We start from the raw sequence: 144179 nt of genomic DNA on the forward strand, positions 1-144179 counted from the left end.
CTGGATCAAGTTAGCTACCTAGCTAGTAGCTATCACGTTAGTTAGAGATGTAGTTTATTGACCGTTTCACACAAAAAAATGTGTTACTTCACAGTTTTACAGTTTGACTGGCAAAATTATCTTTTAAATTGACAAACATCATATGTGACCCGCTCTATCGAAATCAGTGGGAAGTCGCAACGGCTCATTTAAAAATAAACGTGGATTTGTGTAAAAAAATAGTTTTTCGGGGTTCGGGTGTTTTGTTTGATTTTAAATAAACAAAGTCTTGGCTTTCAGAATATGAAACTTTTATTTCCAAAATCACACGATAAATACATGTTTGAAGCTTGTAAAGGGAAGATGACAGCTCTCACAGTTTGTGAGAGCTGTCAACGTTACAGTTTGTTTTCATCTGATTTCAATTAAACAAAGTCTTGGCTTTCAGAATATTAAACTTGTTTCGGCAAATGCAGATGATAAATACAACTTTGAAGCTTGTAACGGCATAATTACAAGCGGAGAACGGAGTAACTTAACGTCACAGCAGGCATAACAACAGCCGGTGTTTCTCGTGAGGGTTTTCCCCGGGAAACAAACACAATTCACACAAATGCAAAAATACACGCACACACACAACATTTACACACACACTCTCGCGAGCTTCCCCAGACCAGTAATCCAAACGAAATATCTTCCCTCCGTAGTATTTTGATCATTTGCTCCGCTAATAATCAGATCGATGGATTCCAGAGAAGAGAAAACTTTAAAGGCCTTTTTCTCAAAATGATGACTCGGTGACAGTCATTATATAATGTGACATATTTCGCTTAATATTCGGAGTACAAAGACAATCCTGATATCATTAGAACTAGGAATCTCCTCTTTCCAACAGTGCATACAACTCAAAATGTGTCTTCGGGTCAATGCGACTGATTTCGATGGAGCAAGTTACATATGTGTAATTCGTGGCACAATTCAAACGGGATCGAAAGTATAATCTTTCTCTCTCCATTGACTTCAATACATAATTTTTCCGAAGTAAGGTCCCATGGAGGTCCACCGGAAGGGGAGGGACTCGCCACTCTATGAATGGCGCTTGTAAGGTTTCAGCGTTAGAGTTATTTTAGTTTATTGTTTTGTGTTTATTCTTGTGACCTTGCATTTTATTTTGGTATGACTCTACCCTCTTTTTTCAGGCGTCTAGACTTCCTGTCTTTGTGTGGTCACCTGCTAGCTTGATTGTGGTCTCCTGCTCATGATTGTTTTCACCTGTGCCCCATTACCTGTTGTGTGTGTATATATAGCCCTTCTCTCCTTTTGTCTTGTCGGTTCGTCTTGTCTCAACACCAAGTCCATGTCTGTACTCCCTCGTGAACAATTGAGCAACCTAGTCGAACCTAGAGACTTTTGAGTATCCTAGTTGATCCTAAAACCTTTTTACTTTGAAAAGTCTTTTGTATAAAAATATATTTTTGAAGTCAAGAACGAATCGTGCATCTGAGTTCTTGTGAGTCCTTCGTGTCAGCGCTGTCTGACAGGGGTGCAGATCTGACGGAGTGCACCAGAACGCCGCTCACTGAAATGTCAGTACCCATAAGGAGCCGTACAAATGCCGCAGTGTTTGCGTGGCTGTCTTTAGTTGAAAGCCCAGTGGCGATCTGTTCATCTGTCATACTGATCATACAGTCAATGACTTTGTTGTTATTAGCATCTGGTTAGCTAGCTATGCTAACGAATAAGAAGCTTTTCTCCAACCAGTGAGGTAAAGGCACATCTTTATATGATCATAGTTATACAAAAATAAGAGAATAAAGTAAACGGTATAAAATACTATATGACAGTAAAAAAAAGTTGTTATTAATACCGAATACAGTTTAAAAGGGGAGTGATTTGCAAAATATCCATAAAGAAAAAGAAATCTTTCATATGGGTTTTGAGAGATGTATCCATCCAGTATCTCCTAATGTTACTCTCAAAGTGCTCAAAGTGCACCAGATTGATGCTTTTAACTTTAACATTAAAAAAATATAATATCTTCCCGGGGGAGCATGCCCCGGACCCCCCTAGAGGAGGTTAGGTCCCCCCCCACACTTAAATCATGTCCACATGATAGAAAACTAATGTCCATGTCTTTCTGTTTTGGTGGTCATGCCACAACCGTGCAAGTGCATGCATGCGAGAGTCATGGTAAGATATCTGGATTAAGAGGTTGCTTTTTCTTTGCACAGCATGAAAGAAAAGTGAAATGAATGGGTTGTGATTTAGTATTTTTAAGCAGAGGTCAATCATTTGTATGGCCCTTCGAGGATGTTGAAAAAATGAAATGGCCCTTGAGAGGAAAAAGGTTCCCCACCCTTGCTATAAGGGAACTCATCATCTGCACATGACCACAGCTAAGCTAAAGGTGGCTAAAGTTTGGGAGATGACGTTTGGTGGTGTCATTTATGCACCAGTTTGCAGCGGGCACAGATCTTATTGTAAGCATTTAACCAAATACTGTTGACTTCGAGACAAGGGAACCTGAAATGGTTAACCGCGTACTCATCTTCCGATTTTAGCACTTATCCCTGCAGCTCTCTATGAAGGTAATAATGGAAACGAAAGTGTTTAAAAGCCTTTTCTGTAATATAGCCAACAATGCTACGCACAGACAATTATGTGTTTGTGTATCTAAGAGACTACAGTAGACTCCAAGACTTTGTGATCAGCATTGTAAGGAATTGACCTGGTCTGTGCAGTATATCACAGTGCGCTCACTTCCTCTTTTACTTCTTAAACTCAAAATGAAGCGCGCCAGCAGTCATGGTTTCTCTAGAACACACCCTAAATAAGTTCAAAAGACATTTGAAAGAAAAGTCAATTCATGCTTAAGTTATTTCTTCCAATCCCCCCACCACCCCAGAAATGTCATCATCCAGTGTCACACTACCAAACTTTTTGTCTCCACTTTGATGTGCATTAGTTTGTGCACTGGAGCAGTGCCAAGAACTTGTCTTGAGATAGAAGCCAAAACAATTGTTATATCATTATCTTTAAAAAGACTGACACTTCATTATATAGTCGTAGCACATCTTGCTAATCAATAAGCACTTATTTTGACTTCTACAGCATATTATCAGCACTAACCCTAACCCTAAGTCCACCAGCAGCCCTGTAAATGACTTCTAAGTACACTCAGAGAGTCTGACCTTTCCCTGCCCTAAACCTCCCATTTCCACCTCTAAGTGACAAATAATCATGAGGCTCCTGGCAGGAACCAGCCCCCTGTATAAGCATGAGGGCCAGCTCCTGAGCTCTTTGAGTGCTTGCCAAAGGCGTCTGGCAAGTCAGCACTAAGGATGAACACATGGAAGCATATTGGTAAAATGACAGATAGGTGCTGGTGATGGATGAATGAGTCAATGCTTGTGTCATATTTTCCATTTGTAATAATATCTTGTTTCACCCACCCATTTTAGTTGTGCTCTGTCATCCTGTTTTATTCATATTTACAATGATAGATATTAATAGTATTTTTCATTTGTTTGTTATACTCATTAGAAAAGTGCTAAGCTATATTGTCTAGACTAGAGCAAACACATTTCTTTGGTCAAAATGTAATTAAGACCAAAATCTGACTTTCTGTTTTTACCAGTTACAAATAATCATACCATAGAACTTCCAAAAAACTCATTCGAAAGAAAGAGACAAAACAAACTCCATACTAACTAGATAAAGATATCTGGTACCAACCTTTTTCCAAAACTTTCTTAAATTATATTTGTAGATTTGTGTTTTCAAACTCAGAAACTTGATTACAATACAAACATAAGCTAATAATATCATTATGGGGGGGAAAGTTAGAGCAGTTAAATAAGTTAGGCTAGAAGCTAACAAGCCTAGCCTAGCCAAGTACCAGTAGCTGCTGTCTTACATGATTTACTGTGGGGAAGTTACCTTTAAATCATACATTGAAATGTATAAAATCCTATATTCATTAATTAGAGTAGTTCATCATTGCACATGGGTTTGTAGGCTAAACTAAACATTTTGTAGTTACTGCGTTCATCTTTTGTAAGGCAGTAAAATAATCGTTGTAATTTACCATTTAACCAATGCTACAGTTAGTTTGAGTCTCAAGCAGTTGCTGAGACACTACAGTAAAAATCACACTTGATACTAGTAGCCTAGGCATATGTTTTTTTACCAGGGTGATTCAAGCAGGAAAGCCATAGGAAATGCTTCAGCAAAGGAATAAGAAACCTGTTCATTGTACTTAGTTTGGTGGATATTGCAACGTATATAATAATCCTAAACAAAACGCAATGCCACCAAAAAAGATTCCTCCGCATGCTGAGGAGGTTGACGACATTAAACAATCGTTAAACATGTTGACGGAGGAGGTATCTGTTGTAAGACAGCAACAGATAGCAATTATGAGCCTGGTGGAGGAAGTTAAAGCCCTGAGGCTAGAAAACTCCGAAAAAGAAAAGAGGATATTCTCGCTGGAAAATCGGGTGGATGAGCTGGAACAATACACCCGAATTACAACATCATAATCACTGGACTGGAGATGAAACCCCGCTCATACGCCCGGGCGGAGACGAGGATGACCGGAGGGGACACAAGCGAGGAGAATGCTACATCTGTGGAGCTACAGGTGACGGCCTTCCTCAACACCAAGGGAATAGAGATTGACAGCGACAACATCGAGGCCTGTCACCCGCTACCACGGAGAATAAAACTGATAAACGGCAATAATAATAAGGTTTGCCAACAGAAAACAGAAAACTGAACTTCTGAAACAGGGAAGACGGCTTAAGGGCTCGGATGTATATATGAATGAACACCTCACTAAAATAAATGCTGAGATCGCCAGAAAAGGCCAGATTCCTGAGGAAAACAGCAACAAATACCAATCAACATGGACTGCAAACTCTTCATCAAGCTTAACGGATCACCAGAACAAGCCAAAGTGTTAATCATCAGGGACCTGGAGGAACTGGAAAAATACCAATGAAACAATCAGACAAGGTAAAGAAAATAAAACACTACCATGACAATTCCAGATAATATACACATATCTCCATCAAGACTAGAACCTTTTGCATATACAGAGCATAAAGCACAGGACATTGATCCGGAAAACAACTTACTGAACAATATCAACAACAGCTGCAAACTATTTCACAGAAGAGCAATTCAATGTAACGTGTCAATCAGAAGAGAACATATCAATTATCCACTTCAATAGCAGAAGCCTATATTCCAACTTCCTCAACATTAAAGAATATCTAAGTCAGTTTAAGAACCCATTCAAACATCATAGCAATATCAGAGACCTGGATCAGTGCTTGAGAAAGGTGTGGACTTTGAGATGGATGGCTACGAACTGAATTATACAAACAGACAGGAATAAGAGTGTGGCAATCTATGTGGATAAAGGAATGAACTAGAAGGTGGTGGAGAGCATGACAACAGCTGGTGACGATTTGTTTGAATGTGTTACAGTTTGGATTTGTATGGAAAAGTCCAAAAATGTTATTGTGAGTTGTATATACAGAGCTCCTGGAACCTGTATTAACACATTTACAGATAGGGTAGAAAACATGTTTACTAATCATTACAAAACATGATGTTTATCTGTGGGGATTACACTATTGACCTGTTGAATCCAAAACAAGCATCAAATGACAGAACACTTCATCAATGCATTGCACTGTATGGGTTTGTATCCTAAATTACCAGACCTAGTAGAATCACTTCTCATTCTGCTACATTAATAGACAAACATATTCACAAACATTATGGAGAACAATACAGTAGGCGGATTATTATATAGTGACATCAGTGATCATTTACCTGTTTTTATTGTCTATCACTGCAGTTCTAAGAAACCGAAAGTCACCAGCCATTTCAAATACAAAAGATTGAGAACTGAAGATAACATAATTGCATTTAAGAATGATTTCCTAAAGCAGAATTGGAGGGTAGTATATGAGAGAGACAATATTGACAAGGCCTATGATGAATTTCTAAACATTTTTAAATCACTTTATGACAAAAAGTGTCCAGTGAAACAATGCAGAGAGAGACACAAACAAACTCACAGTGTATGGATCACTAATGGCCTCAACAATGCCTGCAAAAAGAAAAATACACTATATAGACAATTCATAAAATATAGAACTTCAGAAGCAGAAAATAAATATAAAAAGATATAAGAATAAATTAACCCATATTCTGAGGATATGTAAAAAAGAATACTATAATAAAATATTAGAGAATAATAAGAATTAAAGCTGCAAGCAACGTTGAGCGGGTCTTCGACGCTCCGCAGGCTGTTGTCCGCACGTCGACGTCAGGCAGATGTCTCGAGGACTCGGCCGTTGGCAAACGTGGGAAGTGTCAGGCCGATCGGACAATGATTTTGAGTTACAGTAGTAACATAAACATTGTGTTTGATGGCGAGTGATCTGTCGCCATGGCAACGGCATTTGATGACACCCCATAATATGCTTAGATGTGTTGAGGGCCGGATCATTAGACATCATCTGAAATCTGGTGCCGTTTGGACGATTTTCCATTGAGTTACGACAACATTTGGTTTCATGGCGAGGGCGTTGCCATGGAAACGGCATATGATGACATCCCATCATTTGCGTAGAGCTGTTGAGGGCCGGACCATTAGCCATCATCTGAGATCTGGTGCCGTTTGGACGTTTTTCCATTGAGTTAGGACAACACCGTGTTTCATGGCGAGGGATCTGTTGCCATGGCAACGGCATATGATGACATCCCATAATTGGCTTAGAGCTGTTGAGGGCCGGACCATTAGCCATCATATGAAGTTTGGTGCCGTTTGGACGATTTTCCATTGAATTATGACACCAGGTTTTTGGCGAGGGACACGGAAACGGCATATGATGACATCCCATAATTGGCGGAGACCATAGCGAGGGACCGCCTTGCATCGAGCGAACGCAAATTTTGGCGTAAAATCACGGCTATGCTGTGCGAAAAACAAAAAAAACGCGTGATAACAATTTCGAGTCGTCCGGATAAAGTCCCGAACGCGATACAAAATTCGTACGACGACGATTGCGTTTTTCCAACACCATATTCAAAATGGCTGACTTCCTGTACGTTATTTTATACCCCTCCAAGAGGCTTTTTTGTTCGTCTCCGCACCCTAGATATGCGTAGCGAGTTTCGTTTGTTTACGTGAAAGTTAAAGTGGGGGGAGTTAATGTTAAAAACGGAAGTGGGCGTGGCCTATGCAATTTTTGACGCAACTGTAGTAGCATGGGCTACCTACTGCCATGATTTAGGCCACTTTTAATGGGCTTTTGCCCCTCGTATTCCCTGTTTTTTGTGGGTTTTGCATGGTTATCGCTCGCTTAGCGAGCGACTAAATTGATCGTAACAATATCAATTATGCGAGTTGCGCATACGTAATATAATAATTAGTCTGCCCACGAGACGCCCAGTCGCGCGGCCTATCAGCCGTTATGATTTCCGAACCTTTTTAGTGCTTTTGCCGGTCGTTTTCCCTTTTTTCGGTGTGTTTCGCAGGTTTATTGGTCGCTGCGCGATGTGGTTAATGGTTTAATGAATTCTTTGTAAATGTGGGGCCAGATCTGGCAGAAAAAAATTAAAACCCTAGAAACAACTAAAGGGGAAGACACGGACCTCTAGAATGAAAACAATAGCTCTTTCTTCCTCACATCAGTCGAAGATAAAGAAATCATCGATACTGTGCGGAAATGTAAAAGCAAGTCCTCAACCAATTGGAATAATATTGATATGATTATAGTAAAAAACATTATTGAAGAAATTGCAGAACCATTGAATCTCTTTAACTTGTCTTTTCAATCTGGTAAATTCCCAAATAAAATGAAAATAGCAAAAGTTATACTATTATATAAAACTGGGGATAAACACCATTACACAAATTACAGACATGTTTCATTGCTCTCTCAGTTTTCCAAGATCCTTGAAAAGCTTTTCACAAAAAGACTTGACAGTTTCATGGAAACACATCAGCTTTTGGACAACAGTCAATATGGATTCAGGAAAGATAGATCAACATCTATGGCACTAATGGAATTAAGTGAGGAAATAGCAAACTGCATGGACAATAAAAAACAAGCAGTGGGAATATTTATAGACTTACAAAAAGCATTTGACACCATCACAATATTTTACTCAGAATACATGAACATAACTTCTGGAGTACCTCAGGGGTCCGTGTTGGGTCTAAAGCTGTTCATAATATACATCAACGACATTTGCAGAGTATCAAATATATTGAAATGTATTTTATTTGCAGACGACACTAATATATATTTTTTTCCGGTGACAATTTGAAAGAGCTAATGGAAGTGATAACAGCAGAAATGATTAAAGTAAAAACATTGGTTTGACACAAACAAATTATCATTAAATATAAGCAAAACAAAGATTATGTTATTTGGAAAACATAAAACAAATCCACAGATACAATTAATACTAGATAACATACACATAGAAAGAGTATATTAAATGAAGGTTAGTAAGCAAGGATAGACACAAATGTATTCCGTTTCATATACATGTAAATAAAATCCAAATACAGAAAAAAGTTGTACATGTGTATTTTTGATCCTCACATATTTGTTTTCCGTTTAAAAACCCCTGAACCTGCAAACACAAACAGCTTTCAGTGCACGGATCGCTTTGCATTCGTGTGTGGGTTTTTTGAGACTCCCCTGACGGTCAGGCCGATTCGTACTTGTAATTATTTCTATCTATAGCCAATCAGATGTCTCCTCAATTCTAAGCACGCCCCCACAAGGGTAGATTTCTTGCGTTCATGACGTAGCGCAGGGGTCGGCAACAGGCGGACCGCGGTCCGGATCCGTACCCAGACGCCGACCTATACGGACCCGGAGCTATAATCAATACATTAATACGGGATTTTTCGGCGCCCTCCCGCTTTTTAACACTGATATGGGTGACTTGTGTAATTCGTGGAGAACCGAAGAGTTTTCGTTTTGGGGGGGGGGGGGAGTCCGTCAGTCCGACTGACGGACAACTTCTCACTTCAAAAAAGAAGAAGAAATCTAGACCGCAAAAATAATTAAACAAGCGAGTACCTGTTTTTCCTGGCCAAGGATAGGTTCCTTGAACACAACACGAGCGTAACGTGTCTTCACGTGGTATGTCTCGTCTGAAAAGGAGTGCTGACAGAGAGCACCGGAACGCCGCTCCAGCCTTCAAATATTGCAATACCCATAAGGAGCGGTACACATGCCGCAGTGTTTGCGTGGCTGTGTCTTTAGTTGTAAGTGGCGATCTGTTGTTATTATCATCTGGTTAGCTAGCTATGCTAACGAATTTAAAGAGCTTTTCTACAACCAGGTGGAAGAGAGCTCTCTCCTGAGAGGCTCAAATAACCTCAGCTCAGTGAGGTTAAGGCACACCTTGATATGATCAATACAGTTATTAATTAGACTAAATGAAAAACAGGTATAAAATACTATATGACAGTAACAAAAAAGTTGTTAAAAATAACAAGAATAGAGTTTGAAAGGGGAGTGATTTGTAAAATATCCAAAAAGAAAAATCTGCTTACAGTTCTGTTTCATATGGGTGTTGAGAGATGTATCCATAGATCTCTTAATGTTGCTCTCAAGTGCACCAGATTGATGCATTTAACTTCAATATTTTAAAAAAATATTCCCGGGGGACCCGGACCCCGCTAGAGGAGGTTAGGTCCCGTCCCCCCCCACACTTAAATCATTTTCACATGGATAGGATACTAAATACATTTGCACACATCTTGTGTCCATATCTTTCTGTGTTGGTGGTCATGCCACACCGTGCACATGCATGCGTGAGTCATGGTGAGATATCTGGATTCAGAGGTTGCTTTTTCTTTGCACAGCATGAAAGAAAGGCGAAATTATGGAAGCCCATTTCCGCCACTTGAAAAAAATAAAATCCCCATGAAAAGTCATAATTATGAGATAAAAAAGTCGAAATTATGAGATAAAAAGTCATAATAATGAGATAAAAAGTCATAATTATGAGATAAGAAAGTCGAAATAATGAGATAAAAGTCATAATTATGAGATAAGAAAGTCGAAATAATGAGATAAAAAGTCATAATTATGAGATAAAAAGTCATAATAATGAGATAAAAAGTCATAATTATGAGATAAGAAAGTCGAAATAATGAGATAAAAAGTCATAATTATGAGATAAGAAAGTCGAAATAATGAGATAAAAAGTCATAATTATGAGATAAGAAAGTCGAAATAATGAGATAAAAAGTCATAATTATGAGATAAAAAGTCATAATTATGAGATAAGAAAGTCGAAATAATGAGATAAAAAGTCATAATAATGAGATAAAAAGTCATAATTATGAGATAAGAAGTGCGCATGCGCTGCAGTGGCGCTGTCTTCAAAGGTCCCTTCATCACCTTGCTGCTCTCCACCATGCAAACGGCATCTAGTCCTAAATAAGGTAACTATTACAGGTAACTTTGTAAATGTTAGATGTTACATATAGCCTATATTGCAGCTAAACTAGAAACAATGCAGTTTATAGCTTTGACATTACCTGTTATGAATATAATATATATGCCTATAGTTTTGTGGTAACGTTCACGGGTTAGAGTTAGAGCAACAGCAGCAGTATGCCTACACTATTGTCATTAGTGGCGTGAACGTTACCACAAAACTATAGGCATATATATTATAGTTCATAACAGGTAATGTCAAAGCTATAAACTGCATTGTTGTAGTTTAGCTGCAATATAGGCTATATGTAACATCTAACATTTACAAAAGTCACCTGTAATAGTTACCTTATTTAGGACTAGATAGATGCTGTTTGCATGGTGGAGAGCAGCAAGGTGATGAAGGGACCTTTAAAGACAGCGCCACTGCAGCGCATGCGCACTTCTTATCTCATAATTATGACTTTTTATCTCATTATTATGACTTTTTATCTCATAATTTCGACTTTCTTATCTCATAATTATGACTTTCTATCTCATTATTTCGACTTTCTTATCTCATAATTATGACTTTTTTTCTCATAATTATGACTTTTTATCTCATAATTATGACTTTTTATCTCATAATTTCGACTTTTTTATCTCATAATTATGACTTTTCATGGGGATTTTATTTTTTTCAAGTGGCGGAAATGGGCTTCCATAGAAATGAATGGGCTGTGATTTTAGTTTTTTTTAAGCAGAGGTTGAGTTCAATCATTTGTACGACCCTCGGAGGATGTTGTAAAAATGTAAAGGAAAAAGGTTCCCCACCCCTGCTGTAAATAATAATACAAACCCTTGATTTATAACATCTCTGTCTCCTATTGATCTGAGTATATTATAAAGAATAGCCAGTTAATTGAAGCATTATAGCACAGGCCTTTGTCAGATGGTATATATTTTTTCACCATACCTGTGTTTGCATCACTGTAACCAATGAGCACCTGCATGTGTGTGTGACTCCATTTCAGCCCAGATTTAAACTCCTGGCAGGACAAGCTCGAGCTCAATTCTCGCACTGAATAAAACAAAGTGAGTGAGGGACTGCAATATAAGAGGGAAAGAAAGAGAAACTTTAAAACTGTTCAATTGTTATGATGTGTAAAGACTGATATTGTTCTATAATCGTCTGAAACTGTTGAGTCATGATGTGAAACGGTTAACAAAGAAAAGGGAAACTCAAGCTGCTGCTACACTTTATTTTATTTATCTAAAATGAAGCACTTTTAAGATGCACATATTTTCAAAAGCTATTTCATTTATTTTCTCTATTTTATTTGTAAATGCAGCCCGAGAGGAACATTACACATATCCACAGTATTTAAGTAATGTTAATTGACAATACATATTGTTGTTTATGAATTGTACTTTCTTTCTTTGATTGGCAGTCAGTTGTTGATTACATGCAGACGTTGATAAAGCTACAGGCTACTTCAATATATATCACACTAATTCATGAAGCAACTTAGACATTTTGATGTTCCGGACCTTTGCATGGGGACATTTTCTCTAACTGGACCTCGTTGAATTTTAGTTGAAGACCCCTGACGTAGCGCTTCATGTACGCATTTTTCGTAGTCCGGAGCTGACAGGTCCATGGAGCCTGCCTGCAGTCGCTAATCTCAGGACACCCTCACTCAGGCCCGTCCACACAGCGGCGTGCGTTGAAGCTTCCAACGCTTCTGCCCATTCACTTTGAATGGGGGTGACGTCACTTTTAGCCGAACTGCATTTTGGGAAGCGACGTGGAGCGTTGCTGGCGTAGCTGGCGTAGCTGGCGTAACTGGCGTAGCTGGCGTCAAAAGTTGAGCAATGTTCAACTTTTGACGCCTCGACGGAGGCGTCAGCCAATGAAATCCCGTTTATGCAAATCTGCCAGTACAGCGCTAGCCAATCAAACCGCGTGTATGCTGGGAGAGACTACGCAGGTCTTTTCCTCATATTCCAAAAAATGGAGGAGAAATTAATTATAGCGGTAGTGAATCACCCCGATGTTATATGATCAGTCTCTGTTCATTTACCGGGATACAAACCGGAGGAGCCAGGCATGGAGGGAGGTGGGCAGAGACAGTGGGTGGAACTGGTAGGTTTTCGCCAGTTTGTGGAGTTTATATTATATATGATATTCTGAACAAACTGTGCTGTTGTATTAGCTGTAACGTGTCTCTACTGTAGGCTAGTTTTATTATATGTACAGCACTTTGGCTCGACCAAAAATCGTTTATAAATGTTTATAAATGTGCTATATAAATAAAACTTGATTTGATATATCCAGTGTACTTAATTTTAACATTGAATGGACAGCTTGCAGGCATAGACAGTATATTTAGCCAGCATGGAATGTAGCATAAAATAGCACCATAGACATTAATGTCATAAATGTTCATCATATAAAGTGTGAATGTAAAACCTTTTATGCAAATGACAGTGATAAAGGGATTTGCTTTTCATTAATGTAGGAATAATTTAGTCAATTCTTCAAGTAGTTCAACAAATTAACTTTATTATTTCATTTCATTAGAGGAATTGTGCAGGACAAGGTGGGAAGTCTCTGAGGGACAGGTTCCGGAAGGAGAAAGCTAGGGAGAAGGAGGCAAAAAGAAGCGGGGCAGGCTCGTCAGGGGGATATAAGCCCTGGCGTTTCACGGCAGTGATGGTTTTTTTAACCCCATTTCTCATTGACCGTGAGACGTCCAGTAATATCCCCCGGCAAACCCTGCCTCCACCCCCCTGTACTACTCCTGACCCCAGCCAGGTGCCAGAGGATGAGAGCCAAAGCCAGCCATATGAAAGCCTTGGTGAGACTCAGCCAGCCAGCAGCCAGCAAGCTGAAGCAGGGCAGGCAGGAGAGGATAATGTTGAGGGCTGGGGAAAAAGGAGAAGGGGAAGGGAGATGTCCGCCTTTGAGAAAGGGATGCTGTCAGCCATCGCTCCTGTTCTCTCCATGCCACTACCTCAACCTCGTCCAGTGGTGGAGGAGGACGAGGACGAGTTGTTTCTCCGGGGCCTCTTGCCTTCATTGCGAAGGATGACCATGGCAAAGAAGATAAGGCTGAAATGTGCCATTCATAATGCATTTTTTGAAGCAGAGCAGGAGGAAGACTGATTAATCACTTTTTTTTGTTATTTACAGCCATACTGATCCACACTACATGTTTTACACTCATCACTGCACTCATCACTGCACACACAATATTACATATACATTATTATAAATAAAAGTTATTTAAAGTATGTTATGGCTATACTGTGTCTTCACTTGTTCATGTCGTTTGTCAGTTGCAACATACGGAAGATACAGAAGCTTCATGTATGTCGATGTATAATTGTTCATGTGAAAACCTGTTGAAATCACGAGTGGTTTATCAGTAAAAACAGGGCTGAAGGAAAAAGGTTGTTAGCAATGCATAATATCAATTTAAGAAACATATTTATTAGGAATGTTGTTTTTAAAATGGCTCATATGGAATATTGCTTTTTAAAGAAAATATGGGTAGCTCTTAAAGAGCTTTGGTTTGGAGGCTCTTAAAAGAGCCATGGTGACCCTACACCACGTTATGCTGCCATGGCACTGCACCCTCCTCATTGAAATATCTGCAGAAGGTGTCCCGCAGTTGGATGGATCTGCGTGTGGCGTTGTTGGAGCCCATCCTCGGTGCATCACGCAGGGTTGGAGTAGCTGGAGCTTCATCCGTGGACTCTGCGATAGGTGTGCGTGATGTCCTTCCTATCGTCTTCCTGCGGAGGAAGTTGTGCAACACACAGGTGGCCTTCACACACAACTCTGCTACCTCCGGGCTGGTGGTGATGACACGCCGGAACATTCTCCACTGGGATGAGAGGAGGCCAAACGCACATTCAACCACCAACCTGGCCCGGCTGAGTCGGTAGTTGAACAGCCTCCTTTCACGTGTGAGCTGACGTCCAGGGAACGGACGCAGCAGGTTGTCCAGCAGCGGAAAAGCCTCATCTCCAACAAACACATGGGGAAGAAGGCCGAGCCGCTCTGCTCCTGGGATGACGGTGTCAGGCGGGTAGCTGCAGACTGCCATCTCTGAGGCTCTCTCCAAATGCAGAATTCCGCAGGCTCCCACCGTCGCTGCTCCTTCCAAAGCCTCCGACATCCACTACCCTGAAGAGGTACTGGGCATCCACGACAGCCAGCAGTACCAAGGAGTGGGTGGACTTATAGTTGAAGTACAGGGACCCAGAATTTGCCGGAGCCTGGATCACCACGTGCTTCCCATCAATGGCACCAACGCAATTCGGAAAGTTCCAGCGCTCCTGGAACCCAGCAGCGATGGCTCTCCAGTCCTCGGTCTGTGGTACCGGCATGGTTTCCTCAACCAGGGCGGTCCAGATGGCACCCGCAACCTCCCTGACAATGACAGCCACGGTTGCATGCCCGACCCGATAGCTGAATGCTATGGTCCTGTATGAGTCACCGGTTGCCAGGTACCTGAGAAAAAAATAATATACATGATTAAAAAAAGTATATGTCCCCACACACACAGAACCCCCCCCCCCCCCCCCCCCCCCCCCCCCCCCCAACACACACACACACACACACACACAGACCACAGAGACACACCCCCCACACACACAGACCCCCCAGACCACCCTCCAACACACACAGACACACAGACCCCCCCCCAACACACACGCCATGTACACAGGGGAGCAATACTGTATTTACCTAGCTATCTTAATTAATGTCATCCATCTGAACTAAATCACAGACTTCATTCATCATTCATCCATGGCATGCATTCTCTCTCTTTATATACAGAGTCAGGTTACAGAAGTAGAAATACACAAAACGTACCGTAGGCAGATGGCGAGTCGCTCGGCGGGTCCGATTGACAAACGCACAGGGCCGGACTGGGACATAAGTCAGGCCGGGAATTATACATCCAGCCAGGCCACTACCAGTTTTTTGTGCCATTTTGCTGGATTTATTTGTCAATTTTTACAGCGTTGCTGCCCATAGTGATAGCCCTCTAAATCTACTCCCCAAAAATAAACATATGGACATGGGTTACTATTTTTAAAAATGTGCACATTTATTAACATATTTTAAGTGGGGGTGGACCTCAAATCCTATAGGAGGGTCCAGGGGCATGCTCCCCGGTAAGATTTTTTTTAAATGTTGGACTTAAATGCATCAATCTGGTGCACTTTGAGGGGGAAATAAAGAGACTACACCCATATGAAACAGAACTGTATACATTTAAATAATCATAAATCATAAGAACATGGCCATAACCAATAACATACCATATCCAATATGAAAAAACATTGAAACTTGTTTATTTATTTGTTTTTGGTTCATTAATAGTTGTGAGTGTGTCTGTGCTCCTGAACCAGCCTCACCCGTCTCCCCCCTCTACCCCCTGCTCCTCTTTGAGGCAGAAGCAAAGACTAGTTTTAGCTCTCAACAAGTTTTAATAGTTTATCTACCTTTTTTCACCTAGCTCCGTTTTTTTTTTTATTATTCATGCATATTTTACTAATCACTCCCCCTTCAAATGGAAATATGTGTTTACATAAATGGTGACCAAACCGTTTGAGACCCACAGAGATAACTTAGACTAAGTTAACTATGTAAACACTCAGAGAGTCCTTTACCTCACCTGAGCTGAGGTTATCAGTCTCTCAGTCTGACTGGAGAGGACTCTCCAACCACCTTGTTGTTGAAAAAAGCTCCTTATATCCGTTAGCGCAGCTAGCTAGCACCAGATGCTAACAATAACAATACACGTAACCGGTGCGCACGCTTTATCTCACTCGCTCCCCGCCACACATACACGGGCCCCTACACACCCTCCCGAGCTTGAATGACACACAGAGACCAATCGAGGGCATTAGTATGATCTGTATGAAAGTGGCCATGTCGGCAGGCCACATCATGTAGACAGCCAGTCACCCTCTGTGAGGCAGAGTCAGACCCACATTTGCGCAGCGTTGCGTTCACAATACATACATACAAAAAAAGAATTCCTCAGGCCAGCAGGCCACTCAGCGGGCCAGGCCATCGGGAAACCTCCCGGTCCTCCCGATGGCCAGTCCGGGCCTGCAAACGCATATGGGTGTCTGCCTTTGAAATCAGTGGACCTACTTTTCCGAGCAACTCGTCGAACACGTCTTTGCTCATCCTGAAGTACTGCTGAAACAGTACATCATCCAGGCGGAGCTCTTGGACCAGAACGTGGTATTCCCCCCGTTTGCAGACGTTTTCTGAGTATCGGATGTACCCAACAGCGACGCACACTACATGGCCTCCTGCGAGACATTGCATACACTAAAGCCACCCTTGCTACTACACTTGCCCGTGCTACCCTTGCTACAAAACCGGCATCCATTTTGGCAATAGTGGAGAAGAACCGGGCTTTTCCTTTTTTGCTATGTCGGGCTATAGGCCCTGGCTGCGGAACGCGGAATGGGGCGGGGTCGGATGTGGGCGGGGCTGGACGTCCGATGGGCGGGGTGTATGGATATCCTAATGACACAAACAGCATCATCTGCTGGACAACTACAATAAATACTAATACAAATCTGCACTGACTAAATATAATTAATCTGCACTCGACTAAATATAATTTAAAAACTAAATATAAAAACGTCCTACTAATTAAATGCATTAATTAGTACGGTGGCCCTGAAGTGCAAGACACCACAGCATTTCACAAAACACCACAGTATTTCAGAAAACACCACAGCATTTCACAAGACACTACAGCATTTCACAAAACACTACAGCATTTCACAAAACACTACAGCATTTCAGAAAACGCCGCAGCATTTTCACAAACACTACAGCATTTCACAAACACTACAGCATTTCAGCAAAACACCACAGCATTTCAGAAAACGCCGCAGCATTTCACAAAACACCACAGCATTTCACAAAACACTACAGCATTTCACAAAACACCACAGCATTTCAGAAAACACCACAGCATTTCACAAAACACCACAGCATTTCAGAAAACACCACAGCATTTCAGAAAACACCACAGCATTTCAGAAAACACCACAGCATTTCACATTGGACGTAAAGGGTATTCCTTTAGGGAGAACACTTCTTGTTTGTGATTGGACAGAGCCAGCCAGAGAAGCACTGCTGTGATTGGTTGTTTTTGCTACCAGTCAAGAAATGACGCTTGTGATTAGCCCAACACATCAGCTGTTAGCTGTTAGCACACACTCAGAGCTCACAGCTCCTCATATCTGTTCAGAAACTGGACAAAAGTTAAACATTTACAAACCACAGACTGTCTGTGTCATGGTGAATACAGTCGCTGCTTTATTTATGTCTGTATGACGTTGTTGTGAGTGTGGACGGAGCAGCTACAGGTTAGTTTAGCCTGATGGATCCGATTCCGATAGGATTTACATGGAGATACAGCCCGCCCCCTCTCCAGCGTCTTGTTTGAATGACAGGAGTAAATACAGAATTAATGCTTTATTAACTCATGGTTTTTTAAGGGGCTTATCTCCATGTAAATACTATGGTAGACCACCCAATATTCGCATCGCTCTAATCGCTCGAGTTTCACCGCGGCTGCTCGAGTTTCACCGCGGCTGCTCGAGTTTCACCGCGGCTGTCAGCTGTGTTTGCTCCTGTCAATGCTGTCATTCAAACAAGAGGCGCTGGAGAGGGGACGGGGCGTATCTCCATGTAAATCCTACAACAAAATGAACATATTTGACCGTGATTTAATTGTAATACACGTTTCAAAGTGATGCCGAAGTAACTACATACTGATAACAGTTAGTAAAAACCATGAATTAACGCTTTGACAAGTCTGCAGACAAGACGGCAGGCGAAAAGCTTTTAAAATGCGTGTTTTCTGAATCGGATTCATCAGGCTAAACTAACCTGTAGCTGCTCCGTACACACTCACAACATCATACAGACATAAATAAAGCAGCGACTGTATTCGCCATGACATAGACAGTCTGTGGTTTGTACATGTTTAACTTTTGTCCAGTTTCTGAACAGATATGAGGAGCTGTGAGCTCTGAGTGTGTGCTAACGGCTGATGTGTTGGGACCATACCTTGTGGGACCATGGTTGGGACCATATTTCGCTGTCGGGTGTTGACCAATCACGAAGCTTCATTCTTTGACTGGCAGCAAAAACAACTAATCACAGCAGTGCTTCTCTGGCTGGCTCTTGTCCAATCACAAACAAGAAGTGTTCTCCCTAAAGGAATACCCTTTCCGTCGAATGTGAAATGCTGTGGTGTTTTGTGAAATGCTGTGGTGTTTTCTGAAATGCTGCGGCGTTTTCTGCAATGCTGTAGTGTTTTGTGAAATGCTGTGGCGTTTGTGAAATGCTGTGGCGTTTTGTGAAATGCTGTGGTGTTTTCTGAAATGCTGTAGTGTTTTGTGAAATACTGTGGTGTTTTCTGAAATGCTGTGGTGCTTGCACTTCAGGGCCACCGTCCAATTAGGGCTGTCAAACGATTAAAATGTTTAATCAGATTAATCATTAAAAAAATTAATTAATCATGATTAATCACCATTCGAACTATGTCCAAAATATGCCATTTCTTTATGTATATTGTTGTGGGAATGGAAAGATAAATGAAAGAAGGCGGATATATCAATTTAACACAGTATCTATGTTTATTATAACATTTTTTCTGCATGTCAAAATGAAAGACAACCCACACACCTATCAATCATCAACCCTTGGGGTCTTAATTCATTACGTGTTGATTTCTATCAACGGTGAGGGCGGCGGCGGCTAGTGGAGTACTTCTTGACCACAGAGTGTGAACGTTGTGATCAGCTGTTTTAGCGCAGTTCTCCAGTGAAGGGGGGAGTCTCCCTCCGCAGCCGGTTGGCTAGTTTTGGCTCAGTTCCGTTGTACAGACCGACGTTAACAGCAGCCCTGTATGTGCACACGGAGACCGACTCTGTCGTCCGGTGATCTAACCGCCTTCTGGAAAAGCTTCACAAGTACGTCGGTACGCAAATGCGCTTTGTGACACAAGTGACGGTACGCATTTCAGATTACGCACATAACCTGCGTACCAGTTATGTGCACCCCTGTACCAGAGCCATATTATTACTATTATATGGCTCTGCCCTGTACTACAGCAAGAGTATTCTGCGTCGGGACTTCCTGCAACAACACCACGCCGTTATCAAAGATGTTCTATTGAGAAGACGATCACTACGTGACAAAGTTTTCAAAACAGTGGCTGCTGAAATCAATCTTACAAACTGCTGTCTGTTGCAATTTACTCCGCGCGAGTTGGCAGACTTTAGTTTGCTTACTTAACATCATTTTTCATGGTGGGGCTAAGCCATTTCTTGGTATGGGTGTAGCCTACCCCAGCCATACCCTGGCGCTGCCACTGGTGGCACGTATGGGGCGGGCCCTTCTGCACATGCGTTAAATGCGTTAAATATTTTAACCCAATTAATTCCAAAAATTAATTACCGCCGTTAACGCGATAATTTTGACAGCACTAGCATTAATGTATTTAAATATGTGGTATAAAAAGTCATATATTCTATATTAGTGTATTTAAGTTCATTATTTAATATTTGTTTTAAATGATAGTGTATTTAAGTATATTATTTAATATTTGTTTTAATTGATTATTCATTTAGTCAGTTCTGTGCATACTCATATCTAGTCCATATATTTCAAATGATACATTGCACTGCATTTCAGAGAATGATAGAAAAAGCATTTATTATTTACAACATTTATCATATAACAGAACAATCATTAAGATAACAGAACCGAAAAAGCAAATACAGTAAATATAAAAACCAAACCAAGTATACAAAAAAAAAAATCTATACAACAGTGAAAGGCTTTGCTGATGCAAACATTCAACCGCGCTCTTCAAAACAGGCATGAACCTTAAAGGAATGGTCCACTCATTAGATAATTAATCAAAACTTCAGTATTTAGTGAAACGTTATGTTTAAACCATACCCTGAAGAAATCAGCGATATTCCCCGGTAAATAATGATTTTATAGCTCTTTTTATCAAGACCTGTATATTCCGTCTGGCCGCCGCCATGTTTGCCATTTTCAGTAGTCACGTGATGGTCGTGACGTCATCCATGCGTTCACTTTGTCAACACACGGAAACATGGCGGGGTATTTCAGTTCGGACTCGTCAGCAGAGGAACAAGTTTTGACCAATGTGAAGAGATTGGATGGGGGGAATTCAGCCATACATATCAGTATGACAATACGACACCCTTTGTCCTTAGACCCTCACATCGTACAAGGAAACACTTCCAGAGAGAAACCCACAGTTTAAGGGGAACATGGGAGAAACCTCAGGGAGAGCAACAGAGGAGGGATCCCTCTCCCAGGACGGACAGACGTGCAATAGATGCCGTGTGTAAATTGAAAAGATAATACATTTGCAACATAGGTAGTCCAAATGTTTGGAAATGCATGTGTGTATAATGGGAAGATGATATAAGATACTATATGTATGCATGTAGTACCACCCTTGCTAGCGATTCCCTCTCTAGTTTAGCATACTCAGCTTCGTTGTCCCTGGCCATAGAATCACGATTTTATGGGGCCGGAAAAAACTGGGGTAAAATACACACTAGCCGGTCCTACGCTATATGGAAAGGCCACCAAAAACTGTCCTGGCCTGAACGCTAAAGGACGTTTAAAACGGGGCTAGCCGCTGCAATGGAAATGCGCTATAACATACCTTATTCTTACTCCGAGCACTACTTCTGCTCCTCCGTCGCTTCACACTTGCAGAGGGCGATTTCTCAACGGGCTGAACTGGTGTCCTGGTCGGTGATGACACCAGAAAGACCGATGGTACTGCATCTCCATTAAGTAATGGTTGTTCCATAAATCCCATGTTATGTTTTTTATCATACTCTCAGAGTAGTCGTCCGGAAATTTGAAATGTTCGCTGCATACATGAGCCTGTGAATCTCTCGGTTCGGGCCGGCCACATTTCGCTAGCCACTGCCTCCGAATGTACTTCTTACGCTTACCTTTTGGCAACAGATGGAACCGAGCATTCCGTGGATTGTTCCTATCAGAATTGTGGCAATATTTCGCGATACAGTGAGGCATATTTGAAGAGAGAAACTACAGTAAATAACATGGAGATCAACGTGTCTTCGAAAACCAAACGCATGGTTTACGTCACGTCCGGAAAATGGCGGCGCCCACAGTGTTGATGTTATTTCGGTATATAATCAGTTTAAAATCACTGATAATGTCATCGGATTAAAAAAAAAAAAAAAGAGACTGGCAGAGACTGGTCTGTTTTATCGGATGATAATTATTTAAAAATGAGTGTCATGAGCATACCATTCCTTTAAGGTTTTCTTTATCAATGCACTGCTCAAAAAACAACATTAAATAATCCGACTCAAATTTGAACCTGAACATAAATTCTGTGCTGCCTGGGGATGCTTCAAGCGCTCAGAGAAAGGAGTATGAATGTAAGGTTTCCCCACTGACACAGAGAGGAGGAAAGAATGGCTGGCTCAAGTCAGCAGGAGCAATTTAACTATCACAAAAGACAACAACAGCAACAACATATGTGAGGTAATCATATTTTTCACAAAACGAAGACCACACCATTGGGAAGCTTAACGTCTGTTTAATAAAAATAAGGAACAGGGAGAGGCTTGCAAAGCTCTGGGAGTTGAGACTCAGGTGCAGGGTGAGGGTCTCATTGCAGGTCTTCAGGCTCCATTGAATCCCCCATGGGGTTCTTGTGCTGAGAGAGGGAGACAGGATAAAGGGTTAGATACATCTAGCAACCTAGAGGATGGGAAATTGCTGACCTATTTTAAACGTACCTTGTGTTTGCACTCTCACTTAAGTCCCTCTCCCATCAATCCAACATCAGCTGAGCTGCAACATAATACAGACAGGTAATAATCAACAGAATCACAAAGACATAATATGACTCTGCTAAAAACACTCACCCATAAATTACGTTTTTGTTTACTGTTTAGAAGTCTCAAATATGCACTCTAAATCCATAACGATAGCGATGTATCACAAAAATAGCTCTCTTCCTTATTATTGTGTAACGTTAACTATATTATACTAGCTTGAACTCCAAAATGGATATCCTCATTTCACCACCTCCATCCACTACAATCACATGCCCCAATGTTATATCTAACTAATATGTAACTCCCTCCACCCCGGATAAAAGCACGTTAAGAAGCCCCTTTTCTCTAATTCCACAACATTGGAGGAAATAACATGAGGAGAACGGATTAATAGGCTGTTCGTGGTTAACGTGTGTTGCTAACTTTATCCGGCATTCTAGCCTAATCTGTTATCTGTAAACGTCAAATATACTGATTGAAGGGATAATCCACTAACATCATTTAATACACATGTGTAGTTAATTTGATTCAGATGTTCTGATAATATCCGCAATATAAATCTTTAAACGTCTTCTTACCTTTAAAAGTCCATCACGAACGGTCTATTATGCTACAACTCTACTGCGCTGCTAGCCGCAGATCCTCTCAATAGTTTCCCGGAAGTGCTCCGCGATCTGCCATTGCTGTAAAAAACTGGTCCATTGGAGTGAACGGAGATGTCGGAACTCTTCTCTGGGCGGGGTCGGACATCCAACCCCGCCTTTTATCCGACCCCGCCCCATTCCGCGTTCCGCAGCGAGGACCTTCTCATGTCGGGGGCGGGAGATTCATGTGATTGGTTGTTGGTCACGTTGACTCCCCAAGCTTCAGACACGCCCACCGCCAAGCGTCAACGCACCCCGTTGTGTGGACGGTCGAGTACAGCTCCACTTTCCGAACAGGAAATGCACGCAAATACAAGCCTTTATATTATTAAGGTACAGCGCCACTTTCCAAACCATTGATGAATGCTTGTGTACACAAAAACGGCAGGCAAAACCGTTTTAAATGTGTGTTTCCTGTGTGGCGAATACAGCTGCTTTATTTATGTCTGTATGAAGTTGTTGTGAGTGTGGAGGGAGCAGCTACAGGTTAGCTTAGCCTAATCGATCAGTGCACTACGAAGCCAGTGCTAGACAGTGACCTGTTAACGGGGGGAGCCCCACCGGTCATTATCGGCCGATATTCACTCTTAATAGTTTGATCGGTGCTCTCTATAAAGGCCGATCAGGAGAGCTGGATCTGATCGATATGGACATAAACGCGAGTGAAACCGGACGCGAGAGAGAGATCAGATCAGCTGCTGAGTCTGACGGAGACACGCTGCTCTGCATAATCACCTGAAGCTCCGCCCTCTGTTTAGCGAGCTGACCGGACTGCGCAAAATGCGTATAGAGAGGCGAAGTCCCTCCCTTTCCGGGAGCCTCCATGGGACCCCGGAAGCGTAAAATTATACATTGAAGTCAATGGAGAGAGAAAGGTTATCTTTTGATCCCGATTGAATTGTGCCACGAATGACACATATGATGTTTGTCAATTTAAAAGAATATTTTGCAAGTCAAAAAAAAAAAAATGTGTGAAACCGCTGAGTGAACTACAGGTCTCTGGTCTCGCACAATACGCGTCACCATCACAAAGACGGCCGTCACGTTAGCAAATTTCACCTGTTTCTTTCAGAATGAGAATAAAAGTATAAAACGAGGTGAACATCACTACAAGTCTGGACACGTTGAGAGCTGTACATACACGAAAGGGGAGTTAGTCGGTTCTGTAAGAGCCAGCATGCGGGACCGGCTTTACATGGTTTCGGTGAGTAATATGAGTGCAATGTGTAACGTTAATGTCAGCTAGCTAACATTAGCTAACAAGGTACACTAACGTGTTTTGTTTCAGTAACTAGTTTTCTCCTTAAGAACTCCGTGGTCTCTGTGTATGCTGTGGATAACATTAGTGTTCACAAGAACAAGGTAAACTCCCGTGTTTTGTTTTAGTTGCTCTTCAGATTGAAGCGGCCAGTTTATATCGACTATACTTTATGTGTGATCTCCTTTTACATCTCGTTGTGTCATTTGAGTTTATTTGCTGTGTGTAGATTCAAGGGTTTTGGTTATCTTGTCAATTTGTTTGGTTATCCAGGCACAGCTGTGTGTGACTCCCTCGGGTACACTGGTATGTGTTTTCCTAATGTAGAGAGCATTGATTAATTAATAAACTACACACTGAGTCTAGATCCTGACCAAATCCTTTTTTATTGTTGATCAAATGTTTTTCAAAAATGTATTCATACACATTTAGAAAAATACAATGTACAATCACAACCAGTACAACACACATTACAAAAAATACAGAAAAAACAAACAATAACAACAATCAGACAAGAGGACAAAACTATGGCAAAATAACCCCTCCCACCCCCAGATCCGGACCATACTTGTATTATTGCTCATTCAATCTATTATAGCATGCTAACAAACATGGTACTTACTTTATTTGTACAGATCTGCATGGGAGACGATGGCACGATGCAGAGCTCTGTTTGTGATTGTGCACGGGGGATGTACAAATGCAGCCACGCTGCAGCATTGGCAATATGTGCCATGTGGCAGATCAGCTCCACAGATGTTGAGTGCCAGTGGAGGGAGCCTGGCACTTCCAAAGTAGTCCAGCCGGTGTCTCAACTTTACCAACAGTGAGAGGAGACATACAACCCACTGGCCAGAGACATCGCCACTCAGGATGTAGACTGGTTCAGGTCTGCACTGAGGGGCGCACAGTGTGGCATGGCATGGCTTCACCTGAGCCAGAGCCGCGGCCTCAACATCAGGCCATTGTCACCGTGCCGGAGCTGGTGAAGGGGCATGGGGGTCGGGGGCTTGAGGCAATGCTTGCCTCAATGCGACTGAGCAGAGACCAGCAAGCTGCCACCCAGACAGTGAAGTGTCCACCATCATTATACATGATGGTGTATATAGGATATATATATATATATATATATATATATATATTTGTATACATATCTGTAAATTGTATAATTTTATTTGATTTAAAAGTCTTTTTGATCTCTCTGTCTATAAACACAAACTGAGTAAGATTGACAATAAAGTTGACTTTGAAAAATATATATATTCTTTATGAAAATAGTTGACTGTTGGAGAAATGAATTGATTTGATTTTCTGAAGTTAATTTAACTTTGGCGACCATGTAAGGTCATTATTAAAAAGGTACAATCAATTTGTTTAGGGTTGACTAAAATAATGATAAACATTTCATTTGGATAATTTACTGACAGAATAAGAAACTCAATAATGCTCTACTCACCTGTTCCTTTTTATAAAGTGAAACAGTTGAAACAATAGATTTTAGTAAACTTAAAAACAACCTTCTCCAAAAGCTATCAAGGAATATACCGAATACTTATTTTAGAACTTTATTACATATTATTTGTATATAGTTTGAATGATCCATAATTGACAGAAGCTTGTGTTTACACTGACCTGTTACTCATATATTAATGTCTTTGTAACTTCAGTAAACCACTACCTCACTCATTTCTTTCATTCATCACGGTTCAGTAAACTAAGTGATACATGAACCAGTTTAATCATTATAATAACGTAGGATTGCAACTCTTTGAAACTGTAGGTGGCTCTTAAAAGAGCCGTTGTGTTTGGGTGTGCTGGTCTCAGGTCAGTCTAAGCCCTCTCTCCGCGGATGCGGCGCGCCAGCTGGATGGCCTTGGGCATGATGGTGACCCTCTTTGCTTGGTTCATCTTACTGGGGGGGCAGCTACATGGATGTTGGTGCAGTCCACAGTCATTGTGCAGTTGAAGGCAGAATGAATGTATTATTGACTCCGAATGAAGCACAACTTCATGTCATACAATACATTGACTTTATTTGTAATTGTGTAAAAACATATGAGCATAATGATTAGCAAGCAGGACCTGCAGGAACAGAGCACGGTGATGGATGGAGCTGGGAAGAGAGAAGAATAAAGAAAACAGATCAACTTCATTATCGGATATTAAAAATTCAATTTCAAAACAAGTTGCCGCTCCTACAGTTTTCTAGTGTGTAAAGATGATTTCACATGACCTATGCACAATATCACACTCAATACATGTGTGTCTCTGGGGGGTGCATTGTGCCTTTGATGTATATAAATAATATACCATAACCAAATACTATTACGTACAGTGGAAATCAGGTTGCCAGGTCAGTCCAGTGTGCATGTTCCTCAGGGTCTCAGCAGTTACAGGTGAGGGAAAGGAAATAAAAGAGAAAAAGGTCAGTAACACTTTAAAGTAACAACACTTTGAATAATTATCTCTTCTAGTAATTTTCTCTCAGTAATCACTCAACTACTGTCTTTCCAACAAACAGATTGACTCACCCTTACTGTCATCACAATGAAACACGTCCAGAAGAATCTGTCATGCAAAGTTCCCTGCCTGCCTTTGACTCTCCCTGACTGCTTCCTTAGCACCCGGTGGATGGCGCAGTAGGCTACTCTTCAAATGTTTCACGAAATACTTACCATCATGACTACTCTTACTCTTACTTCATGTAATAAAATAATAACTTCATGGTAAGGCTACTAAAAATGACAAGGCTAAGTAATGTAATGCTAACTAACGTGCTCGCTACTCGTCGCTACTAGCTAGGTAGCACTTGACTGTGTTCCATGCACAACATGTATATTACCTGATATGTCTGATCCAGCGACTCCTGGTCCTTTCATCAGACGGGAATCGATAGAACGAGCAAGTGGTATGATCACTTATGTGATTACTGTGAGGGAAATATTTTGTTTAAGTGTTTGTACCAAAAAGCATTTTGTGTTTCACATAGGTCTGCCATAACTTAGAGCAGGGGTTTAAAGGTTTAAAGGTTTAAAGGTTAAAGGGTTAAAGGTTCCGCTTTCCTGTTGGGGGACTGTGACTAACTGCCAGAGGACTTTAACAGACTGTCTTTGTCTCTGAATCCATGTGTTTGTAATTATCGATCAGAAGACGCGCGAAATAGAGGCTCCTCCTTGATTATCTGTGTAGATTTGCGCTGTGTTTCTGTGTAATCTTCAGTGTTGGCTGGGGAATCACATGATGAAGTCGTGTGAGAACCCTGCCAATGCTCCCGGCCGTGGCTCTCAATAAACTCAGGTGTTTGATATAAAGCGGACTCCAGCCTCCATTCCTTCCATCAACATTGCTGAGCAGAAGTTTCTCTCACAGATTGGCGTCACGGAACAGGCACCTTCAGATCTTTGAAACATTGGTGAGTACATTTCTATTTTGAGATTGACTCGCCAGCGTTTGAGATCAACGGTGTATTAAAATTACCTGAGAGAACTGAGCTGCTGCATTTTTTTTGGGTTTCTCTACTCATTACATCTGGAGGCTAATCTATAACCTCAGGAATCCGTGTCAAGGGGATATTGTCCTGGCCGATTTCCCCGTGTTTGTTGCTGGGACAGGTGTCTACGAGCAAACACGGCTTATGTGAAAACTATGAGAATATTTGGGGCTAATGATAACCTAGGAATATCGAATTTCATCGATCTCCTCTGTGTGTGCTTCTTGGAATTAACTCACCAGGCAATTACACACAACAAATATTCAGAGAAACTTTTGAGAGATGCACCAGCAAAGTGGAATTTCTGAATTAGAAGCAATGTCGCAAGATTTGTATTTAAACAAATCGCCGAATTTAGGAGTTTTCAGAGGATAAATAGCATTTCTGCTGAGGTGCCGATTCTCCGCCCCCTGGGGAGAGCTGCATGCAGAAAAAGGAGCATACAGCATTATCCGCGATTATTGACGCTTTTGAACTAAAGAAAGTGCTCAATGTGTGGTTTGAGAATGTTGTATGAATTGCTGAATTTGGCTGTGTTTGCAGATACACGGGAATTATGAGTATTGAGGGCTCTCATAATTAATGGCCCCTCTGAAAGTCTCCCTAATTCGGATTAAAATAGGCTGGAAGAGTTTTTGTCAGGCTGAGTTGTTGAGAGTTTGTTTGTCTAACTGCAGTGTTTGTTTGTATAATTGTTTCGTGTTTGTTTGTCTACCCGCCGTCTTGTGCATGCGTTGTAACAACTCATAATGAATCAGTCCACAGCCAGGGTAAAATGAACTAAAACTTCAGTTATTTCACCAAAATTAAATGACTTGAGAGAAATAAAACAATAATGTAAAGATGAAAAGCTCAAACAGCGCAATGTTGTATTATTTGTTTCATTTATTCTTAAATCTATGTATTATATGGTAATAATGAATAATAAAAAAACCGTAATGTATTGAACACATTCCAAAACAAAGAAGATAAGACAGAACCAGACTCAGACATGAGGACTGGCTTATCTATAGCCAGTTGAGAAGCACTTGAGGTGCTTGGCTCTGTGAGGCCTGATGTACTTATAGGGTTCTGTTTTCTTCAAGGTTGTGTCTTCCTAGTCGAATGTACTTAATGTAAGTCGCTTTGGATAAAAGCGTCAGCTAAATGCAATGTAGTCAGACAGTAATTGAAACTTTTGCGCTGTTGCTGCGAAATGAAAACCTTGTTGATTGTCTGTTTCCAACTGGCCACTGGAATCAGATAATTGATATACGTTGAAGTTCAATTACAGTTTAAATATAGTTTAACATTCTTTATTAAACTGTTTCAAATTATTTCTAGTACAATTGGTCTATACAGACATTACTACAATCCTAATAGTTGTCAAATACTGAGCTTATGAACAATAGAGTAAAAGTCGCTGGTTAAGCCAGGATCAATATACTTGTTGAGGTTTTATTGTGCACATAATAAATGTGTTTAAATGAATTGAGCAATTTTTTTTAAAGGAGTATAATGTTGCAATTTTTAAGATAAGTAATTGCAGTTCAAAGGTAGATGTTTTTTTCTCCTTCTCTCGTTCACGAGCACACAAAATAAATCATAAACATTTCCAAATCCGAACAGACAGAGAAGTAAACTAAACTATTTTGCTCTTCATTTTTAAATGGGATTTTCCGCTACATAACAGAAGACTTAATACAGGACTTAAAGAACGTTTTAAAGACAAGTCATGGAGAGGTTTGCATTTTGGACGGAATCTCCCCTTTCCTCTGCTCCTAAAATCCTGCACCCGAGGTCAATCACAGGCGTGACCTTTGGAGGGGCAGAGAATCTGAGCAAGACCACAGAGCGACCATTGGGGGTTTTATGGCCTAAAGGCACAAAGAAGAACATCTGGCTACCCCCAACCAAACAAACACACACACACACACACACACACACACACACACACACACACACACACACACACACACACACACACACACACACACACACACACACACACACACACACACACACACACACACACACACACACACGTGTAAGTGATTTACAGTTACTAAATCAGCCTACTATCACCTAAAGAACATATCTAGGATTAAAAGACTAATGTCACAGCAGGATCTGGAGACACGTGTCCATGCTTTTATCTTCAGTAGACTGGACTACTGCAATGGTGTCTTCACAGGTCTCACTAAAACATCTATTAGAAAGCTGCAGCTGATTCAGAACGCCGCTGCTCGAGTCCTCACTGACACTAAGAAAGTGGATCACATCACTTCAGTTCTGAAGTCTTTACACTGGCTTCCTGTGTGTCAAAGAATAGATTTCAAAATACTGCTGCTGGTTTATAAAGCACTGAATGGTTTAGGCCCAAAATACATTTCTGACCTCCTGCTAAACTATGAACCATCCAGATCTCTCAGGTCTTCAGGGACTGGTCAGCTTTCTGTCCCCAGAGTCAGAACTAAACATGGAGAAGCAGCGTTCAGTTATTATGCTTTTAATTGAACTAGTCATATCTTAGACCGCACTGTAACTTTTATCCATGTAACTTCTCCTTTTTAATGTTAAATTGAACTATTCATATTTTAAACTGCACTGTAATTTTTATCCATGTATTTGTCCTTTTAATGCTTATTTTATTAGCTTTTCTTTTAATGCTTAATGTCTTTCATTTTTTGTAAGGCACTTTCAATTGCCTTGCGTTGAAAGGTGCTATATACATCTGATGGAGATGGATAGAGGCATTTATTTTAATTGTAGCAGTCAGTTTGTGGTTCTGGCAGCATTGTTGAGCATTTTTCATAGATGTGTTTTCATGCCTCTGTGTAAGGCTTAGTCTTTCTATCTGTATAGCCACTGGTGTAACTAAGTTCATAAACTCAACAGGGACTATACTTGAGCACTATTTTGAGATACTTGTACTTTAGTTGAGTATTTAAATGTTTTGCCACTTTATTCTTCTACTTCTACAGTTCAGAGGTACATGGTGTATTTCTACTCCGCTACATGTATTTCATACCTTCAGTTACTTTGCAGATCTGGATGAATTATGTGAAATATAATCAAGTGTTAAATCAGACTTTAGTTCCACCTGGAGTGAATCCACCAGCTACCCTGCAGTCTACAAAGTACTTCAGACTAGCTGCAGGTCTACCAGATCAATCATTATAAAACACATCATATATTATTCTGAAATGGACCAATCTGCACAACGACTACCTTTACTGTCGCTATTTCCACTATATTTTGATGAGAATACTTTTCTACTTTCACTTGAGTAACATTTTTAATGCAGTACTCTTGCTGTAACGTAGTATTCCTACACTCTGGTACTTCTACTCAAGAACAAGAGTACTAAAGCTAACGTTAGCCGGAAAGGTTTTTCAGTTCGCTTCATGCTGAAAATGAAATAGGACCCCACGGTTTGATGATTGATAGGTGTGGGCTGTCTTCCATTTTTCACACACAGGACAGTGGGGGATATCCACCCTTATCCACAAATGTAAAGTAGTTCACACAGCCTTTTTCCTCTGTGAGGAGCAGCAGGTTCAGCTTCATTTAAATATGTCGTGTAGTAATACTGTCGATGGATTTATTTTTCATCTCAAGAGAGAATGTGTATTTTATGTTAGTATTTCAAAAAAATCCCCCCAGACAGCGCCGCTGCGGGGTTGGGTTTTCAGCATGTCAATTTTGTCACACAAATGTGCCTTTTTATTTCATACAGTTCCATTTGGATTGAGACAGGGAAATAATCCAAACCTCATGCGTGGCGTTTCACCGTCAAGGGGGCGATATAGCCATCTGTATGTCAAATATGTCTTATATGTCTTAAATGACATGATGAATTGGAAATGGGGGACCCTGATGTAAACAAGACGAAAGTCTTTCTCTGGTCTGCATCCCCTTGACAATTGTATTTTTTGAGCTGTACTGTACCCAATATACAAGCTGTTAATACACTTTTCAATCAATCAATCAATATGTAATTACATTTCAAATACTGATTTGAGCCCCACCACTGTATGAGTTAGCCCTACCATAGATTACCCAACAAAAAATACTCAGGAGCTGATAAGTCAATTAATTGCTTATCATGACAGGCACACAATAAAACAGTGGAAACAAACATGTGTTTGACTTTCATTAGTGAATGAAACTGGGTGCCCTTTTATAGTCTGTGTCCAATATTGTGCATTTATATATATATTATATACATATCCTACATATATGCTAAGGTCCCGCTACTGACACGATAGCAGTCATTTCGTGCGCATGTGTGTAATTAAACCCATGATATCGAAATCTCAATCCAGCCAGGTACCCAGAGTTGGCAACCTTGCCCATGCCCCAAATAATATTTGTATTGCAGATCTACATGAATCACACAAACGACCTATTTTGGATTCAAAAGGTGACAAGTTTGCATACCTGCTTGTCATCCATTTCATTACAGAGCTGGGAAAATGGTGTATTGATTAGATTCTGATCCGTGCAAGTCCTATTTTAACTGACTTTAGTTTCTAATATTAATGATAATTTGATTTCATCCCATAAGTAATTATTTAAATTAACTCAACATTTCACATGATGGATTAGTGTTCCACATTTCCCCACTAATTTCTTTTATGATTGAGCCACTGGTAAAGAGAGACATTGATGATCCTGTGTTCCGTTTGTTGTCTATGGCTTCGGACGGCTTCACTAAAAGTCACCCAGCTCTGCCCTGCTACAGACCGGCTGAGTGCAGTCACAGAGATGCTATGGCTGCGCTACATGACATTAATGGTCTGGTCCGAGAATGGACACCATTTCCTGCTCCCAGAGAGAATGACATTCCTCAAACTGAACTTTACAGCCGTTGATACTGTCTCACATGGGTTTGCTCCCCCCACCGAGCCATGAACTGAAAGCTTGACGTCTGCTCTGAACACTTGGAAGCCTCCCTGTCACACCAGCTCCAAACCCTTGGGTCAGTCAGATGAGTCAAACGGCTTCACTTGGGCACAAGGGTCAGAAATATGACTCTCGTTACCACAGAGTGGGTTTGTTTGTTTTTTAAGGCTATCCATACTGCTATGCAGAGGATGCCTGCAGGTTGGCAAGCTGTGAAAAGCCCCTACCATTTTTAGTATAGGCCTGTTGTCAGGGGCCTGTTACTGTCTACTACATATATTCACATTATATAGACCATGAGGCTGCACGGAGCTTAGGCTAAAAATACAACCATTCTGTTCTGCTCTAAAGATTCAATTTATAGATTCTATATCAAAATAGTTTGTTCTTATTGTTTCCAATGATAACGTCACCTTAAGTGGAGGAATGCAAACCTGTTTTCAAATGTAAGGTTTTGAATTTGTTTGACATTTCTCAGTATAGACACCCTCAGACGCCCACTATCATTCATGCTCCTTCAGTGGTGACTCAGATGTTTAGGGGGTTGAAGCTGTTCCTCCCAAATCAGAGATGCTTTGTTTTTGTTTGTTTTGTTTTTTTTCAACAAAGGTGTGCATTTCCTGCATAATATATGGTTCTCACAATTGTTTTTGTTAGTTGCGCACAGCTGATACTGAGTTTTCTCGAGTGATGGATTATGACCTCTACCATGCTTACATGGACTCGTATGTTTTATTTCATATCTAACTGAAGTAAGAGACAATAGAGAGAGCTGTGGAGGAGAGAATAGAAAGAGAGAATAGAGAGAGAGAATAGAGAGAGATGTGGAAGAGAGAATAGAGAGATGAGGATAAGAGAGGGATAGGAAAGAGAGAAGAGTTATTTGCAAGTTGCGTGCTGATACTGAGTTTTCTCGATTAATAGCTTATAGACGATACCATGTTTAAATAGACTCCTACGTTGTTATTACATTATGTGACATATGTAAGAAAAGGGAGGGGAGAGTCAATTATATTTGAGTAATTGATCTCATATTGAAACATTCATTTCTCAGATTTCTCATGATTCTTGCATGTTAAATGACTAACACAAACCTTACATGTATGCATGTGCATGTGTCAGGAAGGCTCCCAAATAATTCTGAGGGGCCTATCGTATTTTTGTAATTGAATGATAATGTGCTAATCCATTACTTTGAGTTGTCTGCACTCAGGAAAACATCCCTATCAAGTGTTAACCCAATCACTAGGACAGCTCTGAAGGTCAAGGGTCAGAGAGAGAGGGTCACACCCTCTGGCTGCAGAGAGAACCCCCAGCCACGGGCAAGGAGGCACGAGGTCGTTCGAGATGAGAGGATTCTAATCTTCAACTTTCTGATGGGATGGGATGCTTCTTCATCTTTCTGCTCGGGGGGGGGGCCAAACAGACAACTCTGCAGGACGAGCGATGGCTTCAGAGGCTCCATGGTTCTTGGAAGGGCAGATTTCTTCCTAACCTCTCCCATCACGGGGGTGGCATCTGGATGTGCCACTTGGAATAGGCTCTGCTCTCAAGCAGATAGCAGAAGGAATGCAGGCAGATGAGCCTCTGGTTCACTGGGAGATCATAAAGTGCTCACTGAATGAGCCACAAAAAGCAGAGCAATTGGGGGGTTTGAAATATGGTGCTCTGGGGAAGAAGAGTTTTGAGCCAATCAGCACCTCAGTGCTAATCTACAGTATCGGGATGCCTTCACACACCAGACATTCTGTGTCATAAAGAGAGGAGGAGAACGAGTCAGGAGGACATGTTCTTCGAGCTCTTGTACAAAGATAACATTTGAATTGAATGACCAGATGATTACAGATGTACAATTAATGATTGTTTTTATATTTCCGATGAACAGATATGTGTTACATAGTGGTGACAAATATATTTTGTCAGATCAGATTACACTTTCACACTAAACAAATAAATTAATTGTCAGATCAGATTACACTTTCACACTAAACAAAATAAATTAATGGATATTTTCAGATTGATAATGTATTGAACAATAAGATATTTCTAATATTATAACAGACAATGTTACTATCCTTAATCATTACCAGGTAAAATGTACAACGAGGAAACCAGATTACCAGGTTCCCAATCCAGGTGCTACTGCATGCTACATTTAGATAGAAAAACAAATGTTCTATCCACTCCACTTAAATACTCAGCAGGTGATGTAGATTTTTCAAAAAGGCCTTAAATCACTCCTTTTAAACGAACTAAAACTAATTCTGCAGCAAGTTTAATGTTAGACTACGCACATGAACACAATATTAGCAACTGTTTGCTGTGCCAAAATATGCCAGAATCTATGCATTCTCCCATGTTTAGCCCAATTCCTTTCACGAAAGCTGGTTTAGTTAGCTGGACATAGCATCCAGAATTAGCGAGGAGGCTGAGGATTGGTACAACTTTTCCCCACAGACTCTGAGCAATCTTAACAGTACGAGGGCCTAGTCTCTCTCATTGTTGATACAGTAAATACAATTACCTGCCTGACGGTTTCACACGAATAGATATTTTGACTTTTCTTTCCTCAGGTTGTTTAAATAAAATGCCTAACTTTTCCTTTTCAGATGTTAAACAAATGTATTTGAATAAAATGTATGTAGTAAAGTGCCTTACTCTTGAATAAGTGTATTGAAGTAAACGAAAAGTAATGCTAAAGATTGAGGACACTGTACCTTTACAGATTACAGATTGATCGATTCATCACTGTGAATTTATACCTTAACTGTGAATTTTTAACTGAATCCCTATTGATTCTGATTTTATACCTCAATTGGATTTCTTATAATCCTACATTCTAATTGTGTTTTAATTATGAATTGCCTTGAAGTAAATCTTTAAAGATGTAAGCTGAATTTGAATTTGTGTTTGATGAATGAGATTAACTGAGGGATAAATGATAAAAGATCTTGTTTTTGAAACATATATTTTACTATTATATTTTTGTATTGCATATGTGTTATTATTGTGCTTTTTGACAAAAGAAATCAAACACTGAAGAAAGATGATTTTTCTATTATGGTTGTCTGTATCAACCATTGTGATTGGCTGTTCCAATCTTATTCTGTTTTTGATGTAATTAATGTAATGAGGAATCCACCCAACTCTGAGGACGTTTTATTTGATTCAAGTAGTGACTGAAAATATTCTTAGACTAATGTTAATTGGTTATCAATGAATTGATAAAAGCGTGGATCTGTGAGGGAAATATTTTGTTTAAGTGTTTGTACCAAAAAGCATTTTGTGTTTCACATAGGTCTGCCATAACTTAGAGCAGGGGTTTAAAGGTTTAAAGGTTAAAGGGTTAAAGGTTCCGCTTTCCTGTTGGGGGACTGTGACTAACTGCCAGAGGACTTTAACAGACTGTCTTTGTCTCTGAATCCATGTGTTTGTAATTATCGATCAGAAGACGCGCGAAATAGAGGCTCCTCCTTGATTATCTGTGTAGATTTGCGCTGTGTTTCTGTGTAATCTTCAGTGTTGGCTGGGGAATCACATGATGAAGTCGTGTGAGAACCCTGCCAATGCTCCCGGCCGTGGCTCTCAATAAACTCAGGTGTTTGATATAAAGCGGACTCCAGCCTCCATTCCTTCCATCAACATTGCTGAGCAGAAGTTTCTCTCACAATTACAACCTGGTACAAAGCACACATGCATCTTGTAAAAGTGAATTTATTTTTAGCAATCTCTTATTTATTGGAGGTTATGAGTTATGAGATCTTCTTCTTCTTCTTCTTCTTCTTCTTCTTCTTCTTCTTCTTCTTCTTCTTCTTCTTCTTCTTCTTCTTCTTCTTCTTCTTCTTCTTCGCTTTAATTACGAGTCGCAACCACTTGGAGAATTATCGCCTATGACATCACTTACGCGAGCCAGCATGGGATTTGGGATTTGTAGTCTTTGTAGTCCCGTATTTTTCATAGTCTTATATTTCAACAGTTTTACGACAAAATGTGACTTTTTTGACATGGAAATTATTGTTTAAGATTGACAAACATCATATGTGTAGTTCGTGGCACAATTCAAATGGGATCAAAAGATACGTTTTCTCTCTCCATTGAATTCAATGTAAATTTTTCGCTTCCGGGGTCCCATGGGCCGGAAGTAGATGGGCGTGACTTCGCCTCTCTATATGAAGTAATCTTCCCCTCGTGGGGGCGCGCTCATGTGATTGGCTTAAAATGAAGGAGACATATGATTGGCTATAGATAGAAAAAATTACAAGTACGAATCGGCTGACCCAGAGCCATATAATAGAAGAGTTACGACAACGGAAGTCCAAAAACGGTTATCGTCACGTGGTTCATGCAGACGAGGATCGTTCCCCGGAAGTTCATGGCGGGCAATGTGAATGCATTGATAACAGGAGATAGAACTACGATTTTTGGTAATTATTAGTGAATAAAGGTTTTGATTTGCAATATGTATACAGCAAATCGATATGTGTATGTATTTACATCAATATGTTTTGAAAAATAAAATCGAATTTGCTAATATTAAGTGATAATATTAGGATTAGTGTGAACAACTAGTTTACATGTTACTAACAGTGCCTTGTTAAAGAGCCTGTTGCTGTTTATTTATAGCTTTGAATTCTTTAAAACCAATATTATCTTCTTAAACTTGTATGGTAGTCAGGAGCATCACTTTCTAATGTTGATATATTTAGAGGGAGGGGATCTAAAGTAATGCTTTAAAATTCAGATTAGACCATTTTCTTAAATGCATGGTAGTTTCAGTAATCCCATGGTAATTGAGGACACAAGTTATCTAAATGACTAATGTCATCTTTATGGCTTTCAGAAAGGACAGGAGACCGACAGGTGACTATCAACGGACCAGCAGCAGCAGCAGCAGCATGATGATGATGATGCAGGTTAAATGTGTTGTTTTAGGAACATCCATTGCAAATACATGGAATTCAGTTTGTCGGTGCCTTTTCCTCCGTGTTGTCCTGGTTTGCGGTGCTGCCTCCTAGTCGCCACCATGGTTTGCTGTGCTGCCTGGGGATGCTCCAATCGCTCAGAGAAAGGAGTATGAATGTACGGCTTCCCCACTGACACAGAGCGGAGGAAGCAGGAGCAATTTCACGACCAACAGCAACAAAATATGTGATTTATATACAAACACTGCATTTGCACTTTTTCACAAAACGAAAACCACACCATTGGGAAAGTTTAATGTTTTGTTTAATACAAAAAACAGGGAAAGGCTTGAAAAACACTGAGAGTCGAGACTCAGGGTGCAGGGTGAGGGTCTCAGTGCAGGTATTCAGGCTCCATTGAATCCCCCTCTGGTTCTTGTGCTGAAAGAGGGAGTAACAGACAGGTGAAAGGGTTATACACACCTATATAGCACACCTATTGGACGGGAAATTGCCTTGGGGAGATAAGGTGTGGTCTTTGTTCCCAACTGAAGTTATGGAACTTTATTATTTGTGAGTTTAACAAAGTATGACAAATGGCATCAGTAACAGATGTGATATGAATTTCTATAAAGTTGTCTCACATTCTTGGTCATATTTTATATACAGTATGTAATGAGTATAACATGTCCAGTAAGTATAAAGTGTTTCCTAATACTGTGTATTCAACCACTATGGAATATGTATGTGGGCAGACAAAACTGAGTTGTTCTGTGTGTGAAGTAACCTCAAGTCACTCGTTTGTCAAGACAAAAAAGGGCAAGACTAGGCTGAGAGCAGAGGCTATACCCACCATCTTCGTGCATCGCCCTGTGGTCAAAAAGAGAAGGGCCCCTGTATCTACAAAGCCCATAGCTCATGATCACAGCGATAGTGTGAAAGGTGACACAGGTATAATAAGTATGAACTCTTAGTAACAAAAGTAATATTTCTTATTTTTAAGTGGTATAATATTTTAAATGTTCGAACATTTACAGTGCCATGTCTTCTACTTACATTAGTCTCAAAGATTGAAGGAAGAAGGGAAGGGATCACTGCCCTCCACCTGCCAGCACCCAGCCAGAGGAGGGCAAACAACAAAAACAAGCAAGGTGTCCCGCCATGTACCTGGAAGTTTGGGTTGGCAACATGGAGTAAGAAAGGGACTTGAAAAACCTTGGTGGCTCTCTACTCATGTTGTTACAGTTGTCTTGGTTACAGCTCTCAAGTTTGTTTTTGTGCCATTTCCACATCTTTAGAAAATATGAAAAAATTGAAGTGAAATCAACCTCTTCTCTGGAGAACAAACTTTGATTTCTCTGTCTTGTGAGTTTGCAGTCTTGCAGTTTTGCTCCTCCACCTGTAACATCACTGCCCCTCCACCTGCCATACAGTAGGTTACTAACAAGATTACTTATATAATACAGTGATAGAATACATGTTTAGTATGCTTACTTATATAAAACAGTAGTATTAAACTTACCTTGTGTTTTCACTCTCACTTAAGTCCCTCTCCCTTTGCCATCAATCCAAAATCAGCTGAGCGGCAACATTATACAGTCGGTTTGACTGGCTGGGTTTGCAATGGCGGAAATTGAATCATCTTGCCATTTTAAATGATGTATTCAATAAATAAGTTTAAACCAAATCATTACATTACAATAGATTTTATTTTAATGATTTGGTTTAACTTAAAGAGAAACTTTATTGTTATTGCACATATTACAGGTACTGAGACAACGAAATGCAGTTTAGCTTCTAACCAGGTGCAACATGCAGGGAAGTGGAAAGTAATGTTCACAATCTACAGAATAACATATAGAATGAATTGAATGATGAATAAACAGTGGGGTATGAATACACTAGATATCAGCCTGTGAGCAGTATGAACAGTGTGTATGAATATGCTAAGATATATAAAGTATGAAAACGGTAAGCAGTATAGTATACAATATATAGATATTAATTTCATGATGATAAACATTGTGGAACAATGATGAAAAATGGGAATGGATGTGGCGACGTAAAACTGACACAAAACAACAACAAACTTTTGCCGAGCCAATTGGAGAGTTTCATCAGCAGCACGGGGTAAAAACCACCAATGAGCGCTCAGCTCGAGATACCAGCGAGCCGTTTCCCATCAAGCATTTCGCTTCCGCAGCCCGTGGAGAGGAACTGCGCCGCCTCGCTCTCAAGGCTGCGGGCGTCTTTGTCCCGCGAGATTTCAAAGTCTCATGTGGGCGAGCCTCCAGAGCAAGTCGGACAAAATGACTAACCATCATGCAACGCACTAGCAAGACGTTGATCGCAACTGCGCAGGTCTGCGCAGGTCTTGCTTGACAGCAAGGAGGCGGATCGTATAGGGGCGGATCCTATTGGGGCGGATCCTATAGTGAACGACGGGAGCCGTTTTTTGTTTTGTTTTTGCGGAGGGATCTAGATCGGCATGAAGGCACATTATGCAATGTGCAATGTGGACATTATCCCGCTTATTACACATGGCCACATTCTCAACAAAGTAACGACATGACTCCCAATAATAATTGAAATGCTTTTATGGATTTAGAAAAAGATGTTATTGATTTAAAAAATTGTTTTATGTATTGATTTAAATTGACATGCATCCGCTAAGAAAAGTAGTCCGTTGTTACTGTTTGAGCTAACGTAACAACGGCAGGAACTGCTTCTATAGTGTTTTTGAGGAGCTTTTTGATTACAGATTTGAAAACATCGTTGCTTGCTTTAAAAGTAGCACAATTCATTATGTCAAACCTTGAAAGATATCCCTGCCCTAATGCCAAAAGTAACTGGCAACTGCATATGTGTCGCCGTATGATGTCTATGTCTGGACCGCTGCGTAAAAAGGAGGGTTTCTGCCCCATTACTTCTCTTCTTACTTCTATAAGAATAAAACACGGAGGACGGAGATCTCTTTTTGTCCCCCTCTTCTCCCCGCTGCAGCCTAGCAGCTGATCTCAAAGCACGCTCCCCTCTCCTGCAGGGAGAAAAACTATATTTATATACTTTATATAGGTTGATACAGTAGCCCCTTTTTAAAAATAGTTTTTATAGGTGTTGCTATCTGTTTTGTGTAGCGTGGTTCTACAAGCAAGTCAATGCATTCATTGGGTGGTATCAGAGAGTTACACGGGTCTGTAAATGCAATGAAAACAATTGGCCACAGCAAATAATTTATATTAAACATGTAATTTTTACTTTTGAATACTTCAGTACAAAGGATGTCTTGAATAATTTAAGTGATATATGTGTACACATATAAATCATTAGTCAAAACAGGGCTACATTTGATTTAATTAAAAGGTATAATATGTGGTAAACTGAAGAGCCCTTTGGGAGCCGAAAGAGCCGGCTCTTCTTGGTGAGCCGAGCCAAATGATCCGGCTCACCAAGAAGAGCCGGAAATCCCATCACTAGAACAATGACTTCTTCTGCGAGGATTTATAAAAGCAGCTGGAATCCCTTAAGTTGCTATTGGATCAAAAAAGTTAGGAAACGCCCCTATAGGATCCGCCTCCTTGCTGCGGTCTGCAGCCAGACCCATCTCACTATATTGCCTGAATGTTTCCCAGAGAGCTTAGTCAGCTGCACCAGCGGAGCAGGTATGTTGAGGTAAATAAATGTAGTGTATAGACATAGGCCTACGACCTGTTCAGATACATATTATGTGTTTCTTGGTTTACACATTTATTTCTATAACAGGAATATTGTGAGATGATCGATTGTATGTTGAGAGTTGTTGCAGTGAAAGCTTGATGTTTTTTTTTACAATGTTACAACTTTAAAGATATATATAGGTTGTAATTGTTTTTATTTGTATATATATATAATGTATGTTTTTTTTGTTTTTTTCTTACATTTGGAATATAGGCTATATAGGCCTATTTCTTTTTTTATGTCAGATTATTTAAATAAATAATAATTATGTAGATGAATCTGTTGTTGGAAGGGCCCCCTGGAAATGTTTGCATAGACAGACTGTAGAAACGCCACTAAGAACATCATGTTGTTGTGGAAAACACTCTGTTAGGCCACTTGTTGTTCCTGAAATAGAAAAGTTAAGTTTCGTTTCTCCCTCGCAACTCAGAGCCCAGCCCACTGGAGTTTCATGATGGCGGCGATGGACCAGAGTCCGTTTTCTCTGTTGAGTCTGGAGGAACAGCTGAGCTGCAGCATCTGTCTGTATCCCTTTGACTGCCCGGTCACCATCCCCTGCGGACACAACTTCTGCCAGGACTGCATCCTCGCCAGCTGGAAGGACTCCTACAGCTGTCCTCAGTGTCGGACCCACTTCCCCACCAAACCGGAGCTGAAGAAAAACACTGTCCTCAGCACCGTCGTGGAGACCTTCAACCTGCGGTCGACCAAGAGCGAGGCCGACCTGGGGACAGCAGAGGACAGCCAAGCGGAGAGCCAGGATGTCATACGCTGTGATACATGTATGGAAGCGGAAGCGGCGCAGACCTGCCTCACCTGCATGGCCTCTTTCTGCGAGGAGCACCTGCGGCCTCACCGGGAAAACCCAACATTTAGAGTCCACCAGCTGAGTGAGCCTGTCGGCGACCTGTCCGAGCGCATCTGCCCGGACCACCACAAGCTGATGGAGCTCTTCTGCAGCCAGCATTGCCGTCCCATCTGCAGCCTCTGCCTCCAGCTGGTCCACAAAGGCTGCTCCTTTATGTCCCCGGAGGAGCAGAGGAACCTGAAAGAGGTGTGTGTGTGTGTGTGTGTGTGTGTGTGTGTGTGTGTGTGTGTGTGTGTGTGTGTGTGTGTGTGTGTGTGTGTGTGTGTGTGTGTGTGTGTGTGTGTGTGTGTGTGTGTGTGTGTGTGTGTGTGTGTGTGTGTGTGTGTGTGTGTGTGTGTGTGTGTGTGTGTGTGTGTGTGTGTGTGTGTGTGTGTGTGTGTGTGTGTGTGTGTGTGTGTGTTTGTTTGGTATTCCCCTGATAGAAGCTAATTGGGCTTATGAAAGGAATATATATATAGTTATACATATACATATATACACATATACACATATATACATATATATACACACATATATATATATATATAGATATCTATACACAGTGGCGTTTTTATATGTACAAAAGTGGTGGGGCACAACAAACTTAGATGTCTATAAGCTTCTGCAGTGAGGTTCATGGCTGCTGAGGCACTGGCACTGACAGTGTTATAAAATAAAAATATAAAATATAATATTATTTTCAAAAGCTTTTTTTGTCTGATGCTTCGATTAATTTTAAACAGACAGTTCAACAGAAGGATACCCAAAAAATGTAATTTTATTATGTAAATATTGAATTGTTCTCTCTTAGTAAGATCCCATTTTCTATAAAATTGCAGTCTTACCTTGACTTGAAGATGAAGTCCATTTGCCTAACCTTCTGGACAAAAATCTCTTACTTTTTTGTAAAAGTCCTCCTTATCTTCTTGTAGTTTCAAAAGTCTATCATAAATCTAATCGATAGATTTATGATTAAAAAAGTAGGGTAGACATGTGGATATTATCCGGCTGAACAAAACGTGCATTTATCTAACAGGTACGTTTCCCACAGATCTTATTTGGAGCTATTTTCTAAAATCCTATGGAGAAATCTCATTGCTTTTTTGTGGAGGGAAGCCATGCGCAGCTTACTTCCGGGTTTTAGGACGCTTCTCTCATCTCCTCTTCACACACCACACTTTTCGCGGCACACATACTTACAGCCAATCAGCTCTGAATTTATATGAGACCTATGGTCATTATTTTTTTGCCACACACATTAGGACAATACTCTGAGCATGCGCAGTGTAGTTACAGTCACCGTTCACTTAGACTGGGGGTGTTTCTCAATCGCGAGTATGCTCTGCCGAGCATCTTGCTTCAGAAGCGAGGCAAGAATACTTCCTGGCATTCGGAAAACGAAGAGTGGAACACGCTAGCAAGTGTGCGTCATATGAGAGGCCCCGCCTTACATTTTCCGCTACAGATTTGGGGAAATTGGTCCGTGCGCAAAGCATTGTGGGGATTTCAAGACCGCGGAGTCTACACATGTGCAGCCTCGAAATGTCTCGCTACGAAGTACGCCGGGCTCGGTAGATTTCCAAGTATGCTGGAGATTGGAACAGTACTTCGGCGGCACTCGATGGCGTAGTATGCTTGAAATAGTGGCTCTGAAGCAGCTTTACTCGCGATTGAGAAACACCCAGTGAGAGGGAGGGGCATGATCAGGTTTTGTCCCACATGGCTCTAAACAGCTCAATAGGCACACACTGATGACACTAATTAGAATAACACAGACTAAAACAACAATGTACAGACGAATCAGATGATTAAACATGATCTTTAAATATATATATATAAATTTCTTTTTTAATTTTGCATTTTGTTGTATTTTTAATACTTTCTGCTGACACTAGGTGGGGCTGTGACCCACCTGCCCCTAATGACCAGTCACCACTGTCTATACATATCATATCTATACATATATATAAACCCACACAATGTTAGCTTATAGCTAAGGATAAAGACAGACGGACTCAGCCAGCCTAGTCACAAAGACAGACAGTACCTAAATAGAGTATTAAAAAGAACAACATTATTGGTAAACAGCTTGTTTCAAAATAAATTATGCAAGAATGAACTATAAAGCAGTTAAAGTGACAGGTAATAAGGTAAAGATCCAAGACACATTTTACATTCTATAATATAACCTGTTAATAAGTTAGCGATATGTGCTGATAAGCTGAGTTTGTTTGTCCTCTTAGCCAGGTTAGCGGCTCCTCCTTTTTCCTGTCTATAGCCGCGTTCACACTGCGGTACTTTTCCCACAAAGGTTCATGCGAACTTAGTTCATGATCGCGTTCACACCAAAAAGAGCCGGTACTAAAAGTAGTTCATGCGAACCTTTTTACCCCCTCGAAAGTCCCTGCTAGAGAGCAGGGACTTTCGAGCGGCTCTTTTTTGAGAAAAGAGCTATATTTCTGATTGGCTGGGCGAATTGCAAACCACGCCCCGTAAAACTCCCAAAAAGTTTTGTGAAGCCGCCATTTTATTATCCTCGCATTAGCATTATTAGCATTAGCATTAGCCCAGCGCAGAAACGCAGAGAGACTAACTTATGGCAACACAAAATAAAACATGGGAGCGGTGGAGATCAGGAGGTGTCGGCGTTCTGGCGATTTACTCGGAAGGCTTCAGTAGAAGCTGCTGGGACTCCCAGCAGCTTCTACTGAAGCCAGTCCCCAACTCCGGGGACTTCCGGCCGGGGACTTTGGGCGGCAGTATACGCCGTGAAGTGGCTTGCGGCCTGCCAGTAAACCCAAAGCAGAAGAAGAAGAAGTGACGTCAGCGGCTTCATTTGCCTAATCCACCCCCAGGGACTTTTTCTGGTGTGAACGCGATCTGTACTTAGTTCATGCGAACTAAAGAGTTCGCATGAACTAAGTTCGCATGAACCTTTGTGGGAAAAGTACCGCAGTGTGAACGCGGCTTATGTGCTAAGCTAGCTACTAGGGCTACACGATTTTGGGAAAAAATCTAATTGCGATTTTTCTGACAAATATTGCGATTGCGATTCGAATTCCGATATTTGTTTTTAAGCGACCCACCGGAAGTTTATTGTAAAATGCGGCCATGTCTCCGGCTAGGAAGGTCGTATCAACGTACTCCCGTCTCTAGCACCCCCGCAGCCCGAGCTACGAGTGAAAGAACTAAACTTACATGAAACTTCCGTTGGGTTGCTTTAAAGTCAAGCTTCAGGCTGCGGCCACACGAGGACGAAAACGGCTAAACGCATAGGATTAACGCAAACGCAATCGCTAAAAATCTTCCGTCCACACGCAATAGTTATCCGGATAGTGTCTGTCCACATGAGACCGCTCCGTTTAGCTCCAACCGCTGGAGAAGCTGCAGTACATATGCAGGAGCCTGTACGTGGCGCTGTAACTTCCTCCACAAAAGCAGCGAAGAAGAAGGTTGTCATGGTTGCCCTTCTGTTTATTCTCCGCGGTGGGGGCCGAGGGAACCGGGCAGAGTTTTTCGCCAGTCAACGTGTATTAAAGTTTAAATCTTCCGGACAAAATGATAAAAGTGCCGGTCAAAGGTCTTCCTTGTTATTTATTGAGCTTTAAAACAAATGAATAACGACTCTATATAATATAATAATAAAATACACGGAGCCTCTCTTTTTCCTCCCTCTCTTCGGACAGCGTCAGTGTGTCTCATGCGGCAGCTGATCCAGTAATGAGTGACCCGGCCGACAGTAAAAATAAACATATTTATAACTAGTTTAGGGACTTTGAGAGGTAATTAAAATAGCTAAGGGTGATGATCTGACTTGAAGTGTGTGTTTTGCTGCAGCGGGAGGAGCTGCAGGTGAGCAGAGCTGCGTGTCTCCGTCCTGTCAGATTAGACTTCACTCGCGTGTAGGTCCATATCGACAGAAAGATAAATAATCTGAATTCAGGGTGCAGTTTACTTTGACGCGGGGGTGAGCAGCAGAGGTGGGGAGAGGCGGGGCTATTGCCTCATCATTATCAGAAAATGATCGTATAGGGCGTACACACGGAGCCGTTGGACCCCCCAGAGCGTTGCGTATGCCGTTCTATCCACCTTGGGACCCGTTATCGTTTCCTCAGTCGTTTAGTGCCGTATTCGGTCGTCCTCGTGTGGCCGAACGGTCTATATGACACTAAACAGTAACGCAAACGACCGTTTTCGTCCTCGTGTGGCCGCAGCCTCAGTTTAAGATTCTCCCTGTAATAGAAACATGTGATGGAGCATTACTAACCTGACTCAGATGCTTTCACCAAACCATCTAAAGCTCCATTGGAAGCCATTTGGAAAGGGCAGGCACTTTCAGAAGCACTTGGCAGGTGATTGGATCAATCTGTCTATCACCTTCTATCATGGGCCACTTCTGATTGGTTAACAATGGCTGGTACATGTGGAGCACAGCACTTCTGATTGGTGTGGATGACTGACACACAAGAAAAAAAAAAAAAAATGGTTTAAAAAAATCGCAGGCTTTGCGATTTGATAATCGCATCATTTCAAATCGATTAATCGTTCAGCCCTACTAGCTACACATAGCCTACCGTACAGTCAAAGGAATTAAATAATCAGTCTCTATAACACATTATACTCTAAGTCTCAGTAGTTAACTAAGTAAAGGATACAAGAAAGAAAACAATAACGTATGTTATAGACTTCGTAGACTGTTGTAACAACAAATACATAAAACCGGACATAAGATGTAATTATTGTTTTGTTTTGTTCCTTGTCTCTCCTTTTCTTGGCTCTTATAGAAGTGTGTTTTCATGGAGCGGAGTAAGGAGAGCTCTTACGGCCCGTCCACACACAGGCATGAAAAAAATCTTGAAAAATCTTGATGCTGGGCGTGTCTGAAGCTTGGCGATTTTTTGCGAGCAACGCGACCAACAACCAATCACATAAATCTCCCGCCCCCGACATACAAAGCAATAGCAATGTTAAAACGAAGTAAACTGGATATAAACTCCCCAAACAGGCGAAAACCTACCAGTTTCACCCACTGTCTCTGCCACCTCCCTCCCTCCGGTTTGTATCCCGGTAAATAGTTCTGGTCGTAAAGAACCGGGTGATTTGCTACCGTAATTTCTCTTTTGGAATATGAGGAAATGAACTGCGGTCTGACTCTCCCAGCTTGCACGCGGTTTGATTGGCTAGCGCTTGTACTGGCGGGATTTGTATAAATGGGATTTGATTGGCTGATGCCAGCTTCGAAAGCATCGGGAGCATCAAAAGTTGAACATTGCTCAACTTTTGATGCTCACGATGCTTGCAAAGCCATGCTCCGCTCCCCACAATGCAGTTCGGCGAAGATTCAAAATCTTCTACTTCACCCCATTGAATGGGCGAAGCTTTGAAAGATTTTTTTCATGCCTGTGTGTGGACGGGCCGTTAGGATGATACTCTACTGCCCCTTTTTTTATCTGTATTACAATCAGATTTCCTCTACCTTTTAATGTTAGTACTTCTGTTATATTCTTTTTTTCCCTATATTTTGATTAGCACCTTTAAATCTTTAAAATTATTTGTTTCTACTTTCTTATTATTTTCATCATTGTCTGGGATTTGTTGCCTTTTTTCTCACATACAAATAAGAGCATATGAGACTCGCATTATGGCTTTTTTTGTCTTGTTTTTTTTTTAAGTATATCAAAAGATTAGTTTGTTTCTTTTGAGGGAAAAAATATATGTATATACAAAATTGGTCATTAGAGAAAAATATAAACATTTAAAAAGATGAAATGAAGGTGACATTTGGTGCTGAAAAAGCCTTCCTTTGAAGCAGTGTACTGAAGCTATGTTTCACATCTGTCTTTGTAGTCCGACCTCAGAGAAAAGTTGGGTTTGCTGAATGGAAAGATTGAGAAGACAGAGACTTTAATGTTTCAGATGAATAACACGCAGAGCAAGCTGAAGGTACTTTTTCAAGTTTGCCAAACAATATAAATTAATTAATTCCTTTACAAATGGAAATGTTGCCAATTTGCCTTTTAACTGGTTCCTGTATATGTATGCCTAGGATGCAGCCACAACAAGAAAGACAGCATTGGCAGCCGTGTATCAGCAGATCCGGGATATGTTGGTCCAAGAAGAACAGAACGCCCAACATGAGGTGGACAGCGAGCTGGAGATTGGCCAGACGAAACTTCAGGACCACATGAAGAGGTTGACTGTGAATACTGGGAAGATGACAAAAGCCAGAGAATCCATCAACAACCTGCTGAGTCAGTCCCAAACCATGGCCTTTCTACAGGTGAGATTTACAATAAAACAAATGAGATGGAATATACAAAGAGGGATGACAATTAAAATGTGGAAAGTGCTTTCCATATGTACTTGGACACTGAGACAAATGTATCATTTGTGATATTGGGCTATATTGGGCTATATAAATAAACATTGATTGATTGATTGACTTGGCTACACTGCAGCAATGTTGGGGTCAGCTTAAACGATTGGGTGGATCTAGTTGGAATTCCCTATTTGCTGTTGTTCTTTCAAAATCAATTACAGAAAAGGTGGTTCCTCTGGTTACGTTTTTGATTCATAACCACAGTTATTACTAGACACTACTGCTGACTCTCACTGTTATATAACGCGGACACAATGAATCACATTGACCATACACCAGTTATACGGTGGCCCTGAAGTGTAAGACACTACAGCATTTCAGAAAACACTGCAGCATTTCACAAAACACTACAGCATTTTTAAAAACACTACAGCATTTCACAAAACACCCTCATTGGTCATGTGCGCGTTCGTGTGTGTTGGAGGAGGGGCTCTGTAAGGAAGTGGCAGATTTTCTGCGGTTGTGTATTTTCAAATTCTAGCGATCTGGAGCCGGTTTCTCAAACTTACCTACCCCACCTTTAAGGTTGCTAAAAAAAGGAAACCCAAGGAAGCGCAATACTAGAGCTGATGCAATTGGCCCGTTCTGATCATGCATGTTTTGAACGGGCCTTGTACCAGTGTTTATAAATACAAAACGTACTTGCATCATCGTGATTGTTAAAAAAGAGCAATGCATTGTGCTACCCTACACCTAAAGCCATGTTTTGAAAGACTTGGGGAAAAACTCATCCATTCATTACTAGTTTCCCCTTGTTCCTCACAGGCTTCATTTAACTTACCGAAGGCTGTAAAGTTTGACCCTCACATGCCTCAAGTCAACCTGGACTCTAAGAAGGTGACCGCGTCACAAGCCTGCTCTGCTGCTCTGAAGCAGCACCTGGCAGAGATCCTCAAACAGCCTGTTGAGGCCCGACTGCTGACACTTAAACCAGGTGAATACACAGGTACATTTATATGTTGTGATGTATTATAAAATGATAATTAAGTCAATCCTGTCGAGTTTTGTTCGAGATCAAATGCAAATCGTATTGGTGTTCTGGAACAATTTGACATTCTGAGTATTCAAAACACCTGTCCCTTGTGTAACCATGACCACAGAGACGTACTAATGCAGTCCATTCAATGTTCACAGAGCAACAAGCAGAGGCCGTCTCAGGACCTGCAACTAAAAGTACTGGATCTCAGCCGGAAGACAGTATGTTCATCTCTATAATGATACCTATGATAACACATCTGTCATGTGTTGGATACACACACACACTGTGCACGTCCTAGCTCTTATTCACATACAAAAAGACATGTGTGGATATCTTCTAGTCAATATGTGTGTATTGTGCTTACTGAATCTCTGAAGTGTTAATAAACAATAAGGAACATATTTTAATCCATGACTGTGGGTTCACAAAATGTCTTCTGACCTGTTTCAGAAGTAACCAAGCCTCCAAAGCAGAGAAGGGCGCCGAGGTCCCACAGTGTGGGTCGTCCACCCATCCAGCCAGTACTCATGCCTTTTAATGTGCCCATTCATTCTTTTATGGGCACACACACAGGCTGGCATTGTAATCCTCCATACATGGCAGGACAACAGACAAGTGAGTGAGATACAATCATACACACAATGTTGTTTCACGTTAAAAATGTACACCAATAAAATCTGTTTACTTCACTTTGCCGTCATGTGGGGGCGGCATACATTACAATAACATTGCGTAGAGACGCACATCGCTCACAAACAAACAGCAACATCCAAACCACTAACACAGGTAAACATCAGCACGAGCTTGTGCGTAAAGGCACACGTTCAAAACCAAAAAACATGAGCAACAGCATTGCTTGGGCCTTAAGGAGCCTGTGACACGGTTTTCCCCCATCATCCAAACCCATCAATTTGAGTACATATTGTCCCCTTGAAAACCGTTACTGAACTGATTTTGGATATTTGTACTTTGATAACCATTAGTCTGCCTTCAATGTTGACAATTTTCTGGATCTTCTCGCGGATTCTTCAAGTCCCGCCAAATGATGGGTGACGTCATTGCGGGCACAGCGCTCCAGCTGCACCGTCCAGGATCCCAGCATCTGCATGTAAACCTTTATATATATACAGTCAGATGTAAACGCACGACGGCGCACACAGCAGCAAGCTCAGACAGCGATGACAGGTTAATGTTGAACGTGTCTGAGAGCTCATATGAGGCTGAAGGATCGGTTTATGTTGTATCTTCTAAGTTTAGGAATGAGGTGCGTCAATATGGGCGATCATATGGTCATGTAGCCAGTGGTGGACTGGGACTACAAATCATCCCGGGACTCTCGACCGGCCCACTTCGGTACCGCTAGTAAATTGTCAACGGGGGGAGTGGGGGATGTAAAATACAAATATAATGTATAATGTCTGTGTCTTTGACATTAGCGCTGCTAGCCACCTGTGCCCTGTACTACGAAGCCAGTTCAACAGACCCTGGATATGTTTGAGTAACAAACAAACTAACAACAAACTAACAAACGAGATCTCGCTAAGCGGTCCTACGACGCTGGTTATCAACTCGGTAAATCAAGCCAGGGTTTCTCTCTCCTGCTGAGAGCGCGTTCACGTCTAAGACACGAGTGGATCTGACTTTAATTACATTTGTCTCGAGTGTTTCGTCAACATAATGTGTTAAATAATACTTCTGCATCCAGTCTGTGACACTGTGAGTGTTGCACGGCCAGATGAGGCTGGAGAAGCTGACTCAGATAAGGAAATATATGATATATTATGATATTATATGATCGATGATCTGATTGATGATGTAATATGAATGATAAGTGCGACACGTCGGCGTCTTCTCTGCATACGGCAGTTTAAACTGTATTTCCTTTATCCTGTAATATGACTTGAGAGATTTAAACTCCGCACACTGAGTGATCTCTTTTCTATAGACGCCGGAGGCGGGCAGCGTCAGGTAAAAGAAGTTATTTAGCCTTCTCAAACCTGAGCCTCACGCGCCGCCTATGGGGGATGTGCTAGTTACTTATCCGACCCACTTCGGTACCGGCCCATCGGGATTCGTCCCGATGGCCAGTCCGCCACTGCACCCAGCCCACGTAAACTGTCAACGGGGGGAGCCTCGCTGCGGGGAAACGGTGGACCTAGTGTCCCGATCGGAGTGGGAATAATAATAATAATCCGTGCATTTTATCCATTAATTTCCCCAACATTGTGGTAAAAAACCACACGTTTAATCCACGTTGGTGTACTACAACTACAAAAAGCATCGGTTTGTTTTCTCATCAGTAAATGCAGACCGGCTCAAACAAACGATTTTTAATCATCATCCTCACTCATCATTTAATGTATCATATGTTCGCCGAATTGACATGAAAGCACTAATAAATGTAGTTTCATCCACTTGAGTTTATAACCACAAAAATAATCGATTTGTTTTTATATCACATCCGACGGGAGGAAATTCAGCAGCGCTCACTCACGATTTTTAATCCTAATGTAACCATCATCTTCACCACGATCATTTATGTTTATGTCGCCGAATTGACATGAAAGCACTGACAAATATGAATATACTGTAGTCAACTTCATTAAAACGTTATTAACGTGCCTAAACTCAGTAATTCACCATTTCTACGCATGACACAACACACTTTGTCCGTGTTTGGCTCTCGAAGCGTTCCCGCATTGACGTCACTTCCGGCTTCCCCAAAAACTTCAAAATGAGTCGAAGGAATTTCCCCGCGATGTTCGAAATTATTGATATTTAACGAAACGGTATCGCTTTTTCTTTTTAAACTGACGGTTCGAGATTACTAGTAGCCCAATATTTCATTGCACAACAGTTGTTGGGATGGTGTCACAGGCTCTTTAAGGCCCTGACACACCAACCCGATTTTGGGAGTCAGAGGCCGTCAGAGGCTGTCGGGCATTCGCGGCGCCGTAGTCAGGTTGGTGTGTCCCGCACCGTCGACCGTGACACGCCTTATTTGGACTGCCAGACCCGATGCATGGCCGATTCAACATGTTGAATCGGCCATGCATCGGGTCTGGCAGTCGGACCAAATAATCACTCTGATTGGCTGTTCAGCTAGCAAATCAGTGCATGAGAAGCGAAGCGGAAGTGAGGGACGTAAACAAACGATTTAAGAAGGCACACACAGACTGCTATTCATTTTCATCTCATCATGGCGATCTGGAATGATGCAAACGAAGACCTGCTCATCACCTTGATCCAGGAGAGGCCAGCTCTGTATGATATTACGGAGAAAAGATACTCTTCTTCTTCTCTGTCTTGCGGTTGTTGCCTCTTTTGAATGACGAATACACACTACCGCCGCCTGCTGGTAAGGAGAGTTATTGCCACTCACGCACTGAAGTCGGTGCGGTGTGTTCCCGTGCGACACATGGCCAAAACGCAGGAGAACACGGCCAGGCAACAGCCGACTTCAGCGTCGGCTAGTCCTCTGGTGACTGCTTGGTGTGTCAGGGCCTTTACACACGGCTAACCGCTGATCACAGCAGAAAACAAGTTCACACCATGCCGAGCGACATTACGCAATAAGCAGCAGAAGATCAAATGAATATGAAATGGTCTACTCACCGCCATTACAGCTTGAGACTCCGTTCCCTGTTGTATACAATCCCCTTAACAAACTGTTTTAAGTAGTTCAACTAGTGGTCTATACAGTAATACACGCTATAGATGGTAGCATTAAAGTGCAACATTTAAAACAATATAAATGTAAAACTGATTTTGTTGGCGGGAGAACCTGGCCCTATCATAGACGTGTTACAAGTGGTTACAGTACAGGAGTTAGTCCATGTCCAGCTAGCAGGTAACACACCGGACACACTTGGCAAAACTAAGATAAAGTACTATACAAATACATTATCTGCATTACCGCTGGTGTGTCGCACGTTTACATACATTATACATCCCAATACTTCAATCCATATTTTCATAACTTAGGTCATAAAACACAACCTGAATGCGGCACGGTCTTATAGGCGATACCTTTACCCCCTCTGCGTTCCACCTGTGGGACCCCTGAGCTGCAGGCTGTGCCTTTGTGAACTTTACTCCTTGTAACTATAATTTCACCTAATAAATATTAAAGTTTGCATTGCAAATGGAAATATGTTGGAGAATTACATTTTTAAACACCGAAAAATACAAAGTGCTTTTGCAATATAATGCAGTGTCATGTCCATTACCAGGCAATATATGACTGTGGGCCCCACAATATGGCAACAGTATGATGAGAAGCTCCAACAGAGAGTAGCTAATAAAACCCAGGACACTGAACAAAACTATGGAGTGACAGAGACTACACAATTTCCATTGTAATTATATTTCGCTTTTCTACAAAAAATCTCATCACTAATGTCAGTTTATGTTGCATACTAACCGTTTCCCACAAGATTTTGAGAACATATGGAAAGTGGACCTCTGACTCTCTTGGGGTATCCAAGGGCACGATCCCCATTAAGGAAACAAAACACAAGGACTTTTTCTGAGTGTTCTGCTCCCCATAATAATCAATCAATCAATGTTTATTTACATAGCCCAATATCACAAATGTTACATTTGTCCCAGTGGTCTTCACAGTGTGTACAGAATATCAGTATGACAATACGACACCCTCTGTCCTTAGACCCTCACATCGTACAAGGAAAAACTTCCAAAGAAAACCCAGTTTAAAGGGAAAAATGGGAGAAACCTCAGGGAGAGCAACAGAGGAGGGATCCCTCTCCCAGGACGGACAGACGTGCAATAGATGCCGTGTGTAAATTGAAAAGATAATACATTTGCAACATAGGTAGTCCAAATGTTTGGAAATGCATGTGTGTATAATAGGAAGATGAATCCACGAGGATATCCATCCAGGACCTATGATCCAGGACCACAGCCACGACTCAAGATCCAGCGCTCGCGATCCAGGACACAGGACCGCAGGATCATCCATGACTCCGGATCCCAGCGTATATAGACACCAAAAAGAAAGACATTTGGGGAAGCTGGGTTAATCGGAACATGAGTGTACACGGGTATAGACAGAGAGAAGGAAGAAGTAAGATGTCCCCCGACAAACTAAGCCTATATCAGCAAAACTAGGGGCTGAATCTAATCAGCCCTAACTATAAGCTTTATCAAAAAGGAAGGTCTTAAGCGCACTCTTAAAAACGGATAGGGTGTCTGCCGCCCGAACACAAACTGGAAGCTGATTCCACAAATGTGGAGCTTGATAAGAAAAGGCTCTGGCTCCCATTGTACTTTTAAAGATTCTAGGAACAACCAACAACCCTGCATTCTTGGAACGCAATGCCCTAGTAGGACAGTAGGGTATAATGAGTTCTTTAAGGTAAGATGGCGCCTGCCCATTAAGGGCTTTGTAGGCGAGAAGAAGAATTTTAAATTCTATCCTGTGTTCTATAGGGAGCCAGTGTAAGGCAGCCAGAACAGGAGTAATGTGGTCCCTTTTCCTAACTCTGGTTAGTACACGAGCCGCAGCATTTTGAATCAGCTGAAGCGACTTGATTGACTTCTTAGTACTCCCTGATAATAGAGAGTTACAATAATCCAGCCTAGAAGTAACAAATGCATGGACTAGTTTCTCTGCATCGTTTTGAGGCAAGATATGCCTGATTTTTGCAATGTTACGTAGATGGAAGTAGGCGGTCCTTGAAATTGATTTTATGTGGGCGTTAAAGGATAAATCCTGATCAAATATAACACCAAGATTCCTTACAGTCTCACTGGAGGCCAAATTAATGCCATCCATAGTTAGTATGTCTTTAGATAATTTGTTTCGTAGATTCTTCGGGCCAAGTACAATAACTTCAGTTTTGGTCGTGTTTAACATCAAAAAGTTTAAGGTCATCCACGTTTTAAGTCCTTAAGGCAGTCTTGAATTTTATTTAGATGATTAATTTCATCAGGCTTGATTGATAAATATAGTTGAGTATCATCTGCATAACAATGAAAGTTTACAGAATGATTCCTTATAATATTGCCTAACGGAAGCATATATAATGTGAACAAAATAGGTCCGAGCACTGAGCCCTGTGGCACTCCATGGCTAACTTTGGTTTGCGTGGAAGATTCATGGTTAACACGTACAAACTGAGAGCGTTCAGATAGATAGGACCTAAACCAGCCTAAAGCAGTTCCCTGTATGCCAACTAAGTGCTCTAGTCTTTGCAATAGGATATCATGGTCGATAGTATCAAATGCAGCACTGAGATCGAGCAAAACAAGAATAGAGACAAGTCCCTTGTCTGAGGCTATTAGAATATCATTTGTGACTTTAACCAGAGCTGTCTCTGTGCTATGATGTGTTCTAAAGCCAGACTGAAAATCTTCAAATAAATCATTGTTTTTTAAGTAATCACACAACTGTTTTGCGACCGCTTTCTCAAGAATTTTTGAGAGGAACGGAAGATTAGAAATAGGTCTATAGTTGGCTAAAACCTCTGGATCGAGGTTGTGCTTTTTAAGAAGCGGTTTTATCACTGCTACTTTGAATGATTGTGGAACATAGCCTGATAATAAAGACATATTCATAATATTTAATAAAGAAGTGCTAATTAATGGAAAAACTTCCTTCAACAGCTTAGTTGGAATTGGGTCTAACATGCACGTTGATGGTTTAGAAGAGAGAATCATTGAATGCAACTGTTCAAGGTCAATGGCCGAAAAGCACCCCAGCCCACCATCCAGTGCAATATTAGAACCCACGACTCCGGGAGCTGTTGATAACACTATACCGGTCGAAGGCAAGAGGTCACTAATCCTGTCTCTAAGAGTAACAATTTTATCGTTAAAAAAGCACATAAAATCATTACTACTGAGTGCTAAGGGAATAGAAGGCTCAATGGAGCTGTGGCTCTCTGTCAGCCTGGCTACAGTGCTGAAAAGAAATCTTGCATTATTCTTATTCTCATCTATTAATGAAGAGTAGTAGGCTGCTCTCGCTTTACGCAGTGCTTTCTTATATTCATTGAGTGTAATATGCCAAATTAAACGAGATTCTTCAAGTTTAGTGGAACGCCATATCCTTTCAAGTTGTCTAGACTTTTGCTTTATTTTGCGGGTTTCTGCATTATGCCATGGAGCTAATCTATGTTGTTTTATTTTCTTCTTTTTCAAAGGAGCAACAGAGTCTAATTTTATTCGCAGCGCATCTATAGCACTATCAACAACATGATCAATTTGGGGTGGTGTACATTTTGTATAAGTTTCCTCCCCTACATGCAGACATGCTATCGAGTTAAGTATTGGTTGAATCTCTTCCTTAAATGTGGCTATAGCACTAACAGATAGGTTTCTGCTGCAAGAGCTTTTGACTAATGCTTTGTAGTCTAGTAACAGTACTTCAAAAGTTACTAAGAAATGGTCGGATAAAGCAGGATTATGCGGTTCGACTAATAGTTGCTCAATTTCAATACCATAAGTCAGAACAAGGTCGAGAGTGTGATTATAACAGTGGGTTGGTTTATTTACACTCTGACAGAAACCAACAGAATCTAATATAGAGTTAAATGCACAGTAAGGCTATTTTTATCATCGTCAACATGAATATTAAAGTCACCTACGATAATTACTTTGTCTGTTTTAAGAACCAAAGTTGATAAAAACTCAGAGAATTCTGATAAGAATTCTGAATAAGGACCTGGTGCACGATACACTGTAACAAATAAGATTGGCTGCAAAGTTTTCCAGGTCGGATGCGTAAGACTAAAAACGAGGCTTTCAAAAGAGGTATAATTACATTTTGGTTTAGTATTGATAAGTAAACTTGAGTCAAAGATTGCTGCAACTCCACCTCCTCGGCCCGTGCCTCGGGCAATATGAGTGTTGACATGGCTGGGTGGAGTGGCCTCATTTATGCTGACATATTCTTCATGTCTCAACCAAGTTTCAGTGAGACAGCATATATCAATATTATAATCTGATATTAAATCATTTACCAATATTGCTTTAGATGCTAGAGATCTTATGTTTAAGAGACCACATTTAATCTTCCTGTTTTGTTGCACTGTAGTAGTTGTTACATTTACTTTTATTAGGTTATTATGTATGACACCTCTATTAGGTTTACCTTAAATTGTCCTTGGGCAGACACACACACCGCTAATATTGGGTATTTTATTGGGTTCGGGATTCCTATGGGTGACTGCCTAGGAGAGAGCGCAGAGAAGCGTGTAAGACTGCGACTCTGCCTCCTGGTCTCAACTCCAGTTTGTCATGGATTACGTCCACAAAGCCCTGAAATGTTTGCCGAAATGAGATCTGCACCTTTCAAAGTAGGGTGAATGCCGTCTCTCTTAATCAGACCAGGTTTTCCCCAGAAGGCTGTCCAATTATTTACGAAGCCCACATTGTTTGCTGGGCACCACCAAGACAACCAGCGCTGAAATGATGACATGCGGCTATACATGTCATCATTGATCAGATTGGGGAGGGGACCAGAGAAGATTACGGTGTCCGACATTGTTTTAGCATAACTACACACAGTGTTGGGAAAGTTCACTTTCTACATGAACTAGTTCAGTTCACAGTTCACATATTTTAAAATGAACTAGTTCAGTTCATAGTTCATAATTCAAAATGTTGAACTAAAGTTCATGGTTTCAAAAATGAACTAATTTATAGTTTATAGTTCTTTTTTCAATACGTTGCTGCGAGCTATTATTTGTCTCCTGTACGATGTTAATGGGCCATTGCAATGTTTACAATATCCTCAGAGGGCCGTACAAGTTATTGACCTCTGCTTAAAAAAACTAAAATCACAGCCCATTCATTTCATTCTGTGCAAAGAAAAAGCAACCTCCTAATCCAGATATCTCACCATGACTCGCGTATGCATGCACGTGCAGGGTGTGGCGTGACCACCAACACAGAAAGATATGGACACAAGATGTGTGCAAATGTATTTAGTTTCCTATCCATGTGAACATGGTTTAAGTGGGGGGGACCTAACCTCCTCTAGAGGGGTCCGGGGGGCATGCTCCCCTGGGAAGATTTGTTGCACTTTGAGAGCAACATTAGGAGATCTATGGACACATCTCTCAACACCCAAACACAACTGTAAGCAGATTTTCTTTTAATGTATGGATATTTGACAAATCACTCCCCTTTCAAACTGTATTCTTCTTTATTAATAACTGTCATATAGTATTTTATACCTGTTTACTTTATTCTCTTATTTTTTTTATAACTTTAAAAATGATCATATAAAGATGTGCCTTTACCTCACTGGTTGTAGACAAAGCTTCTTATATTCGTTAGCATAGCTAGCTTACCAGATGCTAATGATAACAACACAGTTATTGACTGTCTGATCAGAATGACAGATGAGCAGATCGCCACTGGGCTTTCAACTAAAGACACAGACACGCAGAAACTGCGGCATGTGTATGGACTTATCGGTACTGCAATTTCTGAAGTGCTGGAGTGGCGTTCTGGTGCTCTCCGTCAGAACTGCACCCCTGTCAGTCAAGACATATACCACGTGATGACACGTGAGCTCGTGTTGTGTTCAAGGACCCCTGACCTTGGCCAGGAAAAACAGGCACTCGCTTGTTTAATTTTTTTGCGGTCTAGATTTCTTTCATTTTTTTATTTTTGCGTGTTTATAAATTACCTCGAGGGCCGTAACCAAATTGTCTCGCGGGCCGTATACGGACGGAGGCCGGAGGTTCCCCACCCCTGCCATAGAGTCTCACTCTGAGCGAGTGCTGCTGCAGCTGCTCTCGCTTCGTCCATACTAATTCATTCATTCATTCATTCAATGCTCGCCGGTTCCGCGGTTCCACATTGTTTGTTGTGAGGAGTCTGATATATTTAGTTATATTTATATTTAGTGCGATAGCCAGGGGTGACAGGCGCGTACCGTCACAGGCAGCTTGCTGTTGCCAGATTGGGTGGTTTTCCGCATTATTTTTGAAGCCTGTTTACGGTGTGTTTTAACTGGGTTTTCGGCTGAAAGGCATATGAAATCTGGCACACTTTTGAACGCCGTTATAATACAGTGCTGAGAATGAACGCACTTTTGAACGCCGTTATACAGCGCTGAGAATGAACGCGTTCTCAATTACGTTCATCTAGCGGAAATACAGTACGTTCAGTTCACGTTCGCCCAAAATATGAACGCGTTCATGAACGATCGTTCATTGAACGCGTTCAGGTACATCACTGACTACACACCGACTCCACATTAAACGAACATCATTACCACCGACGTGAATAACAATCCTACTGTATTTACGTTTATCTTTAGCCAGCAGTTTAAGATGCGCCTCAACGTCGCCCGCTCTGGCCCCCGGAATGCATGTGACTGTGGAGGCTTCGGTCTCTAAATTCACGTGTCTCATAATAGAGCTACCAATAACCAGAGTTGGCTTCTCAGCGGGTGTCTCGCTGAGTGGGGAATATCTGTTAGATACGTGAACGGGTTGGTGGGGACCTGCGGGTTTCGCGTTATGCCCCTTCTGAACAGTCACCCAGCCTCCCTGCTGCTCGGGAGTTGCCGGGGGACGGCTAAGAGGAGCTACATTTTGCCGGTCCGCAAATGCTAACATGGGCTTTACTTTAGCTGAGTTACTTTCTAAGATGCGGAGCCGGGCTTCTATGGCTATTTAATAACTATTTCCTTGTCTTTGCTTTTATTGTATCAGGTTTTTAAACAACATACCTATCACTGTAGCGAGTGGTAAGTCTTGTTATTTTTGACTTGCCATGCTTTCACAATGATTCATATAGGGTGTGGATTTAGGGTGTGGATTTAGTTTCTCTTGCCAAAAGTCAACAGTACTCACTGTGTGGTGGCCCAGTCGGTATCATGCAGGTGGTGGCACAGTGCACACGTTGATCAGTGTGTTTGTCTTGGATGTTTCCCTGAAACCCGGCCTGGACAACTTGTAGATACAGACATAATGTGTTACTTCATGCTGACTGTTTAAAGGTCACGCCCTGAAACGCTTCCATTGGACTCCTTTGTTTACTTTTGTAACATAGTGATATCACTAAGAAACACATGAGTTTCTATTGGCTAGCGCTCCAAAACATTATTTGATAGGCTGAGGAGCAGGACATAAGCGGTTGACCAATCACAACAGAGCCAGCCAGCTAACCAATCAGAGCAGACTGGGCTCTGGTTTCAGACAGAGGGTGAAAAGAGGTGCTGCAGCACAAGCAGTGTGAGAAAAATAAAGAGCTTTGTGAACATTAAAGCCTGGCGACATGTCACGGTAGAAGGAAAACAAATCTAATTATAAAACCTGAAAGGAGCTCCTTCAGTAACTATTATGTGTCACAGATGTCGTACTAGCTTACAGCCCTGGTCATAGATTTGCAAAACCTGAATAGCCTGTGTGTCAAGATTGAGGCTTTAAGAGCAACGACAACAGTTTGCAGTAATAACAACACGCGTTGTACTTAAGCTTTAGAGAATTTAGTTCCAGCATGATTTCAGACATTTTCAGTTTGACAAAACTCTCACACTACAAATGAATTAATAAAGAAACCTTTTTTGTATTTTTCTATAGAACAGGACAGAAGGCCGCCACACAATGCACCAGGAGGATATAAGCCAAATAGGAAAGGAAACCAGAAGCCATCAGAGAAATCAAATCAGAGTCACACACAGCCTTATCAAAATGACTTGTAATGTGGAGATTATTGATCATCATGTCACATGGCAGGGAAGGGCACTATTGTGAGGCTTAAATACATGGCAGACACACACATCCACAGAGCCAGCATTCGGTGATAGGTACTGTATATTTTTAAATGAGAATATGTGTATGTGTAAATGATTACATTGTAATGAACACCACATTTCAAAGCCATTCAACTCAACCTGTGGTGAAATGTAAATGATATTCCGCTATTCCAATGTCAGTGTGAGCCTCTGGCTGCTGGGACATCTACCTAGAGATCATAGCAGCAGTCATTTTTAATACATCCACTTAAAACACAGACACATGTGGCTTATATTTGAAAATATTTATGGGAATGTCTTTCAATTAAAAAGATCATTACATTCAGTTCAGTGAAAATCCATTTCACCAAATCCTATTTTTGTAAACAGCTATGATTACATGATTGTTACCAATAAAAGCTTGTTTTCTCCCAGAAACAGTTCCTTTGTGTTCTCACTCCTGTTCAGCAGAGGCCACGTAAGGCTTGCTCTTAAGAATACATCTTAGTCAAGGTGAAATAAATGGCACATTCTTATCAGCCTTTACGGTTCTCTTTTTGACACATATTGGACCTCAGAAAATATAAGCATATTCAAATATATATTAATTATTAACGAAAGCAATTTGTAACACAGTGAATTTTTCCTTGATGAATGGATTCTATATAAATACTGCTATATCGGCCAAGATTTAACAAATAATGAACTGAAAGGTTTGAATTGGAAACGTATACAAACATCAGTCTCAACCCATAACAAGAGAACAAGGGAACGTCTTTAGCCACGCCAGCAAGCTTGTGAGGTGTCAGTATACGCCTGGAAACAGGTGTTGGATGGTTTGAAGATGAAAAGAACAGCTTGCAATTGTTAATCCTTTCCACAAACATGTCATCGTGGTATCACAAAAAAGCTGTGTCTTTACATAAGTCAAAAAGGTTACCCTCCACTTTCATCAGACCAAAGCTTCGCCCATCCAGGCGCATCAACTGACATGTTTGACACATTATGGCTTTATCAAGTATCAGTGCAAAATATAATGATCAAACTAAAGCCTACTTACACATCTAGCAGACATTGAGCAACATTACATTAAAGTAATGTTTTTGACAACCTGAAAAACTGCAATTTTCTCTCTTTTTGTAACTCAGTTTGGGTCTGTAGCATCTCCCGGGAAAATGTCTCGCTATTTTGCCACTAAGCTAGCACACTAGCTAGGTGCTGCTTTGTCTGTGTGCCATGTGTGCAGGGCAGGGAACATACAGTGGGGGTTATCGGAGCTTGTTATGCTGAAAACAGATTTCTGCTGCTGCTGAAAACAAGAGTGATGACATTCAACCAAAACAGGGAGGCCAAAAGCAAACCTATGAACTGAAAGATGCTAATCTTAGGGGAGTTGGTGAAAGTTCTCTGGGTCTGACACCAGTGACCCATTTCACGTGGTCATTTTATAAGATAAAAATATGTATTAGTGCATGTTGAGCTCAAAACCATTGGTGTTAAGGTCTGATTAAGGCGGTAAGCTAGCAGCCTGTGCTGTCATACATACAGTAAATGTATTAGACTGATAGTGAGCATGTTAGCGCTAATGCTATCTAACATTAGTCTCCAACTACATCTTAAAGGAATGGTATGCTCATGACACTCATTTTTAAATAATTATCATCCGATAAAACAGACCAGTCTTTTTTTTTTTTTTTTTAATCCGATGACATTATCAGTGATTTTAAACTGATTATATACCGAAATAACATCAACACTGTGGGCGCCGCCATTTTCCGGACGTGACGTAATCCATGCGTTTGGTTTTCGAGGACACGTTGATCTCCATGTTATTTACTGTAGTTTCTCTCTTCAAATATGCCTCACTGTATCGCGAAATATTGCCACAATCTGATAGGAACAATCCACGGAATGCTCGGTTCCATCTGTTGCCAAAAGGTAAGCGTAAGAAGTACATTCGGAGGCAGTGGCTAGCGAAATGTGGCCGGCCCGAACCGAGAGATTCACAGGCTCATGTATGCAGCGAACATTTCAAATTTCCGGACGACTACTCTGAGAGTATGATCAAACATAACATGGGATTTATGGAACAACCATTACTCAATGGAGATGCAGTACCATCGGTCTTTCTGGTGTCATCACCGACCAGGACACCAGTGAGAAATCGCCTCTGCAAGTGTGAAGCGACGGAGGAGCAGAAGTAGTGCTCGGAGTAAGAATAAGGTATGTTATAGCGCATTTCCATTGCAGCGGCTAGTCCCGTTTTAACGTCCTTTAGCGTCCAGGCCAGGACAGTTTTTGGTGGCCTTTCCATATAGCGTAGTACCGGCTAGTGTGTATTTCCCCCCAGTTTTTTCAGGCCCCATAAAATCGTGATTCTATGGCCAGGGACAACGAAGCTGAGTATGCTAAACTATAGAGAGGGAATCGCTAGCAAGGGTGGTACTACATGCATACATATAGTATCTTATATCATCTTCCCATTATACACACATGCATTTCCAAACATTTGGATACCTATGTTGCAAATGTATTATCTTTTCAATTTACACACGGCATCTATTGCACGTCTGTCCGTCCTGGGAGAGGGATCCCTCCTCTGTTGCTCTCCCTGAGGTTTCTCCCATGTCCCCTTTTAACTGTGGGTTTTCTTCGGAAGTTTTTCCTTGTACAATGTGAGGGTTTACGGACAGAGGGTGTCGTATTGTCATACTGATAAAACATCAAAACTTCTTCCTCTGCTGACGAGTCCGAACTCAAATATTCAGCCATGTTTCCGTGTGTTGACAAAGTGAACGCATGGATGACGTCACGACCATCACGTGACTACTGAAAATGGCAAAAAATGGCGGCGGCCAGACGGAATATAAAGGTTTTGATAAAAAAGAGCTATAAAATCATTATTTACCGGGGAATATCGCTGATTTCTTCAGGGTATGGTTTAAACATAATGTTTCACTAAATACTGAAGTTTTGATTAATTATCTAATGAGTGGACCATTCCTTTAAAAGGTGGGGTAGGTAAGTTTCAGAAACCGGCTCGAGATACACTTTTTGTTATATTCCATGGAATGCTCTTAACATCCCGATAGCAATGAATATCTGAAGTGCTTTGACAAAAAATCCATAAAAAATGTCATCTGTAGAAGCCGTAATACTGTAAAAAGTACAACCAATCCGTTTAGCCGGGCCGGCTAAAATAACTGGATAGCATACCTGCCTGTCAGCCTTCCATCAGGGCACAAACTTATCTCGTGCCCTCATTGGTCATGTGCACGTTCGTGTGTGTTGGAGGAGGGGCTCTGTAAGGAAGTGGCAGATTTTCTCCGGTTGTGTATTTTCAAATTCTAGCGATCTCGAGCCGGTTTCTCAAACTTACCTACCCCACCTTTAAGATGAGAGAAATTACATCTAGAACTGTTTTCGTAAAGCACATTCTTGACCTATTAGTGGCTTTAACTAAATACTGAGTACAACACAATCATTAGGATTCATTCTCAGAGGACCAGCAATATCTGTACAAATGTGCATCCAACAATTATCGACAGAACGATGCTGCTAGCGTGGCTAACAACCTGCCAATAAACCCCAGTTACATTTAAGCTAACTCAGTGCAACACAACACACACAACTCTGGTAAACACGGATGATACGGTAAAAGGTTATACAGGTGTCCTTGAGCAATAAGACATTCATCAAACACATATAGGGTGATGAAACCATGGGGCTTGGTTACCTGCCAAGGAGGTGCATATTAAAAAGCATAAGCATCACACAGCCAACAACTGATCCCTGTTCAGCTTCACGTGCAGCAAGTTAGCTTCAGGTTAACAAGAGAGCAGTAACTAACACCATTCAGGCTGTCCTGGTGTGGCTGTAAGCTACAGGCAGCTGTTGTGCCCCAAACAGGACCGCCTCAGAGGGTGACATCAACGTTAGAGCTGCTCAATTCAATGCAAAAGTCAACTTATTATACATTTGATGTAAATACAATGAATGAGCAATTAATTGTTCAATTGATTCATTGTTGAACAACATTCAATACAAATGCTGTTTTCAAGCCTTTTGAGGATTGAGATATCCTTAATTTCTCTGTTTGATATCCTATTCAAGTTCATATCTATGTATCTATTTTTGACATTTAAAATCACCTTGGAATTCAGAAGCTGGAATGGACCTTTTTAACAGTTTAAGCATTTTATCGACTAAACAGTTACTTTTCTAAATAATGGGCGGATTTGTCAATAATAAAAAGAGTTGGTAGTTGCAGTTCTAACTCATTTCCATAAAAGTTGGCTACCTCCAGGCAGAAACCCAACAGACCTCTTGCAGACATTATGTAGAAGACAAAAGATGCCACTAGTAAAACTCGACAGTTGGCGCAATGTGCACGTGAACAGTACACAGAGAATGCAAGTAACCGATGGTATTACTAATAAACTGTAGAGGTTTAAGGAAAGGACCAACTCTTCTGGACCCCTCTACAGAAAATAGTCTTTAGCCTGCCACCCTGTGGTGACCATTAGTAATGCACAAATGATGCAGGAGGCTTACTTGAATAAAGTAAATAACAACATAGGACAGCTTCATCTCATCAGCAGTTATCACTTGGCAGCAACATCAACAGCCAGCGTCTTTATATAACCTACATCCTAAGCAGTGTAAGGTATATATCAGTGTAAGTGGGAACCAGTGCAACACAACAGATGGAAAGAGGAGGAAGAACAAAAAGGTTTTACCAGTACGCACAAAAGAATCCTCTGACAAGTTACTTGGCAGTACTTTCAAAATAAAAGTTGTCTGTTTCCCGTAGCTCCTGTATCTAAGTACAATCTAGCAGTTTTGGGAGCTACTTGAGACAGGGCACCATGAAGTAAACAAAACAACAACAATGTCCAGTGATTGACAACACACTGCAGTTGTACCAGAGGCCTTGCTCCATTTAGATTCAGAGACCTTCTGGCTAACACATTTCAAAGCCTTGAAACAGGTGACAGGAGAACCTTATAAAGTGAGCCTGAAACAAACAGATATCTGTGCTGTGTGAACGCGTGCTCTTTCTGGAGTAAAGAATATAGACATGAAGCTTTGGATATAGCCAAAACTCCTCTTCATAATTGACAACACTGTTTGTTCCTATTCTAATGCTGTGGATTAGACATGGCTTTGTGGGGTTTTGAACCTGGACAGCTTGTTAAGGACGGCTCACTGATACCTGCAGGGCTACACTGGGCATTCAACTGTTAATACAGTATAATGAAATACAGGCGGGTTTCTCCAGAAACATTCACCCCTGACTGTCCTGTCTGTGGCTAAACTACGGGTTACAAATATTGGGGGGCGTGGAGATAAAAGGCAGAGAGGACAAATCTGCAATTTTTTTAGAACCTAGCTTTCTAACCCCTGCGAGCGCTCTTAAAATATATGAAATGATTACACGGAAACACATATTTTCATCAAAGCAGTTTGAGGATAAAGTGTGTTCAAAGATTTAAGATGAAGGATTAAGAAACTTAAGAAAAGAGGACCTTCAGATAACATGATGTTTGGGCGGGGTCATGCACGAGCGGGGGCGGGCCCCGGGGGCCTGGGCGAGTCGTGAGGGGTGGGGCTCTCCGTCTCAGAGGTGCTGGATTCGTCGTCGTCGTCGGTCTGCTCGGCGCTGTGGTACAGCATGAGGGCCTGGGTCTTGTGGGTAATGGTGATGGTGCAGGGACCCTGGGCCCACGGCTCTCCGTCCACCTGCATGGGCATCTTGGAGCTCTTCAGAACCAGCTGGAGAGGGAAGGAGGAGGACTTTTAAAGAAAATACATACAATACTCGGCTGGGAAAATGTTTTTATATTGTCTGAGAATACTTTAAAAAAAAATGTCATAAAAAACACACACAGGGGTGAACAAGACGGGCACATTGTGTATAAACACTCCATATAAAAAATACTATAGAATTATTATTTTTTTCCTGATGATATTTCAGTGAATCTTCACTGAGGCTCACAGTGAAGCTCACTGTGACGGCCCGTCTACACTACAGGCATCAAAACATCTTGAAGCTGGGCGTGTCTGAGGCTGGCGCTTTAACGCGCCCAAGGCGACCAACAACCAATCAGGAATCTCCCCGCCCGCCCCCCGGCATACAAAGCAATAGCAATGTTAAACGAAGTAAACTGGATATAAAATCCCCAAACAGGCGAAACCCTACCAGTTTCATCCACTGTCTCTGCCTCCTCCCTCCATGCCTCGCTCCTCCGGTTTGTATCCCGGTAGATGAACAGAGACTGATCATACAGCACCGGGTGATTCACTACCGCTCCATTTTTTTGAATATGAGGAAATGACCTGCGTAGTCTCTCCCAGCATACACGCAGTTTGATTGGCTAGCCCTTGTACTGTCAGATTTGCATACGCGGGATTTGATTGGCTGATGCCAAGCATCGAGCCTCAAAAGTTGAACATTGTTCAACTTTTGATGCCGATAGATGCTGGTGATGCTTGCAAAGCCATGCCATGCTCCCCACAATGCAGTTCGGCGAAGATTCAAAATCAACTACGTCACCCCATTCAAGTGAATGGGCGAAGCGTTGAAAGCATTTTTCGATGCCTGTAGTGTAGACGGGCGTGAGTTGAGCAATGTTCAACTTTTGATGCCTCGGCGAGGCGTCAGCCAATCGAATCATATGCCAGTACAAAGCTCTAGCCAATCAAACCGCTGCTTGTGTGTCAGGGGCGGGAGATTCATGTGATTGGTTGTTGGTCGAGTTTCAGACACGCCCGCCGGCAAGCGTCAGCGCACGCCGCTGTGTGGACGGGCCCGCCAGTGAGCTTCACTGAGGCTCACAGTGAAGCTTCAACGCTTCTGCCCATTCACTTTGAATGGGGTGACGTCACGCTTCGCCGAACTGCATTGTGGGAGCAAAGCGTAGCTTTTCACGCGGTGCTCGCTGCAAAAGTAGAACAATGTTCTACTTTTGAAGCTTCGACGGAAGCGTCAGCCAATCTAATCATATGCCAGTACAAGCTCTAGCCAATCAAACTGCTGCTTGTGTGTCCGGGGCGGGAGATTCAGGTGATTGGTTGTTGGTGACAACGCACGCCGCTGTGTGGACGGGCCGTAACAGTGAAGCTTCACTTCATGAGAAAAATATGCAAAAATAATATGAATCGCTATAAACATGTTAAAGTTGCCTTTCTGATGCTGTAACTATACTGCTGGAATACAACAGCTTGATTGTTGAATGTTGAAAATGTATATATACAATGTATTGAACATTGAACTGAATGAAAGGGCGACAATAAAAAAAAGATTTATTTAAAAAAGGAATCTCATGGCTTCAACTCATCACTCAACAATTGCCGCCTGTCATGTTGTATGCCTGCAGTGGATGATCTAATACAAATTAAAAAAAATATATACTTTTCAATTAGATTCAAACATCAAAAATATTTATTTATTTTTAAATCAGAAGCATCCAGACTTGAAAAGAGACTGAATTGGGCCTATTGAGAGGAAATCAACAGATGGATGAAGAATAGTTTCTTCTTTGCAATAAAACGCATCTTATGCAATTTTTTAGGAACTACCAGATTTCTTTATAAGAAAATGATTAACATATTCTAAAAAAAACCTTCATACTGAACATCGGGACATTATCTATTGATGCAGTTCTGTCAGTAACACAGCATCAGCATCTCTAATCTTTTGACTGCTATGACGTTTCATCTGCTAATCTGATATGAATGCAAGACATTTAAAAAGTATCAAAATAAAGAGCCTATCTATCTATCTATCTATCTATTCACAATATGCGTTTACTTTTTCTACCCTTGACTATGTGTTCCCCACTGATGACATCAACTATTCACTGTTGGTTAGCAGAAATGCTTATGGATAACCTTGTACTATGTGAGATATATTAATATATATTTCATATTCAAATCCTTTTTACGTGTTTTGCTATCTGGGGCGGGTATAGTCAGACTCGGGCTGCAGTGGAATTTAATTGAATTTAATGGTTTATTTAGCAGGGACAATGCACATTAATGAACACTTAAACTATAAGACGTGTCAAGCGTAACTATGCCAGATTTAGCTTTGAGCTGCTCATTTCCATCCGCAGTCCCTCAAAGAACCCGTTGTTCCTGAAGGGCTTAAAGGATGTTGCATCCATGCTCAGTGCAGTTCCTACAGTAGCTGGACATCTGCATGACCCCACTTTGGAGAAACAGACAGGAGTACTAGCACAGAAGCTTCATGTATTTTAGCTACCTAAAATCGAGGCCCAACCTAAAAAAATATATCCGTTTAATCGTTTAATTTAGAGGCATTTTCACTGTTTTACCCGTGACGTCACACACGTTCTGAAGGGGAACGTATCTATGACCCCTTCAGAGCCACCAGACTCGTTTGTTGTGCTTGTGTTATTAGTTGTTTTACAGATTTAATTCAGGTTCACCTCAGGTTTGAGATCATGTATACATATTCTGAAATGTAGCAAACACACTTAAACCATTATTGATTTCCACTAAACGTCATACAAGCCCAGTTCCAAAAAATCCTTCTAGGATTACAAATTCAATGAGCAGAAGAAGTTGGAGTATGAGCAGCTGCAGGGGCCGGGTAGCGAAACGTAATCAGATTAGATTTCATGTGCTGTGACCAGGGCGACATAAGTGAGAACGAATGACTCCCTCATTGTGTGTCTCCATACCCAGTTAAACAGGAAGCACTCTCTGCCTCTCTCTCTCTCTCTCTCTCTCTCTCTCTCTCTCTCTCTCTCTCTCTCTCTCTCTCTCTCTCTCTCTCTCTCTCTCTCTCTCTCTCTCTCTCTCTCTCTCTCTCTCTCTCTCTCTCTCTCTCTCTCTCTCTCTCTCTCTCTCTCTCTCTCTCTCTGTCTGTGTGTGTGTGTGTGTGTGTGTGTGTGTGTGTTGTGTGTGTGTGTGTCTGTCTGCCTCACCCTGACAGTGTGGGCCTGTCCCAGCCGTACAGGATTGGCCAGCTTGACCTGGATCTGAGCGCAGTGGAAGGAGCCGAACACCCCCACCACCTCCAGCAGACCATCGTCCAGCCTGCGGGGGGGGGGCAGGACACATGAACATTTCATATACAAGTGCATCAACAATGACTCTAAATTGTTGAACATTATACTGAATGCAAAGGGCACCAATACAAAATAAGAATAGTTACATTGCAGTTATTTTACTGATCAAAAACTATAATTCCAATAAGGCACCCTCTCACAATGTGACAATAGGTAACACTATGTTTGAATAGATCTACAAATATTTTTTGGACGGCTCATTAGTTAAGATTCAACGGTATTGCTTCGTCTCGAGGTCTTTACGGGTCAAATCCGGAGCATACATATTCTCAACCTGGGCTTATTGTGAAGCATCCGATTAATATCTACACACAAAGCAAAACTGTTTAATATCGCCGAACAGGCTGTGGACATGATGCCAGTCTTACCGTGTGGGGGGGCACGGTTCATCCCCCATCCCCTCCCAGAGTCTGCAGCCTCCGCCCCAGTAACCAATGTTACAAACTATGATGCCCTCCAGACTGGGCAGCGCCACCCTCTCCCCATCCAGCTCCAACTGCAACACACACACACACACACACACACACACACACACACACACACACACACACACACGTCAAACCAGTCATGCTCACTCTTACATCTTAAAGAAATGACACACAGCTTACACAAAACATAGCATAGCAAAGAGTCTACAGTTATATATTTTTCACTGTCAAAGCGTATACATTTTACATTCTATTTTTGTTTTTCAAGTTTTTTCTCTTGTTTTATTTCCACATAATGTGCAATGACTTGTTTATATGCTGCTGTGACGAAGAACAATTCCAAAATTGGGATCAATAAAGTAAATCTTATCTCATAGCATAGCTTAGCTTAGCTTAGTTTAGCAAACTAGGAGAGTAGAAATAAAGTGCTAAAGGATTAAGCACTTTATTAAGAAGAAGACTAAATGATGTAAATTAGTTGGCATTTGGCACTTCCAGTTCCCTCGTTTCAAAGTCAATGCTTTTTAAACAATTCAAGTTTTTATTTTGGCATTCTGCCTTATTTAGACGGATAAACGTAGCGGTAGTATTGAATTGGGGAGAGTGAGATAAAGAGTTGAATGGCATCAAACAAAGGTTCCACAGTTGGAATTGAACATGATTCGGAGCCACTTCCCAAAGCATTCCGCGCTTTTAAAGTTAAAAGAGAGCAAGCCTGCCCGGAACTTTCTATTTTCACCCCGGTTGTTTAAGCCATGTTAAATCATTTCTTATGACTGCTTGTCATGGCAGATATCTTCCTGATGAAGAATTAAAGTGATCCTCAGCCCAGAACATCAGGAATATCGAAAACATTGTTTGAATCTGTGACTCTCCTTTTGAAGAGAGCATGAACAGACGCTTCACATGCACACAGCTACTGTACCTCGATCCTCTTATCCAGATCCTTACATTCCTGCACTAAACAATCTTTGGTGCCATACAGGAAATATACAGTCTGGGGAGAAACACACAGACAGAAAGAAAGCATTAGTGTGATCATGTTGTGACTGGGGCAGAAGCATATTCCATATACTGATTCAAACGCAGCAACCACCTGATCCGTGTGGGCAAAGAGCCTCTCAGACTCACCTTGTTGACGATGCGGCTGGAGAAGAAGGAGGGCGTTTTCTCGCGGTGTGCGTGGAAGTTGAGCGCCATCAGAGCGTCGGGCCCCACAGAGAAGTAGTTGTTCATGGACAGGACCTGAGGAGTGTGTTGCATATGTGTCAGAGGCCTCAATCACACGACAGATGTTTAAGTGAGGAGAAGAGTTAACAACAACAGACCAAACTCACCTTTGGTTTCCGAAAGTACAGGCCTTTTGAAGCCACCTGCACTTTCCACCTAAGAGTAGACAGAGCATTAGCTAGGATTTCCTAAATACACATGGACATGAATACCATTTTTGTGGAGAAATGGTGAATCTTTTTATTTAATTAATTAGTCTAAAAATAACAGAATTGGCTTCACCCACAATGTGTACATTATTGAACTTCCCCCCTTATTTATAAAAACGTCAAGAATCAAAAAGATTATGACCTCATTTCCAAAATAAACATGGTTTAGACGAACACAAATTTAAATTCTGTCAAGTCCATGACTTTTCTGAGACTTTCATTTCATGTGGATATCAGTGTTGATGACAAATGTAGTCAATACTTTATACTGCCGTCTAGTCTGTGGAATTATTCCAGTGAGCAATATCAATATAACTTAAATAATAAATGTAATACGTTGCACATCTCAGGTGATAGACTGGTTTTCATTATAAATATGTTTATAAATACTAATACTGCATTGAATGTTCTGTATTTTAAACATGTTTACACCCCACCCCGGGGATAAGTAAAGTATTCTGATCCTGATGAGTCTACATTCCTCAGTGATGGTAAAGTGACGGAGAAAGTAGAGTTATCCTGCTCACAGAGCCGTGACTACATGTACCAGGATGCATTGCGCACACGCTTCTTAGAGAATCCCTACACAGCTTCTTGTACTTCTAAAAGAACAGTGTATGTGCTAATCATTGTTATCACAGTGCGAACACCTGACTGACCCACCTGTCCATTTTGACCACCTCGGCATCGAGGATGTTCCGGAGAACCTGTTCCACGGGGATCTCTCCGGCGTACCCCGCACCCCACCCTAGAGTGTTGGAGAGGTCATTTCCTGTCCCCAGAGGAAGGATGGTCACCCGAGGCATAAACTGGTCTAGACCCTGACACAGAGAAGTGATGCTACAAATTCAAAGGCTGCATCTTCATCTACACAGAAGCTGCAGTGTAGTTATACAACATATATATGAACAGCTTTTTTATTTGATTTTTCTTGAATAAGGGGCAGGTAAAATAAGATGTTCTTCTGCCTGCTCCTTTAAATCATGGTCCTACAAAAACTGCATAAAGGGTACATGTTTTTTTTATAATAATTGCCATGTGTGGAATACACTAATACATGATTGAAACAATAAAACAAATACAAAAACTATATATATATATATATATATATATATATATATAGAATAGTGCAAGAAGAAGAAGAAGAAAAATAGTGCAATATACCCAGGTCATTAAACATATGCCACACTGCAGCACATACAACATCAATAACTAAACAGCCCTCCCACCTTCAGCTTCATGGTATCGATGGCGTCCAGCACCCAGCCCACCGTGCCGTCCCCCCCACACACCAGCACCCGGACACTGCCGGGGGGCAGCAGGGTGCACAGCTGCAGAGCTTTGGAGGGGGTCAGCTCAGACAGGTCAAACACCTGGAGAGGAGACAGGTTCGATTCATGATTTGAGCAGAAATCTAGACTCATCACATTACATTGCATTTAGCCGACGCTTTCATCCAAAGCGACTTACAATAAGTGCGTTCGACCAACAAGATACAAACTTGAAGAAAACAGAACCATATAAGTACATCAGGTTTCATAGAGCAAAAACATTTCAAGTGCTACTCAACTGGCTTTAGGTAAGCCAGTCCTTTATTAGTTTATAAGTGCTTTGTTAGTAGTTCTATCGCTCGAAGTGGAGTCGAAAGAGATGAGTTTTCAGTCTGCGCCGGAAGGTGTGCAAGCCGAGTGCACGTGCTGGGGTGTACGGTTTAACCATGTCCTGGATGTAGGAAGGGCCAGATCCATTCGCAGCATGGTACGCAAGTACCATCGTCTTGAAGTGGATTCTAGCAGTTACCGGAAGCCAGTGGAGGGAGCGGAGGAGCGGCGTGGTGTGGGAGAATTTAGGAAGGTTGAAGACCAGACGAGCCGCTGCATTCTGGATGAGCTGCAGAGGTCGGATGGCACATGCAGGTAGACCAGCCAGGAGGGAGTTGCAGTAGTCTAGGCGTGAGGTGACGAGAGCCTGGACCAGAACCTGCGTTGCTTTCTGGGTCAGCTGGGGACGCATCCTCCTGATGCTGTAAAGCGTGTATCTGCAGCAGCGGGTTGTAGCAGCGATGTTTGCAGTGAAGGACAGGTTGTTATCTAGGATCACACCCAGAGTCCTTGCAGTCTGAGTCGGGGAAACAATAGAGGTTCCGATGTTGATTGTTAGGTCAAGAGTGGGACAATCTTTTCCCGGAAGGAAAAGCAGTTCAGTCTTGTCAAGGTTGAGCTTGAGGCGGTGAACAGACATCCACTGAGAGACAGAGGTGGGACCAAGTCATTGTTTTGCAAGTCCGAGTCAAGTCTCAAGTCTTTGCGCTCAAGTTCAAGTCAAGTCCAAGTCTTAATCTTTGACAAAACGAGTCATAAACAAGTCATTATGTGCTTTTCACCAAATGTAATGACATCGATCAACAGAATAATACTTAATAATTAAACTGCTCTTTATTAGTCACATTAATCATTTAATAATCAATTTTCTCTCGGTAAAGTAACGTGTTTTTTTAAGAGGGATCAGTAAGGTAAGGCTACCGTAACGGTTTGATTCAGAAGGAGTTTAATGTATAAGATCCCTGATGTTGAGGTAACCAGAATGTTTATTTCCACTGTGCACAACATGTTATAAGGTACCCACAATCTATCTGTATGCCAGGCATAATGTGCAGCGAGGCGGTCTCTATGGGGAAAAGAACACCTGAATCTAGATCCCTCTGCAGATGGTACTTTAACAATATTTTGATGCTAATACTTTTCTACTTTTACTTTTGAAATGCAGGACTTTTTATCGTAACCGAGTATTCCTACACTCTGGTACTTTTACTCAAGTACAAGATCTGAACTTCTCCCACCTCTGACAGTAAATCCTGAGTGGTTACCAAAATAAAGGTAACCAAAAAAGGTTATTTTCATTTTACAAATCCTGCACTCAGCTTTCTCCAATATCATTGAAAAGCAGCAGACGCTGCTTCTTTTTTCGGTTTTCGCTAATGTCTTGACTTTTTCCGACGCGCTTGCATTTAAATCCGTCTCCCCGTCGCTCTGTGCAGCTGGCCTGTACCACTACACCTGCTGTGCCCCCCACCCTTCTTTCACATAATGGTATGATCCTAGTGTGTCCTCGCATATGATTGGCTGCATCGTGGCCCAAGCTAAATAAAGACCCGCCCCTGCCTGCAAGGATTCTCAGCAAGAGCAGGAGCGGCTGGAGATTCTGCTCTCCCCGACGGGAGTCTGCTATTCTAGCGGCATCTCGCGATCGGCGTGTTGGAGACCTCTGAATTAAATGATCAAGTCACCTCAAGTCAGAAGGCTCAAGTCCAAGTCAAGTCCCGAGTCATTGGTGTTCAAGTCCAAGTCGAGTCGCAAGTGTTTTGTGATTTTGTCAAGTCGATTCTCAAGTCATCAAATTGGTGACTCGAGTCTGACTCGAGTCCAAGTCATGTGACTCGAGTCCACACCTCTGCTGAGAGATGTCAGCTAGACAAGCAGAGATGCGTGCGACGACCTGGGTCTCTGAGCGGGGAAAGGACAGAATTAATTGGGTGTCGTCAGCGTAGCATTGGTATGAAAAACCATGCGGGCTAATGACCGATCCCAGCGAGTTTGTGTTTAGAGAGAAGAGGAGAGGACCAAGGACAGAGCCCTGAGGGACCCCTGTAGTTAATTGACAAGGGTCAGACTCGGACCCTCTCCAAGTTACCCTGTAGGTACGGTCTTTGAGGCATCACCAGGTTTCAAAACAAAGGATGACATACAAAAGGAGAAAAAACACCAAAATGACCATTTGTAGATCCATTCATCACCGTGTGTTACCTTGAAACTTGTCTTGCATGCCTCCAGGGTGAACACACACAAAAAAGTAAATAACTCTTCTTTCTCTGGAATTTCACTTTTCTTTTGGACTTGCACGGATTGTGTATTCAGAAATGTATAGAAGTGTATACTGTATATAATAATAACAATTATAATAATAACAATTATAATAATAATAATAATAATAATAATAATAATAATAATAATAAATTAGACTTGAACTATAATGCACCACTTGTGTTTTTGGATTCTTTTTTTAACTAGGGAGGCACACAGGGACAATTATGTTGTTGTTTTTTAAAGAAGTCATGGCAACAAGTAGGGGTGTAACGGTATCCGTGTTCGTCCCGTACCGTCACGGTTCGGACGTCACGGTTCGGCACATGCAGTCACACGGCGAATACGCCTTTTTTTTTACGAGTGGGAAAAAAGTCTGTCATTCAGGGCAGTATCCATTACACTATTTATAATCCAGGGGGCGGTATTGCAGCTAAAAGCTGTTTGCCAGCCGCCCTTAAACAACAAATGAAGAACAAGAACAAAACACAACAAAACGAACAAAATACAAGAAGAAGAAAAGTTAGTATGGCAATTTCAGATAACACACAGGAGCTAGAACCCACCTGCTTCTTTTAAATCAGCTGTGTGGGAACATTTCGGGTTCCCTGTGGACTACAATAACGATGAAGTGTGTGAGTGGTGGATCGGACGAGTGGTGGATCGGACGAGGACGGTGTGTCGGCGTTGTTAGACAGCGGTGCGGTCAGGGCCGTATCCAGGATTTCCTAAATACCGAGGTCCAAACATGTTAGGGGGGTTCGGGGGATACCCCCGCGATTTTTGGGATTTTCATGATCTAGTTAGGTGCTTTTTAAGTCCTGTGGGGATAATATATTGATTTCAAACCATCTCAGTGGGCTGCAGTATAAATTATTTTTGAAAGTGTAATACATTAATCAGTTGACTGTTACTATTAATGATCTGGACATGCAGAAGGACCTGCACCATCTCTTCCATCTTCATTACTCTCTCTGTCCTCTACTCTTTCTCTTTGTTCAATCTCTCCCTGTTGTTCACCTTTTGCTCCTCCTCACTTGTCTCCTCCTCACTTGTCGCTCCTGCCAGTGAATTAAAAGCAATTCAGCCATTTAGTTCATTTCACTTGTTTGTTTGCATTTTTTTTTTTAAATCTGTTTTGTTTGATTCTCAAAAGAGAACAAAGATGTAAGCAAATTGTGTTTTATTATGAAATCATAACTGCAATAGATGTATGTTGTTTTAAAAGTATGCCTATTGTAAATGAAGACTATTGTTATAGATACATAGATAGATAAATAGATGGGGTTATTAAGCCTACATTCTTTTGTCCGACTGTACCTGCAGTTCCTCCCTGACTTCCATCACTTTCTCTCTCTCTCTTACTCTCTGCCTGTCCTGTCTCTTCCTTACGGCCCGTCCACACAGCGGCGTGCGTTGACGCTTCCCCATTCACTTTGAATGGGGTGACGTCAGTTTTAGCCGAAATGCATCGTGGGAAGCGACGTGGAGCGTAGCTGGCGTGGCTCGCTGCAAAAGTTGAGCAATGTTCAACTTTTGACGCCAATCGCCAATCGAATCATATGCCAGTACAAGCTCTAGCCAATCAAACCGCTGCTTGTGTGTCAGGGGCGGGAGATTCATGTGATTGGTTGTTGGTCGAGTTTCAGACACGCCCGCCGGCAAGCGTCAGCGCACGCCGCTGTGTGGACGGGCCGTTACCAAAGCTGAGCTTCGACTGACGTAGTCTTTTCATTACATCTGAGTCAGTGTAAAAAGAAACAATACAATGTTATATCTCCAATGTTTACTCAAATTGAAATGAAAAAAACCCATTAAAACATTTGTTAAAAGGTAATCCTTCTGACATTGGATGAATGTAATTAACTGTAGCTCTCTAGCTTATTCACGCAATGTAAACCAAAGTATAGCCTGTAGCTGCAATATCAGTTAGTGTGCATGTTGTCGGACGTCCACTGACTAACGTAGAGCGTTCACACAGGATCTGCTGGTCATAGGATGTCCTGATGAACAGAAGCACAAGCAGCCCGCTGGACTCAGATCTCTAGATACCTCATCACTCCTCCGCCGCTCCGGTTCAAGTCCGGGCTGCGGTGGTTTGTTGATACATGTCGTCTTCTTCTGTTTGCTTAAATCGAGGCTACGTAGTTATGCAGCGCCCCCATGGTCAGTAAATGGAAGTACTACAAAGAACCCTGTTTAGTGCAATTATTTCACAAGTTTTGTTATATACACAGCTCGACAAATATTACCGAGGTCCGGACCTCGGTGACCTCAATGGTAGATACGGCCATGGGTGCGGTATGCTAATGGTAACACACGCCAAACATGCTAAATCATATCAGAAGGCATCACCCAGATTTGCCAATCACCGGAGCCCGGCAAAAGACAACAGTAGTTCAACAGCTGATCCCCGCTGTTTTTAAGAAGCCAATAGACATGAGAGCAGTGAGACCAAAATAAATAACGGAAGCTTTTGGCTTATTATTTATGATGTAATATTTTCAAGACATTCTTTTTAGTTTTACAGCTTGATGAAACCTTTTTGTTTGACATCAGCCATTATAGATAATATGGCCATATGAGTGTGTAGTACTGTTTGTGGTTTGTTTTTAACTGTTTAATACAGTTAATTATTAAAAATGTCAGAGTTCCTTATTTTTAAACTGAAATGTGCTACTGTTCAAAAATAAATAACAACAAACCTGGAATTATGCATATGGGACTTTTTTTTGCTTTTTCTTGTTGAACCGAACCGTGACCCCCAAACCGAGGTACGAACCGAACCGTGACTTCTGTGAACCGTTACACCCCTAGCAACAAGTGGTGTGTGATTGATGTACAGATTGGTATTTCCAGGGAGGAGAATTCCTTTAAATGGTTTTGTCTAACTGAGACAAAAATAGTCTGACCTGCACAGGATTCAGAACGGTGCGAAATTCTCCCAGCAGAGCCTCCCCCATGTTGTTACCGCTGCGTGTGTTAGCCAAGACCAACACTGGAGTCCAGCCACTGCCACAGCAAGATGCCAGCTGCAGAAACACACAAGAAACACACAATTGCTTGAAACAGCTCCAGGACCCCACCCTGACCCACAGCCTGAGCCCAGTGTCTCTCACCTGGCTGTACTCCTCAGGCTGCCTGCGGCGCAGCTTGTTGACCTGGTACAGGTAGTGAGGAGGGATGATGAGGCTGTGGAACTCTCCCAGCTCACACTGGTCTGCATCCGGCAGGCTGTCCATGCAGTCATCGTGCACCGTGTTCTGACACCACACACACCTAGAGGGAGGAGGACACAAAGCCATCAGAAAAGGCAAGAAATGACACAGAAGAGCCCTGAATGTTTCCCAGCTGCAGAGATGCAGGTATGTCCCTGACCTCATCAGGATTAGCAGAGTCATTTATCAGACAAAACGAGATTAAGCATGATGTGCCCTGCAACCACATAGAGGTCCATTAGAGGAAATTAAGGACAGATTAAAATGAAATGTTGTTGCATCACCATTTGGTATGACAGCCTTAGAAGGGCAGAAAGGAAGACAGCCTTTCTATACCAATCTACAGGCATGTCAGTGTCTCTTTCTCCTTGCAAAAAGAGCCAACGGCATATATTTGACACACACAGCTGCAGATGTACAGTGGGCCTCATACTGTTGTACCTGAAGTCGCAAAGTTTCGGCTGGGTGCCACACTGCTGTCTGCACACTGCACAGTAGCTGGCGAGGGGGACGTTTCCGCGCACCCAGCGGTGCTCCATGCCCCCCCCCGGGCCGCAGGGGGCCATGATCTCCTTGCACAGCAGGATGCGGTCGGCCCGGCGCAGGCACTGCTCGTCGGCGCACACCCCGCAGCAGTCGCAGAAAGCCCCCTGCAGGATGTGCTGCGAGCAGACGCAGCAGTAGGTGGGCTTGTTGAACAGGTCTGTGTAGTGCCAGCCGTGCTTGCTCTTACGGAAGAAATCCTTCATGTGCGTTTTCCGCTTGGAGCGCTGCGCGCTGCACCACAGCGTGATGATGACCGGCACGATGACGGCCAGAGAGGTCCAGAAGAGCAGCGTCCACTCCTCCCGGGAGCCGCAGTCGTCCGGCACCTCTTCCCCCTCCTTGTACATCGCTGCTTGTCGGTAGTGACGGGGGATGATAACAAACGGAAATCAGCCTATGTAAACAACAGAGAGGAGGATATACAGGACGCGCGCGACCTTCTCCCCGCGACATGCATGTTCCCAGACACTCACAACCCGCTGCCACTGATATCAGCTCCGATTTAAACAGGTTTCTGGAGAACTAGCTATAAACAAGGAGACGGCGATGTGACGTTGGGCCAATGAACTACCTCGCGACCATAGCTTCAGAGAGTGTTTAAACGTCAAGATGACTCCCTGCACCAACAGGGAAAACACACATGCGCATAACGGTGTGCCCTAGATCAGACCGTTGACAGCACAACCATATCTGATCCATGCATTCAGCAGGGATGGCTGGAGTATTCAATCCAATCATTCTACTAGAGGAAAAATCATTTAAGTACTTCACACTAAATTATCTAAGAGGACCAAAAGCTTCGATTTCTTGCTGAGTCGCCCCATCACCATCAGTGCCGTAGAAGAAGGGAAAACAGGGTTGGTTGTATATTTGTCAAAGGGTGTCAAAAACGATGGGGTTGGTTGTCACTGTTATTTTAATGCGGGATAATAAACAGTAAGAAGTACTGGATATTTACATTTTGACATAAAAAACACAAAAATGTCCTCTTACCATAATATCAAATGTCTTCTCCTAAAATGACCATGTGGGTGACGGCCGGGTGACCTCAAATCTTAAAATTACACTACATTTGTTTTGCCCACTATGATTGAGATCTTATGCGACAGCAAACCCAATACAACAATCTAGTATACTCTATAACAACAAGTAAAAGTCCTGCAAAATGTTACTTCACTATGAGTACAGAGTTGTATTCTGGTTATGCAGAATAATGTACCTGTATTAGGTTTTACACACTGATGCATTTTATGTTTGTAGCCTGGTGGAGATCTTTGTTTGGTGGTTTCCAACCGATGTGTCAGCCCCCCCAAAGGACCAGAAGGCTGACGTGGTTATGAGATGATTCATGTGAGAGGAACGAAGGAAATACCTCTCAGAGGGCTCTCTTTGCTGGAACTGTGGGGGCCCAGGTACATGGTAAATGGTACTTTTTTTTAAATTTAAAATCTTTAATTTAAAAGTTACTATATCAGTCAAATACACTTCGAGCATTAACAATATTTTCCTCTGAAATGGGGTGGAGAAGGAGATATTTCAAAATGGAACACTAATTAAGTAAATGTAGCTACTTGTAGGTTATTATGGTTCATGGCCATTACAGTTGTTGCTAATGTTCTGCAGGTAGCCTATTCCTTTATGTTTTAAACTGAATCAGACACAATACATGGACTGTAGACCTCCAGCAATTGAAGTACAAAAAAATGAAGGCTAACAAACTAAATGTCACTTTTATATTCCTAACTTTAATTCAACAACCTATTATGAAATACTCGATCAAATGTGAGATATTTCGGTTATTTCCTGTGTACTTGCTGACATATAAGCGAACACGGAGAATAACACGGATCACCTCTAGTCTTTTATATCATCTCTGATCCTGACCTCCTGATGTGCATCCTGCTGCCCAATATCGCGCATGCGCTCTGCGCTGCATCGTCATTTCATAGTGTGTGATAAAATCACAATGAGGAAACAAAAGCTTTTCGGTCATGCCTCAGAAATCAATCAGAGCTACATTATCATTAAAGTGCGCACACTGAGCGAGACACAGGCAGCAAGAAGCGGAAGCGCATCAGTGACGCACAATGACGTCCCCCTTCGGACGTCACTGACAGTGCTCCCATCCAGCATAGAGGGATACATAAACAAAACAAAATAGGAAAACATGGTAGGGGATACATAGGCAGGAATGTGATTTAAAGAGTAAAAAAATAAAGCAATACAAATAATTGTGGTGACATTTTGAAACATTTTGAAACTTTGAAAGCTGCCCACTGCTCCTAGTGCTAGGCTCCTACTGGGATCAATGCATAGGTCAAATGTCACTGTGTGTGCTGTGTGTGCATGTATTTGTGACCAATAAAGAGGGTTTCATCCTCCAATTCTATTCTATCTAACAGCACAGTGCGGTGAAAATATTTACACAAACATAAAAACCATTATGTAAAATAAGATAAAAATAGTGTGATTCGGGCTACCTGTTTAGAAATGTTGCCTCCAAGCCTCCATGAATCCCAGTGCAACCATTAGCCTACTCATATTTAAATGATGGACTTATTTCCGAAGCTTTGTTTGTATTTGTATTTATTTATATCCTGACAACAATCAATGAATCAAAGGTTCTGACAAAAAACCCAATACAATTCGGTTCCACAAGGCAGCTGTGCGTATTATTTATTCTGCAATTGTGTTGCAATGGAAGCACTTTAACGTGTTTTTTGGGAGGGACTCTGCAGGAAGGGCAATTATTTCAATACATCATGAAAAGGCCCCTACACATCAGTGTTCATAACATGAATTCCAAACGGAGGGCATTATGAACAGAAAAACACAAAAAAACTGTGTGTTTAAAAGTGTTTAAAAAATTGTTGTTTTATTTCATTAAGAAAAGCAATAAAAAACTGTGGACATTTTGAGTAAGAAATATTTTGCTAAAAATAATCAAATTATTATTTCCAAGTTTGTCTGAAGTTGCCCACCGTAGTTTGAAAGTGTGTTACTCCGTGGTAATTCAATTAATGACGACTTTATTATAAATGTAGGACTAAAACTGACTAATGGTCGGTAATTCAGTGTTGACAGGAATTAAAAAGAAAGTTATGACGGATCAGATGGAAAGGTATTTGGTTGAATAGATGAATGTATGGAAGGATAGACAGGCACATTAACATTTCAACATGATATAGCCTATTTAATACCTGGCCATTTCTCAAAGTGCTACATTTGTTAAAATGGTCTCCTGTCTCTACATGTCTGTTTTCATCGCCATCTAGTGGAGCCCCTCCCACATTTTACAATCCATATCTTTAAAGGCAGATTTCTCAAAATCAGTTTTCTTCTCATGAGCCCAAATATCTCACTGCGACCAAACCTTCCACTTTCTTTCTCAGCTATATTCTGAAGCTTTGTTCACATATGATCCATAGCCCTATATTTTCTTAAATTGTATTCCTGAATACGTGTTGCTTTTCTTTATGGCTGTTAACTGTTTTCTTATGATATATGAAGTGATAAAAGGATATATCACAAATTCCCTTTGTAAACAGCTTTGACCCCAATATGTCGAAAATATAACCTGATTCATCCAATGTTCTCATGCTGTTTTTTTATTATAAAACAACAAACGTTAATTAAAAAATAATGTAACTTTAAGTCATCAACTGAGGAAGTTTCATGGTGATATCTATATTTGGTTTACCCTTTACACCTGTAGTGTCTCCTTAAGACTTGTGCGAGGAGATAAGATTCTGGGGGATTTGGTTGAAATATCTCCTCAGTAACACGAGCAGGTCTGTGACAGTTTTTATGTGACGTGCAGTAGGAGGAGAATTTTCCCTTGCACCCCCTCTGGACTCCAGTCAGGACCTCATTTCAGAGAAGGTTCAGAAGCAGAAAGAAGAAGAAGAAGAAGATGAAGAAGCTGGTGGTGTTTTTGCTCTGCATGGTCCTGCTGACCCTCTACACAGGTAGGACACTCTCAGGGATTTACCTGAGGGGAGCAGAAGCCTGTCATGATCAATTATGGGAGACATCTTATCAAATAAAACCCTTTTCCCTGCAGAGAGGAAGTCAGTTGTAGGCGCAAACTCTTCAAAATGACCTTCCAACGCATATCCAAAACCTATCCAAAGTTAACTGAAATCTGCTCTTGAACAAATGTTGTAGTATGTGCATGATTTTGCTTTCTTTTGAAATGTACACCCTGAACTCAGGATCACTGTAAGTGCTGGCACCGAGTCAAATGAGTTTGAACACACTGAAGAAGAAGTGTTTTATAACCACCTGAAAAACGTCTTGGGTGCAGATGCCTGCAGATGTCAAAACGAGATGTAAACAGAACAGAATGATGGTGATCTCATTTATCAAACAGTTTAGATTTTGAATTGAGTGCATCTTTCTTTTGTAGTATGGTGTTAAAGTGGAGACAGGCCAAGGGATCACCATATGATTTTTGCACAAGTGCATGACCATGTCCAGTTGATTTCATTTCAGCATGCATTGTTGCTTAGAACACAACGTGCACAATGTTAATGAGGTAGCTGCAGAATGTGTGTGTGTTTTGCCACGTCACGGTGAGGCCCGTGCAGCAGCAGCTCCAGCCTGGTGTTGACAGAGCTGGGTTCATTCACAGCAGCTCCTCTGGCAGGAGAGGCTCCACGTGATGCATGGACCGACTCCCCGGGGAGCGAGGAGCATGAATGGGCACTTTGTTACCTTCCACCAACCATACAGGCCTGAGAGAGGGAGACAGAGAGCGTGTGTGTGTATGTGTGTGCGTGTGTGTGTGTGTGTGCGTGTGTGTGTGTGTGTGTGTGTGTGTGTGTGTGTGTGTGTGTGTGTGTGTGTGTGTGTGTGTGTGTGTGTGTGTGCGCGTGTGCGTGTGTGTGTGTGCGTGTGCGTGTGTGTGTGTGTGCGCGTGTGTATGTGTGTGCGTGTGTATGTGTGTGTGCGTGCGTGCGTGTGTGTGTGTGTGTGTGTGTGTGTGTGTGTGTGTGTGTGTGTGTGTGTGTGTGTGTGTGTGTGTGTGTGTGTGTGTGTGTGTGTGTGTGTGTGTGTGTGTGTGTGTGTGTGTGTGTGTGTGTGTGTGTGTGTGTGTGTGTGTGTGTGTGTGTGTGTGAGCAGCTCTTTTGGGGCTGGGGAATAAGCAGCCTCACATGGACTAGCTAAAGCGTTTGGGTCAGCCTCAGCTCACAGCAGCAGAAAGTGGAGAGAGAGTTATTCATGCTCTGAACACAGCGCCCAAAGAGAGGAATGGTAGTGTGATCAGCCAATACACAGAAAACAACTGGGTTAGTCCACACACTCAAACATACAAACATTTGAGTCTACACAAATTACAATATATCCTTTAGGGATGCAACCAACAAGTATTTTCTTTATAAATATCTCATTAATCTGCGGTTCATTTTGTTGACTACTCAATTGATTGTATGTTCTTAAAAAGTCCGAAAATTGGGGCAAATATCCATCCCAATTTCAAGGTGATGTCTTAATTCTCTTAACAATGTTATAGTCCTATTGTGTGAGCCCAGACCCAAAGACATCACTTTCATATGACATGAAACAAGAAGGAAATCTGTGGAACAGTGAAGATGAATCAGCATAAGAGTAAACTTTGAATCTCTCTGTAGTCAAACTCTCCTTTCTCTCTCCCTTAGAGGCCAACCCTATCATCAAGGAGAGCTTTGCTAAGCAGCTGCTCCGCAGCAAGAGGCAGGCCGGATACCCCGACGAGCCCATGAGGGTGAGCTCCACCAGGAGATCCTCTTCACTACTGACCTTTGACCTTATTGAGATCTATAAACTTCCCTTCATAAGCACTTTATGAACAATTAATTCTGTGACTCATTTATAAAGAAGTTTTAAGTGTTCATTAATGTTTTTGACACAATAAGAATTCCTGCAATGAAAAATTCATTACTGCTATTTAACAGTAAATTATGCTGGATAACGCTTCACACATACTAATCATAGTCAGGGGCGGTTCTAGGGGGGGGGGGGGGGGGCAGGGGGGTTTGTGTCCCCCCACTTTACAAATAGGCCTATGTTTATTATTATTATATAACGCAAGCCGTCATCGCCACGGAGGAGCACACAGCCTCTGTGAGCGAGCGAGACAGAGAGAGAGAGAGCGAGAGAGAGAGATAGAGAGAGCACACCTTTATCTATTTAATATAGTTGTACAAAATAAAGTAAGAAATCATTCCAATGTGTACTATCCTCCTGACACCCAGAAAGAAAAAGGTTTCAAACTTTAGGGTGTTATTAACATAATGACTAACAAAAACTAAAAATACATGTTTTTATTTTTGTTTTATTGTGTGTCCTCTGTAGAGGAGATCAGGTGTTGGTTATGTGAAACATAGTATACAAACAACATTAACATACGAGTACATTTAGACAACATTAGAGCACAACAACTCAATGCAACACATATTGTAGTACTCCATCCTTTTTCTAAATGCAGAGATACATCTGACACTTGATGTATGTTTTCCCACTGCATCGGTCTGCCACGAACCCTACAGAAACCTACGTGTTGGTTTTGGCCCATAGTGGACTCCATTTGTGTTGTGTAAAATAGGGGAAATAAAAAGTGAGCAAATCCCCATTCATAAAAACATTTAGTTTTAGGTCAAATCATTATTACACTGCTCTGAAACTCACTACACTAACTCCTAAGATGTTCCCTTACTATAATTAATTAAAAATATTGACCTCACAACACTGGTAATTACAAAATTACAAACTTACCATTTATCTTTCTATAAATAGTGCTTGTGTTGATGGACGCCATTTTGAAATACAATGAAATTATCTTTTTCAAAGCCACACCCCCACATATATCACATGTCTAAAAAGCCCAGGATGTCCTCTGTGGAGTACAATTGGACTTAATGCTGTGGCATGACATGTATAACCTCATAGTTATGGACCAAAACCAAATGTCCTCCACAGAAGACAAAAAAAAAACAGTTTAAAAGGGGAGTGATTAGTGAAATATGCATAAATAGAAAGAAAGAATGCTAACTAGGTAACATAAGATAGGAATAAAAAAGTTTAAATGATTTGTTATTGGTTGTGATCATATTCTAAAGATGTTTGGATTATTGAAAAGTATACAGCTCTCTTTCATCTGAGTGTTGAGAGCTGTATCCATCAATTCATTTTGTGCTCAAAGTGCACCAGATTGATGCATTTCATTTCAACATTTAAGAGCATGCCCCCGGACCCCCCTAGAGGATGTGAGGTCCACCCCCCAAATAAAGCAGTTTAAATAATTAAATTGAATACATTTTCTTTTAGTAAACACTGAAAACGGGTCCCACAGACCCAAACAGCACACAAAGGTTAAAGGTAAGCATATCATAATGTTAAAATGTGCTAAATATATACACTGCAAAAAACAAAAGAAAGAGGAGCAAAAGTAGCTCACGACTTGTTTTATTTTTTGAAAGTAGCTCTCATCCTAAAAAAGGTTGGAGACCCCTGCATTAGAGCGTAAAAACTGTAACTATAGATATCTGAAATAAATATGTGTACTGAAACAAATACCAATAACTGTATTGCATTGTTTTATTATGCACAATTACTTCATACTGTCTTTGTCTTTTTCGTCCTGCATTTATTGTGCCCCCCTCAGAAAATAACTGGCCCCCCCAGTCACATTGGTCTAGAACCGCCACTGATCATAGTGTTATGTCATAATAATCATAGCTTTATAAATTGTATTCCAATCTCATGAGAAATATCATATTTAGTTGAAACGACATCATTCATATCATTGAGCATTCATTATGTGTTGGGATGCTTCATGGGAGTGAAACAAAACCTTAGATCTTCTAATAATGAACGTGTATTATAACCCATTTATTAGGGGGTTACGTTCTTTCAAAAACACATCATTTCATAAATTGTTTTTGTTTTTTAACTTGGGTGATAACTTCCAAGTATCAGAGTAAATATAGTCAGGCTCGCGGTGAATGTTGAAAGGCCAAGAAGGCCCTAACCAGGGCCTTTCCCTGCCTCATGCGTTAGGTGTCCAAACTACGGCCCGGGTGCCAACTGCGGCCTGTACTCCATTTTTAATTGGCCCGCAGCAAATTCTAAAAGTGTAATGGAATATGACCCACACATGAAACTTGTGCTTGTTTTATATTGTACTTCTTAAATATACATGTACAAATACATTACCCAGTATTCATGTGTTAACAAGCCCAATGTTCAAGTAAATGCAATTAATTAAAGTTGAAAATGTGTTCTAACTAATCTTAGTTGATAAAAAAAGCCCAATAACTTACTTGCATAACAAGCTTGAAATATACCATACCCTATTTCCCCTTCTCCCTCAAACAAAGGAACCTGCAAACAAAGATATGTGACAAAAAAGTAAAACGACCAATAGCTTACATGATTACACAAATTATTTTGTTGCAAGTTATAGTTTTACTTTTGAGAATATTTTTTTTTCTCTCAAACTCTTCTTTTGCTTGATACTGAAGAAGTGCTGCTTGGTCTTAATGCCACACCTGATTCCAAACAGAGAATAGTTGTTTGGTTAAAGTGTGTATATTGTTGGTGGTGGGAGACAACTTGCCCCCGCCGTCTTCCTCGTGGCCACTAATTCAGTCCCCAAAAAGTCCTCTGATATCTCTTCTTCTCTTGTGTTTAACGGCAGCTTGCATCACACATGTTGCATTATTGCCAACCTTCGGGGGTCATTAAATCCAGGGTTGTGAGGGTTATTTAAAAGGTGTATACTGTCACTGATATCTCCTACACAGGTGACCAATTTAGCAAACACCCCACAAAGAGTGACGTCAGTTTTGAGTTCCTACCACCTGCCTAAACCACACATATCTTAGCACCATTTATGAATGAATACACGTCATAACAATCTGATTTATTTTGTGGGGAAAATAACATAATCTTTACATACTGTATTCTACTGTAGGATGTATTTCAACTGATGCCATCTGTCACTACCCCCAACACTTAATGTTTCTATTTAAAAAGTCTGTCTTCATGCAATAGTATGTAAACCTGCTAAAGGCATAGCAGCATAGTGGAATGTAACTAAGTACATTTACTCAAGTATCAGGTCAAACTTGAGGTACTTGTTTACTTGAGTTAATTCTTTTCACACCACTCTTTTTTCGTTATTTACATCTGGGAGTACATTTACTATTTTGATAGTTTCGGACTTTTTTTAATTTGAAAACAAAAATATTGTTTCCAGTATCCCAAATGTAAGGATTTGTCTATTGAGTACTTTTGCTTTTAATACGTAATGTTATGAGAAATGTAACTACTCCTTTCACCATGATCTATAAAGGAATCTCTCTCCATGCGTTTGTGCATTGTAATGCTTTGAATGCATCCATTCATCATTGTACAAGTCCCTGCATGTTAAGCTTCCCTCATCTCTGTCATTTCACTCTCTCTGTTGTGCTGTTATTGTGCTGCTCTGCTGTGCTGCAGAAACAAAAGCAGAGGAATACAAAGTTCTGAGTCAGCACTGATTCCCCCTTTGAACATTCACTTTCATTTATGCAAATGTTCAGATCAACAGTTCTTCATGCTTCTCATCTGCTGGTACCTCCACCCCTAACCACCTTGTTAACCCCCCCCCCAGGAGCATCTGCTCCACATGCAGGCTCTGGATCAGCGGGCCCAGGAGACCAGCATGGAGAACTGGCTGAACCCTCACTGCTCCCCCCGCTGTGACAGGAACTATGGACACCCCGTCTGATCACGGTGATGATGGCTGCACAATGCAACACCGTGCACATACACAGCAACCATCAGTTGTATTTCACTCAGATTTAACACACACACAAATAAGTACAGATGCCATGTCAAATAATATGACTTTTTTGACATTTCCAAGTTCAAATAAGCACATCTTGCCTCTTGGTCGGAGTAAAAGTCCTTAAAATCATGTTCAACATAATATCTGTATTGCCTTTCCCTGTTTTGTATCTGACTGATTCCTTGCTGCTGGTGTGTTATTTCACATCCTGTTGCTTTGTCATTCATCACACAGCAGGAAACCTCAGAAAACCCAGTCAGGCTTATGTTATCATTCAGTTAGTTGTCTTGTTTTAATCATTTCAAACTTGCTTGAAGTAAACTGTAGGCTTTCATTGCTAACAGACGTCCACAGTAAAACAATAAAATGTGTGTGGTTTGGGACAGAGGCAAACATTTGTAAGCTTTCTGTTTACAAAGAAAAATACAAGTTTCTGTTTGATATGCATATTTTTCAGAGTTTGAATGCAACTCTCCACCATAACTGTTCTTTATCTTTCTCCATAAACAGAAAAGGACCAGAGGTGACAACTTGGACAAGATGACAATGAAAATATGTTCTCTCACTCTATCTTTCCTGAAATATGATCAAGTAAAGAATACATGGTCATTTATGTAATCATATTGTAATACAGCTGTGTAGTGTACTGTAGTGTTGAATTAAAAAGGTATCCATGTATCATCAGAATGGAATGTTAACACAAATATTAAAATGCATGCAACAACAATGGGTTACAATGGTTGTGTTATTATTCCTTAATTATTATTATTTATTTATTAATAGTGGTAATTTGGAAGGCTACTAACTTTACGTTAAAGGCTACTCTTGTTAAATATTACCCTTGTTGCGGGCATATGGCTCCGGGTATTAGTCAGTTTCTCGTCTCGAGGAGCGAATGATGTTTTCTTTGGCAGCGAGAAACATAAACGTGTTTGTTTATCCTACCATGTTTCTGCTTCTAACTGAAGCTCAGTTTCACTTTTGTCACGTATCACGTATTTTGTCATGCTGTCTCTTAAATACAGCACCTAGCATGTTATAACGGGGGCCAGATCACAGCAGGCGGATCTATTTATTTGGGGTTATCACCTCCGCACAAAGAGAGCGTGTAGTCCCGGGCACCTGAGGTTCGTTTATCTCATTATAATTAGACCGAATGTGTCATGAATGAGCAGCAGTCAAAGGTACAGGTGCACATGGCTGCATGAGGCCTGTAGAAAACAGAAGGTTTCAGAAAACTCTGAAATATGTATTATAAAATCCCATCTGCAAAGCGGCTTAGGCCATGACTGCGGTGTGCGGCATATTAATATAAATAAACGTTAAACAAATGGTTAAGATTGCCGCTCATTCTGAAATTGAATACACATTTACTTATATTAGGCTATAGCAGTTTGGGTCTATGGATATTTTTCATTTCATTCAAAAGTTTCAATTTGAAGTGGCGTAAAAGCAGACGTGAGATGCTCGAGGCATTCACATGAAATATTCATAAAGGTCTCTGGGTTTATGGTCTGCTGTGTTTCGCTCTCTGCAGACCTCTCCACGAGCAGGCCGCTGCTGCAGTGGATACTTCAGGGTTTCCTTGGAGCCCGAGGCCCTACAGCGGCACCGGGTGCCTTGATGAGCTTGTAGGAATTTAAAATAACTCATGTTTCATATAATTCCCAATGACCTCTAATATAAATTGATTGATGGTTGCTTAAGGCCTTCTTGTGTTACGGTTTTGATCTTTTAACTAATTCAGGCGCTGTCTTTAAATCTGACAAAAAACACGTCGAGGCGCACGAGTTGTAATAAAAACTCTGACAGTAAAACACAACGAAATGAGAAAATCCAAAGTATTTATTGTAAAGCGACTAAAAAGTGGGAAATGATCTTCTTACAATAAATCTTTATGAACGTTTTCTATGAAAATGTAAAATATAGGCATAGCCTACCAGGTTAATGGAAAAGGTTGTTTAACACTTTTATTTGTTAACCATACAATTAGAAATGTTAGAAATCGGTCTTTGAATACAACACAAACGGATAAATCTAAATACTTTTGAATTAAAAGTGCTTGAGTACATTTTTAAATATGAACCCCATTGAATTTAATACGTTTTTTTCCCCAGTCAAATCGGTTCAAATTACAGAGAAATATTCAATCCACAGACTGGATTTATTATCTAAGCCTTGGCTCAATGATCATATTTACTTGAACGTTTGAGAATCAAACAAATACATTCTAGTTACTAACAATTAAAAATAGTGACATTCAGAAGCTCTGTACATAAGTAGCCAGCTGCAAAGGCAACACTCAACTCATTCATGTTAACCAATGCAAGATGTGAAATAGACTTCATTTGATTTGGTCAATTCAAAAAACAGATGTTCAAATTTGTAATATATTCACATATGCACATTAAGTAATTAGCTTTTTTACAATACATACAAAAAGGGCGTTGCATAATATTCACACTATGTCCTCGGACCTTCAGGAGGATTCTGATGCTAAACAAAGCGTGGAACAAATCCATCATCTTTTGTCTTTGAAGAAGCCTTTCGTAGTGCTGCTCTCCTTGATGGTGACGGTCAGGAAGTTGGTAGTCACATCCGTCACCATGACCTTCTCCACGTTGCCAACGGAGGGCCTCCACGTCACTTCATCCAAGTCCACGTCCAAGTCGAGTCTGGTTGGGGACGGCCTGTCCATGAAGTAAGGCTTCTCCATCTGGGGAGGCTCCACGGGGCGGCCCAGGCTCGGGCTCATTCTGGACTGGTGCTTGAAGGTTACAGGAGCCAGGTGGCTGGAGCTGTCCTTCGTCCTGTGCGAGTCTGTTCTGTGGGGGTGCAGGCTGCGCTCTGAGTAGAGCTGGTTGAAGGAGCTTCCCCCGGAGAGCCCCCGGTTGTTAGAGTGGTGATGATGATGATGATGGTGGTGATGGTGGCGTTTATGGCTGTGTATTTCTGGATGTCTGTGGGCTACTTTGATCAGCCTCATCTCTTGGCCCCCCTGGAGTTTAGTCAGTTTATGAGGGACGTGGCTACCCTGCTCCTCAGCTCTCCTCTTGTGGGGTTCAAAGATCGCAGGGCTGCAGCTACCGTCCTTGAAGCAGGGTTTAGGCTTAGGGCCTCTTTTTTTGGGAAGGTGGATGAGTTCGCCTGGACCACTTATCTGAAGGGAGGGCTGCTGGTACTCGCGAGTGCTCAGCTCTGGTGGATGGATGCGCATGCTTTCTCCCCGGTTGACCGTGCTGGGTGGGAAGATGGTGGGAACAACTGCTCTCAGGCCCTCTCTGGCCCTGGGAGTGACGACCGGCTCTGGGGTTGGGTAGGTGATGTGCATTCCTCGGACTGCGTCTCCCCGGAACTCATAGGACTTGGCCTTGATTTTAGCCTGAGCCTAATAAAAGTTATGAAAATGAGAGGGACATTATTATTATTATTATAAAAAAACAAAACATAATTCCATTTCATATTTTAATTTCTTAGTGGACTTAACAAGCCTTTTGGAAGGGTATCATTAGGATCACCACAGTGTGGCATGCCAGGGCCTTGAAACCTGAGCAGCCAAATGGAATTCAGCCTTTCATTTTATTACTCACACCTGTGTTCTACTGTAACATGTCCAAATGTGTTCTATGAAAAGACCTGTTGATTGTTTACATTACAACCTGACACTGAGCACAGCTATTACATTTTTAAGTGTGAACATGTGTAGTTGCAAACAAGAACTAATGGGCAACTGCATTACCATGTACAACAGCAAACGGTTCCTGTCAGGCAACAGTATTTATTAGTGCATCTTTACCCATAAAAAAAAGCAAACAGAGATTCTGGTTTTTAGTTTAGCATCAACTGTCGGTCATTAGGTCACGGTTCGTTTTCCTTTAAAGCTGAAAACTCTTGCTGACTTCACCAGGCTATACTCGACGATTTAATTCAAATTTAGGGCAGTAACCTTGTATGCATCTATATTTAATAACCGTTATTAGTCACATACAGTTGGAGATTAAGAATGTATAGAAGGCAGCAGCTTGCAAACAGGAATTTTAAACTAATATACATGTTGTAACATGTCAACAGCCTCCCATTAGCTAATACACACGCTGAATATGTATCATTACCATCTTTAATGAAATGCAATGAGGCTGAAACGAAACAGCCTGCTGGGTTTACCTTGAGCAGGAACGTCTTGGGCTTTGGTCCTCTCTTTTTGGGCCCGTAGAGCTCTCTTTCACGCTCCCTGTGGAAAATAAAGAGACAGACGCCCATTTTGAGTGTCACGGGAGCAAAGTGCACGGAGGACACCGTATATTTATCGGACTACATTCACTGGCTGTGTGCCCAGACATCTTAACGTTACCTCTCTTCAAAAGCAAAAAACAGGCGCGAGTCCAGAATATTATCCTCCGGTTCCCACGTGCTGTATCTGTGAACAGAATAGAATGAGCGTGAAGTTAAAATGAGGAAATGACCGCTGACACACTGTGGGGATGACCATTGCGTTAGCCTGCAAGCTAAACATCTCCATCGTGCTATAACGCTACTCCTCAATTTTAATCCGGGGCTGTCTCGCTAGCTGTGGCGAGCTAACGACAGCCGCGCCAGTCCAGCAGTTCACACAGTACAGACTAGAGACAGTAAACACAGAAAGCATATGTAGAACTTACTTGGGAGACCAACCCTTCCATTTCACAAGGTATTCAATCCGACCCTGCATGCCATCAGAAACAAATACAAATTAGTTCATTAGCTTGCAGGGCAACAGTAGAAATATATAGCGGTGCATTATATGTAACGCTGTGGGAGAAACGAGCACGTCACATCTCGCGCCTACCTTCCTTATCCTCCGTTTGATGATAGACTCGGCAGCGAACACCCTCTCCCCGACAGCAGACAGCTCCATGTTTACTCCAGTGCTACCTACCGTTAGCTCAGCGGACGCTATCGTTAGCAGAGCAGATATTTTTTTCCAGTCCCAGCCACTCTGAATTCCCGACAGACCATAATACTCCCGTACAGAATGGACGTCAGCGCAATTTTTTACTGCGTTGCTAAGGAACCGCAGTCGGTGGAACCTCAAGAAGAACGCCCATTGGTCCAGCCGTTGCTACGTGCTCGGGTTGCTAAGTGAGGGGGAGGAGCTTGTGCTTGTGTGAATTCTTTCGGGGTGGAAATGGAGGCTTGTTTCCCCCCCGTACGGCGAGTGAATCATTTCGCGCAAGTTATGTGAGATATTCAAAAATGCACGTGGTATCAAATGTTGTGTAGTTTGTATGCACGCGACAGTATCGTCAAAAACATAGAGAAACCAGGAAATAACCGGGCCGTTTGATGAATGCGACGAGAGACATTCTTCATTTGCGTTCATTCTATGTAGGCTAGATATGCATGTATTTGCTTACGCAATAAACTCACCTTTTGACGTTTAGTAGCTACAGGAATATTAATCATTAAGCACACAGGCTGTGTTACGCCTGCCCGCATTTATTTCGTCTGTTCTCGCTGTCTCAGGCCGAGCATAGGATCAATGCAAATTATAGGATGTTTGTATTCATATTATTATATCTAACAACACTGTAGGTCTACTGTAGGTCTACTGTAGGTCTACTGTAGCTTGAGTTTGCCTGCACAGTCTTCTGGCATAGCGTATTTAAACTTTTTAATGGCGCTTTGCCATTTTCATTTTTCGCATTGTGCATTCGATCACATTCATATAAAAAAGCCTTCATCGGTGTTTTAAAGATTTAGTGCTCACTGCTCAATTATAGGCTACTTTTGAAAATAGAAATCGGATGAAATGTCCGTCCTTGTGATTTATGTGCCTCATTATTGCGCAAGACGTTTACTGACTTTCATTTATAAAGTGTTAGGACAACGAAAGATGATTTCATAACACATAATTAGGCAAGAAAAGATAAGTTGGTGTATAGGCTATGTTAATGTCTGGCCAGCTTTTCATCTGTATCTGCGTTATGGCAAAGGTCCGACCACTGTTACCTGCCCGTCTCTCTGCAGTCACTTTCTTTTCTTCAATAAATATTTTTCTTCTATTCCTTCTAAACCCTTCACACTTCAAAATATCTTCTGCTAATGAGATTACACAACAATAAATAGCCTATCTTTGAATCCCCAAATAATCTGTTCACGCTTCCAAGTCCTGCTGTTTTTAATGCAACAGCTCACGCAGTGTACCAGAAAATACATATTTTTAAATCTAGAAAAGGATTTAACGCAAAAGTCTAAAAATCTAAAATGTTGACTTTAAATTAAATACAATCCTATGCCTGTCGTGCCCTGGGTGACAATAACTTGGTACTTGCTCACGTCTATAATGCACAGGCCGATAGGCAGCCTATTTTAATGCTAAGAAATGTATAAGTAGGCCTAAATACAACGCTTTTCAAAGGGTAAAAAAGGTAGACAATAAACAATACATTTAATTATTTAATTCAATTATCACGAACAAAGGATATTACAATGACTTTTAATTCCAATAGCTATAGTGACAGAAGAACATCACTTTAATAAAAAAGGAAGGAACGGGGCAATATAATATGTAGCATATATAAAATGGTCTGAAATTAATTTGGCCTTATAAAACACAAATCTGAATACTAGATATAGGCCTACCATATATTGGTCTGACCTGATTGAAAAATATATAGCTGTCCCTGTTATTCCCTAACCTTTAACTTTTCACAAAAATATCTAAAAGAGTAAAATAAAAAGAAGCTATAGCTTGTTCATGCTGCACGCATTTATGACCTGATGATAGTTGATTTTACCACAGTGCTTTGGATTTTCTTCCCAACCTCATTTCTTGGAAGGACTAATAAGCGATTAAAAAACGAGTAGGATAACAAATCGTTTTAAACTATTGAGTAAACTTTAACTTTGCCCTTCAGAACAGAGCGAGGATCAGAACATGTTCCACCGTTTTTACATGTCCAATGCCGATCTAGATAGTAAATTCACAGCAGAGATTATTGCAGAATTTCATCGATAGCCTATCACGTAGCTTTAAATGAATGCACAACAAATTGAAATCAATATTAAAGGTAGAATATTTTAAACCTGTAGCGATTTAAATTAAATCTGCTCTGACTCTGGATTGTAGCCACTGCGGCATTCAGTCAGTAAAAACCAAAGTAGCCTTTTACATTTAAATAGCTTGTTATTTTTTGATGAATGAAAATAAAATGCATTATGAGGAAACAATCAAATGTGTAATTTCAAAGAAGGATATTTCAGTCAGACGATAGCTGTCAATGAGCGGGTTTTTACCAGATTTCGAGACAAGACCAAACGGCTGAGAGGGAACGTTTCTGAGCCACGGCTCTCTTTATACACATATAGCCTAACACATGCATATACTCTCAATACAATGATCCCAGAGATCAAGACAAAGAGCTCTGGCCTATTTAAAGAGGATGACACTGACTGGGGCACTACTGACTAACATCAAATTCACTTCTCATTAGAAAATGTATCGTGCATTCAATTAGCGCTGATTGTCTCGTCTGCCAACTGCACACCTGAACATCATTTCCTTATTACTGTTTTTGTCACGAATACCAGTGTTGCAGAATGTATTCATTAAAGTCCTCTTCTTCTTGTTTCTGAAGCTCTAAAGCCATGTTCCATTGACATGCAGACAGTAATGGACGAGAGATACATACATGCACGCTCAGCATTCTTTGTTAATGTAATGCGTGCACAATAACTGTTGGCCACGAAGACAATAAAACTATTTGCCCTTTTTTTTGGGAAAGCTCAGAGAGGCGACGCCAGAGTACAATTCTTCTCTGCACCGTTTGTATTGTTTTCCTTTCAAATGTATTATACGTGGCTATTGCTTTAAGTTGCTATTTAAGTTGATTAGCAACATTACACAATAATTGTTTTTCCCATTGGGATAATACACTATATCTTATTTTAAAGCCATCTTAGCACACATGTTATAAGGTTATGAAGATTTAATGTGAAGTGGTGATACATTACAATCTGTTTAGGCCAGCAGAGCCAATGCCACATGTGTTTCTCAGTGAAGGAGCACGTGTGTTTGACATGATTTCCTCTATGTTTTCCTGTCAGATTGTTCAGCACCAACAGCCCTCCGCAGACTCGGCGGAATGGGCGCAGCTCTCACTCTGGATGCGATTGGTTTCGGCGCGCCTGCAGTGCAGCAGTGCTGCCGCCGACACAACACCATTGGCTGGCTTGTATCCGGGCAAGACGCTGAGCTGCCGGATCCTCCGGTGCTAAATACCCGGAGAGCCCGAACACAGCATGGCAATCTGCATCAGGCTCATTGAAAGGTTAGAGAGGTGGGAGGATTATCGAACAGTTCAGGTGCGGCGGCGATCATGAACTGAGAACAGCCCAAAATGTATTTCTATGGCAACCGTCCCTGCCACTTTAAGGGTCCACCGCATATAAAAATGACAAGCAGCTGATGGAAAGGTGATACGGACTTCAGTTAGGGTCTCATGTCAGACAGAGCATGCAGTTCGTTTACACCGGGGGTTGTTTTTTTTAATCCCCCTAGCCAAATAGAAACATAGATTTCAGATGTAGCCTATTCTTTCCCGTAAGCACAGACAATAGCCTATATAACAAACATGAAGAATGAACACATAATGCGCACCTGTTCTGCACGCGCACTGATCTGTTTCGTCTTTTTCGTCACTAATAAACGTAAAACAGTGATATCTGGAAAACACACAGCACCTGCGTCTTTACTCTCATTGAATCCTGGACAAAGTCAATGTTGGATGAATTGCGGGTTACTCATTTGTGTGAAAGTGATTAAACTGATCCCGGCAGTGAAACGTGAGTTTACAGATGCTGACGGAAAGGCAGGCTTTTACAACAAGTTATGACAATAAAGGCCTACACAGTTAATGGTGGATTTGTATGAATACATACAATTTGGTGCTTGTGCTACACAGATCCTTGGATTTATTTATTTAAAAAATGAATTCATTCTTGGAGGAGTTAAGTTCACTATAAGAATAGGCCTACTTGGCATACATGTAAGCGTGAGTAGGCCTGAAGGCTGTTCTGGGATCCGTTCCTGGCAGTTTAAAACGACTGCATTGCATAATTAAAAACATGATGTTGAAAGTATCGTGTTTGTTGCAAATGTTGTATTCAAGCCCCCGCCCCTATTAAACTGTTGTGACTTGATTTAGATGTGTTTCCATAATGCGCGTGCACTTTTATTTCCTTACGGCTGTGCAGGCCTACTGAAGAAGTCTCTGTGTAAATACATGTTAGGAGCACAGTTCACATTTTGTCCCTTTCAAAAAAGCCCGCCCTCTCTAAGATCCATTGACTATATGGGTGAGTTTAAATGACCAGCACACCAACTGTAAGGGTCTGTCAGAGAGCATGTTAGGCCTCATTTAACGGCCATGCACACAGTGAGAGAGAGCTGGCAGATAAGAGGAAGAAGGAAGAGGGTGGATCCCCGACAGGAAGTGTTATTACACCATTTTATACACTTCTTGTTTTATTTATGGGTAAACCTGATCAACTTGTTCGGATTTTGGCAGTTGTTTTGCCTAAATAAGAGCAAACAGACCTGTTTTGTGATACTTAGAATAAATAATGTCGTCGAAAATCCTGCGGGGTAATTTACCGCCGGTTAAACATTGTTGCAGTTACTGTTTCGCTGCAGCTGCGAGGCGTTTTAGACACACGACCGGAGACGACAGGAAAGAGGTGGATGCAGCAGAGAAAGGACAGCCATTTTCTCTCTCGCTGTTCACATCCACGCGCACTGAGAGCAGGTTTATTGGCGGGCTCTGCAGGAAATGGTCGAGAGTTGCTGACTCGACCATTTCATTCGACATTTTATATATTTACAGAATCGGAAAGGCAAATAATAATTATTCCTCCCTTTTAACACACGGGTTTGCGTTCAAATGCTAGTCTTTCGGTAGGTTTGTGCAGCAACAGCACGGGGTTCCTTACATTAATGCGCCTTGATGTTATTGAGAGGAACAGCAACTGTCTTCCTTATTATATGAGCGGCTGACATGTGAAACCGTGCAGGAAAAAGGGAAATCATATCCCACGTTATGTCATTTAAGCTGTAGGTCAAGTAAGGAAATCCGCAGCCCCCTGCTGTGCTGCTCAGCATGTCAGGAGGGTTTATTCAGGTAACATCACGCATGAACAGCTGCCAGGTCACAATTATGAGCTTTACTGAAATCCTCATATAAGTGTTTGTTAAACCATAAAGCGATTCCCAGCTCACAGTGGACACCAATCTGTTAGTGTCTGGTTTAATGAACCGCATTTAAAAACTATTATTATCCTAATCCAATCATCTCAAGATCTTTCACTTTTTCTCAGTTAGAGGATGGAAGAACTATTCATATCCTTTACTGAAGTAAAGCACTCATATCACTTTGAAAATAATCAAGTAGGCCTACAAGTTGAAGTTGGAATAGTTTTTTTAAATACATTGCATATGAATAAAACGAAAAATAGTTCTGTCAATCAACCAATTCATTATTAATATAATCATTTTAAGACTACTTGTAGGCCTATATATTGTTGGGTAGTTTTATGAAAATACAAATCATTTTGTATAAATGTGTTATGTTTTGTGTGCAAATGTCTCTATTATTTATTAAGTGAAATGCAACTTATGATGTCAGTTAAATGTAGTAGGGTATTAAAAAGAGGCATTAAAGAAAGTACTCAAGTACAAGTATCTAAAAAATGTGTACAATACTTAAAATAGTAGTAAACAGTTACATTCAACCCCTGTACACCACACATCTAACTATGTGTACATGTAATGTTCATTTGACCACGCTGCTGTATCAGCTGCATTCATACAACACAATCAAAATTGTTATCCACTTCTAAGTAAAGGTGTCAGCATATCAGCAGTGAAGTGACCTGTCGCACAGTGTGCACACAAGGCAAATACTGGTCGGGGCAGCCCATCTGAAAATAAACTCACTTCAGGCTCTGTAATAATCCTTGCTGCCGCAGCCTGCACTCACACAGCCACAAATAGAGCCATGTACAGATTTAGAATCTTCTGAGGTAAGGATGGCCATTTAGGAGCATTGTAGCAGCCGCCCTTTCTGGTTAAAATCTCAAGTTCTCGGTAGGAGGCCAAGGTCACATGTCAAGGTTTATAACCATGTTCTTAATATAGGACTATGTGCCTAAAACAAGAAACACAAGTCCATCATTGACTTGCAAACAATTTTATTATTGCAAAATGTATCATACGAAGCCTTCATTCTTTTGTCTGCACACAAAACATAAAAAGTGCTTCTGATAATCCTTCTCCCAGAGCTGTTCAACGCACCTCAGATCTCATAGTGCTGGAAGGGATTTTCGAAAATGAAACAAAAGTAGAAGGGGCATGTATGACAGGAGGGCACAGATATGATTGTGACAAGAATGTGTGCTTTTACAAACTTTTAATTAGCGCAATGTAGCAAAAGTTACGTCAAATATGACACCAAGACAGGTCCATTCAGTTCCATACTGTGTCGCCTCAGAACAGGTGAGGGAGGCCGAGAACGGAAACATGACAAAGTGAATCATCGAGCACCCATCGGATGTTGTAATATATTGGAGTACACATGTCAACTAACAGTGTTAACACAGATGTGTGACTGATATGGTTCAAGTGAAGCGACGCCATCTTATTCACTGCACTGCTAAACATGACATAAATAAAGCCTCCGGGCTGGAGGTGACGAGTGCTCGGGGTCAGATCTGCAGGTTCATGACTCAAAGAACCTTTTGAACAGAGATAGAAAAAGAGCGTATATCAAACATTAACCATTTATTATCTCTCATTTCAAAGACATTCTCTTTCAGCTGCAGATCACATTTACCGACAGAAAGGTGCTTGGTTTTTCTGATCTGCTTGTTTAAGCATGCCTACTAGCATAATCTGTCCAACAGCAAGCATCCTTGTTTCAGTCGGTCCACCTGTCACACACACACACACACACACACACACACACACACACACACACACACACACACACACACACACACACACACACACACACACACACACACACACACACACACACACACACACACACACACACACACACACACACACACACACACACACACACACACACACACACACACACACACACACAGTGTAATTTACCATGGTTCAATATAATCTTTCTTTACAAAACTCCATAAAGCCTACGTGTGTTTAGCATTGTCAAAGATGCCGACAGTTTGAGTGAATAATCAAAGTACATCCATAGAAAGGTGAAGAGCATTTACACGGGATAAGAGCCTCTTCAATCAATTTCAGACATTTATTTGACCTAATTTGGCTTTGGACTAGGTCACGTATGTGATAGAAAATCTCCAGCAGTAACAACAGAGAGCTTATAAGAAGAAATATGCAAAAACGCAATAAAGGATATTTTTTCTTTATGGGAACTATACAAAATGAAAAAAACATCAAGGGTCCGTTTGTACATTCAAGCATCCGAGAATACAAATCTATTGAATGTAAATGTCTGCAGGTCCGTTACGCTGCAATGTATTCCTTAAAGGTGACTGTGAGGCAGTTTGTGGTAATGTCTGTGATCACTATATTCCCGAGGAAAGGCTGGAGAGGAAACGTCTCCTCTTTTCTCTTCTCACGGTTACACACAGACAATGGATTGACTTTATCCTCCTCCTCTGTAGTTTTCTGTGTTTCACTTTCTGTCCGTACGTCCGTGTGTGTGTCTGTTTCATCCTGTGTGTGTGTTTCAGATTGTGTTACAGTTTCAGTTTGTGTTTCAGGCTGCGTAGCTTTAGGCCGGGACTTGACGACACTTAAGTCGATAGGTTCCTCCTGGTCTGCGTACCCGCAGTCCTGCAGTCCAGTGGGACTCTGGTGTGTGTTTTGGTTGGTGCTGATGCTTTGGGTGGGTGGAGATGTGGCGCGAGGAGGGCTGATACTCCCGCAGCTCAGAAACCTCTTACTACTCCCATGATCCTCGCTGTCTGGCTCAGAGAGGTGTCGCTTCAGTCCTTGAAATCCACCTTGGTTCCCTCTTTTGTCCGGTGGGGAGGGAACTCCCCTATCCGAAGGCAGCGAGAGCAGATTAGGCTTGCTTGTGCCTTTACAACTCGTCAGTTGTAAAGGCTGATCTTCTGAAAGCTGCCCCTGACCCCTGACCCCGACAGGTTTATCCTGTTCCGTCACAGTTGGCTCCGTTTTGGGGGACTGTTGCTTTTCTTTGAGGCAATGCACTTTAAATCCAGAACTAGGAAAGGTTGTTTTGTCTTTGGGGTTTTTGGCAAATCCGTTCATGAGGCCGAGCTTCCTGACGAGCTTCATCTTCTCGAGGTGGTTCTCCGTGCTGCTGTCAGCTGCTTGCAGTGGCTTTCCAGCAATGTCAGAGCCGCCGTTTTTAATCTTAGCCGCTTTCATTCCGTTCTCCATGTACTTGCTCATGACAATAACAATCCGCCCGTTCTTGTTCTTGTTCTTCACGATCTTTAACTTGCCGTTGCTGCCTCCATTAGACTGCGCTAGTGTAGCATCCTCTTTAGGTTGGACCTTCTCCGGCTCGTTGTGGCCGTTGAGGTCCGCTGGGAGCTTCTTCAGCTCCATGGTGATATCCTTGACTTTTGTCAGACAACCTGAGTCCTTGTCCCGGACCCACTTCTGCTGCAGCACCGGGGGAAGGTTGTACCCTTTGTTCACCAGCTCCGGAGCCTTCACCTCCCTGGGTTTAGCAAAGATGGGCTCGTGGCCCTTGAGGTCCGGCTGGTAGTGGTGGTGCTTCTTGCTGTTGAGCTGGTAGAAGAACTTCTTGCCGTGCGCCGGCGGCTCAGTGTCGCGCTCCCGGCACAGCGGCTGGTACGGGTGGTGCTTCTTGCTGTTCAGCTGGTACTGCTGGCCCTGGGGACGGAGCATCTGCATGGGGCTGGGCTTCAGGCAGCTCTCCTCCTCCAGGGACGCCTCGTGGAGGTCAGCCAGGATGCTGGATCTCCGGGCGAAAGAAGGAACCTGTGGAACCAGAGAGATGTGTGTCAATACAAAAGCACAATAACATGGAAGTATTCACAGCAATGGGCCTACACCAGTGTCCATGTGTCTGTGTCAGGCTCCAACAAAGAGCCCGGTTCCCTGGGGCCCTGAGTGGCACTGTAGACACACTGTTGGAATGTGTGAGGGGTTCTTCTGAGACACACACTTTATTTCAGGGGCCGGGGTCCATGTTCACACAGCCCCCCCCCCCCCCCACCACGTCACAGTGACATTTCATAGTGACTCCCCTGGCTGTGACCTCAGCTCTCAGGAATGTCCCGACTGCTTTGTCATTGACTTTATCCCATGTGTCACCACCAACACCCTCCTGAGAGGAACACAACCCTCCTCTGAGGGGTTCCCGCGGCCCGATGATTAATGCTCCATATGCACAATTTGTGTTAGCACTCCCAACAACTAAGATAGAGGGGCACTTTTTATTTAACTCAACTTTAACTTCTATTTTTATTTGGAAATACTTTGAGGATTTGACTTCATTTACAAGAAAGCAGAGTTAACACAATGATAAACAAAAAGAAAATCCTAGGCAACAAGAAACACAAATAAGAAACTTAATAAAACAAGTACAATGTAAGGCAAATGAATAATGTCATCGTGCTAATCCACCTAGCCTATGAACAGATAGTTGTTCACTGGGTTCTGTGGCGCTGGAAGAGCTTTTAAAGTCTTAGACAATAACCCTGATGAAGTCAGCGGTATTTCAGCTGCACGTCTATCAGAGTAAGCCTGGAGAACAGTTCGAGAGGCCGTGCTCTAAAAATATTGCTTGCAGAATCCAGCATTTCCAGAGCTTGAAGCAGGGTTCTTGGGACTTCAATTAGGACAGTCTCCTATCTCGTGAGTTCCCCACTTTATGTCGGTGTAATATTACACCTTCTAATCGCCCCTTTAAATCTGACTTATAACTGAAATTGTATCTATACAGCTTTGTGATTTTAGAGGGACTTATGCATGAAAATGGAATTTAGGAATACGTGTAACTACAAAGAAGGATTAAATATCATCATTTTCTCACCTGAACCAGGAGGTGCTTGGGTTTGGGTCCTCTCTTGCGATATCCCATCAGCTGCTCATGGCGTTCCCTGTGGGAGAGGAAAGCAGCCAATCAGTGAAACCATCGCCGAGCTGTGTCGCCGTTGCATGGCAACAAAACGTCACAGGTGTCCTCCTCTGGCTCGAATACAAAAACACTGAGCCTGTGTTACAGGTTGGAGTTACACTTCCTGAAGCGAAACGGGTTGACTTTGTTTTGTTGTTAGGTCATAACCTTTTCACAACAATCTTTGTCTTTTATTTCAGATGAATGCAACAGCAGAAAGTCCTGTGTTTCTATTGGTTCTCCTCGAGCATGTGCCGTGTGTATCTGCAGCTGAAGATAGAGGCCAGCCCTGCTCTGACTCCCCTAACTTCTCCTTAGTCTCTCCGAGGCAGTAACTCTATACCGCAGACAGGAGTGATGTCAGTCCCCTCCCCCACCCCCTCCCTCACATCTAATTACAATGACGACTCAGTGTATTTTCATAGCCTGGCATTCAGACGATTCGGCTCCCCGGAGAGAAACACAATTAGTTTCCATAAAATGTCCCCTCTTCTGACAGAGGGGGTAATTGCGAAAACAGACACAGAGTGACATCAGTGTTTGGCTTTAACGTGTGACCTGCACCTGAGAGGTGAGGGGGGGGGGGGGGCGCAGAGTAAAGCCAGGGACAGTTTAGCACACAATAAAGACATTCAATTAGACACTGTTCTTCAGTCACTCAACAGACCATTTAGCAATTAGCCAAGCAGCTAATGTCCATGCTTTGATCTCCTGCACTAATAGAGGACATGAGGAAGTTCCTCTGGCCGGACACTGAGGCGGCGCATACCCCTATGATGATTTATAACAAGACTAAGCTGCTATTTAGTTCCTGCTGCTCACTTCAATCTTCATTTCCTCGTGCCTTTCCACCACATCATGAGCAGATTAGGAAAAGATTGAAAGTCCCCATCCATTTAGAAAACATTATTTCCTGATAGCGGCTTCACTTGGATGCCGGGCCTTCAGTGTGTAGTGTGTGTAGGATGATATGTGAGCAGAGTTTGACATTACAAGGCTGTTTCCACTTTAATCTGCTGAGGGGAGAACGCTTCTCGTGCTCACCTTAAATCTGAGGACAGACGAGCAGTCATACTTTTAGTCAACTAAGATGTAACTAGTGGTTAATTACCACGATTCTTTTAGGAGAAACTCAGTTTGCCAGATCCATGGATTAAATTAACTAATTTATGAGACGACAAAATCGTAGGTTTTCAAACTATCCCTTTTACAGTAAGGACATCACATATGGCTAAGAAGCTCATTATGCTACCGACACAAGTGTGATGTAGAAACTGGAAACCTCCAGCACCCCCTGAGAATGGACACAGTGTCGTAGGGAGGGACACATACTGTCTCATAGTCACTTTTGAAAATAACAACATATAGTTACTGGATTGTTTCAATGAGGGAGAAGAAGTTGTTTCCAATTAAGCAAAATTGACTTAACTAAGGAAAACATCAGACATACATTATTATTAAAATGTAGTTTTTTATGTCTCTGTAAAAATGTAGAGTCTAAAGGCATAATGTTGTTCGTAAAATAGCCGGTTAGTTTTGGTGAGTTCATCATACTGCATACTTGGTATGAATTGCCTTATTGGGTAATGTTACGGGTTACCATGTCCTGTGGAAGATGACACAGGTGCATCTGGTGAGGGGGTGGTGGGACACGATAACCTGATGCTGCTGACACGCAGTGACTATCAGGTGACAGAAAGTCACTCTGGTAACCCTGACCGGGGCTTTACCCTAGCCTGACCCCCTGGTGACACCAGTGTTAAATCCTAATCCAAGCCCCCAGCCGCTGCATTTCTGCACACTGACTGACACTTATGAAGCTAAAGGGCTGCAACCTACAACTGCTTTTATGTACCTTTTTGGATTATCCATGAATTGTTTGGTCTATAAAATGGCAGACCATATGAATATAATGTCAATCCCATTTCTCAAAATTCAAGGTGATTTCTTTAAATTGCTGTTTTTTCCAATCTAAAGCCATAAGACTTCACTGACACATCTAAAAGAGAATCACTTACGTTCTCAATATTTGAAGCTGAAAGGAGCATTTTCTGAAATGTTGGTGCAAAAGTGACTTTAACCAATTATCAACATTGTTTGTGATTTTGTTGTCTACCTAATCGTTGCAGCTCTACTAAAGCGAGTTATTATCAACATTATGCAGATGGAGTAACTAGGAAGCAACGTTTGAGATAACAAAGTCACACGAGGAACACATATTTGATCTGTTGGGTGCAGAACTGGAAATGTAAGGGTGTGCCTTTAACCCGGTTTGTGATGATGACATCATGAGCCTCCTGTGAGGGTGCTTCTCTGACTCGAAGTACCTGTCTTGGAAAGCATCAAGCAGCCTTGGGTCCAGGATGTTTTCTTCTGGTTCCCACGTGTTGTATCTATTCAGAGAGCAGACAATTAGGACACGCTGGCCTGTCACACAGTGGCACACAAAAACAGATCTTTGGCCGAAGATAGAAGATCACTTAACGACCTTTGACTCATAAATCCTCAGTTCATATTTGTAGGCATGTACATGCGTAAACAACACTCTGAGACACGTGCACTCCCTGTGGATGAACGTGTAATACATCGTAAGTAACTTTTACGCGCGGCTGTAGGGAGGGGGGACAACGGCCCAGCCCCCACTCAACTGTAAATATGTGGGAATTTCTTAAACATAGGGTTCAATTACAGACATGTCTTCCTTTAATTGGCACACTGGGGATTGAATACATTGTAAAGACACATCCATCATCAGAGCCAACACATCCAGCGCCCAAAGCAAGAACGCGCAGCCGTCCATATGCGCGCCCACGGATGCAATAACACTTGTGTTGTAAATGTTGTGTTATCATTGGGAGTATTGTAATGGTTATAGAAACGACTTACTTTGGAGACCATCCTCGCCACTTGACCAGGTACTCAAATCTCCCCTGTGAATGGAGAGAAACGCAACGTTACTTTACGCAGCAAAATGCACTCTGCACAGCAACGTCTCCTTCAAAAAGCTAATGAAAAAATATATAGTCCGTATATAGATGAAAGAAAAGCAAAACTAATTATCCTCCTTTTCATGTGCATGTGTGCAAATATGTCCTTCAGCTCTCGTGACAAACCTTTCTGCTGCGCTTCTTCTCGATGCTCTCCACCGCAAAGACGTGCTCTCCAGCGGCGGGTAGCTCCATTTTCCGACACAAGAGAAGCTCCCGTGTATTCCCTCTGCTATCCGACACCTTATCCTCGCTTTCGGGCCGTTTTTCCGTGCTGCTCCTCTGATGTGAAACACAAGAACCCCCCGCCTCCTCCTTATTTTCACTGCGCCTCTTCCCTCGCTTTCCCCTCGGAGAGACTCGTTTTGCAGGAGGCGACTTGAAGCTGCAGCGAGAAAACACCTCATGCATGCAAATAGCCGTTGGTGTGACGTCAAACAAGGGGGCGGTAATAGGGGCGGGGTTAGTTGCCGTGCCGCTTTCAGGGGCTGTTGGGGAAAGTGTAATTACGATTTTGGTTGCATTTTGAACAATATGTACAATTGTAGAATTACTGATTTTCTATAAAAACACTAAGGTGAGGGCTATGGAAACCATGGAAACAACTGGATTTAACCTACCAGACTGAATTGCAGATCATTTCAGCTTAGTAGACTAAGACATGGTCCCATTCTATGTAGGCTAGCCTATATTAACTCCTTATTTGGCTGTTAGTCAGAATCTGCATGATTGAGACATTCATGTTGATCTGAAGCTTAACAGGGCATAGGCCTACATTAAAGTACTCTGCATATGGTGTCGTAGCCTAGCACTTGTCTAGCAAAAATAACACAAGAAAAACAAATAGTTACAGGCAATATTTCCTCTATCACAGGTTTTAGACTTGTAACATGAAATAATTTAAAGATTTTTGCAACGGCTGATTTAACCTGGGGTTCCCTCTTCGCCTGAGAAATTGTGTGAATGTGTGAAGGGAATAAAAGGTGTGTATGTATAAACATATACTTCTTGGCACAGGAATCCGCACACAGGTATTAATCTTACATATTGTATTTCCAATGTTCAACCAAGGCAAACAGATATGCCAAAAATGAACTTGATTCTCGTAAGTACGAGCTGAGATGAGATCGTGAACGCCACATGTCTGCCTTGTGAGGCTGGATGTAAATCGAGGTCTAGCTCCAAGAGCGAGCTCTGAAAGAAAACAGTCTCCATGTGCTGCCCCTCTCAATGTACAGCTTGTTAAGGCCTTCTGCTTTTTATATTTATATTCTCTGCCCAGTATGGGCTCGTTTGGGATAGGTAGGTTACAACCTGCTGTGAGCCTTCTATAGCTAAGCATGTAGGCCTATTTATGAGCCGGGCCCATGATAGAGTTGGGTTCGTTTGATAGTGAGAAAATCAATACCACTAACGAGTTATTCCGCATGGAAACACAGAATAGGCCACACCAAAGTCAAGGCCACAGCATACACAGCGCCGCCATAACAAGGCCTCCTCTATCACGGGATTCCTAGTGTCACAGGAAAACACGCATTCCCATCAGAAGCTGCTGTAGTGTGGGACTGCCCCCCCTGTCAGAGATAATGCACCGTGAATCATTGCAAGTGTAAAGTCAAATTGCGGGCCGCTGTGATGTGCATTACAATGAATATAGCTCTGAGTCAAGGTCACACAAAGAGAGGACATTTCAGAGGGCCCCGTGTCGCGGGGATTTTCTGGGGGATGTTAGCGAAGTTAAACGAGAGCCCCTGGTTGTGTGGCAGGCAGTCGATGTAGGTCAGCATCCCCTGCCCGCCGGCTCTCACTCCAGCGGGTTAATGTGAGCGCGGAGCCCCGAGCGGACGTGAACCAGCCGTCTCTCTGTTAGTGGCACGGAGAGGGGCAGCCATGACTCACGGTGTGAAGCAGTTTAGGCCTGGCGGTGAAGGGAAACACAGACCTCTGGAAATAAGGCTCCACATCAAGGGGCAGAGTAGGGTTATACCTAAATGAAGATTAAAAAGTGAAGGTATAGCTCGATAAAGACAGGGTTACAGCCATCTCATAGCCATTCCAGTTTATTACGGCTATTGGCTGATATATTTATGTATTTATATCTATTCATGATAGGCCTACTTATATCTAGGCCTACTGCAAGGATTCAGTTTCGATGCATTGGTTTAAAAAACAAAACATTTAAATCCCTCCTTACATTGTTTCATAGGCTTGGAGCTAATACAATTCAGCAGTGAAAGGGTTAAGGAGCAGAGTTCCCGCAGGCTCCGCGCTCGGCCTATTGCAGAAAGGCACGACGGTCTTTCCTTATAAGGCAATGAGTGCTAACCGGCGATGAAATATCGCATTAATAAACGAGCTTAACACATTCTCGCTCCAATGTTTGCTTTAAGTAGACTCTGTTAAGCACAGCGACTGTCAAAACCTCCATTCTTCTTCTTCGCTGGTTCCGCTATGCGGCACTGCGAGGCTCGCGCGAAGCAGCTTCGTCGCGCGCACGAGGGCACGAGTCTGCTAATTTAGCGTCATTATTACTAAATTAAAGACGAGCCAAGGAAACACAGTGTTCAATTAGAGCCGAGGAGGTTTGTGAAAGGCATAACTCTCTAAAAACGGAAAGAGCTTTGATGAGACAGCCCTCCACCTGTCTGCCCCTCCACCCGCCCAGCATGACAGTGTCACTAACATATTGATCAGAGCCTCATCAGAATATAAGCAGTGGAACATGATGCTAAAGGTTGATACACACAGCGCTAATTTTGTCTAAATGTAAGAGGTTCAATTCTAATAAGGAGATGATCGAAAATCAGCACAGAAACACGGCTCCGCCGGTTTTCATGCAGTTATTTAATGATATTTAGATGCACCATAAGTCATCATTTATAGAAATTATTTTAAAAAAGGAAGCAAGCAGAATCGTGACGCAAGAGGCGAAAAATCATGGTGACTTTTGAGTAAAACTTTTGGTTAAAACCGCACACCTCATGATGTCCTTAGGTCGTTCAATACAAATAGAAGCTTAGATGTGCTGCCTATTTCTCAGAATAAATATGACTATCCCTGTGTGACGAGGTTTTCTAATCTATGGAGATCAACATTATATTTCACAAACAGCTCCATATGCAGGACTGATTTAACCAATGCAAAGTTATTGCTTAACATGATCAGTTCCCTTCAATCAAAACACAGGACAGAAAAAGCACCGCAGAACATTTGACTGTAACCACTTTTACATTAGATTATATATCCTGGCATGAAAGTTGTATTACACATTTAGGTAAGGATGTACACAAAATAATCAATATGTTTATCATTATTTAGTTAATTACTGTTTCTCCTAATAGCTCTTTGGGGATTTTTGCGGAGTCATTGGTTAGTTTTGAATGTGATCTTTACTCCAGCTGCACCTTTTACAAGTGAGATAAGACAGTGCCTTCCCCTCTGACTCATCGGAAGCATGCTTGTTAGTCTTCATGTCATTAAGAGAGAGGCGTAAAAGGAAAATGTGATCATTTCAAAAAAGGAGAAATTAGTTTACTCTAGCTAAATTAATAATTGTAATTTTCTTTACATTAAATATAGCCTATATTAGAGGATGATTCAGTACCTCACATACAGTCTGAGGAACTGGAACTCAAGCGTGTCAGTGAAGGGTTATTAAAGTGGGGTTTTGCACACAGGGAAAGGGCAGCAGGGGAAGTGAGAACTGATGTTTACGGACAACTAGACTTAGATCCACCCTGATGACGCCAAGACTCTAAGTGAGGGCATCTGATTGATGACATTTCCACGTAGGAAAATATGACGCTCAGTCTGCGTCACAGCGCAGGACTACAGATCAGATGATAGCAGAGGAAAAACAGGAGGATGGAAGGGACAAGTGTTAAGAAACGAGATTCATTGCAGCACATATTTTCTCATAAGAAGGGAATTATAGATTTATAGTTCCAAATCGTTTTGTTTTCCAGCTCAGCAGACAGAACTTAGAAGGAGACTCACTCACATACTTCTGTGTATTATGATTCACAAAGAACTGAAATTACTGACATAATCCTAAATGTTAGGATGACTAACAAAATAAAGGATAATCAACATTACAAGCATCCAGTCGTCCACCTTTACAGAGTTAACCATCAGCTGAAAGACAGTGACTTGCCATGCTTGCTCTAATACCTTTACAACACTCAAAATGCCTGCTGTTTCACTTCGGAACAGAACCTGTAAATGACCGTTTGAATACATTGAGTAAAATGGGTGTATCACGTTAAGTATTTAAACAGTGCAAAGGTTGCAGCTGCCATTTCACTGTTCATTTGACTTCCTGCGGGGACTTCAGCTTTATTCCACAATGACAGATGAAGTGAGTCATCGAGGGTCGAATGCTCCTTTAACAGCAGCCTGCACTCCTGGGGAGTTCATCGGTGCTGCGGAGAAATGATGTTAAAGTCAAGTCACACACTTTGCAATCATGCTTTTTGACAGAGCACCCATCAATAAAGAGACTTACCATTCGATGTGAAACGTAAGCTTGTGAAATAATGAATGGCAAAAGAACTTATGTGACTGAAATGAAACAAGTCTGCACGCCAGGAGAAAATGAATTGCTTCAAAGTAGACACATGGGGTGTTGAAACGGACATGATGTATTTCAAGCAGCAGCGGCATGCTAAATGAACGCACCCCGCTAACATCTCACTTCTCCAGGGGTTTTATCTTCGTGGAAATGTTTTCTCTGGAGCTGCCTCGAAAGAACCTGATTTCCCATCGCGTGACAACATGTTGAGGATCTTTGGGATCCATGAAGTCACACTCATTCTCCTTTGAGAACAAGTCAGACGGCTTTTCAGACTCACACAATAAATCAGCAATCCTGATATGAAAGTTATTTTGATCTGGAGTGACGTGGAAGTGAAACGGTGCACGTGACTCATCGGTGAAATGAGACTCATGGGGGGTCCTCCTGCTCACGTCACGAGCTGCTTGCGTCTCCTGCACATCGGAGGAAGATATTCCCAGGCATCACAGTGCCTCAGACTCCAATGGAGACGTGTCGTTGATGATGTGTGTGTGTGGGCCAGCGTCAGAGGCAGGTAGCTGTCATGACTGTCGGAGCAGTGTTCTTGGTGACTCATAGCAGAAAGGTACATAAAGGATCCTGCGTTGACAGTGACGTAGGTTCCACCTCCCTCAGACATTTTGTGCGCACACACACACACACACACACACACACACACACACACACACACACACACACACACACACACACACACACACACACACAATTGAAAGTATTCATTATATCTGTGAATTCTCTAAATATTTCAGGTCCATTGGCCACCCTGACTTGATGAAAAGTATATCAAATATTCAGAAATATGTGGACAGATATAATATGAACACTGTAGATATATGATGGGGTTGGCCGCTGGTGCTTTAATCAAATATTTACACGATCAGTTATCTGGATATAATGTGGGTAGGGACAATAATACACAACGGAAAAATACATCAAGGAAATGGAATGCAGCCTTTTAAACTAGGAGAAGACAACACACATGCCACCTTATGATTTAAAACCTAACTTGATAAAGTCTTACTTGAACCATAAACTGATCTGGCCTGGTAGTATGTCGTCAAATGACTTGTGGGAGATGCAGTTCTTTGCAGCAGCAGCCGCTTCTGACCGCCTGGTTCTTTGTCTGCTGCACCTCGATGCCAATGGTGCCCAATGGTTGTCATCGTGTGTCTGGCAGGGAGCGGTGTAGGCGACATGTGTGTGTTGGTGGGGAGGCTGGAGGAGGCGCAGAGACAACAGCTGAGCAGCTTTGGATGGGACACATGGCTTCATGTGATGGTCAGGTCAACAGGTCAAGAGGGGAGCCGCCGTGTGCATGGACCATGCAGAGACGCGCGTGTGCGTAGGGAATGCGTTTCACTGGCAGACATCCTGGGGAAATAAAGGCACACGAGGAAGTCACGTGGAGCGGTGCCAAGCAAAGCAGAGCCGTAACACGTCATAACCAGACGGCAAATTGATTTAAAGCCCAACAGCCTCAAACGACGAGAGTCAGGCTGGAGGAGCGCCTATAAAAAACTCAAGAGAAGTCTCTGACACTAACACACTCTCCTACGTCCTGGCCCTCTCCCATCATCGTAAAAAACCCTGTGACATTTACAGGTGCTTTAAGATCAACATTCATATCAATATGTACTTCAAATTATACAACAGTGTGGAGGCATTGGGGGAGCAGGGGAGCGGCTTTTTCCCAGTGCGGATTTTCAGCATTTCTTCCAATCCGAGTGAGATCATTTTTTTACAATTTGTTAAACAGAGAATAATATATTATATAAACATACAGGGTCGTAAACTGTTTAAATGTATGTTGTTAAAACTATAGGCACACAAATATGTAGAAATGAAACAAAATAACATTTAATTCTGTTGAGCAGTCAATCAATCAGTTTCTTTCTCCCAACACGCGTCTGTCTCAGACGGCTTTGCGGATACACGGACATTGAAAGGCAAAAGATAAATAAAAGATGGATTGTCAGAAATGTAAATAAAGAATACGAAAGTGGCACCAAATCAAAGTTTATGCTTTTTTTATAGCCCAATTTCACAACGTTTACATTTTTCCTCAAGGGACTTTTAAGTTTGTACAAAATATGAATACGACACCCTCTGTCCTGAGACCCTCACACCGGACAGGGGACACTTCCAAAGGAGCCCCCCAGGTCATGTGGGAGGAAGGAAAGAAACGTCGGGGAGAGCAACAGAGGAGGAGTTTTCTGTTACTGACACTTGTGATCAGACATAATGTGGATTCCTCATTTGTTACTATAGAAGCGTATCATTGAGGACTTCGTCATTGAAATATTGATGCTGAAAGATCTTCACCTTTCAGCAAAATCTTCACTCTCACGAGCACAGAGGTGTTTTGAGCCATATATATCGTTTTTAGCCATATAAATATATATATATATAAGCTGTTATAAAGGCTTGGTTTGCCTGAAATGAGAGATGGTTTTCACCAGTTTTTTTACTAATAGATTTAGATATGACAAGAAGGTAATCCCATTTACTTTAACCCTCCTATTGCCTTAGTCCCCCCCCCCCCCCCCCTCCCTTACTTTTGGTGTTCACGGTCCTGTTTTAACTGCCATTACATTAACACAAAAACCATTAATCATCACCAAATGTCATTTAACACCCTTTCAAACTGTACATATTGTATCAGACTACTGGTATACTTGAAAAACTGCAGTAATATACAAAGAACAGACACTGAACATGTACTGTGTGTGCCAGGTGTGATCCATGTGGGGGGATGGGCACATAAGAGCGGGAAATGTGTCAAATTGTTCTGTGTGTGTGTGTGTGTGTGTGTGTGAGAGTGTGTGTGTGTGTGTGTGTGTGTGTGTGTGTGTGTGTGTGTGTGTGTGTGTGTGTGTGTTTTATCTGATCCGGATGGTTCCTAATTCCTTTTCTTTATGGCGGTCATCTTTGAGCGGGAACACCATGGGTGTTACCAAGTTGACTAAATCATCCAGAATGCAATGCAAGTGGTGATCAGCCGTTGTATATGTTCAAATGTCTACTGTGAAGGATATCATGAAGCCTTAATGCAAACAAGTTATGATTGATGAAAGTAGTAAATCGGTCAGATTGACCCGAAGACAACAGGAGGGTTAACGGGTCCATCCACTCGCATACAGTTGTGCGACAATGCAAATTGACAGTTTGCTTCTGGGCACTTTAAATGTCCTTCCACATTGATTTGAAACTCCTCACACAACACTGTCAAATATCCTTGATCTCCAAACCAGATGAACCTGGAGGCTAGAGGCCAAACATGTATTGTTCTGCCCCCCCCCCCCCCGTGCAATGTGTATGCACCCTGTTGCATCAAAGTTCCCTTAAGGTCTAGTGCAACAAGTACTTATATGTTGTTGGTTTGATGTCACACAATGTCATACCGTGTTAATCCCCATTAGAGTACCATTTAAACGTCTCTTGGACAGGGCTCGGCCTGGGCTGAGTTGATACTGCACTCAATGGGGGTAAATCCAACAAAAGCAATTGCCATGAGTTCCTGCTTCTGTGTCCCTGATCAATGGGGGTCATCCTCTCCCTCTAATGCTCCTTCAGAGGCCATCACTTCATATCTCCCCAGCACCTCACGCCTTCCTCAGCAGACAGAGGATGAGTTTATTGGCTGAGGCCTTTGCCCCTTCACTGACGTGTGACCCCACATGTTCTATGGGGTGTCACACACCTCAGTGACCGTGCACAGTCCTGAGGACGAACCAGGACACTTCTTCACCAAGTCTTTTGACTCGTATCTTACGGTGCTCTGATTGTTTGGCCACTGGTCAGTATTGAGCGAAGTTCACTTTGAATAGTCGAGCAGTATAGTTTTTCTCTGTGCGCTTTCTTTAACACACAACTCCACTGAACTATTTCAGCGGAGTTGTGTCCTTAAGAGGAAGAGAGAGTAGGATGTTGCCCTCCAATAAATACACAGTCGGCAATTGATGATACTTTCTCATATCTTAGCATTAATACTTAATATATTTAAATACATAAATAATGGTACACTATGAATAGAAGCAGTGTCCTGATTGGAGCCCCCTGACTTGTTTCTGTCACTGCTAGCATTTTGATAAATACAGACCCCCGTCTTCTGAGGCTCAGAGGAGACACGGATTTCTCTGCCTCTTTAGAGTTCATGTGGATATAAAAGGTTCGGGTGTTTATGTGCAGTAAGGTATCCCACATATAAAACATTCTGAACATGTTCCTATTGTAGATCTTCTGTAACACAATGTGTGACAAGATGTGCTAACATCTCCGATTCCAGGCATTGTTTAAAAAGACCACTGTGTGTGTGTGTGTGTGTGTGTGTGTGTGTGTGTGTGTGTGTGTGTGTGTGTGTGTGTGTGTGTGTGTGTGTGTGTGTGTGTGTGTGTGTGTGGATTTGACAGATAGCTTGCCTGAGAGGAACCTTGAAGCCGGCCACATGAGAGGATGCTGATGTAGCAGCGCCCCCCCCCCGGCAGGCAGCCTCCTCTCCCCTGGTGGAGCGGGTGCAGAGACAGCTGGAGGCCAGAGCTGCTGCGATGATGAGACTCCGGCCCGGAGATAACGGCAGGAAGCGCGCGCGCGCGGGGGGGGCTCTCTCCCTCGGCCCTCCAGACATAGCACTGAATCCATCCAAGGTGACAGCGAGGGGGGGCCTTGAGCAGAGCGCCGGGTGGGAGGGAGTGAGGGAGCTGGAACCTGAAGGGTGAGAAAAAGAGGGAGTGAGATATTCTCACTTATTGGCTTGTGTTTATTGTGTGTGATCATGTGGCATAAGTGTTAAGAGCGGCCTGCAGCCATGCTGGCAGTGCACTGCGGGGGGGGATTAGGGCTGGGCCATCCATCCCACCGTGGTGATGGTGCTGCTGGTGGTAGAGGGAGAGGAAGGGGCCGGGTTGGAAGACATGACGGGAAGAGGGGGGGGATTACTCGCCAGCGCTGATTAGCTGGCAGCTTAGCGGCCCGCTGTGTTTCCATCTCACCGTCAGCACGTGACCCGGGGCTGAAACGCTATTTCTGATTATTTGTGGAGAGGAAGAGAAAGTGAAGTAGGGCTGGTGGCTGCCGCATGAATATTCAATTCAGGCAATTACAAGATGTCCTACTTGGAGAGGGATAAGTGGTGTGACATTTGCCTGCCAGGAATGTAGTCATTTTTGTGTCATTTTATATCAGATATCCTCAGGGACTGGTTTGTGACGATACATTATTTACTCTTGTTTTGCATTGGTGTACATTTGATTATTTACAACCATTTCTGTTGGTAGTCTTTGTTGGATTGTTATATTAATTAAAGTCGGCACATCCCGGCTGTGCAAGTGAAACCGTTTTGACACGGAGGCGTCTCTAGTGTCCTGTAACACTCAAACAACTAAATATGCATATTATTTATTATCTTGGTGTGAGCACAAACCTTTTCCCAACGCACACATTATTATTTTGAACCAATTCCAGTTTACATTGAGCAGGAGAGGACGTATCCCTATCTACTTCTCTGTCCTTTTCTTTGGGACTCGAGCCACTCGGCCACGCTGCGCATGGAGCCGCGCTCTCCGCTCAGAGATGGATGTGGCTGTGTCGCGGCGGTGACTGAGTGTCGTGCTTAGGAGGATGAATGGCAGCGGCGGCTCGGCGTTTTCTGGCTCATTGCTTCGAAATGACTCTCCCAGTGTCATTGTCAGCGAGCGCTGGGAGAGGGAGGATCTTTATCTTTTTATTTCCAGCTCCCTCTCCCTCTCTCCCAGTAGTGAGGCGGCTCTGCGTCTCTCTCTCCCCCTCGCTCTCTTCCAGGCTTCCTTTCTCTCTCCGCTCTCAGGGAGCTCCCACGTCACTGCCTCCCTGGAGCTGCCGGAGTGGGGGATGGGAGAGAGGGAGGAAGGGAAGGGAGGGTGAACAGATAGTCTGCCAGGCTTGTGGGGAGGCGGTGGAATTCTGCAGGTTGCCACGGTGAGCGAGTCGATGGCATTGAGTCACTTAGCTGCCTGCATGCACAACCCTCTCTCTGCCCTTCACCTGCTACAGAGGAGGCAGACAGTGTGTGTGTGTGTGTGTGTGTGTGTGTGTGTGTGTGTGTGTGTGTGTGTGTGTGTGTGTGTGTGTTATCTGTGAGGTTTACAAGGCCCCTCCTTCCTTAGTTACTGTTGCTATGCCTTTCAAGCTTTCCTTTCTGATAGCATTACAATATCATAACAGTGTTACAGCTGGAAATGAATAGTCACTTTTGGAAGAACAGGTTTCAGACGGAGGACATTTGTAGTCAGCGGCAGATGAACAAAAAAACTGTCAATGTCAGATTTGATCAGCTAGCTCGGTTATTATTTTGAAATGCAACGTAAGAATAAACAAAAGCAACACAAACATTACATTCATCTTCCGTTGTTCGCAGGGTCTTTTTAAGCTGCTGGGTCTGTAGAAGCATTCTATATATTTGCTAATTTTCGTACATTTTAGAACCTCAACATATAGATGACCGGTCTGTGCCGAGCACCGGACAGAAAACATACACAAATGGCCAATTAGACGGAGCTACTTACAGGGCAAATCCCCAACCAGTGGAATCACCTCAACACTGATTGTAGAACTTTCAAACAATATGTCTTACCTTCCCAAAAGTAAAGCTTTTAAAGTTATGGAATTAGAAATGAGTCTATCATAGATGTTTTGGTTGAATGTACATGACCCTCAACTCCAATGCCGTGAACGTGTCCTTTTTATTATCTGCAACCAGCAGGCGACAGTTCTGTCTGTCAGACGGTCCACAGTAAGGTTCCCACCCTCTGGCGGCCACAGCCATCTCAAGTGACCGTGAGGTCGCGTGTGGGTGCACGAACGCGTGGACGAATGTTTGCAGCTATGCAAATGTGCACTCATATTAAACCTGTAGTGCGGAACACTTCATTTTGAGCTTTTGCTTTTTGATTTGGAACTCAACAAATATGAACCAACCTCCAGTTCTCTATGCATACTAAATATGTCTTTATCACAGCCTCCAGCTCACCGCTTCCTGCGCTGAGACTCCAAAGCTTGACGGACGGGCAGTGCCTGGTTACTGCGCTATGATTGGACAACTGCTGTTCATGGGAGGAGTTAAGTGAACCGTGAATTACTGAAGCACCCATGAACTTATTTGTAGAAAACCCGACAGACACACAGAAAACACACACCGGTCAAGGTCTACTGTCCGCCCAGCGGCAGCAGGCAGGCTGCAGTAAGTCAGATTAATGCTCAGTGGAATCTTCACGTCCATGTGTCATGAGGACGACCCGCCCCTTATATTACTGGAGTTGTTCCTCTCTCACTTTATGTGTGTGTGTGTGTGTGTGTGTGTGTGTGTGTGTGTTAATGTGTAACTATTTATTGTTTGAGAATCAGAGAGAGAGAGTCGGCCTACTGGTCTAATGTCATGCAAATGAGGAGCTGCGGGCCGGTGCTGAGGGAACAAGGCCGTTGATTGGAGCCTCTGTCTGCACTGTGCTGTGTGCACTCAATGATGTCCTGTGGGGGAGCACATTTGCTTATTGTGATTGAATTATTATTTATTTTGTCAGGGTTCTACACTTCATGGTGTGGAGAGACCAGGAGGAAGGGAGGGAGTGAGCATGGAAAGGACTCAAGGTCTCTGAATGAAAATGGCTGCCACTCAGGGAGAGATTGGAGAGAGGGTTCTTTTCTTCTGTACAGTTCACATGTTTCCTATGAATAATACATTTGAAATAACAAAACAGATATTTTCTATATTTGTCTTATTTATAAATAAATCCTATAAGAACATTAATAATGAATAGATCCTCCTGTCTTACCGTGTTGTCAAAGCAGGGTATCCCGTACACTGGTCACAACATGATTAAAACACAATGTGGGCCACTCTGTTGAAGTAGAAGGACTGACTGGTTCAACCCGACAAAGTACAGTGCCAAGCTGATTTAAGGGATACAACTAAAACAAAAGAACGATATATTTGTGACTTATTTGTCACTATGTTGTCTTCAGTTTAAATACACAGGTTTTGCTCCTGGGATTTGTTAACAATGAGGGAAATGTAATATTGGATCCTTTAGAATATGGTTCTTTTTCATGCTAATCAATCAAACATCTTGGGCTGCCGTATAGCTTATCTGGTAGTTAAAGACCGGGTGGAATGGAAACGGCCTCTCTGATAAAAGCACGGGTGAACCCAAAAGATCATCTTAAAAACTAAAAACATCTTAATTTTTTTTATTATACTGATTAAAAAGACATGTGAGTATTATGGAGCGACAGCATCACCGCATTGCTCTAACCAACAGTGATTCCAACACATTGATTGAGACAATGGGGGGGCTCTGAATGGATGCTTCAAAGAGGAAAGAAAGGACAAAGCAGTCCAGTATGAGTATCCTCCCTCAGTGCCCTTTCAGGGCTGCTGGTATTAATCAGCGCTGCCCTCACGCTCCATCCTCCACCACTGGGTTCAACTTGACCTTCTCCTTCCCCTGGCCGATCCACTCAGAACCCAGGAGCCTTTTGATATGTGGGAACATTTTCTGGGACCAGACATCTCGCACCCTTGGTTACACACTGGAGGAGAGAGGATGGGGCGAGAGGGGAGACAATGGTGTTGGGGGTGAAGGGGTGGGTGAGACATAAAGTGTGAGAGAGAGGAAAATGGAGAGTGAGACGGGAAATAATGGTGAAAAAAAAGTGAGATGGAGAGAGTGAAAACAGTGTGAATTTAAACTGGTCAGTTTGACTCAACAAGTTCAAGAGAAATCCTTCATAATCAATTAAATAAGACATATTGTGTAGAATACATTGTTCCTGAAAAGTGTCCTTCCTCAAGGGCCCCTTTCTTTTGTAATATATCAAACATTCTGCTAAACAGAGAAACACACAGGAGAAGGACGGAGAACCAGAAGCACAGATCACAGAGTGAAATAAAGCATTAGGTCTTTTTAAATACGCATTAGTGCGAGAGAAGGTGAGAACAATTCGATTTGATTCAGTGGGAGATTTTAAAATTACACTAGAATTTCATTGTGAGCAAAAGAGCTGCAGAGAGATGAGCGAGGTGGAGGAGCGGGGTTGAAGCATTAACGGAAAACTAGCAGGAGTGGACCTGAGTGGAATTCGATTTGATTCAGAGGCTGAGGGAGGGGGAAAGAAATCTGAATTATCCCTCAGATCTGTGGAAAGCATTGGATATGGAAGAGGAAAGGAAGGGGGGGGAAGGGGGGCGGTGAGAATGGGAAGGAATTTTGTAAAGGGAGACGGAGAAAAGCTTGTCCTCTTTGGCAGCGCTTCTGTTGAATGAGCCATCCACTCCGTCCGCCCTCACCTCTGCAGCCCTCCTCTGCCCCCTCAGTGTGTTAAAGAGCCCATAAATAACTCACAGTCCCACAAAAGACAACAGGACACTCTCCTGCTGCCGTCTCACTTCAATGCGCTCTCGTCTGTGCGGCTGTGTCGAGTCCGTTAGAGGCTGAAAAACATCATTAACAACCAATAGCTTCCTTTTGATGCGCACTCCGTCCTCCGCCCCCCGCATTGTTGTGTGTTAATCATGTTAAACAACACTGCGTTTGACGACCACACGTTCCCCGTAGGCCCGGAACAGGTGGCCATTAATGGGGGTCAGGCTCATTCAAGGATCAAAAGCTCGTTAAGTGCGACTTTAGTGCGTGTTTGTCGTCGAGGAACATAAAGAACAGCACGGGTGAGGAGAACATGCCAGGAATAGACATCAGAGGTAAGAGCATGAGACCAACGCTGTGTCTCACTCAGATACACTGCCATGTTGTGAACACACTTTGATGCAGTGTTTTCGATGGCATGGTGTTTCACATGACACATGGCTGCTTTGCCCGAACGGGAAGTCACAATTGTCGCTGTTAGCTAGCAAGTTACCAACGAATGTTAGCGGTACCAAATCATTAAAGGCTGCTCAAGTAATCCACTATAATATAATGATGGCTTCTTTTCAAGCACTTCAATCCTGAAATTCTTTTTACTTTTATTTGTATAGTGCTGTGTTCACTGGTGCAACTGCAGTCACAGCTTGTCGTGGAGCTTCTGGTACGTAGCCAACACGGTGATCGCTAAGAGTGAGAATCCAGTGTACTGCCTTGTTCCATACTTCACATCCGGACACACTCATGCACTCAACACATCTAAAGTGTGCTGAGTGTTTCTGTCTGAAGCAGACATAAGTCACATGTCCGCTACAGGGATCATACATGGAAAAGATCGTTGGGGAATACACTGAAAAAAGACCTCCCATTACATGATGTTGTTCTAAAGCAAAACTCAACTTGACTGATTCAACACTTGAACCAGCGGCGTTCTAAAACTTCCTAGAGCACCACAGGTTGAACGATTTCTCTGACGTAGAGGGTAGTCATGGAGTTTGAGAATAGTTTTACTCACAGTGCGTTTTGTCCCACTCATAACAGCACATTTACACTCAACAACCACACCTGGCTAGTACTGGGTTGGACCCCCGTTTGCCTTCAGAACTGTCTTAATTCTTCGTTGGACACTCAACAAAGTGCTGGAAACATTCCTCAGAGATTTTGGTCCATATTGACATGATAGCATCACGCAGTCGCTGCAGATTTGTGGCTGTGAATCTCTGGTTCCACCACGTCCCAAAGGTGCTCTATAGGATCTAGATCTGGTGACTGTGGAGGCCATTTGAGTGACAGTGAACTCATCGTCATGTTCAAGAAACCAGTTTGAGATGACTTGAGCTTTGTGACATGGTGCGTTGTCCTGCTGGAAGTAACCATCAGAAGATGGGTACACTGTGGTCATAAAGGGGTGGACATGGTTAGCAACAACGTTTAGACGATGCTCAATTGGTACCAAGGGGCCCAAACTATGCCAAGAAAATATCCCCCCCACCATTTCCCCCCCACCCGCCTGAACTGTTGATACCAGGCAGGACAGATCCATGCTTTCAAGTTTATGCCAAATTCTGAGCCCACTGTTCAAATGTCGCATCAGAAATCCAGACTCATCAGACCAGGCAACATTTTTCCAATCTTCTATGATCCAGTTTTGGTGAGCCCGTGTGAACTGTAGCCTCAGTTTCCTGTTCCTAGGTGTGGGCTTCTGCTGCTGGAGAACCATCTGCTTCAAGGTTCCACGTGTTGTGCACTCAGAGAGGGTCTTACGCAGAACTTGGTTGTAACTAGTGGTTCTTTGAGTTACTGTTGCCTTTCTATCACCTTGAAGCAGTCTGGCCTTTCTCCTCTGACTTCTGGCATCAAGGCATTTGGGCCAGAGAACTGCCGCGCACGGGATATTTACTCTTTTTGGGACCATTCTCTGTGAACCCTAGAGATGGTTGTGCGTGAAAATCCCAGTCGATCAGCAGTTTCTGAAATACTCAGACCAGCCCGTCTGGCACCAACAACCATGCCACGTCAACGAGCAGTTGAACAGGTGTACCTGATAAAGTAGCCAGTGAGTGTAATTGCAGAATGACTTTACTGGAGAACTAAGACTAATATAAACAAACAAATATGTGCATGCACACACACACCTACACACTGAATGCTCTGCCTGTTGGCAAAAAAAGCCAAGTGGCTGAGGGGCCGGAGAGGGAGGGCTGTCTGCAGATTCATAACTTAGAGGCCTAGTGTAAGTCCAGACAGCTCAGAGAGAGAGAGAGAGAGAGAGAGAGACAAGAGGCCAGAAAAACACAGCAGCGCACATTCAATGGACACACACACACACACACACACACACACACACACACACACACACACACACACACACACACACACACACACACACACACACACACACACACACACACACACACACACACACACACACACGCGCGCGCTGCACACACGGGAATAAGCATTCAGAAGCAGCCATAAATATGGACGAAGCCTCACAGAGACACAGAGGGAGGGAGGGGGGCGGGGCAGCAGGTCTTGGCTGTGTCTGCTCCACGTGTCTGAGCTGTCCTTCGGTTTCCGGCCCTCTCAGAAAGCCTGCTGATTTATTAGACGGATCACTCTGTGTGTGTGTGTGTGTGTGTGTGTGTGTGTGTGTGTGTGTGTGTGTGTGTGTGTTTCAGGTAGTGTGACGGAAAGAGTGTGAGAGAGGAATATACTATATCATGTGAAAGAGCAGAGATACAGTATGCTTTATATACTGAGAGATGTAAGTATATGGATTTTTGCTCAGGTTGCTTTTGAAATGTAATAATGATAATATGAACCTTTCTTTGTGCTGCACTTCTTTTTTAAAACAGTGCTTACAATGTGCTTTACATTTCCTGAAACTCAAAGGCAGCAGCAATAACAAAAGGTTATGCAGAAAGAAAAGATACACCAGTAATTAGAAACGATGCAATCTGTAACAGATCAAAACTATTTGGTGCAAATTGTAAAGAGTGTTTTACATAAAAAGCCTTTTTATAAAGGAAACGTTTTTTTAATTAAAGAATGATTTTCCAGCCTATTGTCCAAAGGTATACTTATTGTGGTAACCTGTTTTAATATGTAATAGGGAATGTAACTACTTCAAAGAAAACATCAAATAGTTTCTTATATAAGAATATAAAAAAATAAAATAAACTATACACTGTGATTTGAAAGCCCTTTTCTGATTTAAGAAGGAAAACATTGTTGAACTTCCTCTAAAAGGCATTCTCATCAGCCTTGCCGTGTTCAGCTGGTTGCATGGCACACCTTTCTTGATTTCATTTAGAGACAAGAGGCGGCGCAAATTCAAACAAGATAACCAAATATAAACCATATTGAAAATGTGAGCGCATACCGCAAAGTAGAGGTGTAAGGGTTCACAGAAGTCACGGTTCGGTTCATACTCGGTTTGGGGGTCACGGTTCGGTACAACAAGAAAAAGCAAAAAAAAGTCCCAAATGCATAATTTTTTTTGCTGTTATTTATTTGTAACAGTAGTGCAAGTTTTGGTATGAAAATAAGGAACTCTAACATTTGGAATCATTAACTGTATTACACAGTTAAAAACAAACCACAAACAGTACCACACACACTCAGATGGCCATATTATTTATATTGGCTGATGTCAAACTAAAAGGTTAAATAAGCTGAACAACTAAAAAGAATGTCTTGAAAATATTAAAATAAATAATAAGAAAATGTTTCAATCACAATCAATAAAAGGCAATACAGAACTGTATAACATCTCCTGATGTCAAAATATAAAATAAATACAATGATAAATATAAAATCAAATCAAATCTGTACCTTTAGGAGCAATGTCTAACACGCAGTGGCGGCCGGCCCATAGGGGTGCTAGGGGCGCCGCCCCACCTCTTCCCACATACAAAAAGAAATTAAATATATATATATTTTATATTTTTATTTTTAATGAACAAGGTAAATATCATACAATTGGTATCAGTAAAATGTATAATCTACAATAAAATCTCGTTTAAAATTGTGTTACGATGTCTAAAGTTACTGATAAGTCACATGTTTCCTGCCTGGCCTTGCCCGTGGCATTAGTTTATCATTACGGGGCAGAGCCCCCGAGCCAAACAGCAGCAACCAGCACGTTGCAAAAGTCTCAATAGTAAACTGTGCCGCCGAAACATAATTTCAGCCAATCAGCGGCGTCAAATATTTTGGTCACGAGGGCGCTCACGTTGGCGCCCACGTTGGCGCCCACGTTGCTTACGTGCGTTGACGTGAGTTGTTTTTTAGACTCGTGAGTGACCAAGGTGACGCAGAAGTTGGATGAGAATGGTGTGCAGGTGGAGTCGCCGGACCTCGGTCCGCAGTGCTCCGCACCCAATTCCGTGCAAGAGCTACTCTCCAATCCTTTTGAAAGGAGACGTTTGGGAGATAAATTGATACTTAAAGACCTTGGACCGGACCAACCCGATTTGTATATATCACAGCAAGCTCGTGAAAAAGACAAAACGTATCGACAAGGCTTCTCACATGGCTAGCTGGATGCAAACAGGTAAATGCTATCTTTTGTTTCCCATGCTTACTCTTCAAACAGCCGGGGACAGATACGATCTGTTCAGAAACTAGACAAAAGTGAAACAAGTACAAACCACAGACTGCCTGTGTCATGGAGAATACAGTCGCTGGTTTATTTATGTCTGTAGGCCGTTGTTGTGAGTGTGGACGGTCGGAGCATATATAGCGTTAGCTTAGCCAAGCTCCATTCAGAAAACACGCATTTTAAAAGGGTTTTCGCCTGCCGTCTGTCTGCAGACTTGTCAAGGCATTAATTCCTGGTTTTTACTAACCGGTATCAGTATGTTGTTACTTCGGCATCATTTAGAAACGTGTATTACAATTTAATCACGGTAAAATATGTTCATGTTGTTGTAGTTGTAGCTCCCGAGCCAGCGTGTCTTTTTTGAATGATGCGAGTAAACACAGCTGGCAGCCGCGGTGAAACTCGAGCGACTAGAGCGATACGATAGCGAAGCGAATATTCGCATCGCGTCCGGTCTGAACGCAGCATTAAAGCGAGCTCCGCGCTGCACTGGAAACGCGCCACTACATCACCAGAAGTCCTAATTTAAGGGGTCATTTCTCCCCAATTTTTTTTTTTTACTCACTATATCAACAGCCCCACCAAAAATATGTTCCACCAGCCGCCACTGCTAAAATGTGTAATTAACTTGTGAGTGTGTGAGGCCATTATGCCTAAATAAAGGTACTCAAACTTTACTCTATTTTCAAGTTGTTCTTCTAAAAGATGAGTTAGTCTACGTTGTCAGTAGTGAGGGCAGATCTGTTGGCGGTAACTATGTCACCTGTCGTCGAGAAAACGCTCTCGCTGGGGACTGAGACTGGCTCGGAGGTGATTGAGCATGTTTGACGGGTTACCACCAGCATACCGCACCGCTGTCGAACAACGCCGACACACCGTCCTCGTCCGATCCACAACTCGCACCCCATCATTGTTGTAGTCCTCAGGGAACCCGAAATGTTCCCACACAGCTGATTTAAAAGAAGCAGGTGGGTCTTCTAGCTCCTGTGTGTTGTGTGAACTCGCCATAGCAACTAACTTTTCTTCTTCATGTATTGTGTTCGTTTTGTTGTGTTTTGTTCTTGTTCTTCATTTGTTATTTACGGGCGGCTGGCTTTTAGGCGCAACACCGCCCCCTGGATTATAAATAGTGTAATACTGCCCTGAGTGACAGAGTTTTTCCCACTCGTAAAAAAAGGCGTATTCGCCGTGTGACTGCATGTGCCGAACCGTGACGTCCGAACCGTGACGGTACGGGACGAATACCGTTACACTCCTACCGCAAAGTCAAAGGAGCTCCTCTGATGTCCACGCAACACTTTCCCATCCATTTATCTCAGTCGACCCAACTACTGTAACAGTGTCTTCCTAAACAAATCAGCTGCAGCTGGATCACAACGTTGCGGCCTGAGTCTTACACAGCAACAAGGTGGATCACATCACTCCAGGTTTAAGATCTTTACTTCCTGTCTGTCAAAGTTTCAAATACTCCTGCTGGTTTATAGAGCACTGACGGGTTTGAATCTCCTGCCACATTACGGACCATCCAGAACTCTCAGGTCTTGGTCAGCTTTCTGTCCCCAGAGTCCGAACTAAACATGGAGGAGCAGCGTTCAGTTATTATGCCCCATGTATTTGAAACAAGCTACCAGAAAGCTGCAGCCTCTTCTTGATCAAGACTGCACACTTCTCTCATCTTATTCTTGTATGTTATGCCCGTCTCCTAATTCAGCTTGTTTTATTAGTGTTTCTAAGGCGTTCATGTTTTCAAGGTTTTTGTAAGGCATTCTGAACTGCCTTGTGTTGAAATGTGCTATGAATACACTTGCCTTGCTGTAGCTCCTTGATGGTGATGCACTCACAAGTGTCCCAAAAGCTTTGCTGACCAGCGGGTTGCCAAAAGAAGGCAATAACACACTGAAAAGATGCAGAGCAGCAGGATGAAGGTTTTGGTTCTAACTGAATTATCATAATATTATAAAGACATTTTCCAACATTGTTATTAGTAACTGTACTTTAATTGCATTTTATTTCTGTGGAAGAAACAGATTACAATAACACTTATTTTATTATAAAAAGGTTTGGTTTGGCTTTTTGGAACAAACCATCTTATTTGAACAGTTTTGTCACCTTTTTCAGAGATGATCACTTTGTACACAGACAATACATCAATTGCTGAAATGTGGGTGTAAAAAAACAACCTAAGCCAAGTTGTTCAAAGATAAGGGCCATAGAGGCCTGGCTACAACACAGCGTTCATGCAATGAACAAGCTAACATACATCCTCCGATGTGTGCTGTGAGGCCTGTTGTTAATATCTTATGAGTAAAGGCTTTGGAACAGCTTGTAACCTAAATTCAGCTTTGGGATTTATTATCATACAGGAGAACTGTTCTGTCGGATTTGAAAATAACATTCATGTTTCTGCCATTAGCGTGGAATTCATATTTTATACATACAATACAAATAATTGAAACGCAAACGAGCCTTCTACTCTGCGTTACAGAAAAACCCGTTCTGGCAAAACCCGTTCTTCTTCTTCTTCTTCTTCTTCTTCTTCTTCTTCTTCTTCTTCTTCTTCTTCTTCTTCTTCTTCTTCTTCTTCTTCTTCTTCTTCTTCTTCTTCTTCTTCTTCTTCTTCTTCTTCTTCTTCTTCTTCGGAGTGTATTTTCTAGTGAGCTCAATCTTTCCCAAATGGCCTGCACGCCCCGAAGCCTTGCACAGACCGGGCGGAACATAACTCGCATTTTAATTTGGGCACCACGGATGTCTCTTTGATATACTACGACTTCTCATGTGCAGCATGTGTCAGTGGAAATATCTCTCTCATTTGCATACAGTATCATTAAAACATATTTGTTCTGCTTTTCATACACAATCATTAAAATGAGCAACCACTTGCACACGGGTGTATTGTGTGGTGTGTGCATATACATAAGGTGTGTGTTTGTAAATGTGCGTGAAACGGTGTGTGTGCAGAAGCATATGTTTGTTAGGGTTTTTCCCTCAAAGGGGTTTGCATCTGCATTTAGGTCTCTGTCTCACACACACACACACACACACACACACACACACACACACACACACACACACACACACACACACACACACACACACACACACACACACACACACACACACACACACACACACACACACACACACACACACACACACACACACACACACACACACACACACACACACACACACACACACAGGCCTAGAGAGGGAATATATGGGGGGAGACAAGAGAGGGAGTGGAGCAGTGAAGCATGAATTATGGATTTTGAAGGATTTCCCATTGCTGCAGGAGTGTGGCCTGAGAGAGAGAGAGAGGGAGAGAGAGAGAGAGAGAGAGAGGGAAAATGTCCATGCAGGTTGGAAACAGCAGTCCTGTGTCTATGCTTCAGGGAGCTCTGGGGCCAGGTAAGAGGGGGGGGGGGGGACCAGGCGTGCCTGACCAGCTCTACACCTCTTTTTCCACAACTTGGACTTTCTCTGCGCCTCCTCTCTCTGTCTTTTCTCCCTCAGGCCGCTGTGTGAAACCAAGCGGAGTCAGATGGTGAATGCTTAACCATGTGTGGCAGCGGATCAAAACATTTTTCTGGTGGAAGCGCTTTAACACAGGCAGTAAACTCTGGGCAGCTGATAACCTCACACACACACACACACACACACACACACACACACACACACACACACACACACACACACACACACACACACACACACACACACACACACACACACACACACACACACACACACACACACACACACACACACACACACACACACACACACACACACACACACACACACACACACACACGCACAAGTTACTTACAGAAATGGTTCAACAACTTGTATCATATGTCTATTTGCAGCACAGAGCTGGACATGGAGAGAGGTTAGCCGAGCTTAAAGGCGCCGTCTAGAGTTTTCAAACAAATCAACAAAAAAACAGTTACTCAGCAAAAAATGCTTGAGTAACTTTTAAATGTGTACTAGCTGGCAGTTTTCTGATTCACTCCAGAGCGTACCTTTAACATATGAAACAACTAGTTAAGAAATGATAGTTAGAGCACTAAACTTGAGCTGTTATAACAAGAACAAGAACAACAACAACAACAACAACAACAACAACAACAACAACAGTGAGCTGTAGAGATATTGCTTGATGTGGTTCTGAACTCTGTAAATAGCTAGATTCCCAGGGCTAAGCTAATATTCTTTTGAATGTAAAAGGATGATGTTGGGGCCCTGGGACCAGATTGAGCTGGGGGCCTCTGGGCCTTTCTCGTCTTCAATCACAACCATTATATCCGTATCACATATCGTTTAGTTGATACATTTGCTACAATTTATATAGCTTTATTTACTCTTATGGTTTTATTCTTTTACTAAACTGGCTTTTTATTAGTTTGACTTTTTATTGCCATTTTGTTCCAAGTTTTTTATTTGTATGGTGCCCAGGATTTTAGCTTTATTGCAAATGAGGTTTTACCCACAATGTACTTTGAGTTCAAATGAAAAGGTGAACAGAATGAATGGATATTCACAGCCGGTAAGATATTGCACATTTATGCAATAAATCTTGTTTCTGCAGTCTGCCTAGAAACCCGTTAACAGACAGGATATTGTAACACAGAGCTTGTAAAAATATATTCCTCCAGTGAGTGGCACGGTGTGTGTGTCATCGTCAGCAAGTGCTGTGTCATTTCTTCCAGAAGTAACGCCAAACGCCTCTAGTAATGACACACACAGACAAACGCTCAATGTTTGTTCTGTTAACAAAGCTTAGCTGAGAGTGTGTCACTGTTTCCCACAACTGATCCAATGCCACACACACACACACACACACACACACACACACACACACACACACACACACACACACACACACACACACACACACACACACACACACACACACACACACACACCCCCCCACCCACACACACACACACACACACACACACACACACACACACACACACACACACACACACACACACACACACACACACACACACACACACACACACACACACACACACACACACACACACACACACACACACACACACACACACACACACACACACACACACACACACGGCTTAAGCTTGTTGTCCCATGCAATGATCACCTAAGGCAGGGTTGTCAAACTCAATGTCTTCGCGGGCCACATCAGCATTATGGTTGCACTCAAAGGGCCGGTTGTAACTTTAAGACCATATATCAAAATATATAAATATTTAATATATATAAAATAATGTATTATATGACATTATTGCCTCTGCATTGGATTATTATCGGATAGGGTAATAACTTCATAATTAACTACGTCTGAAAGCAGAAGTCTAGGGCAAATCATTGCCGGTCTCTTCACTGAGAATGTTACAAAATGATTTAAAAAAAATCTAATTCTGAGAAAAAGGCAAATTCTAAGAAAAAATTAATATTTTGAAGAAAATAACTCAAATTCTGAGAAAAAAACTTGTTCTGAGAAAAAAAGTCAAATTCTGAGAAAAAAGTCAAATTTGAGATGCATTGTGGGATATGCAGTTTATGGGCAACGTGCTTCTGTAAATCGGCATGTAACCGTATAATAAACATATTATATTCTTTGCAATCTCTTGAGGGGCCGCATGAAATGAAGTCGCGGGCCGGATTTGGCCCCCGGGCCTTGAGTTTGACACCCCTGACCTAAGGGAAGATGTGACTAAACTGTCCCTGACACTTTGTCCTCTCCATGCCTTAGGCCTTTCAAAAGAGGACATACACTGCCCGTCCCCAAAACAAGTCACCAACTGGATTGAACTAAGCCAATCTGTAAGAGCCTTCCATTGGATAATTACCGCGCGGATGTGGTGTTTAGCTTCTCATTTCTTAAACAACCATGTCGGGAGAAGACATATCCTGGGGGTGTGGAAAGGATGTCAATCCGTTTCAGAAGGGTCAAATGACTGGCCTGCATCAAGCGAAGAAAACAACTAAGGACATTACTGAAGCTACTGAAATCACATTAAGAACTGTCCAACGCATTATAAAAACCAAATCAATGAATCCAGATGTACCCTGTTCCAGAATGATGGGCTCATCAGGGTGAGAAGAGAGGCGGATGAAGTGATGTACCCATCATGCCTAGTGCCAACCGTAAAGCCTGTGGGGGCAGTGTGTGACCTGGGGCGGCTGCAGTTGGTCAGGTCTAGGTTCAGCAGCGCTCCCAAAGAATGAGGTCCGCTGACCTCCTGAATATACTGAACGACCAGGTCTTTCCATCAATGGAGGTTTCTTCCCTGGTGGCACGGGCATATTCCAACATTACAGTGCCAGGATCCATGGGGCTCACATTGTGAATGAGGGGTTCAGGGACAATCAGACATCCTTTACACACATGGATTGGCCTCCACAGAGTCCAGACCTCCGCCCATAGACTGTGTATGCCTCAGCCACATCGAGAATCTTTGGGATATGCTGGAGAAGACTTTGCGCAGCGGTGCGACTCTCCCATCATCAATACAAGATCTTTGTAGCGGCTTATCGAAATGATGCCAAGGCGACTGAGTGCCTCCGAAAGGCGTTCCAATGAAATATTAGAGTGTGCAACATGTTTTTGGACGGGCAGTGTAGTATAGAAACCTACAAACATACACAAAACACACATAGACAACTCATAACAGCTGCTTCCTGTTATGAAACTGATACTGACTTTATCTGCTCTCACTTCTAATGGAGCGGGGATAAATAGAGCTTCAGGAAACACACATGGGAGTTTCTGACATGTTGTACAGTCAAACAGGGCTCTAATAAATGAATTTACAAATATAGATTAAAGTTGACAATTAATAATATATATAAATATATATAAAGTACAAATATGTTTATTTAAATCATATTTAAATCGGTAATGAGAGGAGAAATGAACAAATCACTCTGATAGCTGGCAAAAGGAAATGTAACTAAAGCTATTTAAGTAAGTCAATACATTGAATTTAAAAGTGCAATAAACTAAATCCTGTTGAATTGAAAAGGTGTCTTGTCATTATTGATTCAGAATCATCTATTAAGCAAACAACACCACTCTTAAACCCAATGCTTCAGATTTAAAGGTGGGGGAGGTAATGTTGGAGAAACCGGCTTGAGATCGCTAGAATTCGAAAATACACAGCCGGAAGAAATCTGCCACTTCCTCACAGAGCCCCTCCTCCAACACACACACGACCAATGAGGGCACGAGATCAGTTTGTGCCCCGATGGAAGGCTGACAGGCAGGTAGGCCAACCAGTTATTTTAGCCGGGCCGGCTCAAATGATTGGTCGTGCTTTTTACAGTATTACGGCTTCCAGAGATGACATTATTTTATGTATTTATTGTCAAAGCACTTCAGATATTCATTGCTATCGGGATGTTCAGAGCATTCCATGGAATATAACAAACAGTGTATCTCGAGCCGTTTTCTCAAACGTACCTACCCCACCTTTAACTGCATGAGACAAAAGTTTAAGAGAAAATAGTTACCTTTTTGTTATTTTGAGAAGGATAATTTTATCAGTCATGCTTTGGAAGTGACCTTATTTGAACAAAATGAAGATATAAAGGAGTGAAACATAATTACAATCGAACCCCCGTCTCCTAAAAATGAAATTCCCATACAACAAGACTGTAATCTCGTTTTGAACGAAAACAAAACGTGGGTAAGGTTTAGGAAAAGATCCTGGTTAGGGTTAATATACGTAAGTATGTTATGTAATTGAAGTTATGTGTGCAAGATAAAGACGCTTTTGGGTGTAGTTGCGTTCCTGTAGTGTGTGCTGGGCTTCTGTGCATGCACATGGTCTGCAAAGGCTTGCATCCCGGTGTTTCTCTCCCACACACTCTCACACAATGCAAATATGAACCTGAACTTAGATGCTATATATTCACGTGCGCGACTGACATGACGAAAATGTTACATGTTACGTATATGTTTACTCAGGTAACATATGTTACTCAACATGGCCTTCTGGTTCACATTCCACACTGACAGCAGTCCTGGGATTTTGTAACCCTCATATTTACCCGACTGCCTCTTTACTTGCAGAGACTTTGATTAGAAACGCATTTGTGTTGTATCAAAATAAACTGAATCTGGGAGAACATTCTAAAATGAAATAGACTTGCTGTTTTGTTGTAAGGTAACATCAGTTTACACCGGAGCCTCACAGGTCATTTGTTCGAATGAAAGCAATGTGTGTAAGACAAAAGGAGAGACTTGAAGTCCATCTATGGAGCATATTTACAACAACAAGAATTTACAGAACGCAAACATAACAGAAACCACTCGCACAGGTGGCGTACAGCACACCACCACTGTTGTTTCCTGTCACCAAACTATCATAGACAAAGTATTTCTTGTCTCATGAGTCCTTGAAGTGAACAGAGCTTGTGTGTGTGTGTGTGTGTGTGTGTGTGTGTGTGTGTGTGTGTGTGGACGCTCAGTGGAGCGAGCAGTGAGTAAGCACAGGTCTGGATCAAACTGGCCAGAGGCAGCGCTAAACCGCACTCAGCAGCGTCATCCACTGCAGCCTTCACACTGGATGAGTCCCGGCTCAACTGAGGCTCTCCAGAGAAGAGTGTGTGCTTTGTGTTAGAGCCTGTGTGTGTGTGTGTGTGTGTGTGTGTGTGTGTGTGTTTGGAGCGCAGAATAATAATCATAGCCCTGTAGATACACTTCAAACTCAGCCAGATGTGACATCGCTAAACCACAGAGTGTGTGGTGTTCCTGTGTGTCTGACTGTGTGCGTGTCTGACACACTGTACTCACAGCTGGGGAAAACAGGTGTGTGTGTGTGTGTGTGTGTGTGTGTGTGTGTGTGTGTGTGTGTGTGTGCTTCATGTATCCTCTTGCTTTGTTTACTGACTCAGCTGTTTGGAGTCCACAGGGAGTCGGCACTGTTATATAAACCTCATGTGCAGCGAGGCCTTATCTCGATCAATTGGTATTGATAGGTTTTATGAAAGCTGCACCACACCTCGCCGTGACGATGTAAACAGACCTGCGGACCGAACGTTGTTGGCTTGAGGTGTAAAGGTGACCGTGAGGTGGGAATCCAGACAGGAAGACACAGCTGCGTGTTGTTGATTGAACACACCATTTTTAAATGTGAAAACATGTGATACTTTTAGGATCATGGTGGATACATCTTGTTTTTGCATATCGTACTTCACAGGTCATTTCAATACATGCCATTAGTTAAGTGTGTAACCCTGACAGCAGGCAATGGGTAAAAGTCCGTCCACCCGACTTCCTCTTTACTAACACTAACGGAAAAAACGTCCCCTCAAAACGGGTATATCTGAGGGCACAACAGAGATACAAAATAAATAAAAAAGTTAAATTGTTTCATACAAATAATTTAAATACACATTTGAAACAGAATGTCACACTTGCTAAAAAATGTTTGATGTGTGTTTTTTTGTAGAAGTCAAAGTATGATATTAAAATAGTATTTACGAAAAAACCGGAATGTTAACTCCGTGTTAAATGCGGCGTACAAGGATACAAGGGAGGGGCACGTCGATGCTTACTGTTTTTATTCTAAGGTTGGTTTCACATATTCGGATGGTTAAATAAAGTTCCTTGACCACTCGTTCTTTAAAAAAAGGAGCATATCATTTATATCCATATGTGGAAGTGTATCATCAGTCACTGCTTCAAATAAAACACCTTGTTAGATTATTAATTACTGAAGTTAAATTGACTGAGTCTGAAGCTGCAGTCACTGACGCAACAAGCAGAAAGTAGATCTGACCTTTACCCTGTGAACACATTGTGATGTGACCGAGCAGGGAAAGCACCGTCATGATGAAATGAATCATGGCTGGATTCCATTCCTCTGATTCCATGTCGGGGTCATGGTATGAATTGCAGTAGTTATTATAACATACATCACGAGGTTTTGTGTGTCGACAGCTATATGATGCTAATCGGGTTGCACCAGTGAACAGATAGGGAATCAGGAAAGTCAATACTGAAAGAAAGGAGTAAATGTTAAAGTTGCTATGAAACATCTGTAGCCATTTCCAATCAAAAGTGTTGTCAACAGGAAGTTAGCGAACATCAAGCTGTAATATAACCAATATGTTTGATATGTTTATAAATCATTGTGTCTGTGGGACCTGTCACACAGTGACTAGAGCCACTGTAACCCACTGTAAACACGGAAACCAGTAAAGCACCGTGACATGAATGCAGGAGACTTCTGGACTAAATGTAAACTCACAGCTGTGCTCAGAGACAGGGAAACATCAAGGACAGTCCTCCTGCTCACTGGAGCACTGCACAAATAAACACACTTTGCACGCTCAATGGGAAGTAACACTCCACCACACAAACACACCCTCCATATTGTTGTCACTTCAGAATCACACGTGCACTCTCACTGTTTTTTGAAATACACAATGTGTGAAGGGAATCCATTATTCTCCCAAATCTAATTTCTCCCTGCTGATGGGTCACAGGAGCGCTGAGTCACCGCATCCTCCAGGTCTCACACACACACACACACACACACACACACACACACACACACACACACACACACACACACACACACACACACACACACACACACACACACACACACACACACACCACACACACACACACACACACACACACACACACACACACACACACACACACACACACACACACACACACACACACACACACACACACACAACTCAACACCCTTACGGGAAGCAGGTTCCCCTTTACAGTCAGAGGAATATTTTTGTTTTTCTTCACTGGTTCTCTTTTCTGCCCTGGACTCTCTGGGGGGGGGGGGGCTGTGTGTGTTTGTGTGTGTGCATGTTTGTGTGTGCATGTGTTAATTAAAGTTGGGAGGAGAGTTATGGAGGAGAGAGGGAGCTGCCAAAGGCTGCTGCATTAAGTACACAAACTCAGAAAGCATACACTCACACACACACTGCAAACTGCCACCATGTTTTAAAACCACTTGGAAAGTCTAAGAGAATGATTTGGTGCAAATGGATCAGTCAGATGAATCCAAAATACTTACATTTTAACCATAAACATACTTCTTTAGCACTGTTCTAGGATTAGATTAAATATAACAACAACTTGTCAAAACACAGTCAAACTTGATTAATACAAACAGAACAATAATATGTCCCGGCCTTTGGTTTGTAGTCTCTTTCTTAAACTCGAGGTGTGGACCACAGTTGAGTGGTAACCAGCACGGTAACACTCACCAGTACAGCTGTTCTGCAGCTAGAGCAAACTTCACCCTAATTCCTCACTCGGGACATTTTCAGCTTTTTATTATTTTTAAACATTTTGGCTGTTTTGTTGCAAATGGCAATATAGTTTTGTGAGTTTTTTCCTCCATCTTTAATTGATAATATATTGTGTCTCAGTGGTGAACCGTCAGGGCCTTCAAGGTATTCAGAGAATACCCTGGAACACTCAGATAAAAAAAAAAAAAATCGATTTAATTATATAAATAACATGTAATAAAATGAATAAATGAGAATCGTGTATGTGTTGTTGATCTGTAATATTACACTGTTACGTTGATTTGTTTGTCCTTCTCGGACCATGCACTATGCATTTCAGTGGTTTTGTGTTAGAAAAAAAATGCAACCAATCAGATCTTGTTCTGGGTCTCTGGGTAGAATATCCTTCAACCAAGGTATTCTACATCCTTGATAGAATGCCCTGGCCGTTGCACTGAATGAGAGCGTACGTTTGGACTGACAGTTTGATCAACCAATCATATATTGATTTGTAGTCGATGGGCGTATTCTTTCAGAGTTTCCCTCGGTTCCAGGGTATTCTAGAAGGACCGATAGTTCACTGGTTCGAGACAGAGGGTGTCTCTCAATGTCGAGGACGCTTGCTTGGTAGCACATGTCTTCCGAGTCACTTGCTTCATAAGTAAGGCAAGAATCCTTCCTAGCCTCGGAAAACGAAGAATTGTGGAACAGGCTAACAGGTGTGCGTCAAATGCGAGTCCCCGCCTTAAATGGAGCGCGATTTCCGCCAAAGATTTGGAAATTGGTCCGTGCGCAAAGCATTGTGGGGATTTTAAGACCGCGGAGTCTACAGCAGGATTTGGAAAAACTTGTCCATGCTTTTATCTTCAGTAGACTTGACTACTGCAATGGTGTCTTCACAGGTCTCACTAAAAAATCTATTAGAAAGCTGCAGCTGATTCAGAACGCCGCTGCTCGAGTCCTCACTAACACTAAGAAAGTGGATCACATCACTCCTGCTCTGAAGTCTTTACACTGGCTTCCTGTGTGTCAAAGAATACATTTCTAAATACTGCTGCTGGTTTATAAAGCACTGAATGGTTTAGGCCCAAAATACATTTCTGACCTCCTGCTAAATTATGAACCATCCAGATCTCTCAGGTCTTCAGGGACTGGTCAGCTTTCTGTCCCCAGAGTCAGAACTAAACATGGAGAAGCAGCGTTCAGTTATTATGCTCCAAACATCTGGAACAACGGGACTCGATGACGTAGTATGCTTGAAATAGTGGCTCTGGAGGAGCCTTCCTCGACATTGAGAAACCCCCATAGGATCTAGATGAATGCGACGAAGCAATTCATATGGCGATTTATTGTTTTTAACGTTGAAATGGCAAGTGCAACAGGTGAAGATGATGTTGTTGCGGAATTGTTGAGTACTCTTTTCAAGACGACAATTGAGTGAAAAGACGGACATTATAACTGCAGCGGGTGTTTGTGTGTCTACAGAAGGTCCAGTTCTGATAGAAACGGTTCACCACTGGTGTAGCTCAATTAAAGACAAACCTAAAAGAGCAACTTGCAGGTTAGACACACCAGTGAATAAATGTGTAGGAAAATGATGAATACACTACATTTTCAAAAAAATATACAGAAATATACACTACAGTGACATCTGGTATCGTTTTTGTAAGACATTTTTACTTCCGCATAAAAAAAGCCTCCCCACGTGACCTCCCGCGTGTGACGTAACATGGGGGAGAGCGGCCGGTCTAACGTATTAATAAACATGGATCACAATGCTAGTTTTGACACAGAACAGAAGAGGTAGAAAATATATTTTCGAATGCATATAATTATAATTATGAGCCTGCTATGCGTCCAAGAGACCAGGAGCAGCCAAGGATTAGAAGAAATAACGGCCATCGGAGAGAAATGGAGCTGTGGTGTGAGGAGAACCAGTGGAGAACTGGGCAGCTGTCTTGGTGAGTGACCGGCGTTAGCTACAGTTAATGTTAGCTAATGCCAGTCACATCACAACATTGTAAAGTTAGCTATTATATATCAGGCTATAACTAAAGTAGTATTGATAATATAGTAGCGTTACTGGCAGGACTGTTGATACTGATCCATAACAGAAACTAATGCGCAAGTATCAGCCGTATCTCGTGTTACCTAATGCAACTCCACACTAGTCTTACGTTGCTGTGTACCGGAGGGGAGAGAGAGAGAGGAGCGAAGGGGAGGAGAGAGAGGAGCGAAGGGGGGGAGAGAGATGTAATACGGTTTCCTGATAAATGTTTTGTTTGATAGGCTTCAGCTGTGGAGAGTACTGTATGTGCTGCAGGGAGGTGGATGCACCTCGCACAACGCACCCAGGAACGAAAGCTAGCTCCGGTCCTTTTCCTGTTACAGCCCCTACACACGGCGGCGTACGCTTCTGCCCATTCACTTTGAATGGGGTGACGTCACGATTCGCCGAACTGCATTGTGGGAGCAAAGCGTAGCTTCTCTCGCGGTGCTCGCTGCAAAAGTAGAGCAATGTTCTACTTTTGCCGCCTCGACGGAGGCGTCAGCCAATCAAATCCCGCGTATGCAAATCTGACAGTACAAGCACTAGCCAATCAAACCGCGTGTATGTTGGGAGAGCCAGACCGCAGTTATTTCCCATATGTCAAAAAATGGAGGAGAAAATGATCGTGGCGGTAGGGAATCACCCGGTGCTCTATGACCAGTCCCTCTTTACATACAGGGATACAAACCGGAGGAGCCAGGCATGGGGGGAGGTGGCAGAGACAGTGGGTGAAACTGGTAGGTTTTCGCTTGTTTGGGGAGTTTATATCCAGTGTACTTCGTTTGAATGGACAGCTAGCAAGCACAGACAGTATATTTAGCCAGCATGGATGTAGCATGAATGCTTTGCTTTGTATGTCCGGGGCGGGACATTCATGTGATTGGTTGTTGGTCGCGTTGACTCCCCAAGCTCAAGACACGCCCACCGCCGAGCGGCAACGCACGCCGCATGTAGGGGCCGTTACGGAGCGTCCACACTACAGCTTCAAAAAAAGCTTGGAGCTGGGCGTGTCTGTAGCTTGGGGATTTTATTCAAGCAACGCGACCAACAACCAAGTTTATATATATATTGCTCCCATAAAATCCCCGGGGTTTTTTACTTTGTATGTTGGGGGCGGGAGATTCATGTGATACATGAATCTCCCGCCCCCAACATACAAAGTAAAAAACCCCGGGGATTTTATGGGAGCAATATATATATAAACTCCCCAAACAGGCGAAAACCTACCAGTTTCCCCCACTGTCTCTGCCACCTCCCTCCATGCCTGGTTCCTCCGGTTTGTATCCCGGTAGGTGAAGAGGGTCTGGTCATACAAAACCGGGTGATTTGCTACAGCGATAATTAGTTTCTCCTCCATCTTTTTTTGAAATATAGAAATGAACGGCGGGATATCTCTCCCAGTTTAGACGCGGTTTGATTGGCTACGGCTTGAACTGTCAGATTTTCCGAAACGGCATTTGATTGGCTGGCGCTGGCTACTCCGGCGTCAGAAGTTGAACATTGTTCAACTTCTGACGCCGGAGACGGACCGCTATGCTACCCACAATTCAGTTTGGCGAAAAAGCGAGGCAACGTGACGTCACCCCATTCAAAGTGAATGGGCAGATTGAAGCTGTCGACGCTGTAGTGTGGACGGGCCAGGGAAACTGTGGACCCGATGTCCTGACACTGACAGGCTCGAGTTTGTGCAACCCGAGCTCACCATGATGGAAAATTGTGAAATGCAATGTAAAATTACCGAAAAAATACCAGCTCACTAAATCACAACCGCTCAAACCAACTACAAACTACTACCGTGGATTGGGCAGAGAAGGAGTCCGAGAAAGTTGGTCCCATCATATACTCTGGGAAGAGAATATTTACTGTGCTTGAAAACTGGATCACATCATCATGTGAGGTTGACTTTGTGACCTGGAGATCATTTCAGCTGCAACATTAGCTTGTTGATAAGCTTGGGATATGAGATAGTTTTGTAGGCATTCGTGGTGAAGGCATCTGTGCTATTGTATGCATTATGTTTGACCCAACATTTCTACAGGCATGGCAGAATATGGCACTATTTTCACATGAATATTCCCGTGTCTATTTTTATACCACGAGCTGCAAAATGACCGCCTTACCCCACTGTACAGGCGGGTACTTGTTTAGATATACCTGGGCAGGCTCTGTTTTGCCGTGGTATCCTGGCACCTGCGGGCCGCAGAGGGTCGGCGTAGTTTCCGGCGACAAAGACTGCTGCTCCGGGGGCGAGGGCGGCGAGTCAGGCGGAAGTAAGCTAGTGTCACTGCTGTGGAAGCACTTTGGAAATGATGCACGTGCAGCGGAGCAGGTCACGCGCACCTGACACAATTTGTTGTTTGTATTTTTCGCTCCGTTCTCTTTTTTGAATAGCGGGTGCATAACATTCAACTGCCCGAAGATCCCGACGCGAAGCCTGAAGGGTAAACACACCAGGTTTACTAATCTACCCGCACAATAAGTCTGGTGTCGGAATGTCTCTATGTTAGTACATTCTTAAAAAACAAAACACCATTTAATTTCGGGTTAAAATGTGTTGTAACTCAATCAATCAATCAATGTTTATTTATAGCCCAATATCACAAATGTTACATTTGTCTCAGTGGACTTCACAGTGTGTACAGAATATCAGTATGACAATACGACACCCTCTGTCCTTAGACCCTCTGTCCTCAGACCCTCTGCCCTTAGACCCTCTGTCCTTAGACCCTCTGTCCTTAGACCCTCACATCGTACAAGGAAACACTTCCATAGAAAACCCAGTTTAAAGGGAACATGGAGAAACCTCAGGGAGAGCAGCAGAGGAGGGATCCCTCTCCCAGGACGGACAGACGTGCAATAGATGCCGTGTGTAAGACACTGCGTTACTGAGCATTGTAACGGGTAATATATTACCCACATTTCATTAGTAATGCGTTACATTACTTCGTTACAGCAAAAAGTAATACATTACAGCAACTCCATTACTTTTGTAACGCGTTACACCCAACACTGTTTACAAGTAAAGCTAGCTTCAAGGTCTTGGCAGACGCAACGATACAATATGGAAAACGTGTTGCTCTAAATCTGCAATCAGTTGTTTTCTTAATTCCTGATAGGATATTGAAGATAGAAGGTTCTCAGAAATCCCCCTTCTCAAGTGTCTCGCCTCTGCTCCCACTCTCCTATTTCCATCTCGCCCTGCAGCCTTTCAGCCAATTGTTTCCAACTGGTGCTCCATGTACTTGTACTACAGGTCCGAAAAAGCACCGTTATGCACTCTAAAGAGTTGGGGACAGTGTGTGTGTGTGTGTGTGTGTGTGTGTGTGTGTGTGTGTGTGTGTGTGTGTGTGTGAGCCACTCAGCTTTCAGTGAGAAACATAAGGATAGGGAGAGAGAAGGGGGCTTTACAATGCAAATCCCTCCAACAACTGCTTTATCTGCCTCCTTTCATATCTTCCATAGCAACACGGATACGGGCCGTAATGAGGGGGACACGCAGGTTAACAGCACGGAGCTGCCTCAATGAGTGGAGTTGACACGTATTCATGCACACACACACACACACACACACACACACACACACACACACACACACACACACACACACACACACACACACACACACACACACACACACACACACACACACACACACACACACACACACACACACACACACACACACACACACACACACACACACACACTTCTTATCAGAGAGAAATCAAGGAGGTGAATGTGTTAGCTTAAAGCCATAAACAGACATCAGCAGCAGGATGGGTTGATTCCATAATGTCGGCAGCCTGAAACCACACACACACACACACACACACACACACACACACACACACACACACACACACACACACACACACACACACACACACACACACACACACACACACACACACACACACACACACACACACACACACACACACACACACACACACACACACACACAGCCCCTCTCCCTCTCCCTCTCTTTTATGTGACAGTGCCGGGCTTATTTCGATTTATGAGTGTATTAGCGCCATTACCCGAACACGTGTCAAGGCGCTGCTTTACTAAGGAGGCGGAGGGTCACGTTTGACTGCACTTACACACAGACACATACATGTACACACACACACACACACACACACACACACACACACACACACACACACACACACACACAGACACACACACAGACACACACACACACACACACACACACACACACACACACACACACACACACACACACACACACACACACACACACACACACACACACACACACACACACACACACACACACACACACACATTTGATCTTGTGCACATTCACACTGCAGAGCACTTGTAAATGTGTATCAACTATAAAACCGCACATACATACACAATAGGTACACACACACACACACACACACACACCACACACACACACACACACACACACACACACACACACACACACACACACCACACACACACACACACACACACACACACACACACACACACACACACACACACACACACACACACACACACACACAC

General features: G+C 42.3%; 5 protein-coding genes and 1 long non-coding RNA gene across 10 annotated transcripts; 2 read left to right on the forward strand and 4 right to left on the reverse strand.

Annotated features, from left to right (window-relative positions):
• Window positions 1-41168: 41168 nt before the first annotated feature.
• LOC117443100 (E3 ubiquitin/ISG15 ligase TRIM25-like) lies at window positions 41169-70277 on the forward strand. Of its 5 annotated transcripts, none has more exons than XM_034079043.2 (8): window positions 41169-41231; window positions 41707-42330; window positions 47971-48066; window positions 48170-48403; window positions 49268-49448; window positions 49637-49699; window positions 49932-50096; window positions 70187-70277. In XM_034079043.2, exons 1-8 carry the CDS (start codon window positions 41181-41183, stop codon window positions 70210-70212), a joined length of 1440 nt encoding a protein of 479 aa, XP_033934934.1. In that variant the 5' UTR covers window positions 41169-41180; the 3' UTR covers window positions 70213-70277. The 5 variants fall into 5 exon arrangements, with proteins under 5 accessions (XP_033934934.1, XP_033934933.1, XP_033934930.1 ...); XM_034079042.2 differs by having other exon boundaries at window positions 70163-70253; XM_034079039.1 differs by lacking the exon at window positions 70187-70277 and adding an exon at window positions 61046-61638.
• On the reverse strand, window positions 66497-80369 carry dgke (diacylglycerol kinase, epsilon). Its single transcript, XM_034079037.2, has 11 exons — window positions 79685-80369; window positions 79145-79304; window positions 78938-79057; window positions 73395-73538; window positions 72829-72986; window positions 72064-72112; window positions 71858-71971; window positions 71652-71723; window positions 70667-70794; window positions 70155-70266; window positions 66497-66975 (listed from the first exon to the last, which is right to left on the reverse strand). The coding sequence occupies exons 1-11, from the start codon at window positions 80134-80136 to the stop codon at window positions 66757-66759; spliced, it is 1728 nt and encodes a 575-aa protein (XP_033934928.1). The 5' UTR covers window positions 80137-80369; the 3' UTR covers window positions 66497-66756.
• Window positions 80370-83640: 3271 nt separating this feature from the next.
• On the forward strand, window positions 83641-90330 carry cunh17orf67 (chromosome unknown C17orf67 homolog). The gene is made up of 4 exons (XM_034079046.2): window positions 83641-83757; window positions 85450-85535; window positions 89427-89548; window positions 90114-90330. Exons 1-3 carry the CDS (start codon window positions 83703-83705, stop codon window positions 89541-89543), a joined length of 258 nt encoding a protein of 85 aa, XP_033934937.1. The 5' UTR covers window positions 83641-83702; the 3' UTR covers window positions 89544-89548; window positions 90114-90330.
• Window positions 90331-91433: 1103 nt separating this feature from the next.
• cbx8b (chromobox homolog 8b) lies at window positions 91434-94588 on the reverse strand. The gene is made up of 5 exons (XM_034079045.2): window positions 94429-94588; window positions 94262-94305; window positions 93955-94020; window positions 93768-93834; window positions 91434-92991 (listed from the first exon to the last, which is right to left on the reverse strand). The coding sequence occupies exons 1-5, from the start codon at window positions 94495-94497 to the stop codon at window positions 92125-92127; spliced, it is 1113 nt and encodes a 370-aa protein (XP_033934936.1). The 5' UTR covers window positions 94498-94588; the 3' UTR covers window positions 91434-92124.
• A 7085-nt stretch (window positions 94589-101673) lies between these two features.
• LOC117443101 (E3 SUMO-protein ligase CBX4-like) lies at window positions 101674-108168 on the reverse strand. The gene is made up of 5 exons (XM_034079044.2): window positions 107869-108168; window positions 107642-107685; window positions 107083-107148; window positions 104672-104738; window positions 101674-103614 (listed from the first exon to the last, which is right to left on the reverse strand). Exons 1-5 carry the CDS (start codon window positions 108151-108153, stop codon window positions 102139-102141), a joined length of 1938 nt encoding a protein of 645 aa, XP_033934935.1. The 5' UTR covers window positions 108154-108168; the 3' UTR covers window positions 101674-102138.
• A 3483-nt stretch (window positions 108169-111651) lies between these two features.
• LOC117443098 (uncharacterized) lies at window positions 111652-117010 on the reverse strand. The gene is made up of 3 exons (XR_004551618.2): window positions 116734-117010; window positions 112247-113686; window positions 111652-112163 (listed from the first exon to the last, which is right to left on the reverse strand). It is a non-coding gene; the product is annotated as an uncharacterized lncRNA (long non-coding RNA).
• Between the last annotated feature and the right edge of the window lie 27169 nt (window positions 117011-144179).

The sequence above is a fragment of the Pseudochaenichthys georgianus genome, unplaced genomic scaffold, assembly GCF_902827115.2.
Source record: "Pseudochaenichthys georgianus unplaced genomic scaffold, fPseGeo1.2 scaffold_536_arrow_ctg1, whole genome shotgun sequence".
Classification (NCBI taxonomy): domain Eukaryota; kingdom Metazoa; phylum Chordata; class Actinopteri; order Perciformes; family Channichthyidae; genus Pseudochaenichthys; species Pseudochaenichthys georgianus.

Bases quoted from the DNA above. Each gene is read 5' to 3' on its own strand.
- cbx8b (XM_034079045.2), bottom strand. From the start codon at position 94,497: ATGGAGCTGTCTGCTGTCGGGGAGAGGGTGTTCGCTGCCGAGTCTATC. The intron at 94,021-94,261 runs GTAAGTTCTACA...TTCTGTTCACAG, and splicing joins TGGAAGGGTTGGTCTCCCAA to ATACAGCACGTGGGAACCGG. The intron at 93,835-93,954 runs GTAACGTTAAGA...TATTTTCCACAG, and splicing joins TTTTTTGCTTTTGAAGAGAG to GGAGCGTGAAAGAGAGCTCT.
- LOC117443100 (XM_034079039.1), top strand. From the start codon at position 41,181: ATGTTTCCCAGAGAGCTTAGTCAGCTGCACCAGCGGAGCAGGTATGTT. The intron at 48,067-48,169 runs GTACTTTTTCAA...ATGTATGCCTAG, and splicing joins ACACGCAGAGCAAGCTGAAG to GATGCAGCCACAACAAGAAA. The intron at 48,404-49,267 runs GTGAGATTTACA...TGTTCCTCACAG, and splicing joins AAACCATGGCCTTTCTACAG to GCTTCATTTAACTTACCGAA.
- dgke (XM_034079037.2), bottom strand. From the start codon at position 80,136: ATGTACAAGGAGGGGGAAGAGGTGCCGGACGACTGCGGCTCCCGGGAG. The intron at 73,539-78,937 runs GTCAGACTATTT...TCTCCTCTCCAG, and splicing joins CCGTTCTGAATCCTGTGCAG to GTGTTTGACCTGTCTGAGCT. The intron at 70,795-71,651 runs GTACAGTAGCTG...TGTGTGTTGCAG, and splicing joins ATCTGGATAAGAGGATCGAG to TTGGAGCTGGATGGGGAGAG.
- cunh17orf67 (XM_034079046.2), top strand. From the start codon at position 83,703: ATGAAGAAGCTGGTGGTGTTTTTGCTCTGCATGGTCCTGCTGACCCTC. The intron at 83,758-85,449 runs GTAGGACACTCT...TCTCTCCCTTAG, and splicing joins CCTGCTGACCCTCTACACAG to AGGCCAACCCTATCATCAAG. The intron at 85,536-89,426 runs GTGAGCTCCACC...CCCCCCCCCCAG, and splicing joins ACCCCGACGAGCCCATGAGG to GAGCATCTGCTCCACATGCA.
- LOC117443101 (XM_034079044.2), bottom strand. From the start codon at position 108,153: ATGCATGAGGTGTTTTCTCGCTGCAGCTTCAAGTCGCCTCCTGCAAAA. The intron at 107,149-107,641 runs GTAAGTCGTTTC...CTCTCTGAATAG, and splicing joins TGGCGAGGATGGTCTCCAAA to ATACAACACGTGGGAACCAG. The intron at 104,739-107,082 runs GTACTTCGAGTC...CCTCTCCCACAG, and splicing joins CTTGATGCTTTCCAAGACAG to GGAACGCCATGAGCAGCTGA.